Consider the following 130007-nt stretch of genomic DNA (forward strand, 5'->3'; position numbering starts at 1 on the left):
GCAGCTTCAGAGAGATGTCTGGTTGGCCCAGATGCATTCCATGACATACTTTGTTGGAGGAGAGCCCTGGCACCAGTGGAAGCCTGCCTGGCCCCTTCTTCACTTTTCCCCAGATGGATGGACTATAACGTTGGGAAGCTCATACCAAGAAGATAGCCACTTTCGATTCCTTGTCCCTGGGTCAGGAATCCTGCAAATCGGTTCCTGTTCCAAAAGATTTACTTTTGGAAAACTACATGGGTCAGGGGGTTCCAGAAGAAATATGAACTATTTCAGGATCCTCTGGAACACGCTGTCCCTGGAACACTCTGCACATTTCTGGGGGCAGATCTGTAGGCCCTTCTCCAATGAACTGCACAGGGCATGCACAGTGCCCTAGACTGAGTATTTCTGCCCAGTGAGAAATGTGGGATCCAACAAGAAAACAGACAACCGAATTAAGACCTCCTAGTTTCTCCAAGGTATTGGCAGTACTGCGTGCAATTTCCATTGGGCTGCAGGAAAGAGTCAGGTTTGACCCTCAGCACTTCCAAAAGGGAAGAAAGAAAAGCTGGAAGGAAGAAGACAGGAGCGGCTTCCCCCGTTGCAGCATGCAGGGTGCTCTACTGCACTGGGGCCCATCGAATATCCTCTGGGAAAGCCTTGAACGGGCACGGATTTTCTAAAGGGAGGGAGAACCATTGGAGAGGCCAGCCTGCAAGCCACACCCCTGGGGTCAAAATGCAGAAAGACGCTTCCAAGAAAAAACCCAAAGCTTTGGAATCTGGGTCTGGGTATCTGCAGTGGAGGTTACTGTTAGCACCATGAGAAGGGCCAGGAAACTCTGGTTTCAGTTTTTCAGCAAGTCCCCCAAATCATAGGCATCAAACAAGTCGCTTACACCCTCACCCTCCTCCAGTCCCCACAGATAATCCTCTTGGTCGAGGGGAGGGGAAAAACTGACAAAGGGGCCTGGGTCTCCATAGGCTGTGGAAGGGAGCTGGTCCTCTGTCTGCTGCAGGAGGTGCTGAGGGGGCTCTAGGAGACCATCCTCTCCCTCCATCAGGCAGCTCGGCAGCTCCGTCTTCACCGATTCCACTGGAGAAGCAAGAGAGAAGTTAAGACACAACGTGAGCATCGCAGTAGAGAGGGTAGGGCCAGGAGCTGGCATCACGGGCACCAAGTAAGGTCGAGGTCCCAAGATGGAGCCCACCACTGAACTCCAGGAGCTACCAGTCTCCACCCATGCCCTTCATGTTGCCCACCCTCTCCAAGTGAGCAAGCAGTGGCCACATCATGAGAAAGGGGGTACCCACACTTGTCCTGCCCCCCATTTTGGGCCCAGGGAAGAAGGAAAGCAAAGAGCAGGTAGGGCAAGAAGCAACCACTTGGCCCAAGCTCTGCAGTTGATCTTTTTGATTTACAGAACACCACAGAGATTACATGGCCCCCTTCATTCTCCTAAGGATAACCTGGTCTCATATGAGCTTCCACAACCAGGTGCAAGACAAGGCCAAAACAGACTGATGGTTGTGCCCTATGATGGGATTCCCACCCCAAATAAATTTGACTGGGCACTCACTTTTGGACATTTCAGATCAAGGGTGGGCAGAAGACTGATTTCAGTCTCCTAGTGGGCTACCCAAAGTCTACTGACTGGGAGGAATTCTTGCACAGACACTGGGCTGAATGGATCTTGCCCCGATCACAGAATCATGGGGCTAAAAGGACTTCAAAAGTCACTGAGCGTATCTGGTGGTGCAGGGAGTGTGTCACCGCAGCACTGTTTAACATTTGGGTCATCCAGCCCCCACATAAAAACCACCAAGGGAGGAGAGCCACCCAGGTAGCTTGGTTCCATTACTGAAGAGCAAGTCTTATCAGGAAAGTGCCAGTCTGATCATCTGATGGAGCAAAGCATGATCAAAGAACAGCTCCTAGGCTCAGCTGCTGGTTGGCAGGAACTGGAAGCCTGTTAGAAGCTGATCTGCCCAGGGACCCCGCCTCCAAATGCAGAGCCAGCCCAGCAGGTAAGCTTGGAGATGATCTTTCAGAAGGAAGCGAGTCTTTTCCTGAGGCCCAGGGTGCTCATCCCTTGAGATCTTCCAGCATTTACCTTTCACCGTTGTGAGTTTAGTATTCTCCTGGTGGGCTGGAAGAGGGAAGCATCTCTCCTTGGCAGGGCTTTCTTCCAGGATTTCTTCTGGGCACAGGTAGACTTCAATGGGGCCATTGGTACTCCTTAGGTGGAGCTGGACGTTCTCCTGGCCAGAGAGGAGGAGAAACAAATCAAGGAAGAACACAACTCACCACCCCTCAAGCCAAGAACACCTTCCTGGGAGCATACAATTAGTAACAGCCATAGCAGCAGCCCCAATGAATAGGAATGAACTGCCTCTCCTACCTCGCAAACTTCAGGCACCTCGAGACGAGTTTCTGGGGGTGCTCTCACCACAATCACGGTCTGCTGGTTAAAATTGCTGATGGCCCGGATATCCTGATAGGTGACATAGGCTAACGTAGGACACAGGGGAAAGTTAAAGGAAACACTGCAAAAAGGCACCAAACTGAATGGTCCAGGGCAATTATGGAATAAAAGAGGGCCCTTCATCTTTTTAACCTCCAGTCAGAAGAATCAGGCAACTCAGGGAACAGACAGACAAGAGGGATATTCAAAAATCACTCTTTCTCCACCAGAGAGGGCACAGGGAAGAAATGGCGAACTAAAGACAGCTCCGCAAAAAGTGGCTTATATCAGCCTTTCTCAACCTTTTGACCCTGGAGGAACCCTTGAAATATTTTTCAGGCCTCGGGGAACCCATTCAGGCTCCAAAAGAGGCCAGAAGTTACAAAATAATTCTATTTGTTTCATGGGTAGGCCTGTCTATGTGCATTAACAGTGTTCTTAAACTAAAACTAAAGAATGAAACTGGCCTCTTTCATGTGAAGTGGTCCAAATTTGAAATAAATTTTAAAATAAACCGTGATCTCCCAGGGAACCCCTAGTGACCTCTCGTGAAACCCTAGGGTGCCACGGAACCCTGGTTGAGAAACCCTGGCTTATATTAAAAAGAGGGTACCTGTGCACCTTGACTTAGCTGATGGGGTGAACCCAGAGAATTGCTCTGCATGGACCCTGCCAGATTCTGAACCTCTGAACCTTCAAGGCAGCCTGGACCAGGAATGATCTCATCGTCCTGGATGCTGGTCTCTGCTCTCTGGCCGTTGTCCTCTTCACCCCACCCTCAAAAGGATATCTTTGGTTGGTCTCATCCTCCGTCAGATGCTTTAACTGAAGAGAGCACTCCTGGATGAGCTTGTCCAACATCTTCTCGGCCTTTGAAAGTTCGGTCAGTTCTTGCCGCAAGACTTGCTGCTTCGTTGCCATGGAGGAGTCTTCAAAAAGGCCCGTTCCCCTAGGTAGCACGTCAATAATAGGTCAGATGAATCCATTTGCTAAACCAGGGCCCAGGTTTTCACTCCGAACTCTGCTTTTTCTCTTTTTATTCTAAGTTTATAAACCTTGATACGTTCTATTATTTAACTGCAGATTTCAGTGCAGTAAGACTCATGCAATAGGGTTAAAATTTATGAACCTTTGATTAATTAGGAAGCTTCAAGTATGGAAAATAAAAGGAGAAAAGTAAAAATTCTGCGGGTATTCACTGCAACTTAGGATGTCAATCTTGCAAATGTAAGATTATTTGACTTTTCATCCCAAGTTAAGAATAACCTAAGAAAAGAACACTTTGAACTCTTGAGACCTTGGCAGGGGGGGAAATTCAAAGGGTTTTTAGGGACAAAAAAGGCGCACAGAGACATTGATCCTGAGCAAGCGCAGAGGGCTTCAGCCAAAGCAGAGGGAGAAATGGACTTGAAGAGATTGATATAGAATGTGGAAATTAAGGAAATTGATTTCGAATATGGCTCCGCCTGGTAAAGAAATCAGAGGACATTAAAAAGTGAGCAGAGCAACATGTGAGAAAATGCCCCCCTATAGAGGCAGCGAGGAAAACTATAAACTTTCAAAGCAATTCTGAAGGAAAAGCAGCACCTCTGTTTCAGAAAAGGTAATCTCTAACTGAGCCTCGTGTGGCACAGAGTGGTGGGTGGCAGCATTGCAACCAAAACTCCCCCCACGACCCGAGTTCGACCCCAGCGGAAGCCGGATTCTCTCGGGTAGCCGGCTCAGGTCCACTCAGCCCTTCATCCTTCTGAGGTCAGTAAAATGAGCGCCCAGCTTGCTGGGGAAGGTGACGGCTGGGGAAGGCAACGGCAAACCACCCCGCTCTGTAGTCTGCCAAGAAAACGTCGCAAAAGCGACGCCCTCCAGAGGGTCAGACGTGACTTGGTGCTTGCACAGGGGACCTTTCATCAATCTCTAATTAGCCCTGGGGGAGGGGTTTTTTTAAAAGCAGAGCTCCTCCCCTGTTGGTTTTGCTGAGAAAACCGTGCCATTTTGGCACTGCATGGTTTGCTGCCCAGCCGACTGCAGGAGAAGTTGGAATTTGGAGCACTGGTGCCCCGGTTTGCAGTATTCTTCTTCCAAACCCATTATTTTTCCTTGCATGTCATGTCTTTCAGATTGTAAGCCTCACAAGGTCTTATTACCAACCTTATCAGCTACCCCAGGAGCCATTTTGGCTACAGAGAGGGACAAAACTGCTTGATGTGGATGGATGAATAAAAATAGCCCAGCCAGAGAACCAAAAAATTGGAGGGAGCTAAGTACAGGTGGTTCTCAACTCATGATAGCACTTGGGACCGGAATTTCCATTGCTAAGTGATGCGGTTGTAAAGCACAACCGCATCGCTTAGCGACAGCAATCGCTGCAGTCCCAGTTGCCGTCATTAACTGAATCCCATGGTCATTGGGCAAGGCAATTTCCTGCCAGCTTCCCACAAAATCAGTGCTGGGTGGGGGAGGGAGCAAGAGGGTGCACAGGGGTGTGTGGGGGAGGATCAGGGAGGGCTGGGGAGAGGGCGAGGGGGTGCACGAGAGGCGTGGCACAGGTCAGGTGCACGAGGGGGTACACAAGACGCATGGGTCAGGGAGGGTACGACGGGGTACACAAGAGGTGTAGGTTGGGGAGGGTGCATAAAGCATAGTGCAGGGAGGTTGTGCAAGGGGATGCCTGAGAGGTGTGGGGTGGGTGTGCGAAGCTGAGAGGGGGTGCGCTAGAGGCAGGGGTTGGGGAGTGTCTACAAGGGTACAAGGGAGGCGCAGCGAGGGTTGGGGAGGGTGTGCAAGTGGCCGGCACGGCGTGAGCGCAGAGGGTCGATGGGAGGTTGTGTGGGTGGGGGAGACTGACCCTGGGGACTTGCAACCTTCCCTGCCGGCTTCCCCACTGACTTTGCTTGTGGGAAGCCAGCAGGGAAGATCGCAAACCGTGATCACATGACCGGGGGACACTGCGACCATCGCCAGTGCAAACCGGTTGCCGGGAGCCCAGATTGTGATCATGTGACCGTGAGGGTGCTGGGATGGCCAGAACTCCGAGGACTGATCGTAACCACCATTTGTTCAGTGCCATCATAACTTCGAACAGTTGCTGGACGAATGGTCATAGGTCAAGGACTCCCCTTCTTTCTGAAGGAGGACTCCAGTTAAAGACTACCTGCCAGATATACGCTTTCAAGCATAGGCTGGACAGCCAGCCGTTTTTCCCAGCCTGGGTATTTATTCTCTGGCTGTCTGGACCTCAACCCTTTCCTGTGGGCATGCCGGAATTTGGGAGCTGAAGCTTCCCCATCTGGAGTTCCTCCGGCTGGGGAAGGCCGATTTATAGCGAACTAACGTTCCTGCTCCCTGCCTGCTCATAATATCCAACTAAATCAAGATTTCTCCTATATTTGTGGCTGTTCTCTCCAGACATCTGCGCCTGAAGTCTCTCCAGTCCACTTACATCCACTGGATGTTGTTCTTGGATTTCTTGCGAATGAGCTGAATCCCTTCCAGGACGTTGGTGATATCATAGATACGTCGCTTTTGCACCTCCAGCACCTCGGCAGCCCGATTCAAGTCCAGCACCCCGTCTTCTGACTCACTGAGCAAGTGAATGAACTTCTTGGTCAGCAAGCCGAGAGATGTGTCGTAGCGGGTCTTCTCTCCCGGAGACTTGGGGGCTAGAACACAAACAAGATCCATGCAAAACAATCATACTAATGCGGATTAAGGATTTCTTGGGATATCCCCACTTCTGAACCATTGTAATAGTGTGTGGGAAAGACCTTGGGACACTGCCAAGGGAACGGACAGATAAGAGAGAGCCTGGCCTGCAGCTGGATAATGGCTGAGGCAAGAGGCCCTCCCTAGTTTCTCGGGCTGTAAAGGAGATGGGGGGGGGGAAGAATTGTACTTTCAGACTTGCAAGATTCTGTCAGTGTAGCTTTACAATAAAGTGGAATTAGCTCATTGATTGTGATTCCTATCTGGTCTACCCCGCAAGGCTGACATCAATCTCACCAAGTCTTAAAGTACAGCTCTACCCCCCATCTCCTCTACAGCCCGAGAAACTAGGGAGGGTCCCTCCTGAGCCCCTTGCCCTGCCTACTATCCGGCTGCGGGCCATGCTCTCTCTTACCTGACCGTTCCCTTGGCAGCGTCTCTTGGCCCAGTCTCCCAAGGTCTTTCCCACATACCATTACAGCCATTGTGACCTGCACTCAGGCACTGACCTCCCTAGACCTGGAGAACCCCAACTGAAAACATCTATCTTGGATGCCCAGGTTGCTATCCCTCAGTGATGCACAGCTATAGTCCGAAACCTTGAAGAGGAACAAAGAAGCCACAGTACAGGGGATAGCTGGCTTTTCTGCTCAGCAAGGCTCCAAGGGCCTTTCAGACATCCCTACCCAAAACGGCTAAGCACCAATGAGGTCAAGTCATTCGGAGGAATGCCTTTGCCTATTGTGGATTGAAGCCAGGTCCCTGCACATTGAAGTTCCTGCTTGAATTCCTGTTGCCTTTCTCAAACCAGCCTTCTCCGTTCCAATGCCTTTCAAGATGAGCTGGACCAAACCCCCAGCCCAGCCCTAGGCAGGATGGTAATCTTGGCCAGGGATGGTGGAACTTGTAGTGCAACCTTTGTAGAATAAGAGATTGAAGGAGGCCTCTCTGAAACAGGAATCCCTTTGAACAGAGCAGCTATGCTAAAAGATGGTGCTCTATCGCCCTCTAGTGGCTAATGGGGTTTCAGTGCAGTCATCCTTGTTATGAAACCCAGGTTAGATCTAGGTTCCAGAGATATCCCAACGATGTCATATGTTTCTTCAGGATGTAGCGTTATTCCTAGAAATACGATAGAAGGGAAAAGACAGCTTCCTTCACTGGAAAAATGGCCTTGCTCTACACAAAGTGTTGTTTTTCTTGTTAAAATCCAAACACTGGGCAATTAAAAAAAAACACCACCACCACCTGAGCTAAGCAGGTCACACTCAACAAAACTGAATGCCGAAGCAGATTTCTCACTTTTCACTGGAATCTGCCCCCGGCCCCATTTCAAGCTAATCCCCGATGAGGACTAGAAACTTGATTAAGACTGCGACTCTGCACTCTGCAAATGCATTCTTTTGTTCCCATTCAGGATTTCCTTATCCAGTGCCTCTTACTTTTTGGACTAGGGATGTGCGGGAGTGTGCTCCCTTTGCCTTTTGGAGTTCGGAATTCTGTGGCGCACTGCTGAGCGGTCCCTTCGAGATCCAATTTCCTCTTGGCCTACAGAAGGGAGAGAGAGACAGACTGCCACGGTTAGCTGCCCAAGAAAACCACAAGCACACACTTGGTTACAAACATCTGCAGTACGTGCTTCCCATTTCTCTTCAATCCACGGTGTATTAAAACATTTCATTTCCTAGCCTCCAGTATCTAATCTGGTTTTCCCATGTAATAAAACAAGATTGCCATGTCAGTTTCTGGGTTTTAATATCTGTTTACATCCTCCATTCGAAGGGCTGTTCTGAGCATTAAAGCCTGCAGAGAAAAATTACACACGTGTATATTCTGAAGCACCCCATGGGGTTCAGCACAGGGTTTGTCAGAAATGTATTGCTGTGTTAAAATCATCCTGCAGTACTCTTTTTCAACATGACCTCTAGATGTGTCGGACTACAGTTCCCATGCTTTCCCCACCAGCACATCCAATGGGGAAAGCTAGTTTAGGGCCAGAATATTCATTCCCCTTGCTTTCTAATGTACACATGGAATTGCTGGGGTGATATCATCTGGAATGAATGTACAAACGTATTTCCTGCATGGATGTTGGGTGAGTGGCTCCATTTCAATTCTGGTTTCCTCTGCCCTGCCAACTTTTTAACGAATATGGTTTTCATTATTACATTTCTATTGTGTCTTTCTTGTTCTTTTAATGGCAAGCAGCTTCAGTCTGCTTGCATGGGGTGCAGCAAAGAAACAGATGAAATAAATAAATAAGTCAAGCAGGCAAGACGGGTGTCATCAATATGCAGGTAACACCCTTTTCTTTTCCAAAAATACTACAGCACTCTGAAAACCTGGGTGGGTAAGGACTCTCCTCAAGAGGGACATGGGTGTGTGTGTGTGTGTGTGTGTGTGTATGTGTCTATGTGTAGAAGTGAAGAGACATATGTGAAATATGAAGATAGCCAGAGATAGCTATAATTAAACAAAGAATCAAGTCACGAATAGCAAAATATCAGTTCAGTACGGGAGCTCTAGTTGCAAACAGGAATGAGCAGCTGAGTACCAGTAGAGCAAAAGAGGAGTGGGCAGATACTCAATCCTGCTACTCACTAGGATCGGATGGCGCAGAAAGCTGACGAGCTGAGTCCAACCTTCCACGGGGTGCTGGAAGTTGGTGTTCTGCCATGCAGCCTGCCAGCTTCCCATTTTAAAAAAATTAAAATAACAGTGAAAGCAAAGTCAAACCAAGCAAGCGGGGGTCCACAGTTCCATTTCCCTCTCCCCCCTCCCCAGCTTAGGGAAAAAAGAGAAAGCCCCTATAACATTGCTTCCCCCCACACCTGTCCTTTCCCTTTCTTCTACCCAGGAGAAAGAAGGAAGAGCAAGGAATACAGTGTTGCTCTTTTGAATGGCTTGCTACCAAACTGGCAAACCGCCAGGACAAAATGAGTCCGGTTGCTCTTATCAGAGGAGACGGAGAGGCCCCATGTTTCGGCAAGGCCCTGGCCTGCAAAAGACACACCTTCACTTCTATTGCCTCTTACTTTCGGAAGAGGACAGCCGGCTTCCAAAGACGAGAGACCAAGCAAGGGATGCGGGCCAGGCAAAGATTATCAGTTGCAATAGGAAGGTACATCTGCAAACCACAGTCACTGCTGGATTGAACCAGCCAAAGAGGAATGGAAGAGGAATGGTTCCCTGCATTCCCATTCAGTCAACGAGAGCCGGTTTGGTCTAGTGGTGAAGGCACCAGGCTAGAAACCAGGAGACGGTGAGTTCTAGTTTCATCTTGGGTACAAAGCCAGCTGGGTGACCTTGAGCCAGTCACTTTCAGCCCTAGGAAGGAGGCAATGGCAAACCACTGCTGAAATCTTGCCAAGAAAGCCACAGGTACTTGTCCAGGCAGTCACCAGGAGTCAAGACTGACTCAAAGGCACACACATTCGAGAGCTGGTTTGGCGCAGTGGTAAAGGCACCAGGCTGGAAACCAGGAGATGTGAGTTCTACTCCTGCTTTAGGCACGAAGCCAGCTGGGTGACCTTCAACCGTGAGCCAATCCCTCTCCTTCAGCCTTAGGAAGCAGGCTATGGCAAACCACTTCCAAAATCTTGCCAAGAAAATTGCAGGGACTTGTGTATGTAGTCACCAGGAGTCAAGATTGACTTGAATGTAATGAAAGTGGTGATGATGGTGCTGGACTAGAAGCCAGGAGATCATGAGTTCTTCTTCTGCCTTGGGCACAAAGCCAGCTGGGTGACCTTGAGTCACCTTTGCAGTCAAGGCAGCAAAAGTTGCCATTCTCAAGAGCTCCATGCCAAGAAGCTCAGGAGCCAAAACTTAATGGCCAGTGGCCTGTTTTTGCAAGGAGAATCACCCCTGCCTGGGGCTTCTCAAGACCTCTCAACACCAAACACTGGGCTTTTTGATGAGGAAGGCTTTGTTCAAAAGCAAAAAGGGCAGCTCTGGGCTGATGACCAGAGGACACAAAGCCTAGGCTGCACCCCTTGAGGAGGCAACGCTGCGGGCAATGGAGCTGGAGTCCAGCTTTTTTCCTCCATCTCCACTACCAGCCATGGCCAAAACACTTCCCTGTCACTGGCAACAGCAGAGGGGAGTCCTTGTTGAGGAGCCAACCCTGGCCTCAGCACAGCACCGGGGCCTCAGCTGGGAAGGTGCTGAGCTCAGCTTGCTGGATGCTGGTCAAGGTGAAGGCACGGAGCTTGGACAAGCTGACTCGTGAGCCAGAAGGGCTGAGATTGGCGGGCCCAGAAAAGGCACAATATGTGGGAAGGCTTTGGGTTGCAGACCAGCGGTGGGCCTAGCGGCAGGGCTAACTGCGCTGCCCATCAACGGGTGGCAGTGGGTGCTTGGCATGCCCTCCTCCTAGTTCTGGAGGCCCTTTTCAGTGGCCTCCGCTGGCCCAGGCTGCCCCTTGCCCCACAGAACCAACCAGGCTATACAATCTTCACTGACAGGACCTGACAACACTGCCTCCATCAATGATCCCACAATCTGGGGGGGGCCTTAAGCAAGGGACGTGGCACAAGCCCAGAAGACTCTGCTGTTGCAGCAAAGCCATCATGCCCACTGTTGGGCTGCTTTGCTGACGCACTGCCCTCTACGTGTGCTTTATCAGATCAAGGCGGGAAGCAGGAGCTTCTCTGCTCGTGGTACTGTATGGCTGTATTGGTCATGGGAATACATGAAATATCCTCCACCCTCCATCAGCACCTTGTTTTCACAGCAAAACCAGTGCACTGGATTTATTATTTTTTTCATGCTTGCAGCCCACAGGTAATATCATGGAATAGTGGTATTCCATGGAACATCCTTAAGAATTACAGGTCATCCTCGCTTAACAACCATTTGTTTAGTGATGGTTCGGACTTACAACAGTGCTGGAAAAACCAACTTACAACTGGCCCTCACACTTACAACTATTGTGGTGTCCCCATGGTCATGTGATCATGGTTTGGGCACTTCGTGACCAGTTTGCATTTATGACTGTCACAGCATCCTGGGGCCACATGATTGCCAATTCCAAGCTTCTCGGCCAGCTTCTGGCAAGCAAATCAATAGAGGACCATGTGGTTTGCTTAATGCCCACGGTGATTCGCTTAACGACCACTGCAAAAAAGGTCATAAAATTGGGTCAGATTTGCTTAATGACCACTTCGCTTAGCAACCGAAATTCTGGTCCCAACTGTGGTCATTAAACAAGGACTACCTGTACGGCTTTAGTGTGCCATGAACCAAAGGAATGTTCTCCAGCAGACCAGTAGATGTGGGAACATCATGAAGAACCTTGACAATATGGCAGTGCTTCCATGCTTCCTCCTGGCTAAGACTGTGTCCGGGCATTTCAAACAACACTGAGCAAGCTCAACATTTAATACCAAGCATCTTCAAGGAGGCTTACCACCTAGCTTTTTCAAGTTTCTAGCCATCATTATTTGAAGATGCAGTTGAGCAGGTGTTAACTAGAGGAAATCTCTGAAGCCAACACCAACCAGAGCAAGAATCTTTAGTGGTTGGAGAGGTGAGGCATTCAAGCTGTGCAAATGTTTTTGTTCCTTCCACAAAATGCAAAATTCGGCAGACTGAAGCCAGTGCAAAAGGACGGTGCTAGATATAGGTCACCAAATGCTGCTTCTGCTGTGCAGATTTCCTACACACACCACACACACACACACACTTCCCAGGTCAGCAAAAAAGTCTAAGGCAATGTTTCTCAACCGTGGCAACTTTAAGACGTGTGGACTTCAATTCCCAGAATTCTGGGAGTTGAAGTCCACACGTCTTAAAGTTGCCACGGTTGAGAAACACTGGTTTAAGGGTTTAGAGCCCCTGACTTTCAGAGTCTAATCTGCAAGACACACACACCAGGATTCAGCCTGATTTGGAAAGCCTTCAGCTGTTTAACCAAGGAATGAAGAGAGGAGGCATCTCTCACATCTTTCCTACTGCATGCTGGAGCAAAATAAGGAAGAAAGAGTGACTGAAAAAAGAAAGAGGGTAAAAAAAAAAAAAAAAGCAGCTTGTGCTATGGCTTCCTGCCCACTTCCTGCCCCTCAGCCTGACGGCTCCCACAGCAGCTGCTATTCCCCTCAAGTGCTTCCTTTCAGCTACTGGATCGCTTGGTGGGGACTGAAAACTAGGCAGCCGGTGAGGAAGGCAGACAAATGAAGGCGAGAGCACCAGCTCAGCAGTCCCAACCCAGGGGTCTCTCTGCTCTACATAAATGCCAGAAATGCTGGATTTTCGGCACAGGCCTGCCTTTAATGAATCCTTCATTAGAGGGGCCAAGAATGAGATTTTTTTTTTTTAATCTGTTCAATCGTGTCCAATTTGCAGAGACTGCCTGGACTAGTCCCTGAAGTTTTCTTGGCAAGGTTTTTTGGAAATGGTTTGCCATTGCCTCCTTCCTAGGGCTGAGAGAAAGTGACTGGCCCAAGATCACCCAGCCAGCTTTGTGCCCAAGGCGGGACTAGAATTTACGGTCTCCCGGTTTCTAGCCCGATGCCTTAACCACTACACCAAACTGGCTCAAGAATGAGCTATATAATATGAAAAAGAATCCTATATAATTCAATCTTGTAGATCTAGCGAGATACCTTGGCCCACCTACCCATTGGTGCACACTGAACAACAAATGCCACTTGAACTCTCCTGCCAAAGGGAGTGGCTGAATAAACCAGGAAGCCTTCAGTCATGTTTTGAGATTCTTAGTGTTACAGGTAGTCCTCACTTAATGACCAGTCGTTTAGTGATGGTTCAGGCTTACGATGGTGCTGAAAAAACCGACTTGCAACCAGTCCTCACACTTACAACCATCACAGCATCCCTGCAGTCACAATTTGGGTGCTTGGCAACCGGTTTGCATTTATGACGCAGTGTCCCATGGTCATGTGATTGCCATTTTCGACCTTCCTGGCTGCAAAATCAATGGGAAACCACAGGATTTGCTTAACAATCATCTGGTTTGCTTAACGACTGTGGTGATTCATTTAATGACTGCCACAAAACGGTTGTAAAATTGGGTCAGATTCGCTTAATGACTGTTTTGTTTAGCAAATGAAATTCCAGTCCCAATTGTGGTTGTTAAGTGAGGACTGCCTGTATGTCCAGACGAGGACAAACCAAGTGCGTTTACAAATCTAGACATCCAAGGCTGCTCTGCACTTCAAGACCAGAGTGTTAGATAGATGGGCAATGAATGGAAGCAAGCAGGGCTAAACTGTGCCCATCTTTTGAAGATCAAGCCACGGTTAGAGATGTCTAACTGAACCAGCGCTTGCCTGCACTTTCTTTCCATGAAATGCTACACCGTTGCAGGAAGGACAGGGAAAGATTAAACCCAAAGGATTGCAATGAGAGGTTTCTGGAAGACAAACAAGTATTTAAAATCATTCATTGCCTACCTCTTCAATTGTATCAGCATTTGATCTGGACAGCTTACAAGGCAAACGTGGGCAACTGAGTATGAAAAACAACCCAAGAATGATCCCATGGACCTGACTATGAAAAGTTATCCGCAAGAATGATCCCATGAAAAATAAGAAGGAAGTCTCATAGGGCTAAGCACAGCTTTTTTCAAACCTGGGTGACAGGCAGAGCTGGCTGAAATTCTCTCGGATGTAGAAGTTTCAAAAGGGTACAGGAATGCCGATGCATCTTTGCAAAAGCCAAGGAACTCATTAGCCACAGTGGCGATGTCTGGGTCATTCCATAAGCCAACTGGCAGTGCTGCAGAATCTCTTATCCAAAGTTTGGCTTGATTTTTTTGCTAAGGAAAATAGGAGCAAGACTTATCTGCAAAGGACTATCAGAAGCTGGCAGAACACATTTGCAAGGATATCCAGCATACCCAGGGTCAGTGTGTGTGTGTGTGTCTGTGTGTTGCACGACCACCCGCTAAGCTTTCAGTACACCATTATCGACCTTCATGCACGCTCCAAATTTTCTTCTGATACAATTCCACCTGCTCCCAAGCCCTGTCTCTGAACCTTATCTTTAAACTTAGCACGTGCCTAAAATTTAAATAAAGCATGCTAATTGACTTGGAGGTCTGAGTTACACAGCTCAGTTTGCAGGCAGGTTCAGTCTATGAAACAGGAAATGTGGAACATCCCCCCCCATCCTCCCCAATTCAGACCGTGCTTTGGCATCCATGTGGTTAAGGGCAGCCGCATGGGAAACACCTGCCAAACCGTCACCACAGTCGGTCAGATCTGCTACACCTCATCTGATATCGCCTGTATCTTGTTTTGTTTTGTTTTTCCCTTCTCTTTTCATTTTGAGGCAGAGCAGATCAGAGAAGAGGATCCGCCGGACACTTTGAGTTTTCTACCCTTCCCCAAAGGCTGCATCTGTTGGCTACAAAGACGGTGGATGGCAACAGCAGGTGGCTCTGACTGCACCAGCTACCCAGGGAGGGCTGAAGCAGGCAGCCAAGTGAAGATGGCAGGCCTCCTCCCCCAGTGCGAGGCAAGATAACAGGCTGCGTATTCTTCTCCCTTTCTCTCTCCTTCCTTCTTGGAAGAAAAGTGACGCGCCTGGTTCACACGTTGCCTTTGGTTGGAAACCAGAGCTGACAAGCTGCAACAGCCTGGCTCACATCTAAATTCCAACCAACACGCCACCATATGGCTTCAGTGCGCCCAGCTGCTGTGACTTATAAATCATGGTTTGTGGCTTAGGATGGTTTGAACCGGGATGTTTCGGGTTGCTGAACAAATGGTGGCTAAGAATGGTGCAGACACCCAAGCTTGGACCTCTATATCATCAGTGGCTAGTGCAGGTTTTTCTCTAAGTGCATAGGAAACCTTGGTGCTCTCCAAATATAATGAGCAGCACCTCCTTGAAGTCGACCGTGGCTAAAGCTTACAATAATGGGAGCTGTAATCCTAGTCATACATATATCCTTTGACTGTATAAATATACATACTCCTTCCACATTACTGGGGAATAGATCCCTCTGATAGGTAGCTTTGCACTGGTCAAGTCATGAACATGCAAGAGAAAGCTTCTACAGGTAGTCCTCACTCAACGACCATTTGTTTAGCGACAGTTCAGACTTACGACAGCACTGAAAACACCGACTTAAGGCCAGTCCTCACACTTACAGCCATCGCAGTGCCCCCAGGCTCACATGATTGCGATTCATGTGTTTGGCAATCAGTTCACATTTACAACCATTGCAGTGTCCAACAGTCACGTGATCACCATTTTTGACCTTCCCAGCCAGCTTCCAGCAAGCAAAATTAATGGGAACCATGTGATTCGCTTAACGACCGTGTGATTCCCTTAACAACCGTGTGGTTCACTTAACAGCCATCACAAATTGGCTGTAAAATCGGGCCTGATTCGCTTAACAACCACATCACTTAGAGACTGAAATTCTGGTTCTAATTGTGGTCATTAAGCAAGGACTACCTGTAGTTTTAAATCATCTCTAAGCAGAGGCCTCTTGCTCATGTGGTCCTTTCGAAGAGAAGGAGAGAGATAAAACCCAGGAAAAACGGTTAGAAGGGGGTAAAAGGGAACCTTCCTTTTCTCCCATTCCCTTCATCTGCAAGAGGGGAGCCAGGCTTTTAAAAAAGCCCCAGCCTCCACACCATGTGCACAAGACAACAGTTGCCAGCACCTCCCCTCCCCCCTGATGCCTGAAAGTGAAGAGAAGCCGATGCATTCACACACACACACACACACCCCTGGGTGCCAGGATTGTAGGAAAAAGGGGACAAAAGGAAGTATTTGGAACAGCCCCAGGAGCAGCTGTTTTGTCTGGCCCAATGTAGCGTGATCATGTCACTTCCCCACCTCAGGCCAGATTAGCCCCTTGACAGCTGGCCAGCCAAGCTGCCGCGTGGATAATGGACCTGCTGAGGGGGGTGGAGCAGGAAGCCTTCCCTCTTCATCCCCTTGGCTTCACAGGCCCATGGCCGAGAAGAAGGGGCAGGGGCAAGGGAGAGTGGGCGGCCCCCTCTGCAGCAGGCAAGAGTGAAGGTGGCAAACGGAGTTGCATTATCAAGGCCTTTTCTGAACTGCAATGTATTTGTGTGCATTTATTTATTTAAATGGCAAGCAGCTCAGAGGATATGGGGGGCACAGGAAATGAAGATGGTCTTGGCTCTTGTTCCAACAGTGGCATTACTAACAGACATTTCTCTGACACAGCCTTCACCTGGCGTGGGAGGGAGGCTGGGGGTGTGCAATCTATATAGTACTGGAACTCTCTGTTTGATATATTGTAACCTTTAACTGGGCAAAACGGTGCATCGTAGGGCAACCATTTTTCAACCAAGGTACCTCAAATCGGCTAACTTACACAATGCATCCAAAATCCACAACCCATGGCTCCCACAAGATAGAAATCTGGCAAACTTTATGTAATATTTTATGGCATGAATCAAAATGTCATAAAACATTTCCTGTGGTCAACTCCTGATGTTTGTGCTATACAGTTCAATATGAATGACATGGGTTTTTCAAGGCAGATACAGCTCTAAATATCTCCCTGAATTTTTAAGAACTTTTCCAGTGCATTAGAAGCTCTGCCATTGTTGAAGGCACTGAGGAATCTGGTAAGGAAATATCTCTGAAATGATCCATCGGGTCATGGGTTGTCTAGTTGTCCCATAATCCCTTGGGGGTGAGTCAGAAACCCCAAGAGGCCAAGGATGGTTAAGAGAGCTGAGAATCATTCCAGATCAACAGTTAATTAAATCCCATAAAATAAGACTGGAAGTCAGTTCTAGCAGCTATGACTATGCAGGTAGGTTGTGATGAGTGCAAGTTCAAATAGTATATTTGATTTAGTGCAATTTTTAACCAGGTCATGTTTAACGCAAGCCAAAATTCAGTTAGTGTGAGGCTAGCGTGCGCAGTTACCACTGGGGTTTTAGATGCTAATTGTTGTGTCTGCAAAATGGAGGAAAAGAAGGTTCCATTCGAGGAAAGCTCAAAAAAAGAAGAGGCTCCTTGTGAAGAACTACAGCAGAATTCAGGAGATAGCAGGTATACTTTGGATATGGGTCTATCGTTTTGCTGTTATATAATAGTTCATTAATAAACGTATAAAAATTTATGTTTACACATCTTAATTGCCGATTTCCGTTGAGCTGGAACCAATTACCCTATTTCCCATAGAAATATCACTCTGAATAATACAAATTCAAATAAGGGGACCGTTTTGTGGGATTCATTAACCGCACTAAACGAGACCTAGCTGTATTCACAAAACACGCTTAACCACCACCAGCATTTGCACAACTCACTAAGCTGGTTTTAACCTTGGTGAGTACTTTTGTCGCTTAGCATGTTGTGTGAATCTAGCCTGTTTGGTTAGTTTATGGTTCAGTGCACCTGGCAAAGCCAGAAAATGCTTGAGTAACCAGACCAGACTGAGCAGGTTAGATGAACATAGCCACTCTGTGCATGCAAGTGTATTTAAAGAGATTCTGGCGACTGGTCTGCAGAAGGGCCTTCTCTTTGCCTGAACAGACATGTCTTGCCATTAACTCAACCTGCCTCATTCCTCTAAAATACACAGACACACACATACACCCTTCTAAGGGTGTGGGAACACTTCTGCTCAATTATCACACAACACCGCCTGGACGGTGCACACCCTCTATGTCTCTTTCTCACACACACACCCCAAACCTATCCAAGAACAGTCTCACTCAAGACCAATCCTGACCCACACATAAGCATTCTTTCTGCCCCCTTTTTGTCCTAATCTTAGCACAGGGAGACACCCAACTGAGCCCAGGAGACAAGAAGGGTCTGTTGATGAGGTGGCGATTGTCCTAAAGGAGACAAATGTTTGGACAACTCTGGGGAGTGTCAAAAAATAGTTCTCGGGCTACAAATACTGACACAGTTATCAGCCAGTTGTGTCCAACTTCTCTTAGGCAAGATGGTTAACTGGGTGATTGCCATGTGACTTGCGACACTTGTAGGATCAAATGTGATTACATTATCTTGATCTGGTTGTGGCTTGGTTTTGTGTGAAAACTGATGGATGATCTACCCAGGAAGAAGAACTTGAAGCTACTAATCTGCTTGGACTTCTCAGCAGCTTCTGATACCACCAACTCCAATAGTCTTAGGAGTGGGAGGTAGGAACATGGGGTTCAGCAACTATTTCCCCTAAAAGGGCTCATTGCAGAAGAAGTGGCTGAGTGCCTATCCACAGAACTTCTGACTTAGTTGATATGGGGTTCCCCCAAGATTTCTTCTTATCCTTTGCTTTTCAGCACTTCCATGAAACTGCTGAGTGAAATCACAGGGGGATCTGGGCTCCAGCATTCAAACAAAGAACATCTCCTTGCACTCCCCCTCTGCTTTTGTATTTAATTATGGCAAAACAATCCAAGGGCAGATGATCTCTTTTCTTTCAGCAATGGACTGAAGGAAAGCCAATCAAGTACCGGGGGCAAGTTGGGAAACCCTGCAATCCATGGGGCAAAACAACCATGGTTGAAAAGTCTCCCTTTCTCCTTGAGACAGGCTTCACAGCTTGAGCTTGCAAATCGATTTAGCAATGTCACAGAACAAGGAGTTAATAACCACAATTGATACCAGAATTTCAGTTGTTAAGTGAAGCTGTCATTAAGCAAATTTGTCCCAATTTTATGACCTTTTTTGCAGCAGTCGTTAAGCAAATCACTGTAGGCATTAAACGAACCACATGGTTGTTAAGTGAATCACGTGGTTCTTCATTGATTTTGCTTGCCAAAAGCTGGCTGGGAAGGTTGAAAATGGCGATCTCATGACCATGGGATGCTACGACAGTCATAAATGTGAACCAGTTGCCAGGCGCCCAAACTGTGATCACATGACCGTGGGGACACTGTGATAGTTATAAGTCTGAGGACCAGTCAAAAGTCAGTTTTTCCAGCACCACTATAAGTCCGAACAGTCAGTAAACAAATGATTGTTAAGAGAGGACTATCTATAGGTAAGTAGCCCAGGGCTAAATTTAAGCTTAGATTCTGAAAACCAATAGCTGTCCTGGTTGGAGATAACAAAGTTTTAATCAATCCATCTAGAAGCCACTAGCTTGGGAAATGACGGACAACAAGGTCATCAAGGAACGACCCCTCAAGTCACACTCAGCTACTGGGGATCTCACAGACCTATCTGGGTAGCTTCCTTGGCAACAAGACAGAGGTGGTTTGTCTACCTTCTTTGGGCAGTCCTTTTAACTTTCCAGTTTAGTTTACAACCCTGAGATTTTTGGGTGATCTCCATCCCAGTATTAACCTGGGATGACCCTGATTAGCTTTTGAAGATCAGTCAAAGGGTTGCTCAGTCAATAATCCTACAAGATTAACTGATCAATTACGTTTGCAGGCAAGATAATACAAAAATTCTAAAGCAATTCACATATTTTGTTTTTAGAGGATTTACAACTCTTATTATGTCACCAACCATTTATAAGAAGTATTCCCTCCAGTGCCTGAAAGAATGGAAAAAAAGTCTCTTTCCAGATTATAAATGCTTTCAGAGTTTTTCTTTTTTTACCCTTTTGATTAAATGTTTTGTCCTGAGCAACTTTCAGATTATCAAATGGCACCTCTGACCCATAAATTTAACCTGTTGAACCTCTAACTCAATTCTTCATTTTATGCACACATGCATTTGCACATAAATAAAGGGCAGAAGAACAAGAATTGAGTTTTTTGAAATAGCAGAGCATTGACCGGTTAGATAGCATGAAAAATAGATTATTTTAAAATAAAATTCTTTTTTTTTTCTAAAGAGAAAAAGATTTGCATTCACCCTCATAAAATGCTATTTTAAAAAGCAGAACAAACAAAACCCCTCAGAGAATTGACTCTTCCATCTCAACATTCTCCTTTTCAGCAGCTTCTACAGGATTTGGACTTCCCTGAACAACATCAGCATCATCCAATAATAAATTTATAACCCACTTTTATTTTGTACAATTCAAGCCATCGTACATAATGCTCCTACCTCCTGCTTTCCTCACAACAACAACCCTGTGAGCTGGGCAGGCCCAAAGTCATCCAGCTGGGTTCCATGCCTAAGAGAGGACTAGAACGCACAGTCCCCTGATTTCTAGTCCAGCACTTTCACCACTACCCCAAACTGGCTCCAGTAATGAGTGTCCAACCTGCTGCTCTTCATTTGCAAAGATCAAGGGTGAGATAATGCAAACAAAATATAACCCACAGAACACCTGGAGCTATCAGCATTCCTTTCATGGCCCCACCAAGCCTTTCAGATGGATTAGATCAAAAACATCCCCACACACATTTTGCACTGTTGAGGCTGAAGGGAACTTCAAGGACAAACAAGGATACCTTGCAGACCTAAGGCACTCACTTCACCTCTTTAACCCCCCCCCCACAAATACTGGGTTCACTTGAGTTTGAACCCCTTCCCATTTTATGAGGGAAGCTCTCCAACTGCTGAAACTTGCCCACCCCTGATCTTGGGATTTGGATTCTTCACCCAGTGATGCAATTTCAGAAGAAACCACATGTTAAGTCCAGTGACTTAGGGCACCAGCCTGACCACAAAGAACCTCTAACCAGCATCAGAACTGCTGAGTAATGATTAAGGATGCCTCTGCCATGACCAGAATGAAGACTCCCTACAAGGAAGGCAGGAAAATGTTTCAAGATGTCCTTAGATGGTTTTTCCTCACTTTTTATTCAACCCCCCGAAGAACCTCCTGCCCAGCCCACAGCTTCCTCTTACAGAGACCGATAAGTCACAGTACCTCGGAAAAAGGCAGCTCCTGTGATGCAACCTACATGTTGCAAACCAAAGGGCAGAACACTATGACTTTTCATAGTGTGAACTCCATCATGTGCTACAGGGCTGGCCTCAAAGCAAGGAACATGACCCAGGTTTTCCAGTAGACCAGGGTCTCCAAGTTGGATAGCAAAACACAGGAATGAGCTCATGACATTATTACCTTCTAACTGAAATGTATCCTACAACACTGAATAAGCTACAGAAACTGGCCCACAAGGAGGAGTATGGTCATGGTTGGAAAAGCATATTGCGTTTAGTTGTACAAATATCTTAAATGTATGTTCATATTTGTCACCACTGGGAATTAAGAAAAAAATGGGATATGGAAGCTGCAAGGTGGGAACCCCATACAACTAAAATGTGGCCCTTGGAAGGCTTGACCATGGTCTACTATGGATGCTCATGCTTCCAAACTTTCTCCCCGTCTGCTATTCAAGGGCTCAGTGGGACGGAGAAGGGAGAGGCACATGGCAGTATGACCCAGGTTCTCAGGTACATAATGCTCTCCCAGCCTTCAGAGCATGATTGAAGTGTAAATGTTTGATTCAAGGATCCAGTAACAATCTGATCAAATCTCAAAACTGAATCAGCTTCCTGAAGTGGGTAATTAACTCAGATTGGATTATAGAACTGAGCGGCCTTTCATACAAAGGCAAAAAAGCATTTCCTCCTTGAATAAAAACAACGGTTCAAACTGGGTCACCTCAATCTGAAATTCCAGTTAGGAAATCAGAAGGTACCTGCTGTACTTTAATCTCTTAATCAAGACAAAAATCTGTCACAAGCTACACACCCTAGAAGGTATAACCCAAGGTCTGTTTGCATAACCAACAACAGGAAAATCATGCAAGATCTTTGCGATCTCAAGAGTCATTGGGATTATTAGTTTTGGTTTGGTTCACAACTAGGGCCAGTTCCAGTACCTTCATGGATCCTCCATGGCCTGCAGATTCTAGGCTGAGAACTACTGTCCTAAACCCAAAGTCACTGCTGCAGAAGCAAGCCATGCCAGAGCCTGGTGTTTGCCTTGGGGCATGCTAAAGTTCTCTTTATTTCATTAAAAATATATATTTGCTTTGTATCAAAAGTCTGGGCGGTCTGGTGAACATAAAAGAGATGCCTTGAAGCAGACCAGTCCCCGAAGGACCCATATTAGCTACCCATGCCTTAAGTGTGCCAAGAGCTAACTTTGCTAAGTGGCACATTACTTCCATCAGCCTTCCACAACTTGGCACCCGTTCAGATGAACTGAGGATTGCAATACCCAGAATTCAGATGTGCACTTAATGGAGGGCAGGGAAGAATTAAAGGCATGATGCCTACACTGAAGGAGCGTCTACTGTGAGATCTTTGAAAAACGGCTTTGCAGCTGAAAGCAGATGTTGCATTCTGCCACCTGAACCCCTGGCACATCATCTGAGCCTCTTCTTTTCCCAGCTCCCCTGCAACGGTGAAGTAGAAACATTCTTCTTAAGATGGGAGTCCCACGGGGACCTTGATGCAGTGCCATTTATCTAAGCTGGGCCTGCGTACTCATCCTGCACACATGCAAAACACGCCGCTTGGGTAATGAGTGACAACAGCCAGCTAGCCACCTCAAAGAAAGAGACAAAAAGAGTGCCCGTAATGCTGAATGTGCCACCCCCCAAACCACATCCATCCTGCCACCAACTTTTTGCAACTCAAGTTAAGTGACTTGCACTTCAAATACTGACCAGTTTCCTGCAAGAATTGGATACTGCCAACGCCTTTGAATCATGATGTCCAAGCGCAGCCCAGAATGAAAGAAAGTGGAGCCAAAATGCAAAAGGCATCCATACAACAAGATCCACTGTCCTCTAGTTCTAAGCACCTAGCACCTTCATTGTCTTGAATACATTCTAGTGAATAAGTGTAAAGAATAACTCAGCAATTTTGCATTTACGCACCAGCCCGGTCAATAAAGGGATGCAGTGGTGCTGCGGGTTAAACCGCTGAGCTTGCCGATCGGAAGGTCGGCGGTTCAAATTTGCGTGAAGGGGTGAGCTCCCGTTGCCAGTCCCAGCTCCTGCCAACCTAGCAGTTCGAAAACATGCAAATGTGAGTAGATTAATAGGTACCGCTTTGGCGGGCAGGTAACGGCGTTCCGTGTAGTCATGCCGGCCACATGACCATGGAAGTGTCTATGGACAAATGCCAGCTCTTCGGCTTTGAAACGGAGATGAGCACCGCCCCCTAGAGTCGGACACGACTGGACTTAATGTCAAGGGAAACTTTTACCTTTACCTTACCAGTCAATAAGGAATAGCACATGGGAAAGTGAACAGGCTGACGTAGAGAAATAAAGGCTCCATTGCTTTGATGCGCTTAGGAATAGAAGAAGCAATCCTTCTGCTCCATCCTGACTTGAGCACCTTCCAAATGCATGGATCAACTCCCAGAATCCCCTGGCTGTCACATCTACTGATGAGAATTCTGGGAAGTGAAGTCTCATGTCTGGAGGTTTCCCAGGTTATGAAAAACTGGCATTCAGCTTAGAAATACAGTACTATTGCAAAAAGTGATGGCTCTCCCCACAGGCGACCAGATTTTTAAACATTCTGCAAGCTGTTGATCATTGTGGACTTGATCAAGGCAACACTTGATCTCAGGAATGAGAGAGCCCTGACCTTTCAAATGTTGCTAAACTATCAGTTCCAGCAGCCCCAGCCACTATGGCCAATGAGGAGAGAAGTTGGGAGTTGTAGTTCAGTAACATCTAGAGGACTACAAGTTCCCCAGTCCTGAATACTACAATAGGCCTTCCAACTCCCACCCACTCTCATCTGAATTCAACAATTCCATTTTGAAAGTTTTCAACAACCATGCCAACTCACAGGACCTAACTGCAATCTCCAGAGCTGTCCGAATCTATTTGGAAACTTTTCCTCGGGAACCACCATTTTGGAAGTCAGCATGACAAAAGCAAAGATGCAATCAAGGGAAAGCGTGCGGGAAGGAAGATAGGAAAATTCTACTCTGTGGGCATGGTTGACAGATAGATCAGCCAACATTCAACACTGCCCATACTGAGGAAAAAAAACCTTGAAAATACATTCTGCTCTTGCATTAGAACAAAGCCTATCAGAGATGCTCACAGGACATCTGCAAGGTGGAATGTGTATTCAGGAACCAAGATCTAAAAGAATGTTGGAGCACCCATTAAAAATGCAAAAGCAAATCCTTTACTACAAAAAAATATTCAGATGCAAAACTTTGGGGCACGTCCCCAACCTCCATCTTAAGTCATAACCCACTTTTGGAACACAGGAAATTGCCTTCTACTGTGTCAGACAGCTAGTTCATCCAGTTCAGTTTCATTTGCAACTCTATTTCATTTGGGGTTTTTCAGCCCTTGGACTTAACATTTAAAGCTTTGGATCTACTGCAGACTTCCAGCTGGTTTCCATCCAGGATACCAAACCACAGGTAGTCCACATTTAGCGATTGCAATTGGGACCGGCAACTTGGTTGTAAAGTGAAGCGATCGCTAAGTGAAACCATCACTGTCCTTATGATCTTACTTCAGCTTTCCTTTGCTTTACAGACCTGTGAAGGTCATAAATGTGAGGATTGGTTGCAAAGTTACTTTTTCATCACCGTTGAAAATGGTCGCTAAATAAAGCAGTTGCTAAATGAGGACTACCTGCATGTAAGACTGCAGTGATGTAGCACACACTCAATTGACTTTTTCCTTAGCGAAGAGCAGCCTGAAAGCTCAAAACCGGCATACGGAAGAATCAAATTTTCACAGTAGCTGTAACTGGCGGTGGTTGGCACCTTGATGCAAACCTGGGAAATTTTATCAAGACTGTGATCTCACCATCTTGGATTTTATATATCTCACATTTTATATCTTAGAGTTTTTTGCATATTTGCATATTTATATTTTTATAGTGTATCTTTTCTAATGATAGTTAATTCTTTTATTGTTTTTATTCACTTGTAAACTGCCCAGAGTCATTTGTCAAGATGGAAGAAATGCAATAAACAAACAAATTTAACCTTTTTCTGGGTTGATACAATAAGGTGAACTAATGAACTAATGAAATGGGCTGGGTTTGCACAATATGCTAAGCCACAAAAGGACCTAACCAAGGTTAAAACTAGCCAAGCTTAGGATGTTGTGCCTATATACCCATTAATCGACCAGGTTAAGCTGCCTGTAATACCTGTTGTGAAGCCAGAGAATTGAACGTAGGCTCTCCCATGTTGGAATTTTGAATGATGGAGATCAGAAACTGGACCAAAAGTCCAACATGGGAGAGCCTACGTTCAATTCTCTGGCTTCACAACAAAAGGAAAATAAAGCAGAAAGCAGTGCTGACTCCAGGGCTTGGAGAGACTATCAGTTTCCAGGCAAGATGCTCTCGGTGGGCTTCTCTGCACCTCTCTGCAATGACTCACTTGTTTTGCAGCCGAGCACAATCTCCCCTGTTATCCAGACAGAAAGGATGGAGACATGAATAGAAAGCAATAGCTAATGTTCCTGCTGATTGCTCCCCCTGCATATAAACTGAGGGAGGAAATGTTAAGCTAGCAACACTGGTGAAAAGGGCACTCAGGTTTGTGCTAAGGAATGGCCCTTGGCTACTGATTGAAGATCTGAAGCTGACCTTCGGAATGAAAGAAATCAGATCGATATCAGGAGATGACCTGCCCAAGTCCATCTGGCTGTTCCATCTCCATCACTCCAAATTCTCTTGCTCTTGACTAGCTTCCAGCAAGCCCACTTTAGGAAAGTGCTTTTGTTTCTGTACATTTCATCTTTTTCTTTTTAAATTCTTTTTTGGTGTTTCCAAGAACAAGGCAACTTTGGGGAAATGCCAGATAAGCTACGCAAGCACCACATCTCATCAGGTTGCGTCAAGCACACAGCGTGGCATTCTGCAATTCTCCCCAAAAGCACAAATGGTAATAACTGATGCAGAGTTTGGCTTCACATGATAGTCCCTTTCTTAACATTTATTTATTTATTTCACTTCCTTCTTTTTTAAAAATACATTTCTAGTTCTGGTAGCCACAAAGAAGCATTTGAAAGTGTTGTGGGCAATGCTAAACTCTCAGAAGCCATAACATTGATTATGAGGATTTCTAGTTCAGGCAAAGAGTATATTCATGAAGAAGGGCCCATTCATGAATGGTTCAGCATCTCCCTCTTTAAAATATTTTGATGCAGCACCTCAATTATGCCTTACCTACTTCCAAGGTCTTACAAACCCAATCGCCAGTTGCCAGTGGCAATGGCTCAATTCCCCCACATGCCCTGTCATATATAGGAAAACATGGAGGAATGGCTAAGACATATTTCACAATGTCATGATTCCTGGCATGGACAACCATTCAGCAGAAATGAGCCTATGGCAATTATAAATGCCACCTGGCTACTTAGACAAGCCAGAACGTACGGACTTTATCTTAGAGCACATACTTTCTCAGTTACAGCCACTGTGGGATAGTGGTTAAGATGGTGAACTAGAACCGGGGAGGCCCAAGTTCTAGTCCTCCATCCAGGGAATTTTGGGCCAGGCCCTTCCTGTCGGCTCAAGAACTTCTGCCTTTTAGCATAGACTATCAACAGTAAAGAAAGCAGCTGTTAAGAAATACCCCACAGACTAGCACTTGGGGGGCAGCAAAAAAGGCTTTGGAAAAGATATTCAGATCCTGTGATGTATCTATACCTACAAAGAAAAGAATCACACAGGCAATGGTTTTCTCTGTGACCCTCTATGAAAGCAAAAGGTAGGCTTTGAAGAAGCAGGATAGGAAGAGTATGGATGCATCTGAATTTTGGTATTGGAGAAGATGCCTGAGAAAGATCATGGATAGCCAAGAAAGCAAACAAAGGGATCACAGAACAGATCAATCCAGAGTTCTCACTCATGGCACAAATGACCAGGCTTAAGCAATCATATTGTGTGCATGTTATATGAAGACACAGCTCCTTGAGAAGTCCATCATGGTGGGTAAGGTGGAAGAAATAGCAGAGGACAACAAACGGCAACATGGATGGATCTAATTACAGCGGCAATGGGTGTACCACTGGGAGACCTGAAGGCCATGATGCGGACAGATCATTCTGGAGAAGACCCACCTATGTGATTGCTACAAGTTATCACTGACATGATGGCACATAATCAAGCTGAAGTTGAATTTTATGTGAAAGAACAGTGTTCAGTTTGGTTCTTAAGGTCAAACTCCTGTGTTCAGAATCTTCATTTTTTTATAATAAATTTTATTAAGTTTCAAGAGTGAAAACTACAAAAAAAAAAAAACTACAAAGGAAAAAAAGAAATAAAAAGGTGCAAAAACACAAGAGAATTTTTTTTTTTCAAATTTACAAAAAGAAGTGGCTTCCGACTTTAAACAGCAAGGATATACAAACATTTCCATAATCCATCTCTTACTCTATATTAAACCAAAACAACATTATTTCTATAAATCATTCCACTTTGGCACATAATAAAAATCACTAAGTACAGTTACTCCTCCCTCTTATATTAAAATTTAAAAAAATCATATAAACCTCCTAAACATCCTAAAAAGATAACATTTTAATTATTCCCTTCCTACCAATATTCTATATATTTCTGTCCACTAAAATAAGAATCAAATTAAAAAGCACACAGATTGTCTGCTATTATACTTGATAATACAACAGTTTTAATAATCTTAATCTTAATAAACCCAAAAAACAAAAAATTCAAAACAGTAACCTTAAATCAAATCCTTAAAACCATCCAAATAAACACATTTTTAACCTTAATAATCTTAATCCAAATCTTTAAAAGCAAATGACATCAATCAAACCCTTAAAGCAAACAAGACATTCTTCAACCCTTATCCCACTTCAAAATAAACCAGAGCAGTTACATATCCCCACAAGTGGAGTCCTTGGTGCTCTCTGAACCTTGTTGTTTTCTTGCAGACGTTTCATTGCCAGACTAGGCAACAACTTCAGTGTGAAACACCAAGGACTCCACAGTTCAACCCTGAGCTACAAATATTCGCTTTGATCCCCACAATGTGCAGAGATTTTCTCTCAAAAGAATCAAACAGCCCAACTGCCCCCCTCAAAAATTCCAGCTTCTTTTCATGGCATTCCACCAGAAAGTCAATTTCACTTACAGCTTGCAGATCTTTCTCTCTCTCTCCCTTGAATTTCTCCAAGCCCACTATCCGATCTTCAACCAGCATCTCAATAAAAATCCCAATCTCACTCTTAGAAGAAACATTTCTATCGCTGTTGAATTCAATTTCATTCACTACATCCCCAACCCGATGGCACATTTTAAATCTCATATTTTCCACGATGTCCTGAATATCTTGCATAAAAGCTTGGTAAAAGTCAGAAGAAATCTGTTTAAAATCTTGGTGGAAGTCAGAAAAAATCTGTTTAAAATCCTCCATGTCTCACACAGTAGATTATGGCACCCCCTAGGAGCTTAACCAGCGAAATTCGTGGATATGAAAAAGTTCCAAAATGTATTTATGCAAGCAAAAGTAAGATAAGCAGACAGTTCCCACGGGAAAGTGAAAAGAGAAAGCTGAAGGTTCAAATCAGCTGATTCAAGGTGTAGGAAAGTTCTAATATCTTCATATTTAATACAAAAATAATAACAGGTAGACAATTGTTTACTCCCAATCCTCCTTTATATTTGGAAGGAGAACGAAATCCCAAACTTAAAACAATTTTTTTTAAGAAGTAATCCCAAAAATAACGATAAGCACCAAGAGAGCCAGCTTCTCCTTGCTGTAGAAAGTCTCTCTTAGGGTACATATACTTAAAAAAAAAAAATTAAAAAAAAAAAATTTGGTGATTTAGAAATGGGGTGGCCGGTCTCAGCGTCCCTTTAAGGCTACAACGCAGCTTGGAAAGTGATGACATCCCTGCGTCCCCACTGGCTCTTACCAGCCGAATGCGAAACGCTGTTTGCAATCTTGTGGCTGCAAGCATCCATCCGGAGGACAGATGGGGTGATTCCAGGTATTCTCCTTGATCTGGAGAATGTTTCTGGGCTTCAGGAAAATCTGCCTGAGCCTGAAAAATGTTACCGCATTGTCAGCTCCACCCGCTAAACCCGCGGGCACAGCCGCTCAGTCTGCCATTTCCCACCGGAAGCCAGAATCCATTTCATTCTAAGTGAATATCTTTTGCCACAAGCTGTAATTGGTGGCTTCAGGGATTGTAATAAAAAACAAAATAGATCAAAGGATCCTGAAGTATGCCCACTCCTGGTTTCAAGGTAGAACAGAGTCACATTTGGCTTGAGAAGACCAGATGTGCCATAAGCAAATAAGCAACCCAGATAACATTGAAATAAGTTATTATCCAAACCTAGACTTTAATACAAAACATCCACTTACACCAAAAAGCTAGTAAAACTGTTGCTCCTCCAACGAATCTCTTATATTCTTGTGTGGAGTTACTGATCACCAACGACCATCAAACAAGAAGTTAAACACAAAGCCAGAATTGCAGTATTACGTGCAGGCATAGCCAAGGATTAACCAAAATGCAAACGTCAAGCCATAATACTACAGCTGAACAAAATTTCCATATGGCTACAACAGAAATCCCACCAAAAATAAGGCTTCATTCTAATATAATAGACCAACGTAAGCCATCATGGAACATGCAAGGAATGAGTTTATCCTCCAAAAAGGGGGCTCCACAAATGCAAAAGGAGTGAAGCCAACCCAATCAGCGCTTTTGGTTGAGATAATGGGGGAACATCTAAATGTCTATGTGTGTAGGGAGCGTGCATGAGAGAGAATGAGCTATGCTGTTCAGATGGAGCTTGAGTGTTAGAAGAGAAGATCAACCTTTCCCAAACCATTGTCTTCCTTCTTAAGCCAGCTTTCCCCAATTTTGTACCCTGGAACTACAACTTCCAGAACTCCCAGTTAACAGCCATGGGAGCTGTAGTCGTAGGCCCGCAGGTTCAAAAACAACTATTAACCACAATGCCTGGCTGGGTTCACATAATGTGTCAAGCCATAAACAAACTACATTTAGAGTCCATGTGATTGTGCAAACCCGGTGATAGAATTCCAGTTGCTGACCTACTATTCTGGCTAAGAGTTTCCAGAATCATAGTTCCAATGTCTGAGGGCATGAGGCTCAGGCAGATAATCTCAGATAGTTCCATCACCCTGTTGGACCTGGAAAACTTCTCAAAGGGCAATTTATGACACTAACCCAGCCTTTCTCAACCTTTTGACCCTGGAGGAACCCTTGAAATACTTTTCAGGCCTCGGGGTACCCTTGCACATTCAGGCTCAAATAGAGGCCAGAAGTTACAAAATTATTATATTTGTTTCATGGGTAGGCCTGTAGATGTGCACTAACAGTGTTCTTAAATAAAAATAAAGAATGAAACTTAGCTCTTTAATCTGAAGTTGTCTGAATTTGAAATAATTTTTTAAATAAATCGTGATCTCCCAGGGTACCCCTAGTGTCCTCTCGCGGACCCCTGCGGTGCCACAGAACCCTGATTGAGAAAAGAGAAAAGCTACCCAGTTGGCAGAAGATGGCATGAAATCCACATTAGGCCCACACAGAGCTGCTTGGCCAGATCAGGAATTTCAGGAACAGAAAGAGAAACCAGAGGAAAAGTGAGAGTTATGTGTACACTGACAGGAAGGCACCCAATCCAAAGTTCACACCTGTTGGGAGTCATCAAATCTTCACAGGGAAGAAACAGAAGCTGAGAACTGATTCTGCCTGAGGCGGCCTGAGGCTTTAGCAGGACATGGAGTGATTTCTAGGTGGGAGGGAGGAAGTGGGTGGTGGGAAAGATGATCCAGGCTTCCCTGCCAATTAAGCCCACTGGCCAAAGCACTCAGCAGATGTTCTACAGAGGCCTCCTGTGACAGTTGCAGAACTTATTTAGAGACGCTCCATCAGAAACACTCCTGTACAAAGTCAGATCCTAAGCTCAGTATCATCTATATTGACTTTTCCCAATCTGGGGCCTTCCAGATGCACGGAGCTGCATTTCCCATCATCTTCAGTCAACATCAGGATCAGGGAGAAGAACCTGTTCTCCTTTACCTGCCACTGAACTATTTTTTCCAGCAGCCCCCAGCCAGTGGGGCCAACTGTGACAGAAGCTAGGAGCTGCAATTCAGGAACATCTGTAGGATTACAGGTTCTCAGCCAGGAGCTAGAATGGAAACATACCCAATACTCCAACCTGTAAGGAAGTCTAGATGTAGTTATAATATAGGGGACTGAGAAAAAAAAAGGGTAGGGCTGAAAGATCACAACCAAGACCAATGTTACTATTATCTCTACTCTTAAATTGCCACAAGACTTTGGATTGCTTCTACTGCAACTCATCATCTCTGATTCAGCCTAGGAATTTTAATGCTTGAAATGAGAGTTAACTCATATAGGACGCAAAACCATGGCTTATTTGACTGTTTGTTTCATAAACCATAACTGGCCAGATTCCCACACCATTCTAAACCAAAACCCAGCAAGTTCTGTTATGTTTTCCCAGACTGTGTGAACCCATTCTGAAACCTCTATGGCAAAAGAGTAACAGCTGGAAACGCCCCCAGCCTTCAATTACCAGATGACCATTATGCAACTGATTACCAGGCTTAGAAGAGGAACAACACTAGTATTTTTCACAGGGGCCAGCAATAAGCAAGGTAAGGGAGTCAACACTCTACCTGATCACACAGGTAATGTGATTCCTTGAGCAATGTTACAGTGCTGCCCTAGCTCCTTAGTATCATACTAAGAGAGTTTTGGCCCCAAAGATCTTGGTCTACCACACTCTCCAGCTCATCTGTCTCACATAACAAACCACCTCAACAGCCCAGCCCTGCATCTAATAATTAGCTAATATTTCATGCACGCATAAGTTTCTTTGGTACAGAGAATTTGATATGCATTATCTGATGGCTATCTTAGCAACAACTCTGTCATGCATCTTTCCCAGATGTGCTGGACCAGAAGCTGGAATAATGGATACTGGAGTCCAATAGATTCAAAATGCAAGCCTGGGAAAAATGGAATTTTATTGCTTCCTGTGTTCTTGATGAGAGAACTTAAAAACCACCACCACCACCAAAGGGCTGCTTATAGCTAAGTATCCCCCGCAAGTCCTACTATGCTGCTTCGTCGTGACTAGGACTATTCCAGGAAGGGATGAGTGAAGAACATCAGGAGTATACACCAAGAATATACCGTCCGGTAGGGTCACCAAAACTGTGACGGTCAAGCTAGCTGTCCACCTAAAGAAAGCAGGCACCTATATTGGGCAGCAGCAGTTGAGAAGCTGGAGGCAGATGATTAGTTTAGTGTCTGTGACAAAAGCATCACTTCATACTGCATACCATACCTAGTTGGACCGTGTGCTGGGCAACAGAAATGGAACAGGAGAACAAGTTACTTTTTAGTCTTATTTATATTACTTATTACTGTAATTTTATATTGTGTATTTTATTCATTGTATGATTGTTGTTTTAATTGATTACTGTAAACCGCCCAGAGTCCCCGGAAAGGGAGGAGATAGGCGGGGACAAATTGGATAAATCAATAAATAAAATACGTTATCAGTGCTTGCCAATGATCTATTTATTGCTAACATAGCCTTCGAACAATCAAAATGACACATATTTATATGGACGTCACCAGATGGAGCTCACAGAAGTAAAATAAACTATATTATTGGTACCAGGAAGTAGAAGAGCTCAGTTATAGCTGTGTGAGGGAACAGATGGAACAGATCACAAACCACTCATGTACAACTTCCAAGCTCAAGTGGAAAAACAAAACTGAGCAGTTTCCACAATAAAATCTTGAGCATACATCCACCATTTTCAAGAATACTAGGGATCTCTTTGAAATCTTAAACTTCACTCACAAGGAACCAAAGGAACTGTGGAATGAAATCAAGGAAGTTGTTAAGGATGATTGTGAAAAGATACTAAGACCAAGAAACAGAAGAAAGCAAACTGGAAGTCAGAACAGATGGTGGACATTTTTGAGAAGAGAAAACAAAGCTATGAAAGACCAAGATCTTAGGAAGGAATTTCAGAAAGCTGTTAGAAGAGACAAGAAACAGCATTACAACAATATCTGTACGGACACTGAAGATGGAAACAGACACAGAAAAACAAGAAAAGTCTTCGAAAACCCTTTTTCAACTCAAAAGGAGGTTCCAACCTGGTATGCTCAAGGATGCCAGTGGACAACATTGATTCAAAAAAAGATCAAAGATTGAAGGAGCATACTGAAATTCTGTACAGTAGACATGTCAACATCCAAGATACCTTAGAACAGTGTTTCTGAACCTTGGCAACTTTAAGGTGTGTGGACCTCAACTCCCAGCAGGCTGGGGAATTCTGGGAGTTGAAGTCCACACATCTTCAAGTTGCCAAGGTTGAGAAACACTAATTATCAGAAGATGAAGTTAGATCAACATTCTGATGATTACCGAACTGAAAGCTACAGAAACTGATGGAACCTCTACAGAAATACAGCAAGCCATTGAAAAACCAGTAAAGATTCTAACCAAACTATGCTGGCAAATATGAAGAATGACACAAGGCCTAATAGATTGGAAGAGGTTTGTCTACATACCAATGCTAAAAGAAAGTGACATAACAAAGTTTGCACACTATCACACAATATCCTTAATTGCACATGCTAATAACATAATGCTCAGGATAATGCCAATTAGAGCCCTACATGGAAAGGGAAAATACTAGATGTTCAGACTGAGTTTGGAAAAGGCCAAGGAACAAGAGACGTTGCTGATGGATGCTGGGAAGCCAAAGACTACCAAAAAGAAGTGAAAGTGTGCTTCCCTGACTATAGAAAGCCCTTGACCATGACAAGCTGCACATCATCTTTAGAAAATGGGAATGCCAGAACACATCATGGTCCTCATGCGAAACCTATACACAGTCCAGGAAGCCACAGTCCAGGCAGAACATGGTGAAACAGACCGGCTCCAGGTTGGCAAGAGTGAGACACGGTTGTATGCTCTGTCCTTATTTGTTCAACCCAGATGCTGAATATATACTGAAGGAGGCGAGATTGGAAGAAGATGAGTGTGGTTTTAAAACTGGAGGAAGAACCATCAATAACCTGTGCTACGCTGATGACATTACACTGATAGCTGATAATGCAAAGGATCAGCAAGCTCTAGTAATGAAAGTCAAGGAACACAGTGAAAAATTGGGACAATTAAATGGAAAGAAGGTGTACTGAAAGGTACACCAACCAACTTTAGAATCTGACATTGGAGATACTGAAATGATGGGGAGATTTTGCCTTCTAGGACTGACTGCCAACAGTAAAGGAACAAGCAGTCAAGTCACCCCACAGTTTAGCACTTGATAGGGCAGCAACAAAAGCCTTGATAAGTGCAGATAATGGTTTATCCTGTGACATTCTATGAAAGTGAAAGTTGGACTTCGAAGAAGCAGGATAGAAAGAATACTGACTCTTTTGAACTTTGGTTTGAAGGCTCTTGAGAATACCATGGGTAGACCAGAAAACAAACAAGTGGAGCATAGAACAAATCAGTCCAGAGTCTCACTCAGTTCATAAATGATTAGGGTCAAATTATTTTATTTTGGACACATTATGCAAAGAACTACTGTAGCTCCCATGAGAAGTCCATAATTCTGGGAAAGGTGGAAGGAAAGAGAAGAAGAGGATGACCAGCAGCGAGGTGGATAGACTTAACTACAGCTTAAATAAATGCATCACTGGGGGAACCTGAAGAGCCAGGTTGTGGCCTGATCAACCTGGAGAATGTGGTCTGTGTGGTCCCTGAGAGTTGACACTGGCTTGATGGCACATCACCAATAGTTAAGAACAGGGAATATGATTGGCATGCTAGTGAAAAGGAAGTTACTTTTTTTTTAATCTGTATATGTACATTTAGACTAGTCTCTCCTCCTTGAATTTCTGGTTCATTATGCTTATAGATTGTTTAATGAAGAAACTGGGATAGCATATAGCTTTATTCCAAATATTCCCTGCAAACACCCCTGAGTCACATTATGGCTTACAGTTATATCCAAACCAGGCTAGTAATTGGGTTCTCACCTCACATTGATCCACTGTTTCTTAAACAACCAGAGTTAAATTTTCAGATGAGTAAAGAAATAATGGCTTGTTTAATCCCTGGTTTCTTTTCTTGTACTGTTTAACCAATACCTTGGTTATAGGTTTGGGAGGGCACCAGATAATGCCAGGAAATCACAAACCACACTTCCCAATTGAGCATCACTCTATATGCCAATTATAATTAGTACACCAATGACAAAGTGTCATTCAAACTGTGTTTTTCCTCTTAAATGACTATACCAATCCCCATTTGCACATCACAAAAGAACCCACATCATGGCTTAGCACAGTTGTGAATGCAATTGTGAGAAACTAGAGTTACTGAAAAGGAAGAAAAAAAATGCAGCTAAAGCATAGTTATTTCTAAACACCATAAACACACATCATGAAAATCCATCATGTGATTTGTTTGGTTTTGGTTTAATTAATTGGTTTAATTAATCATTTTGGTTTACAAACCACAGTTTAGGGTTTAGTGTATTCTATAATCTCAATCGTTGCCTAGTCAAACCATGGCTTAGTGTCGCACAGGAACTTAGCCATTAACAGCAGTTCTGGCATTTTAGATAAGATCCTTCCCAGCTCTATTGGAGTTAAAGGTAAAGGTAAAGGTTTCCCTTGACATTAAGTCCAGTCGTGTCCGACTCTAGGGGGCGGTGCTCATCTCCGTTTCAAAGCCGAAGAGCCGGCGTTTGTCCGTAGACACTTCCGTGGTCAGGTGGCCGGCATGACTACACGGAACGCCGTTACCTGCCCGCCGAAGCGGTTAATCTACTCACATTGGCATGTTTTCGAACTGCTAGGTTGGCAGGAGCTGGGACTAGCAACGGGAGCTCACCCCGCCATGCGGATTCGAACCGCCGACCTTCCGATCGGCAAGCTCAGCAGCTCAGCAGTTTAACCTGCAGCGCCACCGCGTCCCTTCTATTGCAGTTGCCAAGGATTAAACCCAAGACCTTTCTGCAAGCAGGGTCTCTGCTTTGCCACTAGGTATGGTCCCTCCTAGAACCTTTGAGCCAGCTATTCTCACTGGGTAGCTATTCTTAATCCAGAAGCAACTTGCAGCTGCAAAATGCAGGTATTTCTCAGCCCCTCTCTCCAAACAGCATATTAAAACAGGCTGCCAAAACGAAACAGCAGTGGCTGGATCATGTGCCACAGCACATAAGCACCTAAGAGTGTAGCAAGAGAAAAGTTCATCTGGTTGTTAAACCTGCAATAAGGCTGAAGTCCCCATTCAGAGAGACCGTGCATCTTTTCCGGCAGCCAACACATTAGCTCTACCTAGTTCACACAACACGCTAAGATAAGTGACTTAATTACATTTGGCTTAGAATAGTTCAGTTCTTGGATGTGTAGCTTAATATGTTCGGTAAACTCAGTCACTATGGTTTGTAAGCCATGGTTTGTTGCACAGCACAATAAACCCAGTTTGTCACTGGGTTCACACACTACGCCAAGCCATGCTTTCACAAGAATCATGAGACTAGGTGGCATTCAAATGTTGATGAATAAGATTCTTGAATAAATCACAGTAGGCTGGGAGGCCAAAATCAAGCCAACAGCATTATTGCTTAATACAAGATGTAACCCTAGAGTTGATTAAACTACCTGCTTCCAAGGAGGCTGCCTGACATTCTGCTCCATGAGTTACTGTTTTACATTGGGTTTCTCCCAGGTCAAGTCTTTCAGATCAACAACTTAGGTAGAAACCCATAAATTACATTCTTCTGAAGATAAAGCATCTTTACTTTCAAAGAAACTGTGAGAACCTGGTGTCCTGCCAGCTATGGATGGACTTGAACCTCTACAATCCTCAGCCAACATGGCTAATAGCCAAATATGATGGAAGCTGAAATACAACAGCATGTGAAAAGCCATGTTTTCTTCATCCCTATTTTAAATAAAAAGTTTCCACCATCCATTTTCTGGAATAATGCCATCCAGGATCTTATAATGACTCTATACCTCCACAATCAGCAGTACTACGCTCCTAAAAATAAGCTGGGAATTCATTAGAAAGCAACTGTCATTATATCTTACTTGTTAGCTTTCTTAGAACATCTGGATGGTCATTGCAGAAAAGCAGAAGATAGTCCACCCAGACCTTGGCCTCCTCCAGCATGCCTCAAGACCCTGTTCTGGTTCACTATGTGAACTGCCTTCCATTTTGATGTTCTTCTGAGGTCCCAATATAGCTTCATTCCAAAATATAGTGGGAATGTCAGGGTGACCTGTCCTTTGTCCTTGGCAAATCCAGGCTGAGGACAGTTCATCCTGAGACCAGGCAGTCCTTGCCACTTGCCCAATGATTTTTAGGGTGTTAGCAGCCTCCTTAATTCTTAATGAAGTGGGGAGAAGCCTAGTTTAGATGTTTGGTAAACTAGAGAATCATAGCCAAGACTGAAAACTACCTGTTCTTTGTCTTTCGTTCTTCTTTCATCAAACCAAGCTCAAGGTTCCTGCATTCTGGAACACCCTCGCCATCCCATAATGCCATTTCAACAAATGTCACCCTCATCTGCTAGACTAGGTATAGGCCTAGGTGTGGCTTTTGACTCGTGCACATTAGGATCCCAGAAAGACAAAAGATGTTTGGAGGATGGAAGGGGAGGAGGAAAAGCTCGGATAGTCAGAAATGTAAATAGATCCACAGGTAAAGGGTGGATCCATTTCTTCATATGGCCTCTAGTGGATGGCACTGTGGGCTTAAAATTCTTCTCCTTTGTATTTAGAAATAAGCTTCCTTCCCTGGTCTTTCAAATGTGGTTTTTATAGCTAAGGCTGAATTACAAATTCCTGCAGTAACAAAAAGGGGAAGCAAAGACCAAGGAAAGTTGAGACAGTCCTGAGAATCACATCTTTCAGCATTCAGTATCGGACACTTCCCTATGTCCCTCTTCTCTCCCCCCACCAGCATGAACTCGCAAAGGACAACTGGTTCGCCCCCAACCCAGATTTCCACAAGGTGGTCCAAGACTCTCAAACTATTTGGATAAGGCACTTAACTGCAGGAGGACACATCAGTGGTCTTCACCCAGCATCTTAAGCCATGGTTGGGTGAATAACCCCCACTGGCTGGCTTCACCCAAAAGGCTAACCATAAACTAGGGTTTTATAAGCTGTTATGGTTGGGTTCCTGGAACAATGAGCCAGAAACAAGCCAGCTCGGTGGAGGCTCAGCAGATTCTGTCAACCTGATGGTTGACTAGGTTGAAGCATTATGCCAAGCAATGGCTTGCTGGTGGTTTGAGAACAAACTACAATGGGATGGGGTGACCCCACACATTTACCCCAAACCAAATAAAGTACATTGTGGCTTAGTGCCTTGTGTGAACCAGGCCACTGTTTCTGGATCTGGCCCTGTAAGTACAGCGAAGACTGGCCACCACCGGCTCCCCCATACTCAATCCCCCAGAGGAAGAATTAGTGACAGTTACCAACAGAGAGGCAGGAAAAAAGGGAAAAAAGAGAAATTACCGGCAGTTTTCCCGTGGAGGCCGATCGCATGGTTTTGATCTCAGGTCCATGGGGGGTGGCATAAAGGCAACTGCCTCGAGGGAACGGAGCGACCACCGCAGTTTGGGGGTACACCTGAGCGAAATAGGCTGCGGGGAGAGCTCGCACCGGAGGCCCTGCGAGGCCGGCGACCACCAGCTCCGCAGAGCTGCCGACAGACATGCTTTTCTTTTGTGACTGGGGGGGGACGAGGGAAGGCGCCCCTCGGCTGGGGGCGGAAGGCCCTGCTTTGGGAACTCTCAGCATGGCCTTCCTGCAAGAGGCCAAGAACAAGCAGGAAGATCTTGCAACTCCAGCAACGCGGCTCGGGACCGGCCTGGAGAGGTTCGGTGGGAAAAGTCCTCCTAGCCATTTAAAACTGCCATTGGGGGCCTACCGAGGATCGGCTCCTCCGGTACTTTTCAGAGCGGGGGGCGAAAAAAAGAGGAAAAAGAAGTCCCAAGCGAAAACGCCGCGAGGTTACAGCGTGGGAGGGTTCCTTCACACAGCCCGGGTCTTCTCCTCCACGCGCGTCTCCAAAGGCTCTTTTTGCTTGAAAGAGCGAGCCATCGGGTCACTCGTTATTCCCTCGGCCCCCCCTTCCCCGCCCGCCGTTTCTAAGCGCGCACGTTGGGCGCGGAAACCCCAAAACGGAAAGCACCCCGAGGTTTGCGCTTGGCCTTTCCAGAGGGGACTTTCCCGGGAGTTCGGCTGCAAAGTTGCAACCCGGCCAGGCGCATTCCCTGCCTCTGCCCGCCACCCGCACCTCTGTCGAAGCTTTTGTGGCTGGGGGACGCGGGGGCGGGAAATGCAGCCGTCGGATGGAAAACAAAAGCTCCGGGGGCCTTTTGCAAAATGCCCGGGGACGGGGCACGGGGGGCTGGAGGTTTCGCTCCGGCGAGCCCTGCCCTCCGATCTCCGCTCCGAGTGCCTAGATCGCGGGGCTGCAAGGCTTTGGAAGAACCGACCAGGCGGGGATCGAGCATCCAGCCCGGGCCCTGAATCCGCTTGGGGCCCTGCTGGAGCCTTTCATGGAGTTCCTCCAACTTGCAATGCTCCGTGGGGCTCCCGGCTGGGCTGCTGCAAGTTTTCCGGGCGCTGCCAAAGCCGCCGGGAGCAAGGATGGATCTGGATTGGAGCAAGAAAGAACCCGATGGCTGCCCAGCCCTTTCTCTTTCCGTTCCTCCTTCACTCGCTTTTTTTTTTTAAGCGCCAAACTACGTGCCGCGAAATTCGGATCTCCCGCGGAAAAGCTCGCGCGCTCATTGGCCCGCGCAACACCAGCGCGTCCCCGCCCACCGGATTTGATACATTTTGTACAGCGAGGAGCGAGACCGGAGGTTCGGCTCTTAAAGGGGAAGCGCAGCGTGGCCCCGGCGCCGCACGAGGCTCCAATGGGCCTCCGCCTTCGTCGCCCCCCGCCCTTCAGGGGGCGTGGGCGGAGCCAGGCAAATACTGACCCTGGGTTGGCCTTCCTCGCACGCCTTTCTGCTCTGTCGCTTAAAGCAGCCGGCGGGGGAAGCAGAGGAGCCTGGCGCTGGTGGTTCCTTCGGGCGGTGACCCGGTTAAGGAGATGGCGTGGGGTGGCAGCGGGCGGCTCCGGCGGCGGGAGTCCATGTCCCGGGGGGCGCGGGGGTTTGTCGCTTCTTGCGAACGGCGCAAGCTGCGCCTTTGGTCATCCTAGGGCCTTGGAACAAAGAAGGAGCTGGCGGGGGCAATGCTTGACTGCATTCACACAGCATGCTAAAATGCAGAAAACCAACCAGACGTAGGCTAGAAACAACGCAGCCTAGTGTGAATGCACTTACTCGGCCCTTCGGCGATCTGTTTAAGGATACGGTGGGTTTCAGCCTAAAGCAAAAATATTGCTTATCGTCTCTCGACCCAGTTGAATTGCTGGACCCAGTTATATGCAAAATTGCATTTTTTTTTTTAAATCCGTTCAACCGTGTCTGATTCTCCGAGACTGCCTGGACAAGTCACTGCAGTTTTCTTGGCAAGGTTTTTCAGAAGTGGTTTGTCATTCCCTCCTTCCTAGGGCTGAGAGAGGGACTGGCCCAAGGCCACTCAGCTGGCTTTGTGCCCAAGGCAGGACTAGAACTCACCATCTCCCGGTTTCTAGCCTGGTGTGTTAACTACTACATCAAACTGGCTCTCAAAATTGCAAATAGTTGCTATTATTTGCTGTACCTTTTGGGTGGTGTGTATTCAGTGGAGGCTGAGGAGACAACTCTCCAACTGTCCATTTGGCTGTGTTCACACAACACATTTATCCTGGTTACTGAATTAACCATTTAGAGAACATGGTAAGTCAGAAAGGATGGATGATGTGCCATGGAGTCATTTCTGATTCCTAGGGACCACATAGATTTAAGATAGAAAGGATACACCAGAGTTAAAAGTACACTGTGCTAATGCCACTACTTTCACTATTAAGTGTGTTGTCTGAATACAGTCTTGCCTCTCCATATACTCTGCCAAAATCCCCCTTTATCATTGCAAGTGCTTGAAAAGGGGAGCTCTATTGATCATCTTTGCAAGGGGAAGAGCGCTGATGGATGATGTTGAAATTCATTTATTTTATGTACATGGCCGCCTTTCTCAAATACATGACCCTGGGAGGCTAACAACAAATAAAAACAGGATAAAACAACCCATTTTTAAAAAAATCAATTGCAAGGAAATAGCTGCCCAGAACATTCACAACATTGAAATCGACCTTGAGATGGGCTCACCCATACTGACACATTCAGCATCTGAAGGGAATCTGCTTAAGAACAGCACAGATTCATCAGGGTTTGTTCCTTCTGCTGCTAAAGGGCCTCTATAGACGAGTGTATAAAACACTGACCCAGCTAACTCTGGGTCAGTGTTTATAATATTTTATAAACACTGTTATAAATAGTTATAATATTTTAACTCTAGCTTGAATAATCCATGTTTGGTTTGCACAACTATTACACTGTAAATCATTCGCAAGCCACAGTGTCTGGATTCATATACTATGCCAACTTTAAACCACATTATGGCTTAGTGCAAATGCGTAAACCCAGTTCAAGATGAGTCAAAAACCTGGAGATGATACAGACCACATTTTAGCTCCTGAGCTCAATTTTTTTCTCCATGAACTTCTCTAATGCCCTTGGAGCCCTTCTCAGGTGACTCCTGCAGCCCACGTTAGGACCATTCATTCTACTACCTTATCCTACAATAAGGGTGGGGATTTGGATGAATTGGTACACCTCTGGATGATGTGGAATAGCATTAAAGGCATTTTGTGCCATGGAGGAAATTAATTCTCTCCCTAGGGCAAGGATGCACTTCTACTGATAGACTTCATCCAGCAGTTCCTTAATTGGAAAAGGTTCCTGGGCATGGTGCCATGCAGATCAAAACAAGGTGACCACTTTTAGAAACAGTGCATGCAGGAGTCCACAGTGCACATTTGACACAAAAAAAATAGGCACAGCTTTGACTGCACCATTATGGCTGCCATCTTGACTTTTTTAACCACGAGCTGCAGACACCTGTGTGTATTGTGCGCATGTTTTGCAAAGCACTTCAAAGGGATGCTTTGCAACAGCCCTAAGCACCAATCCTCCAAGCATTATGTAGCCAGATTTGACTCCTCTCCCTGGTCCAAAAAATGGTGCTGGCTGGGGAATTCTGGGAGTTGAAGTCCACACATCTTAAAGTTGCCAAGTTTGAGAAACACTGATCTAAAGGAACTTGACAAACATCACAGGCTAAAATGACAATGCCGCCCTCTGCTGGTTGTATATAGATTAGAATATTTGCATCAGAAGCTGCAGGATCTGCTGCTTTTCCTATTCTGGTCAAGACAGAAAAGGGTATGTTTATATTTTTATCCCCTATCCTCATAGGCTCTCAGCTGTACCCATACAGGATGAATTTACACATTGTAGCAAGCCAAGCTTTAACCATTCTTAACCACAGCATCATGAATAAGCCACAACTGATCATAAGCCAAAACCAAAGAAGGTTCCATATGGCTTTGTAAGAGCACTGGGTCTGGGCTACAAAAATTCAGCGAATCACTACACCCAAAGAGAAAGGAGTTTTGTCCTGAGACTTGTACCCCAGGGATGACAGGCCTAGCTTAATGAAATGTGTTCATCCAGCTAAAGTGCTGGTTTGAACTCAAGTGTGTGTGTGTGTGTGTGTGTTAATCTAAGATCCTCAGTACCCATGGCCTCCAAAGGGCTTGGGCACAGCTTCCTGTGACTGCCAAAACCTGTTACCAAAATGTCATTTTAAAGTGAGGGAATGGAAAAATAATTAAAAGCATGATCGGAGAGAAATTGTATGATGTGGAATAATTTTTTTATCTATCAATTGTGCCCAATTATTGGAGACTGCCTGGACTAGTCCCTGGAGTTTTCTTGGCAAGATTTTCAGAAGTGGTTTGCCATTGCTTTCTTCCTATGGCTGAGAGAAAGTGACTGGCCCAGGGCCAACCAGCTGGCTGTGTGCCTAAGGTGGGACTAGAACTCACCATCTCCCAGTTTCTAGCCTGGTGCCTTAACCACTACACCAAACTGTCTCTCTATCTGGAATAATAATTACAAGTAAATCGAACTAAATCCAATTTTAGTTTTGCCCTGACCTCACTCCCTTCTTTTTGGAATATGGCATCCAGCACACCATGTCAAAGCCAAATACAGATTTCAGCCTCAGAAAATTATAATTTAGCCAATGAAGTGCTTCAGACATGGAATCCCTTAATTACTCTGTGTATCCCTACATAGACTTCCAGTGCGCTTATGGTTATTGGTCTTCTTCCATGATGGCCCTCAAATTCTTTAAGAGGTCACCCTGTCCCCCTGCTCCTGCTTCCCCCACTTTTCAGTGAGAGGCAAAGAACATCTTTTTCTTTGATGCCTTTGAAGATTGCTTATTATTTTTTTTAAAACCCCCAAGTGAATTGATAGCTTAAGAGCATCTAGTTATGTTTATCCCTTATGTTCATAAAATGTTGTTGCTGTCCTTATTTGATACTTTTTATGGAATTTTTCCTGCTGTTTTATTGTTCTGTTTTTATAATAAATGTATCATCCAAAATCTTTAGCTATTATGGCAATTTGCAGGTTAGTCAGATAAAGCAAAGCAATAAAATAAAATTGAAATAATACAATAAATTGAGGTCTTTGTTACAGATGTGTCTCTTCTTAAACTCCAGCTTTTCCAGGATACTGTAGGTAGTAAGAAATAAATTACATTAGTTCAAAAGCTTTTAAGAGTCTAAGTGGATCTCACAGGCTAATACATTTAATCTATTTCATCTAAATGACCTAACTTCTAAATAGCTGCAGAAATATATTTCCTAATATCAACTTGCCCACGATTTGAACTCTCCAGAGAAAACTCCATCTAATTTGGATACTCATTTTTGAGTAATCCTATTTTGAAGTAATTTAAGCTTCTTTCACTAGATCTGGATGCCAGCTAATTAAAGAAGAGTGAAAATCTCAAATGATGTGATTGAAAGATGCCTTTAATAGCACATGTAAACTGATGCCAATGAATTGGAATATAATCTGAGAACCTTTCCTAAATTGTTTGCTGATCTTAAGAGATAAACGCTGACCCCATTTGCACCATATACTTAATCTATTTACTGACTTACCTCATTTTGGTGTTTGCACAAGGAATTGAATCATAAACTTAACTAGAAGGGCTGGGTTAAAATAACACCATAAGCCACAGAACCCAGCCAAGATTAAAATTAAGCAAGCTTCATGCATGGACAAATGCAACTGGCAGGACTTTGATCTTTACGCAAAGATGTCTGGATTGTGAGGATCTTTAGTGATACTCTGTCAACGTGTATACATACTATATACATATATGCAGACACACACCGATATACACAACTAAATATAAAACATTTAAATCTAAAAGCTTTACCTTGGTTGCCCAATGCTGCTGGATTGCCTGCTATCTGGGGGGAAGAAAACAGAAAAGATAAATGATTTGGCCATTCTGATTTTGAACGAAATCATATTTCATATAAAGTTCCAGGGACTTACTGATTTCTCTTGTGATGATTCTTGTCTGTGCTACCTCCAAACTGGGGAAGAAATAAGAAAGTACAACCTAAGTGGGAAATAGGATTTTAAATAATATAAAGAGTCTGTGCAGCACACTTCTAACATCTTACCATGTTGTCTCGGTGCCTCTGGCTTTGATCTGTAGGGTCACTAGAGCCGGTAGGCTAGAGGGCGGAGAAAGAACAGAGAGAGTAGAAATGTGTGGCCAATTCCGATTTGGAATAAGATTAATGTATTTCCTACAAGGGTGAGTAGATACTCAGCTTGGTGGCTGCATGATGACTTTTGGCCTGACCTGAGAGTGCAGAGGACATAGGCATGGATTTTCTGACATCACTCATACGGACATGGCTGAAAAGTTGAATCCTTTCTTGTATTTTTCAGATGGGTGAGAGGGTAAAATCAGTTCTTTAAGCTTTGCAGGGGCTTGTGGTACCCAGTTTGCTCATCAGCTATGCCCCCCAATGGAAAAATTGGCCCTCTTTGAAAGGATGCAATATGTACCTTATGCTACAGACAACACATGGGCCAAGGGTTGCCAAGGCCAGTTCTAGAGTCTTACCACACTCAGCCTATGCTTTTTGCCATGCTCCGTAAGGCTTTCAGTCTAAAGAATGACAGAAAAGAAGAAAATAAAAATCAAGTGATGGTTCTGATCTAGGCATAGCATGTAATTTCAAACTTCCACTGTGAGTTTTCTGTGGCACAAGAACCAAGCTATTTAATTCTGCTTGACAGTTACATAACCAAAAGTAAGCATCCCACTGACCAGAATTAGTGTAGCATGGTGGGTACTCTGTCATGCCGTACATGGCCTTTCTACAGCCAGCAGAGTTGGACAGGAACTGGACCATAACACGTTCTAGTAGAACAAGCCTTAGTTTGTTTACCACCGGGGAAACAATTCAGCCTCCATGCAGGTAGCCAAGCCTGCTTTCCAGGAAATTGAATTTGCTGCTAGAAGCAAGTATTCTCCTTCTCCAATGACCAACAGTTGGAAGCTTTACCAAGAGAGATCCTAACTTGAAATAAGGAGGAATTTCCTGACCATGACAGCTATTAAGCAATGGAACAGCCTGCCTCCTAGAGTTGTGGGTACTCCATCACACTGGAATTTTTCAAAGGTTGGACAGCCATTTGTCTGAGGATTCCTGCCATGGGCAGGAGATTGGACTAGAAGACATGGAACTCCCTCTTCCATTCTCCCCGCCCCCAGCAACAATTCTGTGAGGTAGGCTTGAGCTCAGAGGTAGTAACTGACCTAAAATCACCCTAAGAGCTTCCATGGCTGAGGACTTGAACTTGGATCCTCCTAGGCTTAGTCTAACTCGTTAAACAGCCACCCATGAGTGCTGACCCATAATCTGAAGTGGCACAGTAGGGACTCACAACGGTCATTCATAAGCATGGACTAAAGAAGGGTGTTTGGATAACTAATCACTGTTAGGTCATTGAAGATACCACCAAATAAATGAACGACAAAAGAGTGAAAATAAGCAGCACTAATCCAGGCCCATTTTCAGTGGGAAATCAATGGATGCAAATGTGTTAACCAGGTGAATGCATATTTAAAAATAAAACTCTCCCTTAGGCCTCCCAAAAAATGGGTGTGTGTATGTGTTTGAAAATGCTAGTTTCACATCCACCTATAATATCGTTGTAACTCATTCTTCACTCCCTTAAGCCCCCAAAAAGAATAATAGTAAAGAAAATGCAGCCTCTGAGCAAACACAATGTTTTCTGTTCTGTGTCTGGAAGAAGTATGGGCAACTTGTGGCCCACACCTGATTCTTAGGCCCACCGCCCCCAGTATCTCCCAGGCAACACAGAGATCACAGTGCTGAAATTTAATGGCCAATTTTTAAAGATGAATATGGATGCATTATTTTAGGGATCACTTTCAAAATGGCAAAAATCACCAACAAACACCTGCCTCTACACAGCCACAAATGTAGCCTTACATCTGGGGACTTCTCTGCATTGCTGGAGGATGTTCTGTAATCCTTAGAAGGTTTGAAAAAAAGTGGGTCCCCAGATTTTTTTTTTTTAAACTTCTTTACTCCTCCCATATAGTCTTACCTCACTTGACTGAGGTCTGGTATCTTGGTTAACAGTTCCTCCAAGCTAACAGACAAAGGAGAAAGACAGAGAAAAAATGGTGAGTAAGGAAACTGAGTTGGTGAAGGATACCTGTTACATCCTAATTGTGTTAGAGGAGCCCTTTATAAACACCTCTCCCCACTCCCTATACTCAGTATGGAAGAGAGAGTGGGGATTGTGGCCAAAACCCCCTCCCTGGAGATCGCCATATCCACAGATCCCACCACTCCTAAGCAGAAAGGCAATGCCAAATGCCTTGTGCTTGTGCCTACTCTTCTTCAAACATGGCACAAGCATATGGAATGAAGGAGCAAGCTTGTCATGAACAATCTGGCTTCCTCTCTGTTACACACCAAAGTATGCCTCAAAACCACAAAACCTAAAAGCAACAGAGCCTATGGAGTGGGCAATGTTATTTTATTCTCTCAGGATCCTTCCCTCCCTCTCTCTCTCTCTCTCTCTCTCTTGCTCTTTTTTTAAAAAATGGATTTAGCAGTAGAATAGGCATGGAATCCAGGCAAGTGTTGGGTAATGGTCAGTGTGGTAATTTCCAAAAATCAGCATGGATTTTTCGAAAACATATTGTGCCAGGCTAATACTATCTGTTATTTCTCTTTTTTTGGTTGAATAACTTCCTTAATAAATTGTGGAAATGCTGTAGACCAGTGTTTCTCAACCTTGGCAACTTTAAGATCTTGACTTCAGCAAAAAATTGGATGAAGTACTCCATGGTATTCCTAATTTGTAAGTTGTCTCCCATCCAGGTATTGAGCAGGTTGGACTCTGCTTAGCCTTTCTGAGATTAGCCAAATTCTACTAGGTACTGCCACCTGCTGTAACAGTTATATATACCTTATGTGTGCAAATGTATATAAGCTCCTCCTCCTCCTCCTCTTTCTCTTTTTCAGCCAATGGTTTTCCTAGTATTCCACCATCTTTTTGTTTTTGTTGTTGTTGTTGTTGTTTCTTATCTTGGACAGTTGCACCTCAACTAAGATACATTAAAACCTCTGCCAATTTCAAAACCCTCCCTCAAACATGAGTAAGAGGAGCCAAGTGGCATTAAGTAATTTGGAGAATATAGATCAGTCTTTCTCAACCTTTTGACCCTGGAGGAACCCTTGAAAGATTTTTCAGGCCTCGGGGAACCCCTGCACATTCAGGCTCAAAGAGAGGCCAGAAGTTGAAACATTATTATGACTAAAATCTTTTGCCACTTAGATTTTATTATATTTTTATTTTATTGTATTGTTGTATTGAAATGGTTTTAAATTTTAACTGCATCTCATTGTAAACCGCCCAGAGTCCCCCATGAGGTGGAGATGGGCGGTGAATAAATTTATAAACAAACAAATAAATAAAACTAGTTGTCGTTTATTCGTTCAGTCGCTTCCAACTCTTCGTGACTTCATGGACTAGCCCACGCCAGAGCTTCCTGTTATGTTAATTAATCTTATTAACAGAGGTCTTGGCTAATGTTGCAGTGACTGAAACTGATGAATATACCAACTTGCACATCACAAATAGAGCAAAAATATTTCTTCAGATTTAAGAGTAGCTTACTTTCCACCTCTCTACATTAGCACCATTCATCCTATAATTTAATTCAGAAAAAAAGTATTTCCCATTTCAAAACCTGAAAAGAAAATATTTTATCTTATTTGAATTCCAAAGCAGAAAAGAATAAAGAGAAAGAGAGATTGAGATTCCTATGATCTGGTTTTGTAGTTTATTCATTCAGTTGCTTCCAACTCTTCGTGACTTCATGGACCAGCCCACGCCAGAGCTTCCTGTCGGTCGTCAACACCCCCAGCTCCCCCAGGGACGAGTCCGTCACCTCTAGAATATCATCCATCCATCTTGCCCTTGGTCGGCCCCTCTTCCTTTTGCCTTCCACTCTCCCTAGCATCAGCATCTTCTCCAGGGTGTCCTGTCTTCTCATTATGTGGCCAAAGTATTTCAGTTTTGCCTTTAATATCATTCCCTCAAGTGAACAGTCTGGCTTTATTTCCTGGAGTATGGACTGGTTTGATCTTCTTGCAGTCCAAGGCACTCTCAGAATTTTCCTCCAACACCACAGTTCAAAAGCATCTATCTTCCTTCTCTCAGCCTTCCTTATGGTCCAGCTCTCGCAGCCATATGTTACTACAGGGAACACCATTGCTTTAACTATGCGGACCTTTGTTGTCAGTGTGATGTCTCTGCTCTTAACTATTTTATTGAGATTTGTCATTGCTCTTCTCCCAAGGATTAAGCGTCTTCTGATTTCCTGACTGTAGTCAGCATCTGCAGTAATCTTTGCACCTAGAAATACAAAGTCTTTCACTGCCTCTACATTTTCTCCCTCTATTTGCCAGTTATCAATCAAGCTGGTTGCCTTAAAAATGATTGCATTTGTTTCATGGGTAGGCCTGTATATATGCATGAACAGTGTTCTGAAACTGGAGATAAAGAATGAAACTGACCTCTTGAATGTGAAGTTGCCCAAATTTGAAATATTTTTTAAAATAAATCGTGGTCTCCCAGGAACCCCTAGTGACCTCTCACGGAACCCTCGGGTGCCACGGAACCCTGGCTGAGAAACCCTGGCATAGATTGGATATGTGTGTGGATATGTGCCTATTGATGGACAGACAGATAGACATATTGCTACTATCATCTTACCATAGTTGATTGACGAGTCTGAAACTTTCCTGAAGTGCTTCCTGTGACCTACAAAAGCAAAGAAACCAAGAAAGTATCGAGCATGACAATAAGACTATTGCTGTGTTATGGATCAGATATAAACCTAACAGCTGCATGAGCCCAACATGCTATACTTAGCTTTAACCCTGGGTACATTTTTAGCGGGTTAACGCATTGCATAAACCCAGGCCATTGGGTTCATTTACAGTTTAATGCATTGTGCATAATGCTTTGTAAAACAGATTAATTTTCTAACCAGGTTACATGCACTGTATAAGATCAGACAAATATGAGAGTAGAAGGAAACAGGAGAGAAAAGAGGAGGGATATTCAAGTACAAGTATGTGCTTATGTCTTTATGAAGATGGCATCCTCTGTATCAGAACTAAGGATGATGGGAATTATCATCCAACACATCTAAAAGGCACCAGATTAGGATGGCAGATGCAAAGGAAGGCAAATGAGAAGTTTTCTCCTTTGCACCTTCCCCTCTGTCAACCATATATGGGAGAATGCTTTCAATCCATGTCTTATGATTTTTGGCACATGTCTGTAAAGCAGAGGTGCCTATCTGGAGAATCTCCATGTGAGTCCCTGAGAGCCAGTGTGATGCAGTTAGACTAGAAGCGAGGAGACCCAGGTTCTAGTCAGCCTCAACCATGGAAACTCATGAGTGACTTTAGACCGGTCAATCTCTTTCAGTTCAACCTATTTCACAGGGTTGTTATGGGAGGGGAGAGCACTATGTAAGCCACCTTGAGCTCCTCAAAAAAAGATAGCCTATAAATCTAGAGGAGGAGGAGGAGGAGGCCCCTCCTCAATCAAAAACCCTGGGTAAGGCTCTCAGAGTCTCTCCAAAGCCCAAGAACAGCCTTTTATTCATAAAAGACTTTGTGAATCAATGCTCGGTGTTCTCAAGTTTGAGTCAAATTCAAAAAGTTGAAAAATCCCTGTGTCATCATGAACATCCATGGAATAGTGTCTATTCTGAGAGACTACACTTCCCTCAGATCTAAGCATGGTAGGTCTTTCCCACAAAGATTGAAGGGAGAGTCTCTTCATGAAAGTCTTACCATGGTCTTCTGATGTTTGTCAAATTCTACTGGCTAGAGAAGGGAGAAACAATGCAGATGAAGTTGACAAATGGCTAAGAAGAAGGACACAGATACAAATGAGACTTTTCTGGAAGGGTTGGGTAGATGGGTGAATCTAGGTCTCAGATGCTACTTCCCATTTCACCTCTTTTATACATTTCCTAGGTTCTAGGTTTACATTCAGTCTCTCCAAAATCCATTCATCCATCCATCCAAAAAGTTGACATCTTCTAATCTGCTGGGTCACCATGCTTCATTGGGCTTTTTGCAGGAGGAAGACCAATAGGAGGAAGGCAGAAATAGTCTGAAAGTCAGTTCTACAAGACTCCTACCAAAGTTTGTCAGTGGGCTTTTCTTGCAGACGTGTCCAGATGCAAGGTAGGAAGACCAGAGAATACAAGATGTCAGGACATAATCATCATTACCCCTATGAGTTCTCAGGCTCTCCATATACTGTTTGGTGAACAAGACCAGGTAAGACCTTATGCTCACTAAGCATGTGCAGAGTCTCAGAGTCCTGCGCACTTCCCCATCTCCTTTTGCAACTCACAAAAGCTCCCTTTGATAACAGTCAATGACACTCCTTCCCACCATTTTGAAGCAGAAAATATATCTGTAATCCAAGTCCTGTAATATATTCAATATAGTTAAAAAAGAAAAAAATAGATTCCCCTCTCAAAAAAACCACAAGTGCTTTGTTAATTTTGCATTATTTTCCCACCCATTGTGGCCCTTGTGACAGGTATCCAGTAGAAGCCAAAATGGTATCTTGTGTGTCATGATGTGATGATACATGTGACATCACTGGTCCCCCAGGAGATGCCCATGGCCTTCCTTCTCCCACAAAAGTAAGGTGTAGCTCAAAAAGACATTTATCATTGCTTTAGGAACTAAACATGATGATATTCATTATATAGCCCTCGCCACCACCCCATTGGCTATCTACCTAGTATATATTAGCCTGTGCCAAAGTGAATTCAACCCAGGGCATTCAAGCCACTCTTCTACTTACTATAGACTGCCGTCGGGCTCTCAAGGCTGCTGATTTCACTCCTCCCTTTTGGTACTCTGTGTCAAGCATGTGAGACTGCCAGAGGAAGATAACCAAGAAAAAAGGGTGAGCCAGGAATCCAGGATGGTATAGTTACATATGCATGAAAAGTATAGCTGCATTTTTTATTCTGAAGCTACAATGGTCGTGTTCACACAACATATTAAATGAAGTAAGTTATAAACCTAGTGTCTGCATTAGCACAACATCTGGTTGGCATTAACCAGGGGGTGAGGTGAGGTCCTGGTAACTTCGTATGTCTTGTGAATTTCTGGTTTCAGTTTCCCAGCCCGTTCAGTTCATTTGTGGTTCAATGCATGTGCAAATCTAGAAGATGAGCTAATTCAGTAACTACCTTTAGCATAATGCGTAAGCTCAGCCAAAGTATCTGTTGTTGAATAATGCTTCTTGACACGGGCTAAAGGGGCAAATTACTTGCTCTCAACACAGCCATTCGAGACACAGAGATGAAACTATACCTTCTCCAGGTTCATCAACATAGACAGAACATCAGCAGTCTTTGCATGAGCAGCATCACTGGCAAACATCGTTTCTGAAATGTTGGCCCCACGGATGTTTCGTAGAACAATCTCTTGCTCCTGCTGTATGTTGAATTTGAGGAACCTCACCTCCTCGACTATCCTGTGGAGATCAAAGCCCAGAATAAAATAAACCTGGAGATGATTTCTGTGAATCACATTCCTCACCACCAGGTAACATGTAATCCTGGGCAGTGTTTTGACATTTTAAAATAGACTGGCATGTCTGGAGTAGACAGTCTTATCCCTCTCCTCTTACTCATTCCCCAGGACAATCTACTGTACATAACAAAAAGGCATCTCTCTGTTACTACCACACTACTAGAAGCAGCTTTCATGTCAGCTGGAATCAACACTGGGGGGATAGGGCACGTCCTCCTTATAACCTGAAAGTGTCTACAAGAGAGATAGAACTTGATTGATAGAAATTGATCTCATCACCACGACTACTAACTCAACTGAAGTTCATGGCAAAAAGAACATAGCAAGCTTGCTCTGCAGACGCCTTTCCTGTATACCTGTAGGGAGCTGGCCGTGGTCCTGTTCTCCTTCCAGCAAGCTTGGATTCTTGTTGAACTTTCCCAGGACTCCTCTCCCTCCACCCTCCATGGTTACCCGCTAGATCAGAGAGGATTCATTCAGTCATTCATTCTGTATTCTTCCTCTCTACTGGTTCTCAACATTCAAGGCAGCTAAAATACAAAATTAAGGATTGAAACCAATGTTAAATCTAGAACAGTTTGAGATAGATTATCATCCTACATTTATTTTTCTGCCATTCCTTCCTTTCTTGTATTGGGCAGAGGGAAAGCTCCTGAAGGGCTGCCTTTATGATTTTGCCCCACCCTGAGAAGTCACTTCCTCATCCTCTTCCTACAGGTAGCTTCCCTCACTGAGTGTAGGTGGCTAGCTTCCTTCTCATAAACCAAACTCTTGAAGGAGCTTGATCACTGCCTTTCACTTGTCCTTGTTTTCCAACTTTCATCCTACTTCCCCCACTGTCCAGTTTAGTATCGTTGCCAATTTGTGTCAGAACAAGTGGTCTTCATTATTCATAGGAGTTCATTCTAACAAGCACAGATAATAAGACCTTGAAAAAATATATTTCATGCATGTGCAAAAGCCATTTATCATTTGTATCTGTCATGAGTACTGATGGTGAGCAGGAGGGAGCCCCCATCCAGGCGGGAAAATGCATGCGTAGTTTAGAGGCTTTGAACTTTCCTTCAAAGAAACTCAGAGCAGACCTGCCTTGAGTTTTGGGTTTATCTGTGTGGGTTTCTCATGCTCTTTCAGTCTGGCAGGATTTTCTATCTACTAGAGCATTCAATAAACACTAGAGACCAACTCACTGTCTCAGCATGGTGCTTCGCTCTAAGTTAGGACAGTATTGAAAAAAAAAACCCTCTGAAAGTCATCCTTCTATTAGAGCCACACACAGAGATGCATAAAATTCTTTGCCATGGAGAGTAAGGCCTGGTCTGTATTTATCAACTGTGGGTATGCAGAATTAGAGACAACAATGGATAACATAGGTCACCTGAACTACTATTAGCCAGGAACACTAATAGCAACAAGGAAATAACAAGGAAATAACAAGGACATAGGGATTTCTAGAATGAGCAGGATGCTTTAATGTTTCTTTCCAATGGTCCCAGTGCAATCATGACATGATCACAGCCTTTATTTTTCTGGTGGAATCCAGGGTTTTTGCCCTTTACCCATCAGAAAAGGCCTGCAGGGGAGAGACTAAATATCTTCATCTACATGTGCATGTGTACCTATTTGTAACCTCTAACACTGCACTCCATATCCAATTTGACCACTGGGGCCAAAACAGTCTTCAGACCTTCTCCAGGGTTTCCTTTGAGGTTAGTTGCTGTTAAAGCTGGCTTAAAAACTGAAGCTAATACAAAATTTAATGGTGAGGCTGATGACGGGGTAACTTACTGTGCACACATCACACTTCTTTTGAAGATGTTGCCAAACTACTATCGAGCCATATTCAAGAGAGCTATGTTGACATATCAAACCATACAAGCTTTGGATATGGATTCCTCATTGTCTTCTCCTCTACATAATAGCCTGGTCATTAAGATCCATTGGAGGAGTTCTCTTGATGAGGCCATATTTGCCAATTATTTGTTATTAGTGGATGAAGATTCTCAGTCATCCAGGTGGAATTGTCTGTAGGTTGAGTCATAGCAACTGGATTTCTTTCTTCTTGGTAGAAATGTTTTGCTGCTTGTCCAAGCAGCTTCTTCAGTCTGGGCAAAGGTTGGTGAGGGGACCCCATATACATATCCCAGGGTGACTGCATTGTCCCTGCACCTGAATGGCTTGTTAATTGTGCCATGGAGGTGTGGATTGTCTTTGGGATGTCCTACTCCTAAATCCCTCACTCATCCCCAAGTGGATCATTAAGAGTGGCCTTTCTGGTGAACTTGTGAAGTGGTCTTAATCTTCCTGGGGACTAATGAAAGAGCAGCATGAAAAATGGGAGACAAGTTGTGTCTGAGGCCTCCGCCTCTATTGAGGGAAGGATTTTCCGCTTTGGCATGAATGAATTCCTTAACCCCTCTCTCAAAGCACCTATCTTCTCTGTCCATAATGTGAACATTATTGTCCTCAAATGAGTGTCCTTTTTCTTTTAGATGAAGGTAAACTGCTGATTCTGGTCCTGTGGTGTTGCTCCTCCTGTGTTGGGCCATCCTCTTGTGTAAAGATATTTGTAATTAGGCAACTCAAAAGGTGCATTTTTGATACAAGTCCCCCAATCTTGGCATTCTCTCTTTCTTCTGTTAGAACTGTTGCCAGGCCTTGTATGTGCCAGCTTAAAACTTACTTGTTCATTCAGGCTTTTAACTAAATCTATCTTATAGTAGCCTGTAATTCTTACTATCCTGGTTTGGAATGTGTGATTTTTATAAATTTCAAACTGAGAGCCAGTTTGGTGTAGTGGTTAAGGTATCAGGCTAGAAACTGGGAGACTGTGACTTCTAGTCCCACCTGAGGCACAAAGCCAGCTGGGTGACCTTGGGCCAGTCCCTCCCTCTCAGCCCTAGGAAGGAGGCATTGGCATACCACTTCAGAAATCTTACCAAGAAAACTGCAGGAACTAGTCCAGGCAGTTGCCAGGAGTCAAAAACTAACTCAAAGGCACAGAAACAAACAAAATAGATTTCAAGGGTTGTAAATTTATGGTTTACATCCCAAGACATGTCCCCCTTTGGGAGGGAGGGAGGGAGGGAGGGAGGGAAGGAAGGAAGGAAGGAAGGAAGGAAGGAAGGAAGGAAGGAAGGAAGGAAGGAAGGAAATTTAGATAAGCAGAGAAGGAGGGTAAGTGTACAGTGCAGTTATATATCTGGACATTATTATTATTGTTATTTTTTTTTCAGTTCATATCCCAGCTTCCTGCCCAGGAAGGTAAAAATGTTAAATTAAATTAAACCTAAAAACTGTGTGTGTATCTATATCTATATCTATATCTGTGTATGTATATATATGTGTGTGTGTGTATGTATATGTATGTGTGTGTGTGTGTATGTATGTGTGTGTGTGTATAAATAAATAAAACCCCAGGCGTGGTCAACCAAATATAATTACTGGGTATATCGATCATGTTATATCCAGTTTCACATTGGGCTTAATATAGTAATCAAGCTGGGGTGTGATTAAGCTATAGGTAACTGTCACTAGCTACAGCTAGAATAGCTTCCGTTGTTAGATGAAAAAAGCATATGAATGGTAGGACTTACTGGTCCAGCTCATCCCTGATCACCCAATATCCCTTTAAGTTCTCATGGATCGCTTCTAGGACAAGGCAGAGATCTTCACAAGTACTCTCATTCAGACCGCCCAAATTGCCATAGCTGAGCAACTCCTGATGATGAACCATGGGTGTTTCGTGCATAACTTCCTTTAAATGCATTGGTTCTGACTGGGATGTAGCGAAGTCATCATCGGTGTCATCCTGCTCAAAAATCCATATGATTAGGCAGCCCTCTCAACTCATCCCAACACCATAAAGTAGAGCCACCCCTCTGTTCGGTGAGCTGCCTCTGCATAGAATGAACCGGGTGTGGCAAAATCAGTTACATGACAGGTTTGAAAGCTCCTACATAGGACTTTGCCAAACATGACAGTAAATGGGAAAAAAGAGCATTTTGAAAACATTTAAATATAAGTCCACCCATGCTTCTTGGTTTGCATGAATACTATTGCCTTGGAGTTCTTTACATTTGGTCAAATTATATTTATATGAAGCTATTTAGGTAATCTGGCTAATTAATTCATGCATTTTCTGGGTTTGTGCCTGGATACACACAACCATCAAACCCATAAAAAGCTATAATTAAGATTAAAACTAGCCAATCAGGCTTCAGCTGGTAGGCAGGGCTAGAATCACTTAGGCAAGTTCATAAGAAATCAAAGAACTTGTGTCCAGTAATATTTACTGAAGAGCAAAAGAACTTCAGCAACAGCTGTGATTCAAGAACTAGCTCTGTAGATTTGAAACAATGTTCAAACCCACTTGTGTTTCATTTTTTCCTCACCCTTAACAGACGGCTTGCCAGCTTCTTCTGTGTAATCTGGCCTGTTTCCATCTGCCCTTGGTTTTTGCAGTGTTCAGATTTGCTCTCTGTGAGAATTACCAGACTTTGCATGGGGCACATGTACAACTAGATTTGTCCCTGGTTTGTTAAGAGTGTTGTGTGAACACAGCCCCTGACTACCAGCTATTAGCCCACCCATGGAGCAAATGTGGGGAAATTTTGAGGAGGTATGACATAGAAGAACAGGTCATTAGCAGCTCCAATACTTGGTTCTCACTGAATTCTTTTCCACTCATTTGGTGGTTACTATGCCAGCATTAAAACACAGCGTAAGAAAATTAATAACACTTCAAGATTTTTTAAAAAGGGGAGCAGTATACAAACACTTTAATAAAGAAAATTAAATGCAAAGGGAACCACTTTCTCACTTGGGAAAAAACATCACCTCCCCACCTTTGCAAAATTAACCAATTCTAATTTTAATTCCATCTGGCTGATCATTTGTCTGATCTGGCCCCTGCATACTCCCATGCCATTTCCAGGGTCCTGAGACTGGACACCCTTCCCTAAATTCAGTGCATTTTCTTCCATTTGGCTTCCCCAAATCTTGGCATTAAGAACTCACATCAAATCTAGCATAGCCCGAAATGGAAGGGAACTCAGTTTTCAACTGCTGCTTCTCATTATACACAGCCATAGATTGTTCCAAGTTGGTTGTCACTACAGCCACCAGCAGATTTGCAAAGATGAAGGCCCCAAAGGTGATGAAGATAAAGAAGTAGATGGCCCCACCTATCTCTAAGGCCATGCCTTCATTTCTGTGGGGGAAAGAAGATATGCAGTCATTAAAGGAACCCTTTGGAACTATCTCAATGAAACATGGCTCTGAGTCATCCTTGTTCATACTGCTGGGGTTCAGGGCCAGCATCATTATGGACAGGGAGGTGACAAAGAGACAAGGCAAGATGGGGGACAGTAGTTATGGCTGCAAAGCCCCTCATTTCTGTGGGAGAAGAAAGTTGTTTATATCCCATGATTGCACTTGACTCCTCCAAACTAGATATATCGGCTGGGTTTCCCAATGCTTCCTAGATTGTGGGGGATTTCCATAATGCTGCTGGTTCTCAGGAAGGAGGGAGCACATTCCAAGGAGAAGGACAAGATAAGAGGAGACACAGTCCAGAAAGTGAATGTGGGAAAACTAAGAGGTTCAGAATAGCCCCATCCTAGAGCCTTCCCAGGTTATTTTCCCTCAGTTTAGGTAGGGTAGCTTTAGTATGGCAAGATTCTGTCTCTACAGAGTAAGCAAATAAAGAATTGAAGTTTGGATGGACTGACTCTTTGTCATTCTTGGGCGGGGCCTGACATAAATCCTATATAACTTTTCCCAGAACTGTACTGCAGTGATCCAGAAAAAGATGCTTTAAAGAGCTGCAGTCAGAAGCTGTGTGAGAATTTACCCCACATACTAACCTTGGTGAAATGTAATGTTAGGGAATAGGGTGTTAGGCAGCCATGAACACTGAGTCCTTTGGGCAAGTTTACGATTCAAGGGCTACTTGAACCATGCTTCACTTCACTTTCACTGTGTCACTCTATCTTCATAGTCATCTGGTTAGCCTTGATATCTGAAGTGATGACTTCAACAGATACTAATATTTCATTTGGTCTTTCGCTATAAGTGTTCCACTTGGGACCAAGACCATTTTTGTAACCCATTTCTCCATCCTGTCGGAGGTTGTCTGAGTGGGTGTGTATAATTATAGAGCCACCATCATGTCATCGTTTGGAGCTCAGCAGTTAACTTTTGGTTTAGAGGGCTCGCAAAATTCCAAATGTGCCACCAGCTCAAGGTATCTCAAGATACAATGGAAATGTTATGCAACTGTCAGTGTTACAGTGAGGTTGAACAGCTTCTGTATGTGTACCTGTGTGGGTACACAGTCCACGACACCAATTTTAGTTTTATTTAAAGGTCCTAAGTTAAGATGGTGGAGGAAGGAGACAGCAAGCATGGATTACAGTGTGAAAGGGATGATGATGATGATGATGATGATGATTGTAGCTAAATATAGAAAAAGATTTACTCACTCAAAGTCATTATAAATATTAATCCACCCATCCTGGGTGATACAGATGAAAAGAGAATACAGAGCCGTCCCCAGATTCCCAAAATGCTTTGGGATGAGGGATCCAAAAAGGGTCACTCCAAACACAGAGAAGACCTGCAAAAATACAAAATGATGATGGTGCAAAAATATCAGTTTTCTGGGAGACGGCTTCCCCTTGAATTTGAAAATGACAAGAGAACATGGGTGATTTTGGGCCAGTCCCTCTCTCTCAGCCCAGCCCACCTCACAGGGTTGTTGTTATGGAGAAAAGAGGAGGAGGAAGGAGTATGAGGTATGTTTGCCGCCTTGAGTTATTTATAAAAATAATAAAGGCGGGATAATAAAATAAAATAAAATAAAATAAAATAAAAAGTAGAATATAGGAAATGGCCATATAGTTCCTCAGGCTATTTTTCATGCTAGCACTATCATCTGCTCCAGAGGGACAGAGCTCCTTTTTCTGCTAAGGACTTTGTAGTGGGCAGACCAAAGCAAGCAATTAATGGCAATGCTAGGGAGCCATTTTTCCCCCTCTGATACCTCCTTTTCTTTTCCAGACATCCTCTTTTCTCTTCTTCCAACCCAACCAGTGAAAAAGGGCAGAAAGTTCTTGCCAGAGATCCAGAATGATCAGAAGCTTTCACCATTAGGTAGAGAAGATCATGCGATAATAGGGCTTCAGCTTGATCTGGATCTCGTTAGCCTTTCATGTGGCTATGAAGACCTGGCTGTTTCACCAGGTGTTTGGGCCAGGAGGTAAGGCAAGCTCAGCTGCTGATGCCATTTTATGATTGTGTTGTTGTTGTTGTTGTTGTTATTATTATTGAGATATATTTTCAAAAATGATAATATCTGTAGATAGAGGGATAGTTACTACAACTGTGCAATTGTGCTCGAATTAACATTAATAAAAGATACCAAGCAAAGTACATTGAATTGTTTTCATAATATTAAAGAGAAATATGAATTTTTGAGCTTAGTAACAAAGGCTCCACTATATTATTGTTTATGAATAGTAAAAATAAAAGGGTGAAAAAGCAAGGAAAAGAAAGAAAAGAAAAACATCCCTAAAAACAATAGAGAAAAATATTTTATTTTTGACTTTCCCCTTCTTTGTTCTCCAACTGATTTGCAGTATCTATTGGTGGAAACTTTAGAATCCATGTTCTACATTTTTGTACTTGCCTTGCTGCATAATGTGTTATGTGCCTGGAAGCCATGGTTCTATTGTATTATTTACCTTGGGCACCCACCCCGGTATTCTTGCCGGGAAAACTCAATGGATCAGTACAACCAGAGGTATGTCGGTATACCACCAGAAGATGAGACCCCCAGGTCGGAAGATGGTCAAAATGCTACTGGGGAGGAACAGAGGATGAGTTCAACTAGCCCCAGACGTGATGACGCAGCTAGCTCAAAGCCGAAAGGACGGCTAGCGGCCGACGGTGCTGGTGGTGAATGGCGAATCCGATGTTCTAAGGATCAACACACCATTGGAACCTGGAATGTAAGATCTATGAGCCAGGGCAAATTGGATGTGGTTACTGGTGAGATGTCAAGATTAAAGATAGACATTCTGGGTGCCAGTGAACTGAAATGGACTGGAATGGGCCACTTCACATCAGATGATCACCAGATCTACTACTGTGGACAAGAGGACCACAGAAGAAATGGAGTAGCCTTCACAATTAATAGTAAAGTGGCTAAAGCAGTGCTCGGATACAATCCAAAAAACGATAGAATGATCTCAATTCGAATTCAGGGCAAGCCATCTAACATCACAGTGATCCAAATATACACCCCAACCACAGATGCTGAAGAAGCTGAAGTAGAGCGGTTCTATGAGGATCTGCAGCACCTGCTGGACAACACGCCTAAAAGAGATGTTATTTTCATCACGGGAGACTGGAATGCTAAGGTGGGCAGTCAGATGACACCTGGAATTACAGGTAAGCATGGCCTGGGAGAACAAAATGAAGCAGGACATAGGCTGATAGAATTTTGCCAAGACAACTCACTCTGCATAACAAACACTCTCTTCCAACAACCTAAGAGGTGGCTTTATACATGGACTTCACTAGATGGACAACACCGAAATCAGATTGACTACATCCTTTGCAGCCAAAGGTGGCGGACATCTACACAGTCGGTAAAAACAAGACCCAGAGCTGACTGTAGTTCAGATCACGAACTTCTTCTTGCACAATTTAGGATCAGACTAAAGAGATCAGGGAAGACCCACAGATCAGCTAGATGTAAGCTCAATAATATTCCTAAGGAATATGCAGTGGAGGTGAAGAATCGATTTAAGGGACTGGACTTAGTAGATAGGGTCCGGAAGAACTATGGACAGAAGTTCGCAACATTGTTCAGGAGGCGGCAACAAAATACATCCCAAAGAAAGAGAAAACCAAGAAGGCAAAATGGCTGTCTGCTGAGACTCTAGAAGTAGCCCAAGAAAGAAGGAAAGCAAAAGGCAACAGCGATAGGGGGAGATATGCCCAATTAAATGCAAAATTCCAGAGGTTAGCCAGAAGAGATAAGGAATTATTTTTAAACAAGCAATGTGCGGAAGTGGAAGAAGACAATAGAATAGGAAGGATAAGAGACCTCTTCCAGAAAATTAGAAACATCGGAGGTAAATTCCAGGCAAAAATGGGTATGATCAAAAACAAAGATGGCAAGGACCTAACAGAAGAAGAAGAGATCAAGAAAAGGTGGCAAGAATATAAGGAAGATCTGTATAGGAAGGATAACAATATCGGGGATAGCTTTGACGGTGTGGTCAGTGAGCTAGAGCCAGACATCCTGAAGAGTGAGGTTGAGTGGGCCTTAAGAAGCATTGCTAATAACAAGGCAGTAGGAGATGACGGCATCCCAGCTGAACTGTTCAAAATCTTGCGAGATGATGCTGTCAAGTTGATGCATGCCATATGCCAGCAAATTTGGAAAACACAAGAATGGCCATCAGACTGGAAAAAATCAACTTATATCCCCATACCAAAAAAGGGAAACACTAAAGAATGTTCAAACTATCAAACAGTGGCACTCATTTCACATGCCAGTAAGGTAATGCTCAAGATCCTGCAAGGTAGACTTCAGCAATTCATGGAGCGAGAATTGCCAGATGTACAAGCTGGGTTTAGAAAAGGCAGAGGAACTAGGGACCAAATTGCCAATATCCGCTGGATAATGGAAAAAGCCAGGGAGTTTCAGAAAAACATTTATTTCTGTTTTATTGACTATTCTAAAGCCTTTGACTGTGTGGACCATAATAAATTGTGGCAAGTTCTTGCTGGTATGGGGATACCAAGTCATCTTGTCTGCCTCCTGAGGAATCTGTGTAACGACCAAGTAGCAACGGTAAAAACAGACCACAGAACAACGGATTGGTTTAAGATTGGGAAAGGAGTACGGCAGGGTTGTATACTCTCACCCTACCTATTCAACTTGTACGCAGAACACATCATGCGACATGCTGGGCTTGAGGAATCCAAGGCTGGGATTAAAATTGCTGGAAGAAACATTAACAGTCTCAGATATGCAGATGATACCACTTTGATGGCTGAAAGCCAGGAGGAATTGAGGAGCCTTATGACAAAGGTGAAAGAAGAAAGTGCAAAAGCTGGGCTGCAGTTAAACCTCAAAAAAATCAAGATTATGGCAACCAGCTTGATTGATAACTGGCAAATAGAGGGAGAAAATGTAGAGGTGGTGACAGACTTTGTATTTCTAGGCGCAAAGATTACTGCAGATGCTGACTGCAGTCAGGAAATCAGAAGACGCTTAATCCTTGGGAGAAGAGCAATGACAAATCTTGATAAAATAGTTAAGAGCAGAGACATCACTCTAACAACAAAGGCCCGCATAGTTAAAGCAATGGTGCTCCCTGTAGTAACATATGGCTGCGAGAGCTGGACCATAAGGAAGGCTGAGAGAAGGAAGATCGATGCTTTTGAACTGTGGTGTTGGAGGAAAATTCTGAGAGTGCCTTGGACTGCAAGAAGATCAAACCAGTCCACCCTCCAGGAAATAAAGCCAGACTGCTCACTTGAGGGAATGATATTAAAGGCAAAACTGAAGTACTTTGGCCACATAATGAGAAGACAGGATACCCTGGAGAAGATGCTGATGCTAGGGAGAGTGGAGGGCAAAAGGAAGAGGGGACGACCAATAGCAAGATGGATGGATGATATTCTAGAGGTGACGGACTCGACATTGGAGGAGCTGGGGGTGGTGACGACTGACAGGAAGCTCTGGCCTGGTCTGGTCCATGAAGTCATGAAGAGTCAGAAGCAACTAAACAAATAAACAACAAAACCTTGGGCATAATGGACCATTATTTATAATTATTAGGTTTTAATCTTTGTACGCCATGCAGAGTCACTGCTGTGAGATGGCAGCCATATCAATAATTTAAATAAATAAATAAATATTCTTGATTGATTCCAGCCTTCTCCCATCTAGTGCCTTTCAAATTTGTTGGACTTCAGCATCAGAAATCCCCAGCCATCATTGCTAGCTGGCAGTTCTGGAGGAAGAAATTTACGAGCTGGAAGACATCACATTCAGGAAGGATAATCTATTAGGACTTTATGCAATTCTCCATTTACATCACCTGCTATCTGATCTCTTCTACTGAAAATGTTGTGGTTTGAACTCAGTGTACCTGAGATGGCCAATTATCACAGCCAGATCATCAAGTGATGAATGTACTTACATGTGTGATGCCAGGTTTAGGTCCTCAGAATTCTGGAGAAATCTCCAAGTTTGACACAGAGAAGCCAAATGCTCAACCATGGAGAAGTCAAACCTACCTTTTTCTGATTAAGTAAAAAGAAATCCACAAGAAAATACATACATACATACATACATACATACATACATACATACATACATACATATGCAAGCAAGCAAGCAAGCAAGCAAGCAAGCAAGCAAGCAAGCAAGCAAACAAGCCTATGAAGCTGAAGGAAAAGGAAATGGAGCCAGTAAGACCTCAATTCATTTCCAAACAAAACACTTTAGCTTGGAGTGTGGGCAGGAGACCCGATGAAGGCATCTTACCAGCATGATGGCAAAAAGTAGGATCATGATATTTGCCATGTCAGGAATGGACTGCAAGATCACCTGGATCATCCTTGCTAGGCCATTAACCAAGGTACAGACTTGTATCAGCCTCATGACTCTGGAAGAGAAAAAGAAAAGGTATCCATGTATATGTACACAAAGCTGACAGCCCCAAGGTATGCTTCCTCTTAAGTCATCCTTTCCCAATTGGATGCCCTCTGGATGTTTTGGATTTCAACTCAATTTGTCACAACCAGCACTATCAATGGCTATATATCGGAATCCAACCTTCAAGTTGAAATGAGCTACCAGGACAATGTTAGGGAAGCACAGGCTCCAGTTTAACAGAAGATGTGCCATTAATATTATATCTAATCTAGTGTGCACAATAGATAGTTCACTGAAATCCATACAGCTATGTATTATACTGTGCAGTAGAAACAGGAAGCTCACAAAATCTTAATTATATGTTTTGGACCCTAACAGGAAAACCATCTTGGATTAGTTCAGGATGTTAGTCTGTCTAGTGGAACTACATGGCACTTCTAGCCTATTGTCCCAATCTTGTCACACCAGGCATCCTCAGCATGGAAGGTCCCTTCTTTTGATTACATTCTTTAGCCCTTGTTTATTATTTACCTGTTGTATTAAACCATTTGCAGGGCTTTGTGGCTTCTTGACCAATTTTATCTTCTAGAGTCTATGTATATGCAACATACAGTACTTAATCAGGCTAGTTACAAAGCTAATGGTTGCATTTGTACAACATGCTAAGCTTGGTCAGTTTGACTTTGGTTAGATTTTTTGTGGCTCAGTATGTTGCCTGAATCCAGGTCATTAGGTTAATTTATGGTTCAATGTATTGCAAAACCCAAAACACATCCCTTAACTAGCAACAGATGACTGATCTCTGATGGGGGTCTTTCAAAAATCCTTTCCTGCTTGATCCTTGTTTGTAACAGACAAGACCAGGAATTGAACCTGAGGTCTCCGTGCATGCAAACCATGTGCTCATTCACAGGACTATACCTGTAGTTCCTGCCTGTACATTACTGACATCCAGTTTGGCACTATTTGAAATCTAAATTAGATTAGTCCATCTGGAAGAATGTAAGATGTATCTTTATTTGGGAATAAAAGGAGGTTGGAAGTTGGTTGAGAACCAACAGCATGAAACACCAGTTGCTAAGCGTAACGGTTAAAGAGTCTCTTTTTTTCTTTGTGTCTGTCCTTGTGAATTTCCCAGATACACTGAGTTGGTCACTGGATGACACAGAACAGGAGCTAAACAAATCTTTGGCCTGATCCAGCAGAGCTCATCTTACATTTTTATGTATGTTCTTACCTGACTGTTCGAAAAAGTGTTTGGTCCAATTTAGGAAAGATTAAACCAATGGCTGGATACAAGACAATACAAAAATTGATGATATTCCAGCCATCCTGTTTAGGGGGGAAAAAACAAACCCTGAGAAACAATGAAGTGAAGGCTAGGCATCTGGAAGGATGACACTTCTCCAAATTCTGGAGTCCTGGGAGTAAGGCAACTCCAGGAATTTCAGATCCAAAGTAGGAGTAATCTAACACCTGGGGACCTAGATAGAACTGCCAAAGAAGACCTCAGGGGAGCGGATTCATTCATTCATTCATTCATTCATTTGCACCTGGAAGGCTATCAAATGTGGAGAATTCTCTTCCTCTGCACCAAGATTCCACCTATCAATCATACATTGGTTACAGCAGAGTAACGGTGACTTGCAGCCATTTCTTACATAAGCTGCTTCCTTAGCACAATTTTCAACAGGGGAGAGGGGCCTTAGTTTGCCCATTTCTGTTTCCTTCCTGCATTTGAGAAGCTGGCTCCCTGCTGTATCCTCTATTTCCTGCCCTGTGGATTGCAAACTGCCTCAGTGCAAACAACAATTATCAAACTGGGATTCCTCTTCATTGGGGGCAGAGTTTCCTCAGTTGGCAGGCATGAGAATTACCTGAGTCTCTTTCCCTTACAGCCTTATGGAGGAGACCTCAAGCAGATAGAAGATGCCAGTTATCTCTGGTGGATTTACAGCAAAATGACACCACGCCCTAAATTACATTGCTGAAATTAAGGAAGACCCAGAGAAGCTGGAGCAAGCTTTCATTTGTTTTGAGCATCTACCCCAATTGCAGCTCCCTAGTTTGCATTACAGGTAGTGCTCACTTAACAACCATTTGTTTGGTGATGGTTCAGACTTGCAACAGTGTTGAAAAAAATGACTTACAACCGGTTCTCACACTTATGACCATTGCAGCATCCGCACAGTCACATGGTCACGATTTGGGCACTTGGCAACTGGTTTGCATTTATGACCATCGCAGCACCCCATGGACATGTGATCACCATTTTTTACCTTCCTGGCCAGCTTCTGGCAAGCAAAATCAATGGGGGACCATGTGATTCACTTAACGACCATGTGGTTTGCTAATGCCCATGGGGATTTGCTTAACAACTGCCACAAGAAGGTCGTAAAATTGGATCAGATTTGCTTAATGACCACTTGGCTTAGCAACCAAAATGTTGGTCCCAATTGTGGTCATTAAGCAAGGACTACCTGTATATGTAGAAAAGGGCTCAGAATTATTTTCATTCTCCATATATATATATATATATATGTATGCATGTATGTATGTCTGTCTGTCTGTCTGTTTGCACTAAGTTTCAACTGGTGGGTCATGGTTCTTTGGACTAAAACACCATGCCACCCAGCTCTTACCTTCCAGTACAGAGAGAATCCATAGTACCAGTTGAGAATGACTTCACAGATTAGAAAAGACAGAACAATCTTGTCGATGGCAGAGAATAAGCCAAAGTATTTCTACGCAAAGTAAAGAAAAACAAAAAGAGATTTGCATGCCTCTGTTTTGATAAGGTTTTCCTGAAAGTTGTCATACTTTGCCTGGATATTGACCTCATTTGCATGAGAATGCCACATCTGCCTGCATGCTAATGAGCCCAGGAAGGAGCAGTGGGCTGATAGTTTGTTTGTTTGATTTCTACAGCCACCCATCTCAGCAAGTGACTCTGGGTGGTGTACAATCAGCTTGATAACTCACACAGTAGTTCCATCCGTGATTTCCTCACTGCAGGGAGGGGCAATATTTTTACAGAGAGTGAGCCTATTTCTCAATGACCTGCAAGGGCTGTAGCACATGGGACTGTTCCAGCTCATGGGCTCCATGTGTTTTATTTTTTATTACATTGGGAAAAGTGTGGAGAACTTTTAAAAACAAAATCAAAATAAGCATGTTAAATCTTGAGGTTTAGGTCACCTATTCTGAGTCTTTATCAAAAATTCAAATTTGCACCACTGAAAATGATCTTTTACTATCAGATTTCCATATGACTCACGGTCACAAAAATGGGGCTAGAAGGGTCTATGCAGCCCAGAGATCAGCAGATGACACAGGACATTCCCAGTTTAACCATGGCTGGAGATGCAGAGGTCTTCTCCCACCCCCACATTTTAGCATGAAGTAGTTCTCCTGCCAGGCCTGGTATACCGACTTCTTCTAGTGCTGGCTCCGTTCGTAAAGCAATGACGACTGCGTTGCTGATTACAATGGTAACTATCAGGATCTTGAAAGCTCGATGATGGAGGAACCTCTCCATGCAGGTTTTTGAGATAAACTCTTCCACATCCCAGTCATCCTGTTGGAGAAAGACTCTCTGATTAATCTGAAGGAACTCAACTGCTTCATCTCACTCTTCCCATCTCTCCAGCTGATTCCCTTTGGAACTGGTCCCTTCTGGTGTGGCTGACTGACCAATGGTCAATTTTTGCTCAATCCCACTGTTACCTCCTCCTTCAAGCACACCCCAGTTTGTCTCAGTACTTGACTTTGACCAAGTCATGAATAAAATCTTGTTAAAAGGGACTCAACTACTGTATAGCTTTCCTGGTGAACTCTCTTAATGCTTCCCAGTTCAGGAGCCTCTGAAGGGCATGGTCAAAAAAGTCAAAATGGTGGTCACAACAGTGCCATTGAAACTCTGCCTTTTGAAACATGCACACACAGACACACACAAAGAAAAAACATGCAGAATTTCAATTTCACCATTGTGGCCCCCATCTTGACTTTTTTGACCACGCCCTGCAGACCATTCCTGGCAGGCACTCCAGCTTCCTATCCTCTGACTGACATTTATAATACTGTAGACATCGCTTACAGGCAAGACCCCAGACTCACTTTCCAGTCTAAGCCCAAAGGGAAGGACGGTTTATATACAAACCCAATTCATATTTCTCTGAAGTTAAATGTGAAATAAATATATTAAATGTTGAGATATTTGCTAAAGGACATTCTTTTAATCTGCTCAGTGAGAAGTATAAAAATGGTCCTCGGCTATCCAGAAAGTCAGAAGGATTCCTGCTCAACTGGGCAATTCTTTTTTTTTTCCCATTCTCTTCCTTTACTCCATTCTCATTATGAGTAAGAAACTAAGCCATCCTCCATCAAAGCAAATCAGGAAAAGCATCCCAACTCTGCTCAGAAAGGAAATTATTTTTTCTTGGCTTCATTCCTTCCTCAGTCAGAAATCCTTTTTCCCTTTCTTATCAAGAAAGCTTTATTCTTGGTTCCCAGGTTGCACCCTGAAAAATGTTTATATGCCCCCTTCTTTTGTATATACATGTGAATGCTAAATTGTGTTGTCTGGATGAAGCCTGCTGCCTTCTTTGCTGCAGCAAAAACATGACTTCTTTAGCCTTAGTGTTGTCTGTCCGTTTTCTCCCTCTACAGCAGTATTTCTCAACCTTGGCAACATTAAGACTGTGGACTTCAACTCCCAGAATTCCCCAGCCAGCATGGCTGGCTGGGGAATTCTGGGAGTTGAAGTCCACACGTCTTAAAGTTGCCAAGGTTGAGAAACACTGCTCTACAGCTACCCTTTGTGCATGCTCCATTACAGGGAACCACTTTCCCAAATCCTGTTTCCCTCACCAAAACAAGCAGGAAAGAGCCACAAGGGAAAGACAACCTACCTGTACACAAGTAATGGCTTTGCAGTTGATTACATTGACGTCTTCTTCATTAAAAGAACTTCTCCGTTGATTCTGATCGTTCCCCTGAAAGAAAAGAACATCTTCCACTACTATCCATTTAGGTGCTGCAGCACATTCTAAAAGGTTGGGGTGGGGGGTGGGGGGTGGGGGGTGGGAATTGGGACCCTTACGTCCTGGGAACAATCACTGAGTATCTTACTGGGTGGGGCACACTGGATTATGAAGCATTTAGAACAGGGGTCCCCAAAGTCTTCAGCTCCTTGACCCCTTCATGAAGTTTTAGATTGTTCATTGACCTCCAAACTTTTATTATATGAAAATAATTTAATAAATACTCCTTTAACTCAATAGTACTATGAATAATAATAATAATAATAATAATAATAATAATAATAATAATAGAGAACTCAAGACTGTGTTTGCTGGCAGCTGATCATCCAACCCTGGATAATGCTGCCTTGCTGCTCACCTTCAGGATTAGGGACCGTCATGGAGGTCTACAGAGACCCCAAAAGTTTAATCGACCCCAATCGACCTTCCATCGTTTATCAATCACCTATTGACCTCCAGACATTTTTTGACCCCCTTTTGACCCCCAGACATTTATTGACCCCTTGGATAGTCCCACTGACCCTTGGGGATTGATATTGACCTCTTTGGGGAACCCTGATTTAGAATATCATTGAGCTCAGAATTCATCGTTGAAAATAAAAACAAGGTTATTTCAGGGGTCAAGTTGCCTATGGTGTTCTTACACTGGAGCTGTCCAAAGCCAGCAGCTGAAGTGCAAAATGAGGGTTTCATGTTACCAGTAACTAAATATTTATAAATATATAAATATATCTCTATTTCTTTTGTTTTTACCAGGTCTGGATCTCATTCTAGAAGCAAGGTTCTCAGTAGAAGCAGAAGTCACAGCAGAGGCCAAAAGGGGAAAAAGAGGTGTCCAAGTAAGTCACTCTCAGCCCAACCCACCTCACAGGGTGGTTGTTGTGGAGAAAATAGGTGGCAGGAGTATTCAGTATGTTCACCACCTTGAGTTGACCAAATATATTTTTAAAAAGGCGGGATAAAAAACAATTTTAATCTAATAATGATAAAGATGATAAAAGCAGGAGCCACAGAAGTGCAGAAAAATCTGGAAGCATAAAGCTGGAAAAATATGCTGAACATACACCCCAAAGGTCCATCTGAATCCATCTGGATTTAACAAGCACAGTCAATGGAGAAGACGGCAGTAAAATTGGAAGTCACAGTCCTGTGATGTAATGGTGTGTGGGAATGACCTTGGGAGACTGGGAAGAGCCACAGCCAGGGGAAAAGTCGGAGAGGAAATGTACTTTCCGACTTGCAAGATTGATACCAGCTCCAATATAAGAGGTAGTCCAGACAGGAAGCACGACCAGATGGATTAATTCTACTTTATTGTAAGATTACATTAACATTAACAGAAAGAAGAAGAAAGGGGTGTGGTGGCTCAGCAGTTAAGACGCCAGGCTTGTCAACCAGAAGATTGTGAGCTCCGTGGTTCAAGACCCAAGCACCGCATGACGGAGTGAGCTCCCGCACTCGCCCCAGCACTTGCCAACCTAGCAATTCGAAAGCATGCAAGTGCGAGTAGAGAAATAGGTGCCGCTTCAGGGGGAAGGTAACAGCGTTCTGTGACTGTCATGCTGGCCACATGACTGTGGAAGTGGCTTCGGACAACGCTGGCTCTTCGGCCATGAAACGGAGATGAGCACCGCTCCCTAGTGTCGGACACGACTAAACAGGAACCTTTACCTTTACCTTTTACATTAACAGAATCTTGCAAGTCTGAAAGTACATTTCTCCCTTCACCTTTACCACCCAAGAAACTAGGGAGGGTCCCTTCCGAGATGCTTGCCACTCCCCCATTCCTTTTGTGGGCTCATCTGCCTCTTGTCTGACCTTTCCCCAGGCTGTTGCTCTTCCCCCTGTCTCCCAAGGTCAATTCCCACATCCCACATTCCCTCATTCTCACGTGATGTCTCACTTAATGACCACAGCAGAAGAGAGGTCGTAAGTCCACTGCAGTCACATGACTTTCGCTTAGCAAGTGTGGTGCTTAGCGGCAGAGTTGTTGGCTCACCACTCAAGGAACATTAATATGTAGAAAACCTGAGACTGGAAGAAGCAGCCTCTAAGGATTCCTTGTGTAACCCATCTGCCACATGTGGGGAAAAGAAAAGTTTGAGGCACAGTTGCTTGCTATCACCCAAGAAAGGGGTGGGTGAACCCATCCACCCCCCATTTGAGAATTAAAAAAGCAGTCTCTAACCACAGAGGTCCTATAAGGGCTCCCCATCATCTTCTCATTGCCAAGTCCATCACCTCCAAAGTCTACAGAAGCCACTGTAACTTCAACATTCTACTCCTGTAGAATCTTGTGAGTGTGACCTCACAGACACTGGAGCTCCCTTCTATGCAGGTAAGTTGACAACCTGGAGAAAGAGAGAAAGCAGCAGGTAGCAAGAGGAGAAAGCCAAGGAGGAAGGGAGCTCCTACAAACATTTATCATACCTGGACAAGGAGAGGTGGGATTCTGCCTGGTGAATAAGTCCCCCATCAGGCAACTCATGTACCAGCTATGAGTAAATTGGCAGCATGACACACCATGCATGATGGGATTAAGAGGTATACAAAGGTATTCATGCATCCACAGGATGATGTGTCTTGGCTCAGTCAAGATCCCCTCTGATTGAGGATTTCCATGCTCATACAGCTGGTTATCAGTAGATATTCTTCATACATGCATGGTATCACAGATAGCAGAAAAAGCTGATCTGTCAGCTGCCACAGCAGTGACTCTCATCTCTATACAACCCACAACACCCTTCCGGGCTGGAGTCACACAACATGCCTAATCAGATTCCTGAACCAGCAACTTCTTTGGGTCCGCATACAACATTAAATCATAAAATAACAAACTGGCCAATGTTTGCACAACACTTAGCCACCAAAAAGAACAAGCCTTACCAAATTTAAAACTAATCAAAAACATACTCGACACATGCAGCTGCTGGATATTTCACTGCTTGTGCTGGGTTGTGTGACCCTGGACCATATGTTCCTTGAGCATAAAGAGGTCATCTGAAGCCCACTTACTGTTTCACATGACCCCAGGGTAACCCCAAGTGACAACACAAACTGGGGAGATAGGCAAGGCAAACTCCTCAGTAGCTCTCACTGCAACCAACAGAGTTCAGAATTCCCCCCTGTACAACTGCTCAGCCATTAGCTTGAATGGGGACACTGTTTTTCCCTGGCCGCACATTCAGTGTCCCCAGAGCAGCTCAGATTGCTGTAAAAGAGTGCGTGCATATAAGGGGGTTGGGAGAACAGAGGGAGAATGCACGTGTTCATTGGGAAGCATGCCCATGTGTGTTTTCACAATCCATTGCTGAAAGGGAGGGAGGGAGGTTTGGCTACCTCCATAATAAAATGTGTATTACCTCACCTGCCAGGGCTGTCAAAGCAGAATTGTGCCAAAACACGAGATTGCCCAGCCAGGATTGCCGCTGATACGATTCTTTAATAGCATGAAGTGAGTTCCCAAATGTTTTGATCATCAGGGGTCTCTTCAATGGGAAATAAAATAAGCTGCAAAGCCAACTAATGGGAAGAATAAAGAAACCCGTTTGTTACAATCATTGGTTATAGATAAACTTTCTACAGAGAGTACTGTCTGAGTTTTAAGCATGTAACATTCATTTCCATTTCAAACAGAAATTTTATTTATTTATTTATTCATTCATTCGTTGTCTGTTTATATATCCACCCATCTTACAGTTGTGACTCTGGGTGGCTAACACAGGGTTAAAAAGGCATATTACCAAATAATAATTTTAAAAAAATACATAATGGCACCCAAGGACAACACTTATCCTCAATGGACTATACATCCCCTCACGGTCTCAACTAACTTCCAACCCCCACCACCAGGGAAACTCCCATGTTTTTAAGGTTTTCCAAAATGATAGTAGGGCCTGGGCCAACCCAGTCTCAGGGGAAATGGTGTTCCAAAGGGCAGGCCCTGCAATAGGAAAGGAGCCCTGGCTGGGGAATTCTGGGAATTGAAGTCCACACATCTTCAAGTTGCCGAGGTTGAGAAACATTGCTTTAAAGGGTGGAACCCAGAGCATGACCTGCCTGTCAGACCTAACGGAACAGGAAGAAAGGATTGGAGAAAGGTGGTTCTGCAAATAACCTGGCTCCATGCCATGAAGGAAAGCCAGTTTGGTGTAGTGGTTAAGGCATCAGGCTAGAAACCAGGAGACGGTGAGTTCTAGTCCCGTCTTAGGCACAAAGCCAGCTGGGTGACCTTGGGCCAACCCCTCTCTCTCAGCCCTAGGAAGAAGGCAATGGCAAACCACTTCCAAAAAAGTTGCCAAGAAAACTGTTGGAAGTCCTGGCAAATCCAGCATGCCTCATTTGCATGTAAATTAACATATAAATGAAGTTGTCCCACAATGCAACTCTGAGGGAGCTGTTTGTTGCCACTCCCTTTCCCTCTCTTCCTTCTTCTCCACCAGAAGCAAGCACAGGGATGTGTGCTGCTCTCCTCCATTCTGGGCACCATGTGGTGGGCCTGGAATTCCCCCTTCTTCCATGCAGCTCTTGGCAGCTGTAGGGCTGAGAGTTTAGGGCAAAACTAAGAATTTAGAAAGAAAAGAAGAACAAAGGAACTTCATCTTTTCCACCAAGATGGATGTAGCAGAAGCAACAATAAAGTCAGTAAGAATTCTTTTTACTTCTTAACCTAATCTGTCTAAGTGTGTGATTCTTTATGCTTGGGAGGTCTGAATGTGTAAAAGCAATAACCTGTGTTTCTCTGGCATGCTCATTGAAGCTATCTAAGATAATATTCTTTTTCTGTGCCAGCTTCTCAGCTGTGTTACAAGCTCTGCTCCATTTCAGTGGTTCTAGCAGGCCACTAAAATTGGCTTCAAAAACTGCAGGGACTAGTCCAGGCAGTCACCAGGAGTCAACAGTGACTCGAAGGCATCCAAAAAAAAAATGCTACAAAGGGACTTCGTAAATGACAACCAGCAGCTTGAATTGCTCCCAGAAGCAGACTGGGAGCCCCCGCAACTTGGGAAGCAGAGATGTCACAGGGGCGTCCTGAAATCCTTTCTGCACCTGCAGGTATTTTAGCAGCAACAAAGCAGAGTCTACATTCCACCAAAGACCAGCCCGTGATAATACCCACCTCTCCAAAGAAAACAAATATAGCAAGGAAAAAAGAAAGAATATAAACTGATACGGAAGATGTTCATCAGGGTCTTTTCCCAAACTTGTACCAAAAGAAAAAAAGAAGGCAAGCAGAACTGTAAACATACTTTTTAACTAAGAAAAATGTCTCATCGACTCGCTCATGTACACCTAGCTCTTCTTATTATAAGCATCTTCACACCGAATCCTCACCTACTTAAGAGCCTCTTAGGTAAAGCTTTATTCCTGAGGATAATTAGTGCAAAAATAGCTTTCTGGGGTTTTTTTCCGCCCATTCCACCTGGTGCTTAACTCACTTCAATCAGCTTAAAATGCTGACCAAAATTATAGCTACAAATTACTAAATACATTCTGTTATAAATCAGTAATACACGTGCTTACAGTGCAGAGCTGTGGCCAAAAAAGAACAAAAAAGGTGTCTGTAAAGGAACATCTTAATGTACTTTGTTTGTTTGTTTGTTTAGAGATAAAATGCTTTTCCTTCAAGAACTCCAGGTGATGCGCCCAGCATTCCTTTCTTCCAATTCTCCTCAGTAATCCTGCCAGGTAGGTTGGCAGGGGTGCCCGCCGGGGATGTCAAAAAAATTCAAGATGGTGCACACAAGGTTGTGACCAAAGCCCCAACCCTTTTTTACGTGTGGCACATAAAACTTGACTGCATGATCATGGCCACCATCTTGACACTGTAGGTTGGGCATATTTACATTTAAGTGCATACTGGGGGTGCCCATAGAAAAGGATGCCATGGCAGACATGCTTATTCACACGTTGGCTGCCATAGCAGGCATGGCCAATCTTGAAATCTCCATTTCCCAGAAAAATAAGTAACTTCCCAGGAGTTTTAGTACTACAGTTGTGCAAAACTTCCAACCTTGAAATAGTCCACGCTCATAATGGCTGCTTTGAGTGTTCCAAGTATGAAACAAAATACACTATTGTGTTTTGACTGTAAAACCAAACACGTTTTCTGTGTCAGGGCCATCATACTTACCACCATCCCAGAGAGACCCAGGTGGGTCCAAGATTTTTTTTCAATGAGAGCTTCCAGATCTGAACTGCCAAAATCCAGGCAATACTTGATGATGGCAAAGAGGTATAGAAAAGCTAACCTGTTGCTGCCATCAAGAGGTCTTTTGGATTTTTGCAACCTAGATGTGGTGTCCCCTAAATAGGAAGCAAGATGCGGGTGCTATGCTTGATAGCTGCTCAGTTTCCAGGTGAAAAAGGCAGGTGCAGCAGGGCAGCAAGAGGGCACAGAGGTGGGATCTTGGATGTATTGGTGGTCATGGGCACCTTACTACTCTAACCCTATCATGTAACTTCATATATGAAAAATGTCTTGGAAGTGCTGTTGTTGTTTTGCTTCTTCCCATCATCCTGTGAATATGAGCAATGCCCAATATGATGCTTTGCTGGCCTTTAGAAATACATCATCATCATCATATTTATATGCCACCCAACTCCCAGTGACTCTGGGCAGTTTACAAATTGTTAAGAACTTTTAAAAACAAGGAACAATACAAAAACAACACAAAAACAACACAAAACAAAGCAAGCAGAGATGGCAGAGGAAACAAACCTGGATGGGAACAAGAAAAAGAAAGAAAGGGGCATCAATCATCCTCACCTAAGGCCTGGGTGAAGTGCCAAATCTTCAGGGCTCTTCGAAACACCAGTAGGGTGGGGCCATTCAAATCTTGGGGGGAACCTCATTCCAGAGGGTAGGAGCTGCTACAGGGAAGGTATGCTTCCTGGGTCCCCATAAATGGCCCTGTTTGATCGATGGAACCTGGAGTGTGCCAACCCTGCCAGGTCAAACCAGCCAGGCAGATACTATGGGAAACAGGTGGTCCCCCAAGTAACCAGGCCCTATGCCATGTAGGGCTTTATAGGCAGCAACCAGCATCTTGAATTGCACCCAGAAGCCAGCTGGCAACCAGTGCAGCTTGGGAAGCAGAGGTGTAACATGGGCATACTGAGGCATGCCCATCTAGATTCCTTTTATGCAGTTTGGGGTTTTAATGATTTCACTTTCCTCCCTGAAGTCCTTATCCCAGGGTTTCTCAACCAGGGTTCCGTGGCACCCTAGGTTTCCGCGAGAGGTCACTAGGGGTTTCCTAAGAAGTCATGATTTGTTTAAAAAATTATTTGGCAACTTCACATTACTAAGGTAAGTTTCATTCTTTATTTTTAGTTTAAGAACTCTTTTAGGGCATATAGACAGGCCTACTCATGAAACGGATATAATAATTTGGTAACTTGTGGCCTATCTTTGAGCCTGAATGTGCAGGGGTTCCCTGAGGCCTGAAAAATATTTCAAGGGTTCCTCCAAGGTCAAAAACTTGAGAAAGGCTGCCTTAAATTGGTTCTTTGCAAATGGTCCTTTCTCCAGTCAGCGAGAGCCACACTTACGCCTTTTGACCACACAGGGGTGGTAGGGAACCAAGAAACAGCCACTTTCCTAGATATGGCTGGGCCTCCTCAGGTGAGCCCATGCAGTTTTAATAAAGCATGGGAAAAGCTGGTTTTGTACTTACTAGGAAGCCAGTCCATTATATGACCAGTTAGGATCTTACAATCTACAAAACAAAACAGGGACATAACATCTATTCCACTTTCACCAACTGGAGCTCTTTAGAAAAGCTGAGATGACCACTCCCAGCATGTTCAGCTAAGCTGCGCCTATTTTTAATAAATATATCCGTATGAACTTGGGATGGGATCTTTAGCATTAACACTGAGCTTTGCAAACTAATTGCATAGGTTGAGGGTGAGTGATCTTTTGGTGGCTAAGAGGCACATGCAACATTTTTACATAGGTAGTCCACTGCCCAGACCAAGTTGCAACCCACATGTGGGCAAGGATGGGATTTCTAATCCATGTACATCTGTATCTGGCTTTATCTACTTTTAGGGATTGGATTTTTCAAAACTGTGTTAAAACCTAATTCAAAGTCCAGAGATTTTGTGCATTTCCTGCCTTAAAATAAAAGGACGACTTTTCAAAAATGGCTTTTAGTGGTACAGTCGAGCAAGATTCCAAGATCCACCAAAAAGGGGCTTGTAGGGAGCCACAGTTGCTCACCTCTGGTTGCCAAGCATCCTTGACTATTAGCCAGCCTAACACTTGGGGCTTAGAGGAGTTAGAATCCAATGGTGTCTGGAGAAGTATAAGTTTCTGCCAGCCCTTTGAAGTAGACCAAATTAGGAAACCAAAGTCATGCAGGCCAATAGTAATTTGATTATAAAGATATAGTAATAGAGCCTTGCAAGTCTGAAAGCACTTCACCTCTCCCTCCCTTTATGTTCTTGAGAACCAGGGAAGGTCTTGTCTGAGACGCTTACTCAGGTTACAGTTTTGTCCCGGACTCAGGTTTCTTTTATCAGGCCATTGACTTTGTTGTGGCTTTTGCTCCTGTCCTCAGGGTCATTCCCTCTTCCCACTACAGTTTCCTATCACTAGGGGCCATTGGACCAAACATAGAATAGCCACATGTTCTGCTTGCTTTCTGTTGATTTTAGTCTATTTATTCTTAAAATTATTTCATGTACTGCTCTTCATCCTCCCAGGATATTAGGGCAGAGTCTGACATTTTTTTTAAAATCTCAACTTAACAGCTGATAATTGTCAGCAGCTAAAGTCCTTAACTATGAATCCACGCTTACAACGAATTGAATTATTCAGAGGTTGAGCAACCTATGGTGTTGTGAGGAAAGCTGCCCCCACCCCCACCCCCACCCCCACCCCCGGTAATCCAAGTTGCTCCAAATAGTTGTACTGTAGTTGGAAATCAAAAGCCACTGACAATAAGTCAGAAGAGGGGCGCCAGAGAATTGGTTAAGTCTAGCGGTTACCCAGACAATCAACAGATGCATCTGACCCCATTTTCCCCAAAGAGACAAGCCACTTTCCTGTTGCACCAAAAGTGCACAAGGAACAGACCAGGATGTTGCTGGCTTAGATTGCTTATATCAGTGTTTCTCAACCTCAGTCACTTTAAGATGTGTGGACTTCAACTCCCAGAATTCCCCAGCCAGCACATCTTAAAATGGCCAAGGTTGAGAAACACTGGCTTCTACAGATACTAGATTGCTTCATTTGAAAGCAGGAGAGTTGCTGCAATTCTAGTGATGTAACCTTAAGCTTCCTTTTTAAAAATATTACTCATCTTGGCTCTGAGACACTTGCTCTGTGGGTGAACTATTTCCATCCCAGATTGCTAGGAAGGAAGCCTGATAGTTACTAAGAAATCACTTTTTATTTTGTTGGTTATTCCTATTTGTTCTGCCATCGATAAATCAACATTATACTTTTTTTACCCTTTTATACGAGAGGGAATATAAATACGTGCAATAAACTGTGCCCAAGTCAAGAATGTGCCTGCACATATTCATAGGTCTTCTGTAACGTTCATGGAATGCCTGAGTCCTTTCCGAATGCTGGTGAGGAGCTGTTTGAAACAGGTGTTCAATCGGGAAAATCAGCAAGAGTGATCTGATCAGCTAGGTTAATTCAAGCAGCAGGGCTTGGGAGGGACACAGCTCAGTGGAAAAGCACAAGCTTTGCATGTAAAAAGTTTTAGGTCCAATCTCTGGTTATGCTCAACAAGGAAGGGATGCTGTCTAAAATGCAGCCCACATTATGGCTGTCTTTACACAATCCTAACTCCAGCTAGTGAATTTATTCATCTTTAGAGTTTGCACTGAGCCTTAAACCTACCAGATGAGTTTAGTTTATTTAGCACCCTAAACTACTTAAAACAGCCAAAGCTTAGAATATTGGGTAAACGCAGATGTATTTGTACCTGTGAACTCTACCATGTGGACCAGTCTTATCCTGTCCAGCATCCCCCAGATATATAGACCCTAAATCTTCAGATGTCAATGCATTGTGCCTGTTACCTTGTAGGTACCCCTAACACATTAGCAGTGTTATTGTAATGATCCCTAATTCAGTTTTCACCAGCCAGGTGGTTGCAGCTGTGGACGATTACCACCCTCATCATTCCCCCCACCCCACCCAGCAGGGACACCTACAGGGACTCTAGTAGATAAACCTGGTTGAGGAAAAGGCAGCTTTGTATGTTACAATTACTTTTAAGGATTTTTTTTTAAAGCTCAGGGATTTGTTGTTGGTTCCCATTAATGCTTTCTGAGAGTCACTGCTTAGAGAGACATCAGTTTCATGCAATTACGATCAGCAAAATGCTTTATTATTTTTCTTCCACAAGGGTTTTCTGGTCTAGCTACTCTGGGGCAGAACATCAAAATACTGAATACCAGAGTTGGGAACTGCATTGACACACAGAATTGGACTCAAATTCTTGTAGCCGTAAACAACGCAACTATGCCCAGATAGATGGGGAAGTTTGGCATTGACTGGATGAAGGGAATTTGCTTAAATAACGGGGCCAGGCATTTTCAATGCTTATTTCCCATTCCATCAGAGGTATTCCAGAAATCAATGGGGCCTTGTTCAAACTTGGGTTTTGTTTCTGGAGCCAAGTCCAATAGGGCAATCACACAATTATTAATAAAGCAACTAGATAAGATGTTCCGTGTGACACACAGTAGCAAACCTCCCATCATATTGGTACCCCCCAAGCAATATAAAGCCAAGGAGCTTGCAGTGGGAGAAATATGCAATGTTATATTAGACTAGGTAGACAAGCTATGGCTGTTTATAGAAGCTCTCTTACATATCTGCCCTAAGCAATATGGGCAATACTTAGGGATGGTGGAAGCTGTCATCCTTGGAAGGTGAACAGGTTGCCACTTCTGCCTTCAAAGACTGGAGATTTTTTTTCCGAGTTGATTTGGCAACTTTTCCTTTTTACTGCAGAAATTAAATCAGAGTTACCTAAAGTGGCCTAAATAAGAGAAAGTCATGTTGTTGTTGTTAGTTGCCATCGAGTCGTTTACGACTCATGGCGACCCCATGTATAACAGAACGAAATGCTGTTCAGTCTTGCGCCATATGCCTGGCTATTCCAATGTTTGCATCCATTGTTGCTGTGACTGTATCAATCCATCACATTGAAGGTCTTCCTCTTTTTCACTGGCCCTCGACTTTACCAAACATGATGTCCTTTTCAAGCGATCGGTCTTTCCTGATCATGTGCCCAAAGTATGAGAATCTAAGCCTAGTTATCTTTGCCACTAGGGAACATTCTGGTTGTATTTCTTCTAAAACTGATTTGTTTGTTCTGCTGGCAGTCCATGGTATTTTCAATAAACTTCACCAACACCACAATTCAAATGCATCAATTCTTCTTCTATCTTCCTTTTTTAATGTCCAACTTTCACAGGCATATGTGGCAATTGAGAAGACCATGGTGTGAGTCAGACGCACCTTTTAAACTGAGGTCTTTACTTTTGAAAACTTTAGATAGGTCTTTGATGGCAGATTTTCCCAGCGCGATATGTCGTTTGGTTTCTTGATTACTACTTCCCTTGGCATTGATCAAAAGTCATACAACCATTCAAATCAAAAGAAAAAGAATACAGGCAGAGAGAGAGAGAGAGAGAGAACTAAAATTCCCAAAGAATCTTATGGGTTGCCCTAGCACTGTCAAGTAGTCAACAATAAGTGAGCAGGGGAATGTCTTAGATTTCTCTCTCTCCCACCTTCAAATGGAGATCTGTGATAAGCCCCCCCTGCCTCCTAAAAATTAAATGAAAGGATATTGTCCAAAGCACAAAGAGAGGCATCAATAGTCTTTAGTACTGAACTGAAAATCTGGGCAAGTGCTTTGTCTGAACATCTGTGGATACTTGAAGAGGACACAAAGGACTGAGTACCCCCCTATCCATGCATCTCTTCTAACATCCTAGGAAATTTCTTTCAGTGTTGTCATTGTCAAAAGTTTGAATGGTGTGAGCTGGGCAGGAGGACCATCACTGCATATATCCTATCTCAAGCCCATTTGAGGGCATCAGTACATCTCCCTTGGCTTGTTCAGATCAGGAAGAAAGGACCTCTGCCTCCTGAGCTCTTAGCAGTTATCTCAAGATTGCATCTGTGTCACCACATTGTGGAAGACCAACAGGGCAAGCTTCACAGATTTTCCAGGGAATGCTTCATCCCCAATGCCTTTATTGCACCCAATGTTTAGGGAGCGTCCAACCTGCATTCTCCTTAGTCAAGGAGATTTTGTCGAGAAACAACTAGCCTGGTGGGATTTTTGCTGCTGGGAAAGGAAGTGGAGCTGGGGGGCAGGGGGTGGGGTGGGAGAGAAGAAAAATGCTTTTCAAAAGGAACTTTTGCAACCCGTTTTCAAGGGGGCAGGAGGAGGCAGCCAGCCTGTTCACTTGGGTGGCACAGCCCTCTGCAGCTGGGACACTACCCAGACTTATAATTATCTCTAATTCCTCCCCTGCTGCTGCCACTACGTTAACGATGCCCGCAGCTGCACGCTGAAGGGGCAATTAATTGCCTAGTCCACGTAACCGTGGTTACGGGAGGGGTGCAGCCGGTGGGTAAAAATGGAAGGCAATTGATCTAAAACAGGGCCGGAGGATGCCTGGTTGCAGAATGGTTTTGAACTAGCAAATGAAGCTTGTGGTTGTTGTTGTTGTTGTTGTTATTATTTGCAGGTGGCTACCATATGTGAGGAGATGGGCGGGGATAAATTTAATAAATAGAATAAAATTATTTTCATAAAATAAAAATAAATATAGCATGTCCTCTTACTATAAGACAACAGGGAGATGGTGCATTTGATACACACACATACATACATACAGGTGCAGGAATTACATGGCTTTTTAACCAGGCTCCTGAAGTTCAGTGATCATAACGAGATGTTCAAAAGTGGCTTAAAAAACAACAACTTTGGCCTACCGAATTATGACCCCCTATCCATTCTAGTTTATAAACTCTGATCTATGATTGCGCATGTTCCCTAAGCCTAGCTTGCAGGGGTTAATTCAGTACAGCCTGGTTAAGCAAACCACTGTTTAGCAGATTCTGTGACCCAGGGCATTATTTCCCTGTTGTTTTAACTTTCCTTTGCACAAGGGCCTCTTAGCTTTTTGCCACATTATTTCTTCCCTCAACCGTTTAATCCAACACAGTTCTTTTCTTTATCTATCAGGGAGTGAATCTGGAAAAAAGCCATGGAATTAGATTAGCAATAGTACATGGGAAAAACGCCTGTGTTGGTTTATGCCCATTTTACAGATATCAATTCAAGACCCAGTGAAACTACCATGTTATCTTATAGTGTAAAACAGTAGCCTTAGGGGGAGTTTCAGAAGGAAGAGATCTGTGCAGTCTGTTCCCTGGCTTGGAAATGCACAAGGCTGTTAATAAAGTTAAAAAGCAACCAACCTCTCTTTCTGAAATATTGATCTAAGGTAATTATTTGTTTCATCCAGTAGATGGTGACAAAGAGCTACACATTCAGATGCAAGGATCCAAAGGGGCCAAACTAGATTAACACTTTGCAGTTAATTGAGCTTGGGAAATTGGATCCTCCAATTCCAGTTCATTCTACTAATTAATACAAACAGAGGGTATACCAGGAGTTCCCAGGAGTTCCCTTTGTGTAGAACCTGGTCAAGAAGAGTAAAATTCCTATATGGTTTATTCGGAGAGTGTTTAAAACCCAGCAAACCAATCACAGTCCATCAGGGCTTCCATCCATGAGCACAAGAACTCTGGGGCAAAAATCCAGAGTCTCATTCAGTCAAACAAATAGGAGACCCTACAGGCTATGTTTTACCCAACAGACTAAATTATAAATCTGCTTAACAAGGTACAATGGCTGAGTTTATACAGAATGCTCAGCCAAAGCAATTAAACCATCTTGTGGCTTAATGTGATGGCCTGATTCACACAACTAAAAAACCTTAATTGTTTATAACTGAAATTAAGACCATTAAATTCGGAGACTTCAGATTTCCTTTATGCACCACTGGGCATAACAGCCTTCCCCAGCCTGAATGCTTTCCAGTTATGGGAATTTCAGTTCCCAGAATTCCTTGGCTAGCATGGCCACTAGGGAGAATTCTAGAAGTTGAGGGTCTTTACATCTGGAGAGAATCCAGATTCAGGAAGCCTACATCACAGCATGTGTACTGCATGGAATTTCTCAGGGCAATCAAGTGTATCAGGATGAGCGTATATACATGCTAATCTGTAGAGGCACAAGAGTGTATTCAAGACCTGTGTCAACATGTGCGGGTTTCACCTGGAACAAATATTTGAAATCTGAGGCTGTCTAGATGAACGACCCTGCAAGAGGAGAAGGAAGAGGCAAGGAAGGTTCCCAGGCTCAAGTCATCCTTCTGTGCCAGAGATCTTTTTGGATGCACTCATCCAGGGACAGCAAAAATTTCCTTCCTGGATTATTCATACTCAGTTGTGCAAGCCAAACTAGAGAGGTGCCATCATCCCAGCCTTGGGAGGAAGAAGAGGAAGAGGAGAATTCAGCCAAATCAAGAGCTGTAGTGAAGAGGTGGACAACCTGAGGCTCTAGGGCTGCACGAGGCCCTGAAAACCTTATAGCATCCCTTGGGAGAAAAGGGGGAAATAAGGAAAAAGGAGAAATTGAAGCCCTACCATTTTTGCAGTGCAGACCCACCCTCTTTGCATCATCCCATCCACCACAGCACTCCCTTCCTCTAAAACAAGTTATGTGCAATCTGCAGCCACCCAAATGTTGTCCATCCCTGCTCTAGTATTATGATATGAAGAACGGACAACAGTTCCTGGCTCTAAACTTTAAATGGGTAATGCGGACCTCTCTGAATGAAGGCCTGCTAAGCTGCTGAACTCTCAGGCCCATGGCAACCAAAGTGAGACTCACTGGCTCTCAGGGAACCAGGGCGTCTTGTACTTGGGAGGATCCAAATGGCAAAGACAGCCCCAGGCAGGAGATCACAACATAGAGAAGCACCATGTCCAGGCCAGATGCTGGCCCTGTAACCATTTGGGGTTTGCCACCAGAAAGGATGATGGGTAGAAGAAATGGATTGGAGGCAGAAGTTCCAAAGACCCCAATTTATTTTCACTGGAGCAAATTACTCAGGTTTAGCCTCTGCGATGCAACAACACACTTAGCAGCCTTTGAGGCTCCTTTGGGGGAGCAAAAGCTCTTCCAGTTAGAATTGCTGGTGGCAGAACTAGGCAGCTATCTCAGATTTCATCTATTTGTTCATCAAGCCACAATTGTCCGCCAAGCCTAGCAAGAGTTCTCCAGGGTCTCAGCCAGAAATCTGTTCCGCTGCCTAATATTTGATTCTGTAATCATCATTTTCAGCCTTAAGAATTCCAAAAACTGAACCTACAACCCTGAGCGTGCAAGGCAGATGCTACACTGCTGAGCTAATACTTGTGCATGGCTTTGCCATGCTGTCCTATGTGAAAAAGGAATAAGCACAGCCTCCAGATACAACTCAGTCAGTCAGTCATTTTGATTTAGGCAAATACCTGAAAAGAAGCTGGTCTTTATCTTTCCGACCGTAGGAATGCCAAACATAGAAAACAAAGAGGGAAGGTGAGATAGAATAGTTTTATCCAAACCATTTCATGATCCTCCCCAGTTCATCCAACGAATATTCTTCCTACAGACCAGAGTCTCTCTCTCAGGGACAAGGATGGGCATTTGCTTGAGAAGGAATGATGCTGGACAGAGAAGGAGATGAAAACATTCCAGTCTGGAGCAGTGGGGGTTGAAAACAGCCAGCAAAGGGCCTTGAAATAAATAATGAATAAAATAATAAATCTGCAGCAAGAATGAGTTTGGGGAAACGTCAATGGATCGAAGTGTAACGGACAATATCCCCATACTGGCAAATTAACGCATTAAGGGCTCGTAGTTATAAGGATTATCTGTTCTGCCCTAGGATAGTAAAGGTAAAGGTTTCCCTTGACGTAAAGTCCAGTCGTGTCCGACTCTAGGGGGCGGTGCTCATCTCCGTTTCAAAGCCTTGGAGCCGGCGTTGTCCATAGGACACTTCCGGGTCATGTGGCCAGCATGACTCACGGAACGCCGTTACCTTCCCGCCGAAGCGGTACCAATTAATCTACTCACATTTGCATGTTTTCGAACTGCTTGGTGTGCAGGAGCTGGGACGAGCAACGGGAGCTCACCCCGCCGCGCAGTTTCAAACCGCCGACCTTCCGATCGACAGCTCAGCGGTTTAACCCGCAGCGCCACCGCGTCCCCCTAGGATAGACATCTCTAAATATTAGGGATTGGGGAACCGCAGAACTGATCCTCCTCTCCGGGGAGGGGAGTCCTGCAACATCTGGTCACTTTTAGGAACTGGCGTGGTTTGGTTTCAGCTAGCAAGCTTTCTCTGATGGGCTTCATCAGAATGTATAACTTGCTTGTGGCTCCTGGCTGCCTTTAGAAAAATAAATGGCTGCAAGGGGTATGGCCAATTATGTCATCAGAGTAGGTGGGACCAAAATTTTCATCCCAAACTTTGGTATGAGTTCAATTTGGAAGGAGTAAGATACCTATTCCTTCTTTTTTAAAATTATGTGAAGGGGAAGGAGTTTCCTACTTTAAAATGGTGTCATAAGGCCTTGGTTTTCTACTTTGAAGCCCATCCCAACCCACTAAGCAAAAAAAAGACCAAAGATCATCTCCACCCACTCTACGTGAAAGTTGCATACTTTAGAATTCCCCCAGTCCTGATTCCAAATGTTGAATTTAAGTGTGCCAATTTCATACTAGAATGACCTTTCAGTTTTACAAAAGGAAGTCTCATGGCCTTAAAGTCACTCTTCAGGTATAGCCCACATGAAGTTCTCAGTTTATGTACATTAGCTTGGTTCCTGTAATAGCTCATTTTCTGTGCCTGCACAACAGACTGATGAAATAGTTAGGCCACATAATGAGAAGACAGGACACCCTGGAGAAGATGATGATGCTAGGGAGAGTGGAAGGCAAAAGGAAGCGGGGCTGACCAAGGGCAAGGTGGATGGATGATATTCTAGAGGTGACAGACTCGTCCCTGGGGGAGCTGGGGGTGTTGACGACCAACAGGAAGCTCTGGCGTGGGCTGATCTGTGAAGTCATGAAGAGTTGGAAGCGACTGGATGAATAAACAACAACAACAACAGACTGAACTGTAAACTAACTCAATGGGGTGGGTTCATACAATGTGCTAAGCTACTAAAACATAGCCAAGACTAAGTCACCAAGCACTGCATGCACAGTGAATCTGTTTACCTAAATGTCTTTGCAATGAAAAAGCATTAGAGATTGGCACTGCCGATATGGCTTATACAGCTGATTGCAGCTGAGCCTGGGAGTAATGCCATATAGGTTCAAATCTACCATGAAATTCACTAGCTATTCTTGAGCTGGTCATGCTGTAGCATAATCTGTGTCACAGAGCTGTGGAGATAGAGGAGGAAAGAAGGCCAAGTATGCTATTCAGTGTACTGAAGATAAGTAGAAGTCAAGTCCCCTTCAAACTGAGCTTCACCGCAGTGAAGGGTTTTTCAGCAACCGTATGAAAGTGGCTTGCTGTTGCCTTCTTCTCCAATGTTTTTTCAACCTCTTCAGTCCAGCCAACTGTCCTGGCATTTTCTGGGGTTTCCCCCTCCAGGGACAAATGGGGCCCAATCCACTTAGTTTCTGAGTCCAAACAGGTTAGCCAAGTGCTACCACCTGCTGAAATGAATGAATAGATGCATAAACCAAAATAGCCATTATTGTCCCCTCTGCCTATTAATAACCGAGCCCATTGAAGGCTTAAAAGGAGTTTTCTTGGGCTGTCCTTTAAAACCAGTGTCATAAGCATTACTGACCAGCATTTCATTATTCATTTATTTAAAGAACTTATCTGGGCACTACTCACACAGTGATCCTAGGCAGCTCACAACCACCAATAAAAACAAGAATAAAGGCAGAACAACCCTTCCCACCAGGCAGCAGACTAACGAAACTATTAACCTCTTGACTCAACTCCCATTCTAGCCCAGTGCTTGGGGGAAGAGCCAGGTCTTCATATCCTTCCAGAAGGCTAAAAGGAGAGGGGGGCTTGAATCTCAGGAGAGAGGCTATTGCAAAGGGCTGGGGTGGCTACAGAGAAGGTGCAACTTTGAGTCCAATCAGATGACAGCATTTAAGAGAACAGACCTGGAGCCTATCTGACCTAGTGGGGCGGGCAGATACCCTCAGGGAGAGGCAGTTCTGCATATAACCTGGCCCTATGCCATGTAGGTCTTTAAAGGCAATACCCAGCACCTTGAATTGCACCCAGAAAGCAACTGGGAGCCAGTGCAGCTCGCACAACAGTGCTGTAACTCGATGAACCACAGAGCACTCAGAACTGCACACGCTGCTGCGTTCTGGACCAGTTGCAGCTTCCGGATGGTCTTGAAGGGCAGCCCCATGCAGAGCACATTGCAGTAATTCAATCAGGAAGCAACTAAGGCATGAGTGACTATGAGCAAGGCCTCCCAGTCCAGGAATGGGTGCAATTGGTGCACAAGATGGATCTTTTTATTATGCACTCATCCATGTAATGATTTATAGCCTCATTTTCTGAACCCAAAATGGACCAAAATATCAAATAAGAATTGAATGCCCAGCCTGGGGCCTTCACAGAATTCCCAGTCAGCCTGGGACAGCCATTATCTTTGGACAATTTCTCCATAGAACAGAGATCCATTTTACCATGTTTGGGCTACCAAATGGCACAAATATATTCCATCCAAAGAAGATGGAATATGTTCAACAATTATGAGCTGGAAAGAAAACTACATTTATAGGAGTCACATCTACAAATGGTTTGCAGTCTTTTATTCACAACAACCATGCCTGGATTTAGCAAATTGCTCATCCAGGCTTTGACTAAACTTTTGCATTTTTAGAACGCTTTCTCCAATCTGGTACCCTGCAGATGTGTTCACTACAATTCCCAACAGTTCCAGCCAACATCTGGCTATTGGTCATGCTAGTTGTGGATGTCCATAGTGTAAGTCAACATATGGGGGTGGGGAGGAGTTGAACCAGATTTGGGAAAGCTTCCCAGGGAAAAATCAGCCCTAAAGGCATGTGTGGATTGTGTTGGGTGGTTTTTTAATATCATGTCTATTTCTTAATTATAGCCAACATCTGGCAGCTGAAAAGAAAACCTCTGGAAGAACAGAAGATATGTGAGATCCCTGCAGTTTAATGGAACTTATGTTGGGACCTCAAGACAAGACAAGGGGGACATAATTGAAGTAGAGGCAGAAAAGAATGACCAGTTAATGCCTTAGAAAGGGGGCAGAAATCACTAAGTAAATAGGTGAAGGTAAGCTCTAGTTTGCTTAACTATGGTTTGCTGAATAAACAGTTAGCTAAGCTATAACCAAACTTGATTATGACGGGGTCTGCAAAATGTAAAGTTTTGATTTTGCGATAAACAATAAACAATGCTTTGCTTAACTATGGCTTGTTTAATAAGCCACAACTAGCTGGTTTCACATGTAACCCAATGCTACAAACCACAGCTCATCTACTATACATCATAGTAAGTTGAAATAAAACCTACATCAGGGCTTAGCACAATGTGTGAATCCCATCTATATGAAGCATTTTTCATTCTCCATTCTCCACAAGTGCACCTTGGGCTCCTTGAAGCTACACTCCTAAATTTGGCCTTAACCAGACTCCAAAAAGCTCAACCTAGTGCTTTAAATTGTTCCAATTAGATACAGTGGCTGATTGCATAAAGCAGTGTTTCTCAACCTTGGGAACTTGAAGATGTGTGGACTTCAGTTCTCAGAATTCCCCAGCCAGCCATGCTCTCCATATTGTTTCAAATCTCAGGTTGGAGGAAAAAAATGTGAATTGACCCAATGATACCCAAGCTTCCTTAGTATAGAAGACTAGGAAGGTACAGGAAAACAGATTAGTGATGGCTACATGCTCTGCGTGTTCAGAGGTCTTGGGTTCAGATCCCAGTGTCACCAATTATCAACAATGGGGAAAGGCCTCTCCAAAGCATTTGTGTTACAAGAAAACTCTTCTGCATAGACTCATAGTCTGAGCTGGGATCGCCCTCAGCCTGGCTAGTAAGGGCACTTCCCTGTCACCCACTTACCTTCAAAAACTTTATTTTCAGCTGAGCTCACACCTCTGCTATGGGGAAAATGGTGACCTATGGGGAAGTACAAAGGATGGGAGGAGCATTTAGCATTTATCTCTTGCTCTCCAATTATTATCAATATCCCAGTATTCCCTGTTGTTGTTATTGTTCTTATCAGTTGAGAACTGATGAAGTCTACTAGCTGAATCTCAATTTCTAAGTGTTTCTCTTGTTTTTCTATTAGCATAATACAAGTGAGCAGTTAAATCCCAGCTGGGTTCACTAGGCTAAAATAGGATTGGCTAGGTTGTGACTCAGTGGTTCACAACATGCTGAGTTGCTAAACTTTGGTCTTTCCTTCCTTCTCTCCTGTGTTTCTGGGGGCACAATTCATCCTGTGGACCAGCCTTTCTCGACCTTTTGATCCTGGAGGAACCCTTGTAATACTTTTCAGGCCTTGGGGAACCCCTGCACATTCAGGCTCAAATCTAGGCCAGAAGTTACAAAATTGTTATATTCGTTTCACGGGTAGGCCTGTCTGTATGCATGAACAGTGTTCTGGAACTAAAAATAAAGAAATTTACCTCTTTAATGTGAAGTTACCCGAATTTGAAATAATGTTTTAAATAAATCGTGATCTCCCAGGGAACCCCTCGTGACCTCTCGTGGAACCCGAGGGTGCCATGAAACCTGGTTGAGAAACCCTGGTGTGGACCAAGACATCTGGTTGGTATGCTACGGTGTCATCCTAGCCCAAACCACTGAAACTTCCAAACTGGGATGAACCAGTCTTTTCCTGCATTCCAAAACTCTCTTCTCTTCTGCTGATTATACACACACACACACACAAATGTGCAGACAGTTGAGAACAAAAACCCTTCTCTGTCCCTAGTTAATTATTACTATGCCCAACACCCAGAGGAATACCTTACATTGCCAGAATACTCCCCCCCCCTTTTTTTTATCTTCACAACCCCAGAAAGCTTCCAATGGAAGAATTGGCCCAAAGTCACCCTGCAAGCTGTTGAACTCAGAATTTGAACTCAGATTCCAGCCACTCCAAAGCAGAGTGACCGCTCCATTCAAATGCTTTAATAGCACACCCCACCCCTTCAGGCCCCACTTTTAGCAACTGTTGGAGAAGCAAGCAAAAATTCAACAAAGGACCAGCCCACCCACCTATTTATTTACACACACACACACCATCCCCTCGCCCTTCACTGGAGATGCAGCACTGGGAAAATGCTCTTTATTGGAAGTTCATCTTATGCAGCTGTCAGAAGACACAGCATCTCTGCCAAGGGTGGAGGGGAAAAACGTAATAGCAACCCCGTTTAACATACATCCCCCCCTTCGATCTTCTTGGAAATGATTTTAAATCACTTAAGGGCTGGGCTCAGTCCCATTTCCACCCCCCTCCCTGCTTTTCCCCTTCAGCACATTTTTAAACAGCGCAGCGATTAAACAGATCCTGATGCACGTGAAAACTGGAAGCACCCAGCCCGAACGGTTTTTCCTTCCTCTCGAAAGGATTTGATGGGAAGGGAAGAGAAAGGAGGAAACGGGCGTGGGGGGGAAGCGGCGGAGGAGGGGGGCTGGAATTTTTTCAGCCCTCTCGGCCCAAATCAAGAGAAAGAAATAAACAGGGAGCGGAAAGGCCCCCAAAGAAGAGGCGCCTTTCGATCTCCCCCTCCCCTTCCCCAAATAACCCTGCAAAGAAATGATGATTCCTTTTTTTTTTTAAGGCAGGCATTTGGTAGGGATTTTGTGTTTCAAGAATAATTGATGGCCTTTGCAATGAGGCTATTAAGGGCTACAAGAGAGGGAAAGCGGGCGTGGGGGGGAGTCTCGCTCGCCCATTCTGTTTGGGCCTTGTTTGCAGACGTGTGAACGCGAGAGAGAGAGAGAGAGAGAGAGAGAGAGAAGTGCATTGAAAGTTGGAAACCGAGAGGCTGAGAGCGGCGGCAGGCAGGGCGGGGCGGGGGAAGGAGCAGAGACTGGGAGCTCAGACAGGCTGGCGCCAGCAAACACCTGCAACAGCTAAGAGGAACACAATGGCAAACACAGGTGGGGGAGTGCTGTCAAACGCGGCCTCTCCCCACTGTTAATCACGGCTGATTGCATCAGTTTCTACCGGCTGCCAAGACCCACCAGCAGCGCCGGCTAGAATTGTTCTCTGTGTCAGGATTTTTGCTAATTTAAAGCAACTTTGCATTAATTCCTCTCTCTCTCTCTTCCTTCTTCCCTTGTTGTTGTTGTGTGTCTGTGTGTGTGTTTCCCAGCACAAAAGGAGGAGGGGGAAACAGGTGGGAGCAGGCTTCAGCGTAAGAGTCTGGGTTTTGCACTGGCAAGAGAATAAAAGCTGAGGGAAGAGGGGCAGGGTTGGGGGATCTGTTCAAGCCCTCCCCTCTAGCCACTTCTAGTGGAGTGGGGCCGAAGGAATCAGATTGGTTAGAGCAGTGTTTCTCAACCTTGGCAACTTGAAGATGTGGGGACTTCAACTCTCAGAATTCCCCAGCCAGCATGGGTGGCTAGGGAATTCTGGGAGTTGAAGTCCACACATCTTCAAGTTGCCAAGGTTGAGAAACACTGGGTTAGAATATCTTCACCCACCAGCAGATACTTCCGCCCAGAGTCACGTAAAAGTGAGATGAGTGGCTACATAAATCAAACAAATAAATAATAAATGCTTGGGCAAGTGCCAATGCTCTGGCAGCCAGGTTCAACGCTGCCCAATCCCTTTGTTAAAAAGTAATAAAAGTCCAACTTAAAAGAGCATTGGGCGGCTGAGCCTAGCTGCCAATCTGAACTCCCACAATGCCCTGTTAGAGCGTCTTACCGTGGCATTGTGGGAAAGTAAAACACAGTCTCCTTAAATATGGACTGTGCCTTGCCCAAGTGAGAAACCAGATTCTTAATTCTTGCTAAGTTCATTGTGATCAACAATTCACACCACCTTTGAAATAACCTTTACTATCCTAAATGGGAAGCATTTAGGAATGTTTTAAACAACACTAATTTTAAACATGATAGTGTTGGTGCTTTTCAAATATAGGCCTGACTACTCCTGAAATGTAAGTCAGTTGTTTTGAAACTATTTGGGAAGAATTCAGAAGGTGATATTACCTTGGAATTTTATCAAGGTTTCCTTGACATTCTAGCAGACTGGAATGAATGGGCAAATCTCCTAGAAAATCCTTGTCTGCTACTGCTGATCCTTCCTGGCAATTGCTGAGTTCGCACAACACATTAACTCATGATTAGCTTCATCGTGCTTTACTGAATTAACCCCATTGCCTAGGTTTGTGCGGAACACTGAATCATAGCTCTATATACCGAGTGGATCCATGCAAGAGGGCTGAGCCAGTAACCAGCCAAACACATCTTAGCCTATCACGTTAAGTGAACCCAACCAAACTAGAATCAGAAGCAGCATTTCTACAATTAGTGGTTTGTGTTTGCTCATTCACTGAACTAGCCTGCAGGGGAGTAGCCTCCCCCCTCCCAAGTATCCAAGCCAACCATAACTGGTTTTCTTTGCAATTCAGATCTTGCAGAACCATGTAGCTCAGCACTTGTAATCGCCCCAACAGTCCTAATATTATCAGTGACCTTGGCCTGTGAGATGGATGGGGACTCTTGCCTATCAGTGATGGTCTTATCATCACTCGGAAGTGCAAGGAAGTTTTAACCATCTGGCTCATCTTCAGAACAATTCTTGCCCTGTTGAATTTTCTTGCAATCTAGAGTTGCAAAGGACTGTTAATATGGGACTCCTTGGCTGTGTTCAGGATTAACCAAGTCTAATAATAATAATGCTTCCTCCCAACATGCCAAGTGGGGTCAGTGTTAAACTTAGCAGCCATTGTGATTTTGAGCATCACAGTCAGCCCATTTGGTTGGGCCAGTGTGAGAACCCGGAAAACGAGTTAATTCAGGAACCCAGTTAAATACTGCATGTTGTGTGAACACAGCCTTAGGTTCCCACCAGTGCCTTTTGCTGCATGTGCATTGCAGAATAGGACTTTCTAGCAGGCAGAGGCAATCCTGTTCCTTGGCCTGTTCCATAAATCAGTGCAATGTTGTAAGTGAAAATAACATGAATCTTGATGCTGGAGTCTTTCAAGGCCCACAGCTCAGAGTTAAGCCCTGGGATGCTGCCTAGGAATACATTGCTGACCTCTACTTCACTCCACCAGGCCTTCAGATGGCAAATCTGTGAAGGCACCAACAAAATCTGAGTGTTCAGATGAACCACTGTCAGCCAATGTCCCCTGTCACACAGCACACTAAATCATGATGCACTTTGTGTGAGCCTTGGTATGATGTGCAGTCCCAGACACTAAGGCTAATTCAGCAAAACACAGTTAAAAACATGTTGGCTTCTATTCTTTCTGCATTTTACTCCACTCATTTGCTTCAGTTCTCTTCCTTTATTTCACTCTCTTCCACCAAGGCGCTGAAAGAAAACTTACACCAGGGAAGATGCTCACAACAACCCTGTAAAGTAGGTGTGGGGAACAAGAAGGGTTGACCTCAGCTCACCTGATCAACTTCACAGATAATCCAAGATATAAATTCCCCTTTCCTGGTCCAAGCCAACAATCAGGGGAGTCTGCAGGGTGTGATTTAAAGAGCCAAGATGCAGCCACAACAGTGCTATTGAACATGAGCTCCCATCACACTGTCCCAGCTACCATCTTAACTTTTTTGACCATACCCTGCAGATCTCTGCCTGCAATCAAGCTTGGACATCCCCAAGCCTATTGTCTTCCTCCCAATGTGCTACACTCTAATTCCCATCATATGGACCTAGCAAGCCAACCTGTTTCAAAGGCATCCAGTTGGAGAAAGTTGCTCTAACTCAGTGTTTCTCAACCTTGGCAACTTTTAGATGTCTGGACATCAACTCCCAGAATTCCCCAGCCAGCAGCCAGGGAGTTGAAGTCCAGACATCTAAAAGTTGCCAAGGTTGAGAAACACTGCTCTGACATCAGCCTGACATGGCAAGTATCTGGGCCTTTGACTGCCCAAAACTCACTCTCACTTCTTAAAGGTAAAGTCAGAACCAAGCACGTCCTCTCTGTCACTATAGAGGACAGGAATGTACAAAACTCCATGCATCATTCCCAAAAGTAAACCAAGGATCTTCCTGCTTCAACTTTTGACTGGGGTCTGGATGCCACTTCTCCACTCTATAATGCAGGAAATAGCAACACATTCAATTTCCTCTCTATTTCCTGGGGAGCTGCGTGTCTTGAATAGATGCTGGGAGCCGTGCGAAACGGCTTTGCCAATTAGAATCTGGCTCAGTTGTGCAAAAGCGTTGGAGAAGCGTGACAAGTTATTACATCCATTCCCTCCAATTGGGGGAAATGTCTGTGCTGGGGCGGGTGGGAGTGCTGGTCTCCATACAGCCACTAGAAAAGCTGGTGGCAAAACAGGAGCAGTTTTTGTACACCAAAGCTAAGTTGCTTTTTTAACCAGGGTAAGGGAGATTAAAACAATACAAACTGTTCCTGGCCCCTCTCTGTAGGTTTGAAAGTTCCTTGTGCATTTTGACATGCCAAAATCACTCCAGGGAAGAAAACAGAAGAAGAGACCAGGCCCAGGATAATGGGCTTCTAGTATCCAAAGTATCCCGATGTTATTAGAGCTAACCCAAAGAGCACAAAAACAGTCCAAGTTTTTGAGTTCTTCAGAACTCTCCATCAGACAAAATACTACGAACAGCAGTGGAGATTAAGGGAACCTTCAGTTAAACTAGCCATAGACCAGTGTTTCTCAACTTTAAGGTGCGTGGACTTCAACTCCCAGAATTCCCCAGCCAGCTTGCTGGCTGGGGAGTTCTGGGAATTGAAGTCCACGCACCTTAAAGTTGCCAAGGTTGAGAAACACTGCCATAGACTATGAGCAGCACCAGTCTCATCTAAAAACATTCCCTTGGTGTCTGGCCAATAATGCTGTGTTAAAATCTGTCTTGCAATTCTGCAGAAGTGCCCCCACCCATGAAAGAGGCTTCTGTTTTTCTACTCTATTCTCTGAATGCGTGAAAATTTTTTGCAAATTCCTCTTGGATTAAAAAAAAAACTTGCTTTATTATTACTGATAGCAGAGAATGTTACAGCTCCCGATTCCCATTACACATCTTTCTATTGCTCGGCAGTCTCTGTGGCTGCCCAAACTTTCCAATCTGAAAAAGCACCAAGGAAGTGTGTGCCACCCCCCCATTCCAATATCTTCACCTGGGATAAAACAGAAGCATGAAAGTCAGGGAGGCTATATCTGTAGAAATAATTACACAATTAAGGCAGAACTGTCTCTGTCTCTCTCTTTTCCCCTCTCTCTCTCACACACACATCCCTTGGCCATCTTATAACTAACTGAAAGAACATCAGCCACTACCCACAACAGCTTAAATCTTCCTTCTCTTCTGCAAGAAGTATCAAAAATAAATTATCTTTCATCAAATGGAATAATGGTAGGTTTTTAAAAAGCAGAATTTTGCTGCCTGGCTCATACACACAACCCTGAGACTGCATCACCACATTGTGAAGTAGTACTTCGGAGGGTTCACACTACAGATAACATCTCCAAGTCAAGAATGGGCATCTATGATCTTCCGTGGCTGCTCTGGGCTTTAAATAAGACAGACAGAATGCCCACTTTCGGGAGCATCATAAAGATCTTTCCCAGGGGCTCTCTCAGTGCTTCTGCCTGCTTCTCATTCCTAAAAATGCACACCTTTGTACTGCAAAGAGACATATTTGCCATTAATCATGAGTTTCTGTAGCCAATCAGTATGTCCACAGTAGCTGGATCAGAGCCGGCCTTGGAGCTGGGGATGGTGGAAGTGGGCTTGGCTGTTCCCAGCCATGATAGCAGGCCAGCAGGCCTCTAGAGTCCTCTTCCCACTGGCTCTAATTAATATCTCCCACATGTTACCTTCAACCAGACTTGGATATCTAGGGGGTTAGAAAAGACACCTGTAGACACGCATCACTGCCATAAGCTAAGAAGGTGTGATAATCTACATGAATCCCCATGGGTCCTTCCTGTTACATTTAAATAGGGGTTTCTTTGCAGGTCTCAAAGAAAGGTTAAAGGAAATGAGGAAGAAAGCCATGTGTAACATTTGTAACATTTTTCAGGAACTGGATTTTTTTTTAAAATCAGAACTGTGATAGTTTCCACACAGGTATTAAAGCATTTGCTTTTTCCCCATGACCCTGAGCTGAGGGATAGCACTGATCAGATTTGGATGTATCTTTATAGAAGAAAGGCCTGGAGATGTATGGTGTTCTTTCTTTCTTTCTCTTTCTTTCTTTCTTTCTTTCCTTTTTTTAATGTCAAACATTGAATTCACAGGGCTGCCAAGAGGAAGGTAATCAGAATGAGGCCATCGAGAAAATAAAGTCATCTTTTTCTCCCCTTCTCTTCCTCTCCCTCCCTCTTTTTGATCCCTATTTTTTAAAAAAAGTTATTATTGGGATATTTTAGGGGAGTGAGAAATAGTGATGGGTTACTCCTTTCAGCTCCTTAATCACATGAAGCAGTAGAAAACCACTGAAAAAAGACAGACAGAACAAGGTCTTTGCTATAGCTCAGTAAAGTAAATCCCCTACTTCAATGTAAATTATTACTAGAAATTTGGTGTCTGCATCTCACCCAAAGCCTTTGAACATCAGCACCACCACCCGTACTTCTTCAGGACATAAATGACTTCATGGAATAAGGGACTGTATAATTGACTCAATATGAATCTGAACTAGCAAGAGTATGTTCTGGCTTTCATGCTTAGTTCAGTGGGTCAAAAACATTACAAGGAAATGGAAAAGGTAATGCAGATGCTCTTGTTTGACTAAAATCCTTGTATGAGTAATCCTGTGTATTTACGATGAATAAATCTATTCCATTTGCATTGTTGCACATGTCTAGATGAGCAGCGGTGGACATTCTGAAGCAGGAATGGAAATATTGTAGGTGCTGGGCCTTTCAGAACAGACGTAAACAGAGGAGATGCACGTGATAAAGACGAGGAATGCGTTTGTTGTGGTTCTTGCAAGCAGCTATAGTGAAAGTGAAATGTTACTTTTATAGGAAGTAACAGTGTATTCCCCCCACCGCCAAGGATTTGTATCCAAACTAGTTTAACAAACTATTAACCAACCAAGTAACAAACAAGATAACACAGGACCAACACTCCAATATTCTGTAAAACCAAAGACTGTAAGCAGTCAGAATGAAGTTAAGGGAAGCATAACATTTACATCAAATATACAATAAAATAGGTTGACTCAGCCTCACCAGTTTAATCTTTTCTTTTCAGTCAAGTAATCTAAGACCATAGGAAGGTGATTTATATCAGATAAGACTCTGTATTGTCTCCTCTAGTTTTGGTCACTGTAGTCAAGCAAGATCATAGAGTTGCAGATTCTTGTCAGGGTCAGTCTCGCTTCGCAATAAGACACAGACTCACTTAATGGGTATTAAGGATTTCTGGTTTATTGGAATGATGGCTGACAGAACGAAAAACGGGAACGGGGGTGATGGTGTGGAGGTGCCCCTTTTATACCCTCTTGTAGTGCCCCGGGCTCCTCCACCCTACATTGTCCCGATCCCTCTTGATGGGACCCTTGATGGCTGCCTGGGCGTTTTCTCGGTGTCTTCCTTTGTCCCCTGGATTCGGTTGTGTCCTCCAGGGCACCAGGTGCGGCTTATCTCCGTTCTTCCGATGTCCTTCTATTCAGCCGTCTATGGGTCCATGGGTGTGAGTGCTTTTGGGTGCTTGTGTTAATCCCTGGTTTAATTATCTCCTTCCTCTATCTCTTAATGATCATGATCCACGTTGTGAGGCTCTTTGTGCCTTGCAACGAGGTCGAGGTCATGACATCTCCATTCCTATACAGGTAGTTCTTGACTTACGGCCGTTTGTTTAATGATGGTCCGAAGTTACGATGGCCTCAGAATGGGTGCTTTATGGCCTGTAAAGCACTTCCGAGCATCACAAAATGTCACACCAACCCCTGTGGTCACATGATCACATTTTGGGTGCTTGGCAACCAGCTCGCATTTACAACCAGGTGCAGCATCCTGCAGTCACATGGTTGCGTTTTGTGAGTTTTTTGCCATTTTCCTGTAAAAAAATGCCCATTGGGGAAGCTGGATTCGCTTAATGACTGCCATAAAAATGGTCATAAAATCAGGTCTGATCATGTGGTGACTTGACTTATGACTGCAATGACTCATGATGGAAATTCCGGTCCCAATTGTGGCCATAAGTAAGTCAAGGACTACCTGTAGTCCCAGGAAGAGAGGGGTTTTCCTCATCACCTGCTACTTGATCCTTTTAAATGGGAATGCCAAATATTGAACTATGAACTTCTACACATAAACTTCTGCACTCTCACTAGTGTAGGCTATAACTCCCTAAACAGCTAGGCAGCCATTCTTTGTACCTAGGAGTAAGTCTCTCTGAATTCCACTGGATTTTCTTCTGGATCATAGAAGATTACACAGTAGACAAAAACAGCAGAGTTTTCTAGCATCTTAAAGATCTAAGAACAAGTTTGTTTTAGCAGAAACATGAGGTCTCTAGATTCCAGGCATATTGATACAAGTTTGTAAATTATCGAAAAGGGTCTAGGTTGGCACTTCATGGTAAGATGGCTTGATCTTGGTTTATGGAATAAACCACAACTGGTTGGGTGTATGTACCACATCCTACACTAAAGTTCAACAAATCTTGATTTACTATGTTGGTGTTGGACTACTGCCCTCATTTATCACAGTATGATTTCCAAGAAGCTCAGTAGTCTTCTTTAATAAAATGGTTGCTTGCCTGCCCTTTGGTGGGCAAAGAAAGTAGAGATTGATTTTTTTTCCAGCTTACAAAAAAGTTTTTCATGGATTACCCTAGCAGTCCTTTCCACAGAGATACTGATATTATGCTCTTCTTATTCTCCTCACCCCCATTGCTTTTTAAACCCAACAGTCTCAGGATGCTCCAGGCTGACTTGTGACATCTATAAAGAATTGTTTCACAACAAGCACAAAACAGCTGTGCAGCTGGGTGTGTGTAGGTGGCTGAGTTCACGCTTGCTGTTCTCTGTTTGGCTTCTGGGAATAGGGCTTATTAATTATATAGGGCTCTTTTTACAACCCTTATCTTTGCTTCTCCCTTTCTAAGCTAGGTCAGTAGTTCCATGTGACATCCAGGGGTGCTGTAGCTGAGAGGCAGTGATTTGCACAAGGGGACCTGGAGAGTTAGTTGCTGAAGAGAGATCTGAGTTCTAGCTCCAAGCTAAGCCATGATCCCTGGCAATACCTCATCCAAAAGGCCATGGTTGGAATTCTGAGAAGTTCTTCTTGCAGCTACCTGGCCAGAGCACATGGAAAAGGCAAAATGCCTTTGAGGAAATGCTGGACCAAGACCAAAGAAAATGTGGGCCTGAGTCCAGCACAGATGAAGAATGGAAGACAATGTCTTGCTCACTAATACAGGAATATATTTATTCCTTTTTTGTTTGTCTGTTTAAAAGTATATAGCCACCCACTAGACATACAATTCTGGGCTCCTCAGAATTGTGCCTGCCTATTGAACCGGGCCTAAATAGACCCACTTACAAGAAGAGTGTGAGAAGACAAAAAAAAGCCATGCTGGTTCAGACTAAAGGCCTATCATGGTTAGCATCCTGTTCCCACAGTAGTGAACCAAATGCCTTTTTGGAAGTCCAAGAACCCTCTAATTTGTATTCTCCAGCAGAAGGCATTCAGAGTTTGCCTCCAAAGCTGAGAGGAATACATAGCCTTCATGATCAGTGGCCATTGAGGACCTAATCTTCAGGGCAAAGGGGTCAGTGTCCATCTAAATGTTGCTGAACTACAACTCTCAGCACCCCTTACCATTGGCCATGCTGGCTGTGGCTACTAGAGCTTGTAATTCAGCAGCATTGGAAAGATCACTGGTCCCTTGCATGATTACTGTGGCACCAGCAATGAAGATCCAAGGTTAGATGAGAGACAAGCATCCTTGAATAAGCTTCAAATTGTCTTATTCTGGGCCATCTTTCCTCAACAGCAGCCAGTTCTTAACTTGAGCACTGGGTCTTGATTTGAGGACAGTCCTGGACAATGGTTAATCAAGCAGGGCACCCTTCTTGCTAACCAGATGCAGGGCCATCAGTGTGGCAGAGGACCATCCTTTTAATTTCCCAGAATGCTCTGAAACTAACACTATGCCAGGGACATAATGGGAAACAAATATGGCCACTTCCCTCAGCCATATGTTGTTGCTGAGACCTCTGGGTGGAAAAGGAAAACGGAAGGGACAGGCATAAGCAGTGGGTCCACCTAAGGTGCAACTACCTGGCAGGTGCCCAAGGATGCCAGGTGTTGGCGGTGCTTAAAATGGACACAGGAATAGGCAGTGCCAGGTGCAGCAGCAGTCATGGTGAAGTGGCATGACTCTGCTTCCACATCTTCCCATAGGATATTTGGCTCTATTAGGCAGGAAGGTTGAGGATGCAGCAGAGGGATGGGTAATAATACACAGCTTGCCAGCTACATAACCATATATTGGTGGCAATAATCTTTCAGTCCTGCTAATGACAACAACAGCAACAACCTGTCTAGACTCTAAAATAATTGGGTAACATTTATTGATTTGATTTATACCCTACCCTTCTACTCTGAGTGGCTAACAACAACCCTCCACCCGAATTCTAGAATCTAAAGCTAAAACCTAGAATCTAAAACATTTAAAGCATATTTTAAAATTTAACACTAACATTCATTAGCAATTAAAAGCCTGGCATAAGAGATGGACCTGTATGTAGCTGTCAGGGAGGCCTCCCAAACAAATTCAATCCAAGATGGACCTCCAGCAATGGGGGCACCTTCCCAAAGACATCCCCTGCAGATTGGAAAGGCTGGGCAAGTTTGTAATGAGAGGCCCGGTGGATTAGGGCATTCAAGGTCAGTATCAACAACCTCATCTAAGTTTGCAGGTATTTAAAGAGCACCACTGTGGTGTAGTGGTGTAGGTGGTGGACCAGGAATGAAGAGACCCAAGTTCTAGTCCTCCCTCATCCAGAGAAGCTCCCTGGGTGACTCTGGGCCAGTCACACACACTCTCGGCCCAAGAGCCAGGGTGATATAGTGGTGAAGGTATTGGTCTGTGAGTGCAGAGACCTAGTTTCTGTCCCCACTCAGCCACAGAAGCTCCCTGGAAAACTCTGGGCTATCTCCTCTCTCTCAGCCCAAGAACCACAGTGGTGTGGTGGTTCAGGTGCTGAACTAGGACCAGGGAAACCCAGATTCAAAGCCCACCTTCAGTCACAAGGTCCCTGGTCTCTCATGCCAACCAACTCCCAGGATTGTTGTTGGGGGGAAAATGGAAGGAGGAGGCCCTTTGTATGCTACTGTTGAGCTCCTAAATGAAAGGCTGGATATAAATATCCCAAATAAATAAAATGGGCAACCAGGGCCAATTCCCTTCTCCAAGAACTTCTTTCATCAGGTTGGAGGCAGAGATCAGTCATGGAAGGAGCCTCCCTCATGAAAGGCTTTCTGGAAGAACATTGATCTTGTACCACTACAGGTAGTCCTTGCTTAACAACCACAACTGAGACCAGCATTTCAGTTGCTAAGCAAAGCGGTCATTAAGCGAATCTGACCCAATTTCACAACCTTTTTTGAGGCAGTCATTAAACAAATCACCATGGGCATTAAGCAAACCACGTAGCTGTTAAGTGAATCATGTGATTTCCCCATTGATTTTGCTTGCCAGAAGCCAGCTGGGAAAGTCAAAAATGGCAATCGTGTGACCGCAGGATGCTGTGATGGTCATAAATGCAAACCAGTTGTCAAGCACCCAAATCATGATCACGTGACCGTGGGGATGCTGCAACGGTCCTAAGTGTGAGAACCAATTGTAAATCAGTTTTTTCAGCACTGTCTTAAGGCTGAACAGTCACTAAACAAATGGTTAAGTGAGGACTACCTGTATTATCAGTTAGGTATCAGGCCAAAGTCTATCAATCACACTCAGATTTTAAAGATGCACAGCTTTCCTCTGCAGTTTTGCTTCCTGCTTGGTTCTGAGGACAGGGTCTCTTCCAGCTGTGCTTGTCTGTAATTATGGCGATGCCCTGTGAGCTGCCTCAAAGACACAAGATCACGGTCACCAACTTTGTTGCTGTATCTTCCACCTTCACCACCACAAGTCTGTAGAGAAAAGGGACCTCTTCTGGTGTCACCCTTGCTGCCTGTTGCACTGGTACCCCATGCACCCAAGCACCTTGCTTCCTCTCAGCATACATTTGATGAAAGTGGCAAGCTGGCTAGGGGATGAGGTCCAGTACCAAAGTCATCTGTGCTGTATCCTGATGCTGAACTGCCTCTGTCTTTGCAAGTTGTTTGATGAATCTCTGGTACTGGAGAAAAGTGACTCAAAGGAAACCAGTGTCCGGTGTAAGAATGAACACACTTTTTAGTTATATTGAGACCACGTTGCTTCCAAGATAATGTTAGGGGCCAGATAGCAGACAGGAGTGATATATATAGTAGGATGAGGGCAAACCAAAAAAGGGTGGAGGGTTTTTTTTTCTGACCCCCCCTCATTCCTCTAAACCAGTGTTTCTCAACCTTGGACACTTTGAGATGCGTGGACTTCAACTCCCAGAATTCCCCAGCCAGCAAAGCTGGCTGGGGAATTCTAGGAGTTGAAGTCCACACATCTTAAAGTGGCTAAGGTTGAGAAACACGGCTCTAAATAGCAGGTTGCAGAGATGGGACAGATAACTTTTCAACCAGTGGTCTGAACTGATCTCTTGCAGAGATTTCTGAAATTAAACCAAGAGCTATCCAGAGCTTCCTAACTACAGACTACTTATTCTTGGATTGAAGAGCAGGATGAACAAAAGTTTTATTTAGTCAAATGTGTAGGTCTGACGCTGTTATTTCTCTAGAGGGATACAGGAGGGGCCTAACAACACTCTTGATAGAACAAATACTCTACAAAATAACAACAAAAATTAAGGAAAGGGAACAAAAAATATTTATGGGTCTCCAAAATAAGTGAGGACAGGGCACTCATTTTCCTTTGCAGGCTAAAGGGCACAGGGTAAGAAATTAGGGTGTAAATTCTTTGTCCTTCAATACTCCAATTTTTGCAAAAAATAAGAACAAGCTGCCTTAATTTGCCACTGGGAGCTTGGCGAGGAGGTGGAGTATGGAGAAATTGGATTAAATCTGTAAAAAACCACTTGGACCACTCATTGCAACTCATCCATTATGCAGTGCAAAATAAAGTACAGTTAAAAAGCATTTGCTGTTTCCAAGCTGCCTCAAAGGCACAAGATCATAGTAACCAGCTCTGTGGCTGTAACTTCCACCTTCACCACCACATGTGTGAGGAGAGGATGGGCCTCTTCTCTGCGTCATCCTTGCTGTCTGATGCACTTGCATCCCACACACCCAAGCACCTTGCTTCCTCTCAGCACACATTTTTGTCCACCCACACTTTGGGAGAGGGCTGTCCTGTAAAGCTGGTGGGGCAGAGAGATACTTACCCACCCCCATCCTGCTTCTTTCCACACACAGACTGGATTCACCCAGCATGCTTCCCGTAATGAGTCAACTCTTTTTCTGGATTTGTATAATAGGTTCAACAATAAACTGATCAAATGGAGTGCACAGAGTGCTTTGCCAAAGAAGACCTTACCAAGATTAACATGAATTGAACCATACCAAGGCAGCTACATAACTGATTTGGTTAGGAATGCTGTGTGAACACAGCCAGCAATAAGATATCAGTCTTCCCCAAATGGGGTCTCCTTCAGATATATGGAATCCAACTCCTTGAATTCTCACCAACGGCCGTACTAGCTGGGAAATCCTGGGAGTACAAAACTTCTGGAGGTGGCAGGTTGGGGAAGGGATCTATTCCAGAGGTGAAGGTGATTTAGAAGTCACTGTGGGTGGATTTAGTCTCCTAGATAATGGCAGGTTAGTTGGTGGGAGGAGGACCAGCCATTCTGGTTCTGACAGGAGACCAGTCAAAACTTCGAGGTTCTAGTTCCAACCAGGCATTTGTGTCACTGACTCATGTTCACTTAAGCCTGGAAACCAAAGCAACACAGAAACCGTCAAGGTGACATCTTCAGCCAAACCACATTCCTTCAGAGCAGGAGGCAGCTTTTGAAGTCGACCAGTGATTCACCCAGCAGGGTCACCCTGCTTGACTTGTCTTCTTCCTCTGGACCCAGGAAGAGAAAAGAGAAGAGGAGCAGAGGTTGCCCTTCCTTCTCCTTAGCCCCAGGGTCTTGAGCCACCTTTCCTGTGTGAAAGGCTACATCTCAACTGGTGGGTGGGTATGGAGCAAGTGCTGGGCTGGGCAAGGCAAGAAGAGTCAAAGGTAGGTGGGGTTGCCCATTCTCTCTCATTCAGGAGTCCCTTTCTCTCTGCCCCTCTATGGTTGAATGGAAAGAAGAATAACACTCTTGCCAAAGGTCAGAAGAGATTGCCTGCAAAGGACTTCAGAAACTAAACTATGGGTCACACATGTCTGCAGGGCTGCAGACTACTCATCTCTGCTTTAGGCATCATTGCTTGCCCCTAGAATTCAGTTGAACAGAGGTACACAAAGAGGAGCAGGAGGTTCCAGACGTCCGTAGTGGGGCTCCTGCTGGAACATGTAAGTCTTGCCTTCCTAGTACCTGATGATGCTGTCCTTGCTACAGGGAGAAGGATTCTCACAGTAATATCCCTTGTAAGCTAGATTTCCAGGTGCAGAAAGAGACTTGTGGGGAAGGGATGAGCTATGCACTTAGGAGAGGGCAGTTCTATAGTCCAGTGGGGTTCTGGCCCTATTTCCAGATAGGCATTTTTGACCAGACTTCTTTTCTGTGCAAAGAATGGCTTAGTTAGCCATGAAGATAGGATCAGTCTCATTCGACTTTTAAAAATAAATCAGGCCAGTTCTCTCTCTCACTCACACACCTGTGATAAACATCCATCCTTACCTTTCTTCTAAATGACCCAGAAACCTTAGTGCTCATGGAAGACACTACTGAATTATTGTTAGGGTTACGTTCCTCCTACATAGAACAATCCTGGAAATAATGGTGGGGTTCATACACATCTCCAAGCCACAAGGTGATTTGTTTGGTTTTCAGTTGAATAATGTATGAACTAAGCCTTTGTAGTTTACAAACCATGGTTTATGGCTAGGGGGAGGCTACTTGTGGTATAGTTCCAAATGTATCACCAGGCATCATGTCATGTAACCCACTGCCTAATTTCAAAATTCTTCTCCAGAATATTGGCTGAGATGCTTGGTGAAAGAAACACCGATTCCCTATAGCCTGCTACTTTGGAAAAAGAAGAGGGCATCAGAAAGTCTTTCTGAAGGCGGGAGGGGGAGCAATCAACAAGAAAATGAAAAGTCCTCCCACTTTCAGTATGTCCATGTCTCACCCCCAACTATCATGCAGCTCCCAACAGATTACCCCGAGGAAATTAAGCAGTTTCCAGAAGAAAACTGCCCAATCCTAGCATTATATGTAAACAAGGGCTTATTCTTATTTTTATTTATTTATATATCAAATTTAGTCACCGCTCATCTCACTCAGAGAGCGACTCTGAGTAGGTTACAGTAAAACAGGAATATTAGTTAAAATCCAGTAAAACTATAAACCAATACAATAAAAATAATCTTACGGTTTGTTCCATAAATTATGGTTCAGATAAACTGTAGGCTAGTAAAAGGGGTGAACCCACCAAATTCTGAAGCAGTAGCCATTTTGAATTGCCTCTATCCACACACTGACCTCAGACTGTCCTGCTGATATTATTTGAAGTGACTACTTGAATCCTGATCTAGATTTCTCTGAAGTGGCTTGTGCTAAGGAGAAACATAGCTGAATCATACTCATGAATGAAAAGTACCAAATTTGACTTGTGAATCACCCCCAGAAGAGTCATCTTCATATCTGCTAACTATCCCCCTTTACCAAGGGACAGGCCCCATTTTCTGTCCCTGCTTAATCATAGCCCCCTTTTTGTCACGGGGAGGGAATTCCTTGAACAAAAAAATAAAATGTTCAAGATGTACTAGCTTTTTTTTCCTTCTGGGTGAGCAAAATGACAATTTTTAAAAAACAGGCTGAGAACTTTGGGGTCTGAAGATTCTACCTAAAACACCTAAGAGATAGTGTTAAAGACTGTGGCTAAGGTCTCATTGCATTAAGCCATAATGTAGTTTGCTTTTTGCTTAGATTTATGTATCAATTCAGGCATTATGGCTTATTCAAGAAACTCCAGTTTATGATGATGTGGGAATTCTACCACAGCCTTATTTCAGAAGCCAAGGCATTACAACTAGTAAATGATTACATATACCTCAGGTTGCTGTCTTCCAACATTCCCTCTGCAGCTGCAATTTCAAAGAGCCATGTGACCTGAAGGATGATCTATGAGTGGAGACTGTAGTTGAAGGTCTACCAAAAATCTGTCCTCCTTGTGAGGCTTTCCTCCATTTGAAAGACTTCCCAGCAAGATCTGCTCTAATGTTTAGCATTGGGTAACAAATTGGAGACAACACACAGATCACCTGGTCAATGTCAGGCATGAGAAGGTCTACATTTCTCTTTGAAGTAGCATTCTCAACTTTGGTCATTTCTGGGTGTGGGGACTTCAACTCCCAGAATTCCCCAGCCAGCATGATCATTGCTGAGAATTCTAGGAGTTTAATCTATACATCTGGAAGAGTGGGAAATTCTGCTTTAAGGTATAGTTGTATTTTAGGTATATAAACCAGCATATGCACATAGTATATACACCTCCACTTACTTTTTTATAGGAAATACCCTAGGATTCCATTCCTGTGATACATCAGGCCATATGTAAACCTGTAGCATCAGGGTCTAGAGAAGATGGCAAACTTCAACATAGGCAAAGGCAGTATTTACTAATCTTAGGAAAAATGAAATAGAAGGGGAGGAGACAATTCCCTAATAATTGTTGATGATGAAATAAACCGCCCTTAGTTAGGGTCGCATAATATTCTGAGCCATAAAGCTTGATTTACAAGACACCAATCATATGGCTCATTACAATATGGGAACTTTCTGGATCTGAGCCAAAGGATGGAAGAAATGCACCATAATTCTGGGTGGGGAAGAAGCTATATTGGTTCAGTCCTGATGACTTCTCTGAACCTTTGGTATGAGGACTTGCCCTTCTCTGGTGGTGGTGGTGGGCAACAATAAATGTTGGTTGTAGGAAATGCACCATTCTCTCTCCAGATGGAGCAGGGAACCCATGCAATCTTATTGTGACAAGTCCTTTGCTTCTGGGGGTGGGCTGCTGCAGAGATTAAGTTTTCTCCATTCACCTGTTCTGAGCAGAGATTGGAGGCGAATGTTCCCTCTCCACCACAGCAGGCATCCGACTGGTGACAGGAAGAAAGAGTTCAAAGTTACAAACATCTGTGCCCGGGAAACAATGTTCATGCCTCTGTTTGAGGGATGTGTGGGTGGAACAGTCTGCCTCCACCACTCAAACAAGCGAAAATGTTTTGGCCCAGATCATTTTTATATCCTTCCAGGTTTGCTCCTGTGTAGTTGCACTCATACCTAGGAGCAGCCTTGCCTAACTGTCTAACTCAGGGCTTCTCAGCCAGGGTTCCGTGTCACCAGAGGGTTCCGCAAGAGATCTCTAGGGGTTCCCTGGGAGATCACGATTTATGTAAAAAATTATTTCAAATTCGGGCAATTTCACATTAAAGGGGTCAATTTCATTATTTTTAGTTTAAGAACACTGTTCATGCATCTATACAGGCCTAACCATGAAATGAATACAATAATTTTGTAACTTGAGGCCTAGATTCGAGCCTGAATCTGCAAGTGTTCCCCAAGGCCAGAAAAATATTTCAAGGGTTCCTCCAGGGTCAAAAGGTAGAGAAAGGCTGCTCTAACTACTGTATCTAGGCTGCAAAAATGTCTGCAATCTATAGAGGGTAGCAAGGAGATACAAGATATTTTGTCTATGCTGTCACCTGGTAGTCATCTGCAATTCTAAACTTTGCACCCTTTAGATGAGTTGAATGGGGAGGACTTTTTCCCCCCTCCTAATAGTAATAATAGTCTATTGCCACCTCTCTTTAAGCTGTTGAGGACCCACTTTCTCAAGGTCCCCCCCCCCCTTGATATAGCAGTTTTGCAAACTTCATAGCATCATAAGCTTACTAATAATTCTCTTGGAGGTATATAATCATTGTTTGGCTACACAAGAATCAGCATTTTTGTTGTAATTTTTTCTGCTTGTCTCAACTATGGATTGGAAAACTATGCCAGCAGGAACTGTCTCATGTTGAAGGGAAAGAAGGATCTGAACTGTTACACACCGTTCCAGTCTGTGCAGTTCCTGATGTTCTTGGTTGGAAAGACAACACAAATTCTGACCAAGCCTAAGAACAGTTTCTGAAGATTTCCCAAATCAGAAAAAAGTGGACTTTTAAGAAGAGATTCACATATAGAAAGACAAATACAAAGTGATGGATCAGTGGATCAATTGATGGGTCAATAGAATAATAGATTCATCAGTGGGCGGATTTTCATAATATGCTTAACCTGGTTACTGAATTAATCCAATTTTCTATGCTGCACAACTCAGGAATAAACTAAACGAAGTAGCCTAGGCTCGCACAATACATTAATCTATTAAAAATCACCAATGTTAAAAATTTATTGTGTTAATGCAGCTGCTGTGATTGAAACTGGCCTGGCTAAGCATGTTTTTGTGAATATACCAGCCAGATCATAATTAGGTGTGACCAGGAGGCTGGCTTTTCATTTCAGGAAACCTGCTAAGACAAACCCAAACAAACCACAATATGGCTTTGTGCCATGTGTGAACACTGTTACAAACTAGTTTTGAGCACACAATCTCCAGTGATAAAGGGACATACTAGGTTCTTCGGTGACTATTAACTGCGTGTTAAGAGAGCAGAGGTTCAAAGCAAGGGATGTTAACTAAGTAGAGATTGTAAGTGAGGCTGGTTAGCATATCTGACCTTTACCCTGTGATACTGGAGACCTGGCAGTACATCAAAACAAATACCAGCTTGAGGAATTGAAAAGAAAAAAAAAGCAGGACAACCTGATTGCATAAATCACATGCATTGAGACAGCAACTTAAAACAGGTTTGTTCTTCCATTTCCAATTGCTTCACTGGGGATTCCCATGCAGAAACAGTGGTGTGAATGCTGGAAGAGGCATCATCCTATTGGCTGGTGCCTGCAAACCAAACGGGGTTATATTGGAAGATGTGAGGCTGGAGAACTAAGAGTCCAGCCCTCTTTTCCTCTCCTATCATTGCCAAACAGCTTTGAACTACAGTATGCATCAATTCTTTCCTGCAATGGACAGCATCCTGGGAATATTTACCCATCACCCTTAAGTATTTCCATTGTAAAAACAACCAACATAGTATTTGATACCTTCGTATTGCAGGGTGTAATGTTTGTCCTCTAAACCAATTTGGGCGTGGGTGGCTGATTATAGCTGGCCCATTCCAAGATAGAAGCAGTAGAATGGCATCTGCACTGAGTTTCTGCTACACCTTTGCCAAGACTCCAAGATATTTTCAGCCCAGGACCTTCCATTCACTTTCAGCACAGGGCATTCCAGATCCTTGGCAACTGGTGGCACACCAATGCTATTGGCAGCCAATTTACTCTTTATAGTTGGTTCGAACAACTGGCCAAATGCCAAACATAAATGGAAGTTATTAGATGAGGTCTTCAGGTGCCTTCAATTTATTTTTGCAGCCTAATATATGCAAGCCCCTACAGTAATACAATGGTAATACAATGCATGGCCTGTTCACACATCACAAAAGCTTGATTTATTGAATAAACCATAATTGGCTGGGTTCTTACAACATACTAAGCCAAAATGCAATTCAGTAGGCAATGTTATGTCATCTATCTTGTTAACCTGACCAGCATTGCTTTTAGCATTACATAGCTGACTATTGCTCTAAACTTACAGGATGGGGAAAAAAACGAGGAAATATGCTGACATTACTAATTAAGTAAGACCTTTTGAGTATTAGCACTTCTACAGTTACACAATTTCATAGTCGCCCCAAGATTTTAACTGTAATGTCTACCTCTTCCCTACCATGTCCTGTATGGGCCAGATCACACATACAACACCACAATATTGATTACATTTATACCCTCCCTTTTTCTGGAAGCTTGATGGGGTACTCTGAGCCCTGACCAATTTTAAACCCTGTAGAAGTCTGCAAGGTGAGTTGGGCTTAGAGGGACTAATTGAAGATTGAAAAAAGTTTCCCCAGTGAACACCATCCTGGAGCCAAATCTCCAAGCACCTTTAGCATTATATAGGTATGCTTCACAGTAGTTCAAGTAAGCTACATTGCACACCGTATCATGAACACTTTTTTCTACAACTAACAGCAGGATTCACTCCCCTATCAGGCCAAAATAAAAGCTGTTCTGATTAGCACAATGCAGACACAGAAAATGTGAAATCCATTTAGGGAATAACTGGGTTAAGTTTGCATACCCACGAATGTAATTCACAATTTTGACCTACACCACTTTTAATTCCTGCATTATCAATCTGACTGGGAGACTTTACAACCTAACAAAAATCCCCTGCTCATCTTCCAAATCCAGATATATTTAGTGCCTATTCTTGGCTGACAATTTTCAGCACTTTCCCTGGAAAGATTATGCTATTTCCAATACTCAGGCAGTTTCTTTGCCAACGCAGGTTTTCAAGAAGCCCAATTTGACAGTCAGGTATTTTATACTCATACTCTAGTAACTCAGAGGAACCCCGTTCCTCCTTGCTAAACATCTTTTAATGCAATCAGTAAGCTGTGCTATCTTTTGCTCAGATTGGCTGCCTCCTGATTAAGGGCTATTGTTTTAAATGGAGGTGGGGTGTAAACAAACTAGTTTTTAGAATAAAGCCATTGGAATTAAAATTATTCTAAGAAGTTACAATTTACAGAGATTATGGGTCCTTAGAAGACCTCTTCTTCAGAATCCAGCTGAACAAAATGATTGTACCACACTAAAATAGTGTGACGAACTTATTAGTATAAAAAAATGTGATCAAGCTGTATTTGGATGTGTATGTACACTGGAAATTGTCTGAAGTCAATTTCTTCTCTCCCCCACAAAAAACCCTTAAAATTTCCAAGGAATTAAAAAAGTTTAAAATTTATTAAGAAACTTTTATAAAAAGTTTTTTTTTTGGTTTTTTTACAAAGCAAGTACAATTCTTGGATACAGAAATTCACCTTCCTGCCAAAAAAAGGTACATATGTCATCTCTATTATAGAGTTCAACAATATAACTCATGAGGCTCAACCACCTCAAGCGAGTTCAGCTTTCATTTTCTTACATCCCTTCCCACCCCAGCCCCAAACTGAAGTTAAAAAACTATAATCCAAAATATACACACACAAGCTGCATATCTGCAATTTCGTTTGTCTCATTTTTTTAAAAAAAGAGCAAAAAAACCTATCTCTCCGCCATGCATTGCAACTGTGGAAGTATGCAGTCCACGTTTCTTTGAGATCTCTCCAGCCAGAACAATGTGCAGTACAAATCTGATGGCTCAAGAGTTCCCCCCACTTCTTCAACCTTTGCAAAAAAAACTGCTTTAGGATACCAACTTCCTTCTTGTGCAATGCAGCAATCTGATGAGTATTTTGACAATAAAAGGCAGTTGCTCGCCCCCAGCACCCCCACTCCTGGCCTGCAGAGTCTCTTGTTTTCAGGCAGATGGAACATAAAAGTAACACAGAAGTAAAAAAAAAAAGTTGTTATTGGAAGACCCAGTCAAGTTTGAAGTTTCCTTGGGTGACCATGTTCCACAGTTTATCTGGAAGATAAAGGCGGAGGTCCGGGCCGGTTTCAAACAGCTGATTCTTCCTCCAGTCAAGGTCTATTTTTCCTTTTCTTTTTTCCTCCTTCGTTCACTGGAGAGAACCAAGTGTCAGGATCCCACACCTGCAGCCTTAATGGGTGGGGGAAGTGGGGGAGCAGAGGAAAGCTCTTGTCAAATTTCAGCAACAGATCAGAGGCAGGTCTGCAGACAGCCTGGCGCCTCTAAGGAAACTTTTATGTACCTCCAGCTGATAAGGAATCAGCCGCCAATACTCAGGCTGGGGGCTGGCTAATTGGCACCAAAACAACCAAAAGGAAGGGGAGGGCAAGGGAGGAGGGGTGAACGGCAGAGCGCCATGGGCTCTTCTCTTTTCGGAACTCTGCAGATGGATCTAAAATTACAGATTCCATAGAGTGGGGACAACTGTAGAGCTGTGTCTTCCTGCCTGCTAAAGGGGAGGGTGCGGGGAGAGAAAGCGGGCCGAGTGCAGAGTGCCTCTTGATTCACTCATTTCAACAGGGCTGTTTAAGCAGCTGCAGAGACTTAAAGCTATTAAAAGAATGACATTGTAAAAATAATGACTCCATTTACAGGCAAAAAAAAAAAGCCAAGCTGCTGCAGAGTTGGCAGTGGGAACAAGGGGCATAAAAGACACAGTCTGTTAGCAAGAGAGGAGTCATATAAGGCTACTGGGGGCTAACCTAGATTTCTAAGCCAACAGCTCTTAAAAAAAGGTTTCCTCCTTTTGTAGGATCCAGGAGGTTTTCCTGGCTAAAGGAAGGTGGAACAGGGAGGGGTGAGCTCGGGACGTCAAGTCAGTTGGCTGTACCTGTTAAGACATTAATGGTGGCACAGGTTTCGTTCATCCTTTGAACAGAGTTCCGATGCAAGTTCGGCTGCCTTTGGAAAAGGAAGAGAAGAAATATTGACTAAACTTTAAATATAGTACCAAGTTCTGCAAATTGTCAATTTCTAGACCTGTAGGCCTATTGCTTTCTCTTTTTCCCACCACTATACTCTGCAAACAGCACTGGACTTACTAGAAGCTTTTGGAAAAGGATCTGGGATTGGTTGCCAAGTCTCTTTACCAGATGAACCTACTGCCTAAGTGGAGTTTATTCTTCAAAACTGTATTTACTCACAACTAACCCAGTTGAAACTACTATAAGAGGTCCTGATTTCCAAGCAAAGGAGGGCAACATGGGCAAGCTTGCTTGAAAGTAACACCCCTAGACTTTTATGGGGCTTCCTACCAAGAAAAACACAGGCATAGGTCACCCTCAATGTTGACTTACTCTCAGTGAAGCCTGATTTTCAATGAGGTCTATTCCTAGAACCAGACCCGTTTAAGATTGGAGCCTTAATACCGTGGTTTATCTTAAGATCTTGTAAATCTTTGGCTTTTTACTAATGATTGGAGACCCAGGATCACGAAGCCAGATTTGCTGGTCCTGTGCCTCCGCAGGATCCCCTTTTGAGAGGCCAAATTTTAATCCAGTTTTGAATGGATTGCGAGTGGCTCCCTCACTCCCCCCAACCCGAAACCAAGCCAACTCTCTTCACAGGGACGACCGAGCGCCCAATTGAACTGCGGACAGAACTTAACAAAAATTCGGGTAAATGGGCTTAAGGAGTTTATCGGGACGCTCAATTTACGCAGGCAGCGGAAGTCCTCGGCGCCTTCCCCGCTCAGCCAAACGCTTTTGTTCCAGGACAAGCCCGGGATAATGAACCGCGCGCGGGGACCGGCGCAAAGGGCTGCCAGAAGCCGTCCGCGCCCTTCATCTGGCGGCATCGGCGAGAAGCCCAACGGACAACCACAGACTGCACTACTTCCCTCCATCCTCCTGAGGATGATGGGCGTTGTAGTTCGAATAGCCAGCGTGATGCGTTGGAAAGATAAACAAATCGAGGGACGAGTCTCGGGGACGCTTCCCATTAAGGTACCATGTCCCCGTTCCCCACGCGGCGTGGCTGTTTTCTATCCCCGCCACCCTTTTAGGGCGCCCGCCTTCCTTCCTTACTTTTAACGAGAGCAGAGAAGCCTCGGCCGAGGGATCCTGTCCCTTCTTCGCCTGCTCCTCCAGCACGATCTGGAGATCGAAGATATAATCGATGACGTGTTGCAAGATCTCCACCTGGCTGACCTTACTGCCTTGCGGGATGCCCGGGACCAGCTCGCGCAGCTTGGAGTAGCAGTCGTTCATGTCGTAGAGGATGCTCATCGGCTCCTCCAGAGCCGGGCTCTTGTTACTGGTGCCCCGGGCGATGGCGAGGCTCTGATCCGAGACGCAGCACACGGCTTCGTAGCAGCTCCTGACCGACCGCACCGGGCTGATGGCTTTCATGCTGGGCGGGGGACCGGCGGAAGCGGGGGAGGCGAGAAAGTGGAGGCAGGCCACGGCCAACAAGGCGGAGGAACGCTTTCCGCCGAGCTCTCCTGCTCGGGTCCGCACGAAGAAGACACTTTTGCCCGCAAAGCGCCAGCGCTGTCAGCGGCGCTTTTTGTCTTATCTGGCGCTCGCCCCGCCCCTTTATGCAAACGAGACCGAAGCGCCCGCCCCCTCCGATGACAGCGAAAAGGTTGGAATGGAACGTTCGCAAGGCAGCTTAACAGCCAAACAGGTTTCTATTGGCTTCGGCGGACACCACATAGCAGAGGACATCAAAGGAATGAGGAAGCTCCGATGGCAAAGAGGGCGGGGCTAGCCATCAAACGGCGCTTCCCTCCACCCCCCCCGCTTCCATTCAGTAAAGTCCAGCTATGTTCTAAAGATACAATCGATCTATCTTCCCCTTTCCTTTTTCATGAAAATGATGATTAGGGGGTGGAGAATGGAGTAGAGAGGGGCGCCAGAGATGTAGACCATAGAAAACGCCAGATTTTCCCCGCTGCCGTCCTCCTTTCGCTTAACCTTTCAACGTTTAAAAGCTATAACATTTCCCAAGGTTTTAGATTCTCCCCACCGCACACCCCCCCCATGACTGAGGGAGGCAAACTTGTACGGACTTAGTGCCGCCTTGTTCCTCAATTTGCTACTCATATGACCTCCAGACTTTCTGGCGTCAGGAATTATCTTGTGACCAAGTTTTTTTAAAAAAAGAAAAGAAAATTAATTGCGGGAAAGCTGAGGTTATGATGGAGAAAACAGATTGGGTCCAAGAGTAATGATAGTGGAAACATGAGTTTCTGTGATGTGAGAGTGCAGTGAAAGTGGGAATTGCCTACAAAAATCTTTTATTTGACAAATAAATACACAAGCATTCCCTAACAGTGAGGAATGGCTAAGAGATTTCAGAACAACCAGCTTTTTTTAATCCTTGGGGAAAAAAAGGGGGGGATATTTATTTAAACTGGCCCAAAATAGTCAATTTGGTCCCTTTGCATATATTTCTAAATAATACATATGCCAATGCACTAATTATATATTTGAATATAGAGGATATAATGAGTAGATTCTTCTTTTCAAAACCATTGTCTATTTAACAAATCATAACCCTCAGCCTGCATGGGTGATTTCACACAATAGGGTTCACTAAAAACATCACGGTTAAGCACTGGGGTGGTTTGAACAAACCGTTTTTAAAATCCTGGCCTATTGTGATCCCACCATTTTAAACCAAGGCTAAGGCAGCATGGGAGCAAGTTTGGTGCAGTGGTTAAGGCATCAAGCTAGAAACCAGGAGACAATGAGTTCTAGTCCCACCTTAGGCACAAAGCCAGCTGGGTGACCTTGGGCCAGTCACTTTCTCTCAGCCCTGAGGAGGAGGCAAGGGCAAACCTTGCCAAGAAAACTGCAGGGACTTGTCCAGGCAGTCTCTGACAATCGGACACGATTGAATTGATTAAAAAAAAAAAAAAGCCAGCCTACTGCTCTCAAGATGACTCAGGCACCATCAAAACTGACCCATTTGAAAGGGGAAAAATCAATAGTAACTTGGCAAGCTAATGCTGGACATCCGTCAAGTCGTCAATCAGCTAACTGGGTGTGATATAGCTCCGGTTCCCGCCCCACTGTACTCCAGCTACGCTGGATTTTAATATCCATAAACCCCAGGAACCACCATGCAGGCTGGAGTTCATAGGAGATAATCAAATGCAGCTGTAGGGCACCAGGTTGGAGAAAGAGAACATAGAACAAGCTGAAGTCTGCAAAGATGACTTGCTTGTTATCAAACTAAATCTGCACTGATCAGTGGGATTTTTTAAATACCTCGATGGTTTTGGACACTTCAGGCAGATTTTTGGAATTCTTTGTATTTGTAAGACACTGTGGCTCCCACTGGTGCCTGGTAGATTGCTTTAGCCTGCATGGCCTTTATGAGGGTTCCGAAGTAGCCTTAAATGTCTTGAGCATCACCTCATTTCAAAAAGTGATCTCCTGACTTTAAAAAAAAAAAGTGTCAAAACTTCTACCCACAAATCCTGTCCTTTTTCCTACACTTGCCTTATGACTGGGAAGTCAGAGATGTCATCTATGACATACTAAATGGAAGTCTTCTCCACCCTAATACCCAACTTGCATTGCAGGCCCATTATCTGGATAGGGAAAATGAGGCTAAATTGCAGGTTATTCTAGAGGATATTTATGGAAACTTGTTTGCCCATATTTGTTTGTATGTCCCAACTGGAAACTGTGGTAGAACAAACCATGCTGTACACAATTCGTAATTTCTGACCCAAACTTTCTTCTAGGATAGGAGATTAAACCTATATGCAACCAATGTTAGACAGGATGGACAAACCAATGGGTGTTACGATGCCCTACGCTTATTTAAAGACTACAAGTTCCAGAGATATTGAATTCATTTTTTTCTCATGTTGAAAGAGGAAGAACCAACAGGGTAGAACATCCATCCAACTAAAACAGAAGACAGGAAGAGAAAAGCTTCTAACAAACCTGGGGCATCAGGGTTCCAAAGACAGAAGAGCTTATGCTGTTTATAGAACTTAGACTGTATGCAAATAAATAATATACCAGGGATAGACATCCTGGGGCCCTCTAGATATTTTCGACTCGTAAGCCCTACCCAATATTGTTGTGCAAAATTAGAGAATTTCAGCTAGTGTAATTAATGTCATGGACTGTTCTCTTTTGTATTAGGTCACCCTAGTATTTGTTGAATGAAAGGGGTAACAGGCTGAAAACAGGAAACGGTCATTGTTTGTTTGTTTCTCAAATTTATATAGTCATTAATTAGTGCCTGAAGCTTAAATAAAGAGACTGATCACTGAGACAGATTGCTGATATCCATCAGCGATCTGACTTCTGAGTATGGATGAGTAAGGGTAGAGGGACCACGTTACAAGTTTGTTTCAGACTTGAAGAAGTGGTGCCCAGGCTTCAATCTTGCAAGCTAAGGCCAAGAAACAAAAATTGAGCCATCCTGGGACCTGCTGTATCAGAAATCCCCTCAGCTCCACTCCTTATTCATAGCAAAAGAGAAATAAAGCTGTGTTGGTTACAAGCACGCAGACACCTTTCACAATCTTAACGTGTGTTGCCTGCATTTGTCTGGTTATACTGAAAACAATCCCATCAGCATCTGAGGGAAAGTTACAAGGGCATCAAGCCACTTTGTGGGTTGAAAGAGCTGAATCCCAGGAGCAGGGAGGGGTGATAACGCAGGCATTCTGGTAAATGGAGAATGACACCACCACCACCACCTCCCCATCCACAGAGCTGCATGTTTTTCTAGGGACATGTTACTAGTTTCAGATATACTTATGCCAAAAATGAATTGACTCAGCTCTCAAACATAGCAGATGTTATGGGACTTCAGAGGTTCCAAGCTGCTTTCGAATTAGCAGTGTGGAAATGCCCTCACAAAAGGCTTCTGCGTCATACACTTTAACATCATTCCCTGGCTTTTTCCAGGAATTTTTTCTAGCTGTGAGACATTCCCTGGCACAGGCAGAGACAATGTAGCTTGCTACCCTCCCCCATTTGTTTTCTTTGGCTTTTTAAGTTCAGATGTTGTTGAAACCCATGTTGTGGGTTTGCACAATACATTGAACTATAAATTAACCAAAGTGCCTTGGTTCAAACTTCACAATAGGCCACACACGTGTGTGTACACACACACACACACACACATGTGAATGCAGACACTAGGTTTGTATCTCACCTGCTTGAGCATGATGCAGGAACATAACTAGTCTTACCATTTAAACATCCACGAAGTTTGATTGTTGGACTTTCTCCCCTACAGTATTTGATTATTTGGGAATGAAATCAAGAATATAAGGCTGCATCCCTACATTCCCTTGGGAGTAAATCCCATTGAACTCAGTGAAAGCTTCCTGGCAAATATAAAGGTTAGCATGCACAAAGTTTGTGAGGTTTGGTATTATCGATTATAGCAGCATTCACACATGCCATTGGATTCTTTGTGGTAACTATACAGTCTGAAGTCTAATTTTGGAACAACTGGGGTAAATTGTTCCTACCCCCAAGAAGAGTGTATCCAGCCTAGCTACCCTCTATTAGTTCCTACCTCTTCCTTCTACCACGGTTTCTCTAAATAAAACCTCTACTTTCTGAGCTGTAGTTAGGCTTGCACTTTCACTCCCCACCACACCATGATATCGTTTTCCAAGTTTTCCCCCCACTTTACATTTCTCAGTTTTAAACATCAAGTTTTGCTTTGTGGATGCTTTGATGCACTGGGGGAGAGACGCCCCACCCTCCTTAAATGATTCCAGTCTATGTTACTGGGGGGGGAAAAGAGTTTTAAAGAACATTTTGTATGCCTGCTTGTTATTCAAGCCAGTTGAATGGTTTAAATTTGAGTAACTGTTCCATTCTTCCTTCCATTCCTTTCTTTGGCCTGGCCAATTTTCACTGCTAAGCAAAAAAAGGCAACCTTATTCTAGACTGACCTCAGGGTAACCTCCATTCTTTGGAAGGGAGGGGGAAAAAAACCAACTTCCAGTTCTGTAATTCTTGCTTGCTAGGTTCAGGTTGAGCAAAATCACCTTCTGCAGCTTCTCTTCTTTGTGAGGGCAGAGGCATGATACATAGATCCATACAGCTATCAACCAATCCATCATTATTTGGAGGCAAGTGCCCCTGATTTCAGTGAGGCTCGTGGTAAAATTGCCAACGGTAGGGATTTTCAAAGGAACTTTTCAATGCCAAGCTGGACCACGCTAGGTCCCACCAACCCCCACCCTCTTCAACTATGACCACTTTCTAAAAAAAAACACCAATTCGCCTGAGCGTGAATGTGGCCGTTCCAATACACCGGACCGGAAGGCTCGCTTTAAGAAAAGCGCAGTCCGGTCCTAAACGCATTGACTATCCTTTGGGTCCAACGATGAGCGCAGCAGGGTTAGCCCACCCCCAGGGGCCTTCCCTCCGCAATCTAAGCCCTGCCGCGGCGATGCGGCTCTGATGCCTCCCACTGCGCCTCCAGGCTTCAACCTCGCCTTCATTGCTGGGGGGGGGGGGGCTCGACAGCCAGGCAGCAACTCAAGGCCGAACGCAGCGCGCGCGCGCGCCCTCCCACCCCGCCTGCGAACCCTCGTTTGCCTGTGCGCGCACCCGGCCGGGCCGCTTAGCGAGGCCGCCCCTCCAGCGCATCCCTGCACTTTCTGTTCCCACTCCCTTTTCCCCCAGTCCTGCAAGCGTTTTCTTTTTTTCTTTTTCTTTTTTTATGAAAGGATGTCATTAAGGCTTTTGTTTGAACTGTTTTTGTTTAAGTACTTTTCTCACAATCCTATTTTTTGTTGAGGAATCTGCTCCCTTTGCCCAGCTGTGTCTCTGCCCCTCCAGCTGTGTTGATCTAACTCGCAGCTCCAGACAGCCTGGCGCCAGCTTTGCGAACGTCATGCATTCACACAGTGATGCGTGGCCAAGGCAACCTTTCCGCCGGCGCAGGCACCGAACTCCTCTTTCCCGGGTGGCCAATGAGGAGAGGGTGGGGCGGGGCCTCGAGGCCCGGAGGGGGCGTGGCTTCGGGGAGGAAGGGAAAGTTCTCCCGCAAAGTTTAGACGAGGCGTTTCTTCTCAAGGGCGACCTTTTTCTTCCAAACTGGGCAGTCCGTTGAAGCCTTAGCGAAAAATATGGAGGGTGCTCTCTTTGCTTTTTCTTCCTTTTCTGGAATCGAGCCCCGTTCCGGAGCCAAAAAAATAAAAATAATCAGATACAGAATCGTTTATCACTTGCAAATTCAGGCCAGTTGCTATAAGCGTGAATTCCGCTTTCTTGGCTTCGGGAGCGATAACCGATAGCCCTCCTGTGCTCTGGGGTGCAGTGACTGGATTCACGGTCCGGTTCCCAGGGAATGCATGGTATTGTTTCAAGATCTGATTTGTCCTCAGCTCTGTTTTGAACAAGCCCATCCTCCCCCTGCCACGAACGAAATATAAATGCAACGGTTTTTTGGGGGGAAAAAACCCAATCTGGCTTTCAATTCTCCAGAGGATTTTCTGATTTTCTTCTGGCAGTTTATTCTCCAGAAATTTCCCTTCTTAGTTGCTTTTCTTGGCCTCCTAGACAATTTGCCCTGATCCCCTCTATTCCTTGCCCCACAGTCGTTGATGCTTCTAAATAGTCTGCTCTGCTGCTCCTCTACGGGAATCAGTTTTGAAAAAAAGCACTTAAAAATTAATAATTCATAAAAACTAAAATCCGGGGGGGGGTGGAATATAAACTTTAATGTGTTTCGTGACAATGCACAGAAGTGGCAAGACAGGAACGCTGTACATTCAAAGCAGAATTCTATAGATGCATTTTTTCCCCTTTCTAATCTACCAAAATGTGATTTTGGAAGGCAGATTTGGAATAGAAGATAGATGGTGCAACAATAAGGGCAGCAAAGTGGGAATGCATTGCTTGAGTAAATGTTGATCATACCAGGCTAACCTCAAGCTCTTGGAAAAGAATGCTGACTTGGGGGTGGCGGAGGGAATATCTCAGGGTTCCAGAATCAGGATTCCTGGCAGCTTTGCAATCAAGGAAATGATGCTGTGGACAAGGGAGACGTGATTCTTGCCCCAGCAAGCTCTAAACAGGGAAATTCTCTATAGAGTCATCTGGATTAACTTTCTTCTCCCCAAATCAAATCAAATCTTAAAAAGAACTCCCAGCTTTGAATGTTTGCTGATTCTTTTAAACCAGGATGGAAATGATCTGGAAAGGGAGATAAAAATGACTTGGCCAGATCATTTTATTCTCTTTGTTGGTAATAGGTTTCCCACTGAAGAATCTGTTTCCTTTTAACCATGCCTGAATCTGCACAAACTTCCCAAAATGATGTTCATTAGTCTCACACCCTAGTGGTGGGGCAGCCTTCAAAATATTCTAAAATTGATTCAGGCCACACTCCATGCCAAACCAAACACTTGGGCACGGGAGTGCCAGCCTATGCACTGCTACACAAAAAGTAAATGCCCCTAAGAGTTGTGCCAATCTAACTGGGAGAAGCCTGGCTACAGTTAAATAACTTGCTTTGGAGGGCATAGCGTGGAGAGGATTGTCTACAAGCTGGCACTCACTTCCGAGGAAGCAAGGTTCACTGAACTCAGGGCTGGGTTAACACAGTTGGGTTTGCAGACCGAGCCCCTATTTTCCGTCCGAAGAATATTAAAGCGTATGTGTCAGTTTTGTATTTAAGTGGGTTATCAAAGAGCTTCACTTTAGAGGAATAAGGGGAGAAAAATGACTTCTTAGGGAATTGGTGAAGATCAAAGCATTGTCCAGTGTTCTGTTCCCACAGTGGTAAATTAAACCAGCTGCTTGTAGGAAACTCAAAGCAGCGTTATACGCTCCTCCCACCCCCACCCTCCATTTACTAGCCAGTGTCTGCACTGAAAGCACACAGGCACTGATATTGATTGATATTGTGATTGTGCAGGTTTCAGAAATGATTCAGAAGAAGCACTTTGGATTTTGTACAAGTCAGAGCATCACCTCTCTGTTATTCCTTAAAGCAAGCTGATTACCTCAGCCTCCTGTGCATGCCTAAAATACTGTTGGTGCTGTTGCTTTAAGAGTTGTACTAAAATTGGGTTCCTTAAAGGAGGAGAGAGATCAGTAGAATTGGTGGATGTCTCTCCTCCTGGTCAATGGATGAAGCCGGAGCATTGTTCCCATTTCTTTCTGCACTTCCAAGGCAATTGTGAGCTAAAGTTCGGTGTCCTTTTGGGCAGTAAGCAGGAAATCAAGCCAGGTTATCTCACCTTGCCTTGTTATTCTTGGGAAACTCAGGGTATAGCCTCTAGTTCAGTGTTTCTCAACCATGGCCACTTTAAGATGTGTGGACTTCAACTCCCAGAATTCCCCAGCCAGCAAGGCTGGTTGGGAAATTCTGGGAGTTGAAGTACACCCAGCTTAAAGTGGCCCAGGTTGAGAAACACTGCCATACGCTAAGCCACAAATAACCGTAGTTATCACCACCACCAAGTTTAACGGTAGCTAAGCCATTGTGAAAATGCATCTGATTAATTTACCTCTCCTGTTTTAAGCAAGTTGTGTAATCATGGCCTTAGAGGGCCTCACAGTGTAGGACACCCCCAGAAAATAAGTGATAGTGACAAGCAAGTGGCTCTGGAGGGGGGTTGATGGCGAGGATAGGAGGAAGAGCAGAAGGAGAGAGGAACCAATCTAAAAAAAAGGAGGGTCATAGCAGAAAGACAGGTAGGCAAAGTGGGAATTAGAGCAGTAGCCTTCTCAAAGGAAAAACATTGACTTGTCTCTCAACTTCGACGATGCCTCCAGATTCATGTTGTTGTTTATTCGTTTAGTCGCTTCTGACTCTTCGTGACTTCATGGACCAGCCCACGCCAGAGCTTCCTGTCAGTCGTCAACACCCCCAGCTCCCCAGGGACGAATCCATCACCTCTAGAATATCATCCATCCATCCACCTTGACCTTGGTCGGCCCCTCTTCCTTTTGCCTTCCACTCTCCCTAGCATCAGCATCTTCTCCAGGGTGTCCTGTCTTCTCATTATGTGGCCAAAGTACTTCAGTTTTGCCTTTAATATCATTCCCTCAAGTGAGCAGTCTTACAGTTACCCTTGTGGTAACTGTTCAGTATGTAAGTTTTGCCTTTAATATCATTCCCTCAAGTGAGCAGTCTGGCTTTATTTCCTGGAGTATGGACTGGTTTGATCTTCTTGCAGTCCAAGGCACTCTCAGAATTTTCCTCTAGCACCACAGTTCAAAAGCATCGATCTTCCTTCGCTCAGCCTTCCTTATGGTCCAGCTCTCGCAGCCATATGTTACTACGGGGAACACCATTGCTTTAACTATGCGGACCTTTGTTGTCAGTGTGATGTCTCTGCTCTTAACTATTTTATTGAGATTTGTCATTGCTCTTCTCCCAAGGATTAAGCGTCTTCTGATTTCCTGAATGCAGTCAGCATCTGCAGTAATCTTCACACCTAGAAATACAAAGTCTTTCACTGCTTCTACATGTTCTCCCTCTATTTGCCAGTTATCAATCAAGCTGGTTGCCATAATCTTGGTTTTTTTGAGGTTTAGCTGCAAGCCAGCTTTTGCACTTTCTTCTTTCACCTTCATCATAAGGCTCCTCAGTTCCTCTTCGCTTTCAGCCATCAAAGTGGTATCATCTGCATATCTGAGATTGTTAATGTTTCCTCCAGCAATTTTAACTCCAGCCTTGGATTCCTCAAGCCCAGCATGTCGCATGATGTGTTCTGCGTACAAGTTGAATAGGTAGGGTGAGAGTATACAGCCCTGCTGTACTCCTTTCCCAATCTTAAACCAGTCCGTTGTTCCGTGGTCTGTTCTTACTGTTGCTACTTGGTCATTACACAGATTCTTCAGGAGGCAGAGAAGATGACTTGGTATCCCCATACCGCTAAGAACTTGCCACAATTTGTTATGGTCCACACAGTCAAAGGCTTTAGAATAGTCGATAAAACAGAAATAAATGTTTTTCTGAAACTCCCTGGCTTTTTCCATTATCCATCGGATATTGGCAATTTGGTCCCTAGTTCCTCTGCCTTTTCTAAACCCAGCTTGTACATCTGGCAATTCTCGCTCCATGAATTGCTGAATTCTACCTTGCAGGATCTTGAGCATTGCCTTACTGGCATGTGAAATGAGTGCCCCTGTTTGATAGTTTGAACATTTAGTGTTTCCCTTTTTTGGTATGAGGATATAAGTTGATTTTTTCTAGTCTGATGGCCATTCTTGTGTTTTCCAAATTTGCTGGCATATAGCATGCATTACCTTGACAGCATCATCTTGCAAGATTGTGAACAGTTCAGCTGGGATGCTGTCATCTCCTGCTGCCTTGTTATTAGCAATGCTTCTTAAAGCCCATTCAACCTCACTCTTCAGGATGTCTGGCTCTAGCTCCCTGACCACACCGCCAAAGCTATCCCCAATATTGTTATCCTTCCTATACAGGTCTTCTGTATATTCTTGCCACCTCTTCTTGATCTCTTCTTCTTCTGTTAGGTCCTTGCCATCTTTGTTTTTGATCATACCCATTTTTGCCTGGAACTTACCTCCAATGTTTCTAATTTTCTGGAAGAGGTCTCTTGTCCTTCCTATTCTATTGTCTTCTTCCACTTCCCCGCATTGCTTGTTTAAAAATAATTCCTTATCTCTTCTGGCTAACCTCTGGAATTTTGCATTTAATTGGGCATATCTCCCCCTATCACTGTTGCCTTTTGCTTTCCTTCTTTCTTGGGCTACTTCTAGTGTCTCAGCAGACAGCCATTTTGCATCCTTGGTTTTCTCTTTCTTTGGGATGTATTTTGTTGCCTCCTCCTGGACAATGTTGCAAACTTCTGTCCAGAGTTCTTCCGGGACCCTATCTACTAAGTCCAGTCTCTTAAATCAATTCTTCACCTCCACTGCATATTCCTTAGGAGTATTAGTGAGCTCATATCTAGCTGAACTGTGGGTCTTCCCTAATCTCTTTAGTCTGATCCTAAATTGTGCAAGAAGAAATTTGTGATCTGAACTACAGTCAGCTCCAGGTCTTGTTTTTACCGACTGTGTAGATGTCCGCCACGTTTGGCTGCAAAGGATGTAGTCAATCTGATTTCGGTGTTGTCCATCTGGTGAAGTCCATGTATAAAGCCGTCTCTTAGGTTGTTGGAAGAGAGTGTTTTTGTATGCAAAGTGAGTTGTCTTGGCAAAATTCTATCAGCCTATGTCCTGCTTCGTTTTGTTCTCCCAGGCCATGCTTACCTGTAATTCCTGGTGTCATCTGACTGCCCACCTTAGCATTCCAGTCTCCCGTGATGAAAATAACATCTCTTTTAGGCGTGTTGTCCAGTAGGTGCTGGAGATCCTCATAGAACTGCTCTACTTCAGCTTCTTCAGCATCTGTGGTTGGGACGTATATTTGGATCACTGTGCTGTTAGATGGCTTGCCCTGAATTTGAATTGAGATCATTCTATCGTTTTTTGGATTGTATCCAAGCACTGCTTTAGCCACTTTACTATTAATTGTGAAGGCTACTCCATTTCTTCTGGGGTCCTCTTGTCCACAGTAGTAGATCTGGTGGTCATTTGATGTGAAGTGGCCCATTCCAGTCCATTTCAGTTCACTGATGCCCAAAATGTCTATCTTTAATCTTGACATCTCACCAATAACCACATCCAATTTGCCCTGGCTCATAGATCTTACATTCCAGGTTCCAATGGTGTGTTGATCCTTAGAACATCGGATTCGCCATTCACCACCAGCATCGTCGGCCGCTAGCCGTCCTTTCGGCTTTGAGCTAGCTGCGTCATCACATCTGGGGCTAGTTGAACTCATCCTCTGTTCCTCCCCAGTAGCATTTTGACCATCTTCCGACCTGGGGGCCTCATCTTCCGATGGTATACCGACATATCTCTGGTTGTACTGATCCATTTAGTTTTCACGGCAAGAATACTGGGGTGGGTTGCCATTACCTTCCCCAGGGATCGCATTTAGTTTGACCTCTCTGTCATGACCTTCCCATCTTGGGTGGCCCTTCACGGTTTAGCTCATAGCATCATTGAGGTGCTCAAGCTCCAGCACCACGACAAGGTAACGATCCTTTGCTGAAGCTCCAGACTCATACTTTTTATGAAACAGAAAGGAAAATATTTCCCAGGCATCATGTGCAAAATTCTCATTACCAGTTCTGCAGAGGATAGGGCAGAGCCAATATCATCAATAACATGGACTGGCTGATGCTGTACTGCTGTATAGCCTGGGAAGTGGATGTGGCTTTAAAAGGTTTATGCCGAGATGCCTGGAGATCTGCGTTTGGCCTGCAGAGCCAGTGATTCCCTACCACTCATTTATGTTCTGGATTCTTCATGGGAAATTGGCTGCATTTTTGCCCTGAATCCTTTCTTTTCAAAACTGGTAACTCAGCTCAGAAGCGATCCCTGTGTGATTGTTCTTACACTACAGTGGCACTACCCAGCTTGTGCGTCATCCTGCTCAAGGTTTCTGTCTGCTTGAGATCAGGAACAAAATCTAGCAATGTGAGAGACTACTGGCATCAAATGGAAGATCTATGGTATTTTTCTGTAAAGTATTAAGAAAGGAGGTGACAGATTGCTCTATAAAGCAATGGGGACATAGTACAGATTCTGAATTATGTGAAGGAAATCATTGTTGTGTGAGTTTTTTTTTCACACAATAGACCTTTTACTCCAAGTCCTCCTCAGATTAGATCTGAGCAGATACTGCTGTTGAGGATACACACAAATATACTTGCGTACATATATACCTATACACCCCTTCAATGTTATAGAACACAAAGGATTATGCGCTGCCGTTAAATTTACCAACAATGCCCTGGATTGTCTGACATAACTTCACTCCAGAGCTTTCTGGGAAATTAAATTGACAACTTAGAGCAAATCATCAAAGCGTCCCTCTGCAGAGACCATGGTTGCCGGGACCCCAGCAGCTGTTTTAAGGATACACTTATTATCTCCTCCTTTGGGAGTTGTAAATTTGGTATTCCTTCTCCTTTGGGGGGGTCAAGAGGGAATTCTGATTTCTTCCCTGCATAATGTTCAGCTCCCAATAGTATATTGCAGAGAAATTCCCTGTAATTGATGTTACTATTCTGACAGGTAAGTGTAGGAAGAGAAGCCCCCTTTAATATTGAAGTCTCAAACCATTTAATAAAGAGATAAATCAGGTCATTGTTACCTAAGGCTGGGAGGAACATCAAACAGATCAGAGGGTTGCTGGCACTGTCATTTTGTGTGTTCAGAGTTCAGTTAACTCTCCACAGAAGTAAAATCCCCATGTGGGTGGATCAGTGCTTCTTGCATTGCAGTGTTTCCCAACCGTGGCAACTTCCAGATTGGCAGCCGTCCCCTCCCAGAATTCTCAGCAATGGCCGTGCTGGCTGGGGAATTCTGGGAGGGGACATCTGCCAATCTGAAAGTTGCTATGGTTGGGAAACACTGCTCTAGTGTCATATCTAGATAAAGGTATGTAAACACCATGAACACTAAGGCACTGGGGAATATGCAATCTGTCATTGTATAGTAGATATATTTCACACTATGAGGACCATATTTCAGAATTTACTGGCTTTGAAATCAGTGCAAAACAGTTACACAGGAGAGGTGCTCCAGGCATAGCTGGAAGAGGAAAAGGCTTTAAATACATGAGTGGGTGAAACTTATGAATTGATGCTTTGTCTCAGAATTGGGGTGTAAACAAGCATGTTCCTGTTTTCATCTATGAGGTATGGAAGAGTGTATGATTGCGGGCTTGAATCTTAATGCCTTTCGGTGGAATAAGCTACAAGATTGAAAAACACTGATATAGAGCAAACGTGGCCACTTTAAGAGGTGTGGACTTTAACTCCCAGAATTCCTCAGCCAGCAAGGCTGGATGGGGAATTCTGGGAGTTGAAGTCCACACCTCTTAAAATGGCCAAGTTTGAAAAACACTGCTCTACATCATCTGAAACCAGAATTGAGAGTTCCACTAGATGGTTTCTCGTTGAAATTAACTCTTTCTAAAATGTCAGATACTTATTTCCTGATGCTTTTTGGCTCAAGCTTGGAATCCTTACTTGCAGGCAATCCCACAATGCTTTATTTCTTGGAACAGTATAATCCTCACCTAGAATTCAGTTGCCAGATTCAAATGAGATTGCTGATGCTATGAGATTGCTCATGCTTACATCACCTCCAATGACAACCTGTGCTCAGGGAGTTGTGCTGCTTGAACATTGGAACATGAAGGTAAGAGGCTGCCCAGTAGTTGATACTTGATGAAATCCAGAGGTGCACATTATACTGCATATTATCATCCTGGTTTGTAACTTCATGTGTTGAGGTCATTTAAGTGGTGGCTGTCAGTATAGCAGGTGGCAGTAAGTTCCATAAATCGGTGACGTCTAGGTGAAGAAGTACTTCTTGTCACGTTTTTGGGATGACCTCCCAGCTCTGTTGAAATGGATTAGCAAGAGATTCAAAACTTCTCTTTGCTTATTTAGATTGATTGTGTTATACTCAGAGCTGTAAAAGCTTATTCCGGAAGAAGGAAGGACACGCTGCCTTTGCCTTGCCTTCTCCACAGTCGGAGCAAGGTTGTAAGTAAACACCTAGTGGAAGATCTGGAAAACTCAAGACTTATGTTGTTGACAATGCCACCTTTGTCCATGGGAAATAACCTACTAAACAAACAGAAGTCAATAATGTGATTGTCATTTCCTGGTTGTGCCTGGAGGAATCTGTCAAAGCTCGTCCTTCAAAGCTTTGGCTAGGCTACACTTGACACACCCAGTGTTCTCAATCTTTGGAACAACTGAAGATTCCCTTAGGTCCACTCTTCTCATGCCTTTGCTGGCAGATCTCCATTCACTTCAACGTCATCTTTTCCCTCTTTATGCCAGTCTGATCAGTAAGGGGATCAGATCGTTTTTGTCACTCTTTATAATGTGTTCTTCTTAAGTTCTTCCTATCTTCTCCTGCCATTATCCTTTGACAACTCAACCACCTGCCTCGTTAGCTTCCTTGTCATCGGACTGCTGTGTTGACTCCACAAAAAACCCAGAAGGCAAACTAAACAAGATAGCTGAGACAACTGGATAGGGATTAAAAGCACCAATACCAGATGGCAAACTATATCCTCCCTCTGACCTGTTGCAATGCAAACACCCTGTGGCACCAAGCAATGTTTGGATGGCTGAATGATGGGTTCTCCCTTCAGCTGTTGGGGAAGGACAATTTAGGCTGCTGTCCTAATGATCCCTGGAAGGGCATCCTAGGATTTTCTTCCCATTGGTTCCAGGGGGGAGGGAATGCATCAAAGAACAAATAGATTAAGAGAGGAAGAAACCCTCCATGGCTCTTCCTCTTTCAGCCTGTTGATGCAAACCCAGCAGAGCTTTGGAATACACAGCCTGCTGCTGAGGATCAGCTATACATCTGCCAGGGAATCCACGTGGGTGTATTCTTTGCCAGGGTGAGTAGATTTCAAGCCAGTTGGATCTATTCTATTTTTTGTTGTTGTTGGCATTGACAGTTGGTAAGCTCAAGAACAGACAATGAAGAGTCTCCCAAATCACCATTTTGAAAGGTAGATGTGATGAAAAAGAATGACAGTTGCAAGGGCTGGTCAGGTGCTGTCTTTCCCTATCCAGGTCCAGCCTGTTAGCCACTATACCTGGCTGTAAAGTCCAGACGTCCATCAGTAGCGTTGGTGCGCTAGCCATTAACAGACAGCGGAATACACACTCAATCCAAGGATTTGAGATTAGCACGCAAACCAAGCCGCCCAGGTCTTGTCACATAAAAATCCAGTTCTGATTCCCCCTTCCATGTTCTTTTTCCAAAAGCTAGTTTACAGAGAGGAAGTTTACTGGTAAGCATTGCTAATCCCCCAGGACTCTCAACCACCCATTGACTTGCTACCAATCTTCCGGTAGATCACAACTTGGCGTGCCTTCAGTTTGCAAGATGTGA

The 130007-nt window shown here is 44.1% G+C and overlaps 3 protein-coding genes and 1 long non-coding RNA gene across 4 annotated transcripts; all 4 read right to left on the reverse strand.

Moving 5' to 3' along the window:
• Nucleotides 1-315: 315 nt before the first annotated feature.
• Nucleotides 316-39742, reverse strand: E2F2 (E2F transcription factor 2). The gene is made up of 7 exons (XM_063312229.1): nucleotides 38535-39742; nucleotides 7591-7696; nucleotides 5886-6105; nucleotides 3237-3395; nucleotides 2384-2498; nucleotides 2096-2243; nucleotides 316-1077 (listed from the first exon to the last, which is right to left on the reverse strand). Exons 1-7 carry the CDS (start codon nucleotides 38817-38819, stop codon nucleotides 830-832), a joined length of 1281 nt encoding a protein of 426 aa, XP_063168299.1. The 5' UTR covers nucleotides 38820-39742; the 3' UTR covers nucleotides 316-829.
• A 3935-nt stretch (nucleotides 39743-43677) lies between these two features.
• LOC134503482 (uncharacterized) lies at nucleotides 43678-51001 on the reverse strand. The gene is made up of 8 exons (XR_010068552.1): nucleotides 50835-51001; nucleotides 50482-50514; nucleotides 49388-49435; nucleotides 46703-46747; nucleotides 44734-44787; nucleotides 44603-44643; nucleotides 44481-44514; nucleotides 43678-43765 (listed from the first exon to the last, which is right to left on the reverse strand). It is a non-coding gene; the product is annotated as an uncharacterized LOC134503482 (long non-coding RNA).
• Nucleotides 51002-51186: 185 nt separating this feature from the next.
• Nucleotides 51187-69359, reverse strand: CATSPER4 (cation channel sperm associated 4). The gene is made up of 11 exons (XM_063312292.1): nucleotides 69338-69359; nucleotides 68848-68984; nucleotides 67371-67514; nucleotides 66580-66681; nucleotides 65175-65269; nucleotides 63827-63947; nucleotides 58740-58873; nucleotides 57274-57466; nucleotides 55851-56065; nucleotides 52033-52195; nucleotides 51187-51589 (listed from the first exon to the last, which is right to left on the reverse strand). Exons 1-11 carry the CDS (start codon nucleotides 69357-69359, stop codon nucleotides 51494-51496), a joined length of 1422 nt encoding a protein of 473 aa, XP_063168362.1. The 3' UTR covers nucleotides 51187-51493.
• Nucleotides 69360-111412: 42053 nt separating this feature from the next.
• ID3 (inhibitor of DNA binding 3) lies at nucleotides 111413-114596 on the reverse strand. The gene is made up of 3 exons (XM_063312009.1): nucleotides 114126-114596; nucleotides 112931-113001; nucleotides 111413-112230 (listed from the first exon to the last, which is right to left on the reverse strand). The coding sequence occupies exons 1-2, from the start codon at nucleotides 114447-114449 to the stop codon at nucleotides 112942-112944; spliced, it is 384 nt and encodes a 127-aa protein (XP_063168079.1). The 5' UTR covers nucleotides 114450-114596; the 3' UTR covers nucleotides 111413-112230; nucleotides 112931-112941.
• Between the last annotated feature and the right edge of the window lie 15411 nt (nucleotides 114597-130007).

This window comes from Candoia aspera, chromosome 10 (assembly GCF_035149785.1).
Source record: "Candoia aspera isolate rCanAsp1 chromosome 10, rCanAsp1.hap2, whole genome shotgun sequence".
Classification (NCBI taxonomy): domain Eukaryota; kingdom Metazoa; phylum Chordata; class Lepidosauria; order Squamata; family Boidae; genus Candoia; species Candoia aspera.

What these genes read in the sequence shown, in the direction of transcription:
- CATSPER4 (XM_063312292.1), bottom strand. Translation starts at nt 69,359, where the DNA reads ATGACGGTCCCTAATCCTGAAG. An exon ending in CGGGCTATGCTAGATTTGAT is followed by an intron (nt 56,066 to 57,273) that starts GTGAGTTCTTAA and finishes ATTTTTGAGCAG; the next exon opens with GATGACACCGATGATGACTT. An exon ending in ATCAGGGATGAGCTGGACCA is followed by an intron (nt 52,196 to 55,850) that starts GTAAGTCCTACC and finishes TGATCTCCACAG; the next exon opens with GATAGTCGAGGAGGTGAGGT.
- E2F2 (XM_063312229.1), bottom strand. Translation starts at nt 38,819, where the DNA reads ATGCTGAGAGTTCCCAAAGCAGGGCCTTCCGCCCCCAGCCGAGGGGCG. An exon ending in AAGAACAACATCCAGTGGAT is followed by an intron (nt 3,396 to 5,885) that starts GTAAGTGGACTG and finishes CGTGCTACCTAG; the next exon opens with GGGAACGGGCCTTTTTGAAG. An exon ending in TAAACTCACAACGGTGAAAG is followed by an intron (nt 1,078 to 2,095) that starts GTAAATGCTGGA and finishes TTGCTTCTCCAG; the next exon opens with TGGAATCGGTGAAGACGGAG.
- ID3 (XM_063312009.1), bottom strand. Translation starts at nt 114,449, where the DNA reads ATGAAAGCCATCAGCCCGGTGCGGTCGGTCAGGAGCTGCTACGAAGCC. An exon ending in CTTCTCTGCTCTCGTTAAAA is followed by an intron (nt 113,002 to 114,125) that starts GTAAGGAAGGAA and finishes CCTTTTCCAAAG; the next exon opens with GCAGCCGAACTTGCATCGGA.